Source organism: Melospiza georgiana, chromosome 2 (genome assembly GCF_028018845.1).
Source record: "Melospiza georgiana isolate bMelGeo1 chromosome 2, bMelGeo1.pri, whole genome shotgun sequence".
Taxonomy (NCBI): Eukaryota; Metazoa; Chordata; class Aves; order Passeriformes; family Passerellidae; genus Melospiza; species Melospiza georgiana.
In genome coordinates this window covers 19,324,004-19,468,182 of record NC_080431.1, presented here as the reverse complement: position 1 = coordinate 19,468,182, position 144,179 = coordinate 19,324,004, and the positions used below count along the sequence as shown (strand labels likewise).

The following is a 144,179-nucleotide window of genomic DNA, read 5'->3' as shown; positions in this document are numbered from 1 at the left end:
CTAGCATTTCAAAAGGTTTGGCCAGCCTAACAGCATTTTTACAGGCAAAAAAAAAAAAAATAGAAAACTTTCTAGTAAACTGAAATAAGTATCTCATTTCGTGTATTGATTCCTCTCAGAACACTTTGAGGCTTGAAGAGAGCTTGAATAAGAAATTCTGATGAATGCTTTTTCTCATTTCCCTCTCAGAAACTAAACAGCATAAATAAAATAAATAGCAAAGCAGTCTCTTTTCACTGCATGACACACAAGCAAAAATGGGATTAATCATATTTAAGATTTCCATGGGCAAAGTTTGCTCAGTGCTCTCTGACTATCAGTTTACAAATGAGAGTTTAATCTTTTACATGTCAAAGGTAACAAGTAGGACAAGGGAAAGGTTTATTAAAGTCATTATCAGTTTTCTTCATGTCTGAACAGAATCTGCTTCTTGGAAATCTGTTCAAAAAATACCCAGCTGTTCATTTCAGCCCTAAATTGAGTGACCCTGAACACAGCCTAATTGGCTTCTCCATTTACACTCAATGCATTTGCAGCTTGCTGTTGCAGCAGGACAGAGCCAACATTCCCAGGCTTACCACACCAAAACACATCTTTTGCTTATACACCAAAATCTGAATTTTATCTGTGTCTAGTACTTGATTTCAAGATTATTACACCATCTAATGTCTTTTATTTTGCCCCTAAATTACTGCTCTGTAGCCTCAACCTTAACTGCAAGCTGATATGATTTGTATACTGTGAACTGTCAGAGGACTGAATTTTTATTGCAGATGGGATGACTGCAACAAATGTGTGACTCATCACCACATCTTTTATTGATGGGGCTGGGGGTTACACTGCAGGACATTAGCAGAGAAAGAAAGATGATTTGCAAATTAAACTCTGTGGAAAGAACAGCATCTTGCAGGAGACTATGGCCAGAAATTAGGTGCCTCCCAGAGTGGTTGATCTTTTACAATCATATTCTCATTGGTTTAGCATTTTTCAATCTTTAGTCTGATTTCATTTCTTAACAGTCAATTGTCTGTCTCTTTGCCCAGCCATGCTGTCATTGCTTTACACCAAATAAAACCACTTAAATACAAAACACACAGTGGCAGGCAATTCACAATTTGTCTCTTCTTGAAAGCATTCTCACATACAATCAATCAATGCAGAAGTAAATCCCTGCTCCTGAATCTCTCTTCTCCAAACACCTTGATCCCTCATTTTCTCACCTACTTTGTTTTTCTTCCCCAGCTTTCTATACCAAACCAACATCTTGTGGCACTACCTGTGGCCATGTCTTCATAGAACATAAACTACTTCCCTTCTGTGAAAAAGCAATAAACAAAGCCAGAGCCTGATGAAGACCAAAGGTTTGACAAGGACCATGCATTTCTCATGAAGTAACAAGATCTTTCTCAGCTCCCCTGAATTTCCACAGGCCAAACAGCAGTGAATTAACAGAGCCTTGTAAACCTATAATTTAAGCTGGCAACCTACAATTATCTCAGGTGAGGCAGACTCCCTAAGAGGAGAAAGGGCTGCAGGTAATTATAAAATATTCATGCCCCTTCCCAGTGACAAGCTGGTTCAGGAATGGTGGGATAGTTAGGAGTCAATTAGAGAAGTTGCTGCTGTGGCCTTTGGCTAAATAGACTTATTCATGAGAGATTTTGTTAGGAGCTATTTTAGCACTGTGTGTGAGATAGAAAGTGAATTGGAGAGGATCAAGGATGGGACAGAATCACAGAATCAGTGAGGCTGGAAAAGATCTCTGAGACCACTGTCTCCAGCCTATGAATGAACCCCACCTTGTCAAGCAGACCATGGCACTGAGTGCAATGTCCAGTCCTTCCTTAAATACCTCCAGGGACAGTGACTCCAACACCACTCTGGACAGCCCATTCCGATGTCTAATCACCTTTTCTGGGAAGAAATTCTTCCTAATGTGCAACCTAATCCCCCCCGGTACAGCTTAAGTCTACATCCTCTTGTCTTGTTGCTGGTTGCCTGGGAGAAGAGGCCAGGTTTTGATAGCTGGGAAATACAGGGGTGGCTTCTGTAAGAAGTTGACAGAACCTTCCCCCATGTCCAATGCCAGTCAGCTCCAAGACAGGCCGAGGCTGAGCCACTCAGGCACAGTGGCAGCACCTCTGGGAGACCAGATTTTAAGAAGGGTGAAAGTTACAGCACCACACCAACTGCAGACAGAGAGAGGAGTGAGGGTGTGTGAGCCCTGTACCCCTGCAGACACCACGGTCAGGGAGGAGGGAAGGGGAGGAGGTGCTCCAGGAGCCAGAGCAGAGGTTCCCCTGCAGCCCATGGTGAGGCAGCTGTGCCCCTGCAGCCCAAAGAAGTCCACAGTGGAGCAGAGATCCACCTGCAACCCCTGGAGGTGCCCATGATGATAACTGGTGAGTGATGGCTTCCTGTTCCTTATCTCAACCCTCAGGCCTTTCATGGTTTTGTCTTTGCCCTGCCCAGCTGAGGGGCTTTGGTGGGCACCTGGCATCCAGCCAGGGTCAAAACACTAGAGGGGAAAGTAACAATAAACTTGTGCTAAATTACTTGGGACTGAAACTTAAACAGAATGTAAATCTACTTAATGCTTCTGGCCATTTAAATGAGACATTAAATAATAAATTTCAGTGTGATAAGTAGTCTGAGACCAGATAAGGACGCAGAGATCAAACAGGAGAAAAAGGCTCATGTAGAGCCCAAGGCAATTGTCAGGACTCTTTGGAGCCATCACATATGCTAACTGCTTTGGAAAGACCAGACACAATTTGACCTTATCTAGGAAGTCTTCTTTCACTTACAGAAAATGATCCCACAGGTCCCATCATGCAAGCACTTTAACCAGAATGAATTATACTACTTAAAACCAACCACTCTGTTTTCAGCTTCACTCAGTGTTCACAAAGCCATGAATTCTGTCTTGTTGCCAGACACGCAGCTCTTTAAAAATTACAATATTGGATTTTGCCATTTTTTAATTGTCTGTTGATTATTTGATCTTGCTTTTCAATATCATATTTTTGAAAAGTTTTGAATACTCTGTGCAGTTGTCCTTTCAATTTATAGGTCTAGATAAATTCATAAATAGTTTTTTAAAGATTCTAGTGTCCAGAAAATATCATAATTCACCCCAACTAAACAACAAACATACTGAATGTCTCATATGTTTGTTTCTGATGCAAAGAATATTCTTAAAAAGCAGAATGAGCAAGTTTAAGGCACAGGTACTTAAAAAAAAATAAAGAAGGAGAAGAAAGCAACATTATTTAACATTAATTATTTTGGGTATGCCTGAATGAGCAGACAGGGCTAACCACTCAAGGCCATCACTAGTTTTAAGCATATGCTGACATCACCTCTCGACCTGTTCAATGCAGTGCTACAACTGGCTATATTTTGGGAGAGAAAAAGGTCTGCAGGGTACCTTTAGCAGCAGTGGCCTAGTAACCAGCTCATCAAAGTGGTGGCAGAATTTAGACTGTCTTTACAGACAATGAGGTACTGTCCATGACTTCTGTAAAATTGAAAACAGAAGTGAAAAATGTGGCTCTGATGAATATCTGAGGCATTTCACTTGAAACAGCTATTCCAAGAAAGACTATCTTGCTATCAGTTGAGGGTATTTATGTGGCAGATTAAACATGTTTTTGGAACACACTGGGAGCCCACTGAAACCCAACCAGCCTATAAATGACATACAACCTTCTTTTTTTTCTTAAGGTTGCCCATGTACATCTCTTTGAATGCTTTTTAAAGAACTATTATTTTAGCCTACAAAGGATTTTTACTGCTGTTAGTTTCCACAGACACTGCACAAAGAAAGAATAAACCCATTACACTCACCTTTTTCTGCTTTTATCCTTTGATGAGCTTGGGGAGGGAAAAAAGAGAAAGAAAAATCTCCCACAGGCAGAAAGTATTGCTAATAACCATGCTCATGTGCCTTTAACAGGAACAATTCACTCTCATTTTTAATGGTAGTTACTTCTTATTTGCCCTCACAATTTTATAATAGATTTGTATGCTTACCACAATGAAACCTCAAGTCCTTACCAGTGTACAAAATCCATATGTGCAAAAATGTAAATTATTCCACAGCTTCCCTTGCTGAATGGCATCGCATTGATCCATGTTTTATTCATCAACCACAAGCCTGACTTTTTAAAAAAATTCTTCCCAGCTGTTTAAAACTGCAAAAAGACCCTTTATGTCATTTTATTGCTTTATAAAATGCAGCTCAAAGGAAAGACCTTGGCTTGGATCTTCATAGAAGTCCATGTAGACATTGTATCAGAGAGCTGCTGCAAACCTGTTTGTGATGAATCCTGTCATCAGAAACAGGATGGAAATGGCAATGCTTTCTGCCAAAGAGGATGCAGCTTTTCTTACCAGACTGGAAATCATGATCTGATTTTTGGTTTATGTTCTCCACACCCACTTTCATTTCATCTTGTACCCTACAGTCTCACGTGGCTGTGTACACTTGTGTTTCCTCTTCTTCTGAATGTGTCCAAAGGCTTCTGTGGAAAAGGCATCACTGGAAAATAAGTCCCTTTTGGCATCATCACTTCAAGTTGTTTTGTTAAGTGTACTGTGGTGGGTCAAACAAAAAAAATGGGCTTTATACAATTTTGAAATAAAACACCAAAAAATGCAATTGCAAGAGGGAACACCTCATCTCTACTAGCCTGCATGGTCAAGAAAGGGTCTCTGATCTGAAGATGCAGCTACACACCTAAGAAAGGGGTCTTCAGCAGTCACAGCTCCATCTGGCTTGTGCCTCAAGGCTCACCAATGGCATATTGGTATTTTAATTACTTCTGTCCTAGGTGTGCAATAAATCCATAGCTTTGCAGTTACCTCTGACATACTTACTCAGCTGTATAGGCAAAGACTAGAGAAGGCAGACACAAGATGTGCTTCTGATGGATCTGCACAACAAATAACTGCATCAAAGGTGAGAAAACAGGCAAGGCAGGAAGACTTACTCAGATCCTTTGTTGTTTCTGTGTGCATGGGCTGTGTGCAAGCCACAAGCCATTGGTTATAAACTGTACGAAGAATGGACATTTAAGGATGAAAAATGATTCTGTGCAAATTTTAATATTTATGATTGAGCATGTATCTAAGACTAAAATAAATTGTGCGTATTTGTACCTATGGAGCCATGGCAGTGACTCTAATCTAAGTTAATAGCAGCCACAGATGGACGATCAAGAACAAAATTTGGCCAGAAATCAGGATGAGAACCTGTGAAGAAATTATGTCTACCACATCACAGGCAATACACTAGGGTTAAAAACAACATCAATAATTCAGCCACCAGACAGATTTGCTTCTGCATCAGAAATCTCCTGCAGGACAAATCTAATTCATATTCTTTATTCTGGCATTCAACTGTGTTTACTGCTTTATTAGAGATGGCAACTGGAAAGGGTTTTCTCCCTCTCATCACACACTGATGAATATGTCTTTCATAAGGAATAAACGAACAGCCACCAGCTGGTTGCAAATAACTGGTTGTTAGTGCTGACTAGGACTGACTTTGAAACCACAAAGTTCCTAAGCTCCTTCCATGATTTTGCAGCAATCCCTGCACCATATCCAAGAAGCTGAGAGAGTGTAGCTCTCTTGGCTGTAATGTTTATGGAGGTAGTTTATTTTTCATGGCACCATGAACAGTCTGCCTCAGCAGGCTCTACTAAACAAAGTAGCAAAGTGCTTCGGTCTGCTGAGGAAAACCAAACTCCCTTATCAGCTCTTTCCAGAGTCTCAGCCAAGTACCTGGTAAATTGCTCAAAGAAACAAGAGTCATAAAGCCACCAGCTGCTGGTGGATCATTCTGTACGGGGATACACAGACAGTGCATCTCATGGAGACCATAGGAGCCTGGTGACTTTGATTTTGGAGCATCTGCACAGAGCTGGCATGGTTCTGGATATGTTAAAGAGAATGGAATAGAGATGCCAAGTTAGCTCCCCTGCAGCAAGAGTTCTTTCATTTTTGTACTTGCATTTCACTTTTTTTCTCTCCCCTTACGTAGGCAGTTACATCTTCTGGCCTCTTGTGTGACAAACCAAGCGCTGGGGGTTTATAAGTGATTCCAGTAAAGAGAAGCCAGTGAAACAGTTTGCCATCATTGATATAACTTTTTATTTAGACAAATTCCCAGAGAAAAAGAAAAAGTTTAGGTTTCTGCTTTTGTCTTTCCACCGTTACATAAGTAACATGGAGATGACTGTACTACACCCTAAATACTCTTCCCTTATAATTCATACTGCTACTTGCACCCTGTTTTTGTTTTACCTTTCCCATTTCAACATCCAAAGAAGATGACACCAATTGTTTCCACTCTGCTGGTTGCAAGAACCAGAAAAACTAATTCAACTTCTTCCTTCTGAGCATTACCAGCCAGTGGTGTATGATTCAAGGACCTTATCCTTGCAGAGAGGCAAAATCTGTGGAAAGCCTTCCACTGAACCTGATTAGAGCCCTTCTTGGGCTACTGAAAATTATTTGTGAAACAGTTGAGCAATGAATAATGTGCAACAGTAAAGCTGCACAGCAGCAGCTTCAGAGGACAATCCATCCTCAAACACCTTCCCTGATGCTGGTTGTCCCAAATTAGGCAACTCACTGATTCAGCCTCAGGACAGCATCTCTTTCTCCCTTTTCACCCCTGAACTTCAGGATGTTGTTGCCAGGGCAACTTCTGAAGATGTTTTAGGTTCACTTTCCAATATTTGCCTGTTCAGTGTTTGTCTCTCCCCTGACTCCTCCTTCAGTAAAATTCTCTCAGCAAATTCATCTCCTAGGAATTTACCAAACAACCAGGTGAAAGGGACATGGCCATGGGTGAGCAGACTTTTATTCCTAAAGCAGAAAAGAGCTGTGCAAAGGAAATTCAACCAGCTACAAAACCTCAGCCATGCTCATCTCATGATGCATGGTGCTTTGTACCCTCACTCCCACCCCTACAGCTGGTCTTAATCATGCTGGATTATTTTCTGCTTTTCTGAGACCAGGAGAGTTTGGATACACACTGAATATTAACACAGACGGCATTACATGCATGAAGAACAAAAAGGGCCAAGGTCACCAGGATCCTGTTGAACAGAGGTGATGTTCTACTCCATGCAAAACTTGGAGATTGCGTTAGGGAACTCTGGGTTATTTTGTAATTTTGTACATTCACAATGATGTACAAAATCAAACTTCCACAGAAGTCAGGTGGACTGGATGCTGAAGGTTTTTCCCCACTCTTTCAATCCAATATCTCAACACTGTACACTCTTGTCATGACAACACACAGATGCTACACAATATTCACTGTGATTTTTCCTTTATCATTTAGAGTTATTCTCTCATCCACATACCCTGTACTTCCAAAATAATAGATAGACCCAGCTCATCCACACATATCACTTACATTTCCAAGCTGCCTTGACTGCCTCTACCTGAGGCTGAAATGTGTGCCCATGATCTTCATAAACTTATTTTAAATGAAAGATCTACTCATCTCAGCAAAATTTAATCTAACCCATAATGAGATAACCTAGTCTGTCAAGCAGTTACATTTTGAATGGCCAAACTGAACCTGAAACCTGCTTATTCTAAAGAAGACTGGTTTCTGACTTCAGCTAAATAATTCACACCTGCTAACACTACTATAATTGCAGCCTAGTAGCTCTGAAAGTGCTTGTTCCAGAATTAATATCTGAGGCTTATTGTCAAGCCCAGAGGCAAACACATTTAATGTGTTTTGCAATTGGCAAACGTAGACACAAGAATTAAAATCTTCTTTGAAGAAAAACCCTTTTGAGCTTCACCTGTTTGGGAGATAAAATTTCTAAAGAGGAAGGAAGAGAAATGACAAGAGAAAGACAACAGTGTTGTGCATGTTGCAGAACCACAATGAAGGAGCAGTTAAAAATGTATCCTGCTGTTCAATTAAGGAGCAGAAGAAAAGGAAGTGCCCATAGGTTTTAAAATGTCATGACATTCTTATTCAGAAGGAAAAAAAGTAAGAACAGGGTGCCCAGAAAGGCTTCTGTTTTCACATGCAGACAAAATTGCAACAGACCTTACAAATTTAAGCAACTAAATATATTATTATATTAATGATCAAAGTTTCTCCCAAAGGCTGAAAAGGACTGAACAGTGGGTTTTGCCTCATCCTTTTATGATGCATAAATTCCACCCCTGTATTAAATAATTTTTTAAAGAGCATTACATTGTGAGCCTGGTCAGTGGAGGCTGTGTCTTGACTGGTAGAGTACTCTATTCCCCAGTGGCAATGGCTGCCTTTTTATATTTAATTTCTAAGCCATCCTTTATTGCAGCACATATCTATGAAAGCACTCAGTCGTGCAAACAATAACAAAGCACAAAGGGTGTTTGTATTTTAAGCCATATATTGTAAATACAGAAAAGATGACCTCAAACTACTTACCTCAGTAGGAAATGGCAATAAACAATGTTCATATTTACTTGTCTGAAATTTTGTTTTTAGGGAATTGTTTGCCTGGGGTAAGAGATGAGGGAGAATTCAGTGTTTCCTGATCTGGCTGGTCTTATTTTGGTTTTTTGAAGAGTGGCACACAGCACAGTGAGCTGTTGTATGCACTTGGAAAACACCAGCTCAAATTCCCACTGAAAGTTTTAAAAATAGAAATGTTGGAGGAACAAGCTGCTCAGGACTGCTCAGTGAAGGCTATTTTTCTTGAGCCTTTAGAAAGTGAGAAAAAAGCGCCTAAGTTATCATTCTCCCTTGCTAAAGCCTGTGCTTTACACAATTTCAGTTATGGAACAGCTGCTGAAGGCAACACTCCCCCACCTCCATGTCTGGCCAGCACCAACAAGACAGAACACAATTCACAAATCGCTAAGTAGGGTTGTGTCAAAGAAATAATTTACCAGGTTGCCAAGTTTCTCTTGTTAGGGATATAATCCCCAGAACCTCACAATCAGGGAATGAGTCCTTCCAAGAGTGTCTTGCCCTTGGGTGCCTATAAAAGAAATGTTTTCCTCCACTTTGTTTTTCCTAGCAGTCAAACTAGCCAGGAGAAAAATAATGCTCTTTCCTTCAAGAGCCTGCTGACTCGCAACACAGCACATTGCCAGCAAATTGCCCCTGGGGTTTGCTGATGGAAGATGACAAAAAAGGGGGGAAAAGGGGAAACTGGCATTTCTAAGTCTTCCATTTGAGAACTGAGATAAAACCAGTTAGTGGCAAGAAGAAAGGAGGTTTAAAAAAAAGGAATACCATGGATACAATGAAGGCTGGGACCTGCAGAAGCAAAGAGGGCTGGATCTTACATAGGGCTAAAAGTAGGAACTATCAAAACCTGCAGGCCGAGCAGGGAGCTGCCTGAACTGCACCACAGAGGCTTGATGGAGAAGGACAGCGCTGACCTCTAGTCTGCCATCAGCAGTCCTGCTCTCTCCTGAAAGGGAAGGGGCTACCTTCACCTCCAAACAAATTCTCCTTCCACTTTCTTGGAGCACCAAATCCTGGGAAGATTTCTTCCTGCCTTTCCAACCACATAATGGAAAGTTCAACAAGGATATATGACTGTGATCCTCCCAGTCTATTAATTCCATTTTATATAATTTGTCTTAATAGATGTTGGCCCAAGTGCTGGAGAGAATAATCTGTGCAATAGGCTAGTGATTACACCAGTTTCTCAGCTCCAGTTTTAGTCCACAAGTCAATGACTACCTCAGGAAACAAAAAAAAAAGCTTTAAACCAGCACTTGTTTCCCAGCTGAAGAGGACTGGGTCCAAAAGAGGTAAACAAAGACCAGAACTCCTCATGCTGTTCTCAAACTGAAGAGAATTATCTACCTGTAGAGACAGTTCATCCCAGATGATTGTGGCAACTTGCAGAAAAAGAGCAGGTCCTTCCAGCACAAGGATCCAGAAAGTTTGTGGTTTGTTATACCCAGGGGAAGAAGAGGGAAGTGACCTATATTCAGAGTTCTCACCTGCTTGATAATAAGAATTAACTAAAAGTTAGGTCCCTCAAATTACAGAATCCTAAGAAGGAAGCTGTGAACTCCCTTCAGCAGTTCATATCAAAGCCGTTCCTCATGTTAATGTCTACCTCCCCTCCAGCTCAGAGGTACTGAGGGCACTCACAGTTTCCTTCCCAGAAATCAAACTGCCAAAGCCAGCAGTCAAAAAGTGATGAAAAAAAATGTCCCTGTTTATTAACCTGAGAAGAGTGGTGTGATTCAAGCACCAAACTTGAGAAGGGAATTCACCAATAAAAGTAGGAAACAAAAACAGAAAAGGAACTCTGTTCACCCTGAATGTGAACACCTGTCCAGTCTAATGCCAACAGTACTCTCATTCAAGGAAGCCTGAGCTTCTAATTAAGGACAAAAGATTTTTCTAGGCAGTAACTTATCTGAAAGTTAAATTTCCCAGTCCCTGAGGGCATTTGCAGGGGGAGCATTTAGGCCCGTTTCCCTTTATGGAAGCAAATCAGCAGCACATGCACATCCAAAGGCAAACCCGCCCCTCAGCAGAGACACAATCTCTCAAAGCAGCTCAGACGGAATCAGGAAGGGAATTCCTGTCCCTGCCCCTTCACGTGTGACCTGACCGAATGAAGGCTGAATCTGCTGAAAACCAAAACGGGCAGAGGGAAGAGTTATCATGAAGTGAAGCAACAGGTACCAGCAGCAGCCAGCAAATCACGATTACAGCAGTGGGTACGATTATTTTTTTCTCGCTAGCAACAAACTCTTGATTACTTAAACAAAATACAGCAAAAATCTCTCGAGAGAATGCAAACGCCTTCTCACGACGGTGCCTGGACACGGCTCGGTGTCGCTGCCCAGGTGCGGGCCAGGAGCATCCTGCAGAAATCGCTGGATCCTGCTCAAATGATTCGGAGCACTGCCATCTACCGGAGCCGGCTGCCGGAGCCTTGTTTTCCTGGGGTTTTGTTCCCGTTCCCAATTAACTTGGGTGTTTTGATAGACGAGACAAGGGCTGATGAATGCTAAGGATTTTAGAAGTACCCTTCACATTTCATTAAAAAGCCTCGCAAAATGTTTTCTAAAGGTTTAACTTCTCGGTATGGTGCTCAGTTTCTTTAGATGTTTTGAATCATAAGAGAGACAAGGGACTTCTTTTTTATTTTAATTGATACTCTCTAGCACAATAAAAGCTCAATCAGTAAAGCACTTAAGCAAATCCTCACCTTTAAGTGATTTCTCCGATGGTGGTAGAAATAATTGCAGGTCCTCAAAGTCCTGTAGAGCAAGGAGTGAGATCAAGGGGAAAAAGAAAAAACATACTTCTAAAAGTACCTGCCAAAGAAAAAGTATCTGTCTGTTATTTACCAAGGAATCTCCCAGAAATATTCTGGATTCAGAACCATCCATGAGGGAAAAAATGCAAAAGGAAGAGTATGTGAAGCAAAATTTTAATTCTTATATGAAGAAAAAATACATATTGCAAAATCACTCCACTGCCTGAACTAGAACAAATCGACAACAGAGTGTTTAAAGTCATTAACAAGTTAGTATTGAGGAATCCAGAAATTCTTTTCTTATGTTTTAAAATTATTTATAGACTTTGCAGAACTTATAACCTCAAATTCTTTCTGAACTTTTAAATAACAACCTATATACCAGCTCTACTTTTACACTCTAGAAACTCAGACACACAGAGTGTCTAAAGCTAAAACTTATGCTGTGCTAATCAATCTTGGGTGACCAACCTGAGTAATCAGTGGAGCCTGTGGCAAATATAAAAGGTGTTTGCCTTACCACTTTTTAGACTGTACAAAGAAGCTGATAAGGAAATAATTTTCAAAAGAAAAATAAAGGACCTTTAGTGAAAGTTTTCTGGTTTTATTTTTAAAGAAATAAATTCTTTGAACAACTTGTGGACTTCTGTGCAACACTTTGTTAAGGGTATCAAAAGTATAGAAATATGCTCCAAAAGTATTATCTTAATTTATGGATTATAAATCCATCAAAATAGTTATAATGCCACATTCTTTTTTTTTCAAAACTGCCTTTTTAAAACTTTTATGTGTACTTAAAGAACGTTTGCAGTCAGCTCCTGATCAGTTGTGAGTGTGCTCAGCACCACTACAAATCTGTTCCAAGGTCTTTCCCTCTGTTCTCCAGACAATGTGACACACATCATTGGTGGCCAGCTGTGATCATTTTGATTTTGCCTTGCAGCTTACTGCCACAACTACAGGAAGGTTTTGAGCACTCATGTGTACTGTGATGGCCTCTGTTGGCAGCCAGCGAGTCTCTGAAGAGCCAGGCAGCTCCTTCAGAGTGGTGGAAGTTGCTTAAATCCCTGGTATGCAATTTTAGCCAGCACATTTTCCTAAACCCCACTAGGATGGAATTTCCTCAAGTGCTGGTGATACCTTCAACATCTAATCCAACAGAAAGCATCAGAGCACTCTTTAGGATAAGTTTTATGCTTCAAAGGGGAACCATAACTCTGGAAGAAAAAACCTTCTGAGAGAAAGCTGGTTGGTTTAGGACCTGATGAGTGGCTACAGCTGGCACAGGAAGCTGTACAAAGTGAGAGAAATAAGAAATATCTACTATCTGTCCTGACTGCCTTCAGGCCCACAAACACCTAATTCCAGCCACGCCAGAGTCAACCAGCACTGCTTGCTGTCTGTACCAAATCCATCAGGGCCTGGTGCAGCATTGCAGTTTTTGGGCTTGGAAGTCTTCATCTCAGTATTAACTTCCTATATCAATTCTCCCAGCATCCTACATCATGATTTTAGAGCTTTTTAAAGATGAAAGCAGGGGGTTATAAATTCATCAAATAATAAGGCATTGAAAGCAGCTCCATAGTTATGAAGGCATCTGCACTGATCTAAGAGCAGAGGAGGAGCGCAAGCAAGAGAAGGCTCTGGCAGAAAAGCAGATAGAGACAGAAAAGCTCTGGAGATCAGCCAGTCCTTCTTATTGGAACAAAACTCATCTCATTTAAATCTTGGAGGATGTGATTGCTCCTGTGGCTTGCCACCACTCGTGAGTAACAATAAGAGAGCTGGATGAGTGACCAATTGACATGGAAAGTAATATGAAATTAGGTTTTACAGCAAGAAAAGGGAACATGCAGTGAGGACAGTCATCCACTAAATGGAACACTTCTGAGCACTCACAGAGAACTGGTCAAAGGACATTTTTGCTGTTTGTTCCCCAAGCAAACTGCACAGGTTTGAATCATTTAATTGCTTTGGGTTTTTACCAAGAAAGGAAAAAAACAAATCCTTTTGATGAGATACCAAAAATAAGCTGAATTTAGAGGGAAAAATGTGCTTATCATTCCTTTCCTTTCATTTTGTATTTTACATGTAAATTGCATAATATTTTACTTTATCTCATTCTGAACTACAACATAGAACTGGCAGGAATATCTTTGTCTGGAGTGTAAGCACAATGGGAGTCCTGAAGCATCCTTCAGTCATATACCACATACACACATACATGTACACAGTCACATAAATGACTCTACACATATATGTAAATGCCCATAATTTGAGATTAATAAATACATATGACAGTATCTCTTAGCATTAATGCATTGTCTCTGGAGCAAAAGGACAGGATTGTAATTTATTTGTAAGATTAGTTTTTGCAATGTGCAACATGGCTGCAACAGACTTTTCAACAAAAGGAAAACCACACTACTGTACAGTTACACTCTCCATGCTGAATTTAATCACATGTAGTTTTTTTATGCCTGCCACAAATTGATAGGATTATTACTGGGAGACATCTACAGGAAGGAATTGAATGTGTTATTAAGTCTTTAAAATGAGTGATCCTGTCACTGATGCTCTAAAGCTCTGTGCTGAATGCAATGCCTGGTTGCTCCCTACTAGCTCTCCATTGCTTCACTCCCAAGGCAGAGGACTGTGATGCTAAGGATCCTTTTTAGATCCCTGGGCTCAAGAGAATCCCGAACAATCCATTCTGAGGGACAGTCTGAACAGGTCTCGGGGAGCACAGCCAAGGACCAAGGACAAGCACTCACTGGTGCAGCCTTGCTGGTCCAGCTCTGGGATGGAGGCAGGATGGATGATGGCACCCAGGGCACGTGGAGGCTTCTGGGTTACTGCAGACCTGGCTTCCTCCATGAGTGTAATTCAGTCTCTGAGTGCAGGCTTGTATTTGCTGGGCCAGGAATCTCTCTCTCATTCTCTTTTATTTAATTCTGTACTCCCTCAGCACTGGGTTTTAAATAAGCCTACAAGCAAAATACAACATAAATAGAGCAAGAAAATCTGCTTATGGATTTAGTATCACATATCCAACTGTGATATATTACAGAAACCTAGTCTCTTCAGCAGCCCACAACTGAATTACCTTCTTGCAGATACCGGGGATAGGACAAGGCAGCTGGTGGGTGCTCAGGTCACTGTAGATGACATAAGGTGAGATGCAGTCCTTAGATTTAATTTAGACAGAATGCTTCTTTCTGCAACAGTCCTCATGATAGTGCTCCAACCCACTTCTGACATGTGGGAGATCTAGAGACACACTAGGAATGTTGATAAGTAGTTCTCATAAACAGATAAGTGTAAAAGCTGTTGGCTTTTACATGCTGGAAAAGGAAGAAAATAGTAAATAGTACATAATCCTACTGTAAAACAACACATTGTCTGGAGAACAGAGGGAAAGACCTAGGGACAGATTTGTGGTGGTGCTGAGCACACTCATAACTGATCAGGAGCTGACTGCAAATGTGCTTTAAGTACAAATAAAAATTTTAAAAAGGCAGCATTTCATGATACACATGCAGAAGTAGGTCATAAGTGAACGTTTATTTTTAATGTTAAGTCTCACTCAAAATTTGAGACCAAGTGACCACCTCTATTTAAGCAACTGGTGTTGGCAAGGCTTCCACCAGCATTTTTACATGGATAAAGAGAGGTGGTCACTTCATCACAAAAAAAGAAGGTAATGGGGAGGGAATTTTTTTTTTTCTAAATAAATTTCTTGAATTGGTCAAATTGTAAAATATGGGGTTCAGAATTCCCTAAACTGAGTGGTCATTAAAAGTCACAAACCTCCTGGTATGACAAAATTACAATTTAGCACATTGTCAAAATCCAGGTCCAGTTTATGGAGAACAGTATTACCAGTATTATTTAGGTTATGGTTGTCTTTAATAGTTTAGTTGAGCTGGGAGATTCTGTTTTCCCTCAATTAATTTAAAAAATCTGTGTGGCTGACTGTATGGAAAGGGTGCAAAAGACAAAGTCTTACATAAAACTTGGAAATAAGTACAGATACTTGTACAAATCAGGCAGATTATTTCACTCTTTTAATTTGCCAAACTTTACATTTGGCATATATGTCAATATTTATCTTGTAACTACTAGCTAGTGTTACAGCAGAAAGAATAAAATGAATGATCAGCCTGGAGAAAATCACCATCATATAGTGGCCATTTAGCCACCAAAACCCAGGATCAATCAGGCTCATTGGTTTGAATGCCATGTCAATTAAGGTATAACTCAAAAACATGTGAAATCTTACATGTGAAAACACCATGCCTGAAGAAACAGTGCTGTCAGGTAGGTCACAGAGCAGTTAAATGTTCAGAACATGGAGAAGTCAGCAGGAACTCCAATCTCAGAGCTTCACAATCACATGATAAAAATGATTGATATTCCACAAGCTGAACTCTGAACATCATGTGCAAAGATAGGCTCAAGAATTCAAAGCTTAGACAAGAGTCTTTGCATGTTGATTGATGGCCCCGTGTCACTCTGGTTTATGGGTTATGACCATTGGAGACTTCAAAATGAACTAAGCCAAACATAACAGCATCCTTGCTCAGTGAAGCAAGGATGCAGGACTCACAAACCAAACTGTTCTGTCAAAAAAGAAAATACTTAGCTCAAAAAATCTGTCAGACTTTCAACACTTTTGACAGCTTCCATATTCAATGCATGCAAAAGAGACTAAGATGAATGCAATCAAAGCATCCAAAATATTTCTTTGATATTAAAAATCCCTAATTTGGTATAATAGCCTTAAATAATTCACACATCTCTTTTATGTAGTTCTCCCTGTCTTGGTTGTTCTTTAGAAGAAACATCTTCATTAAAGTAAACAAAAATAAACTATTCTTACACTGGATAACATTAGAAACTGTTCTTAAATACAGTATAAAAGTATGATAGTACTTTAATGACACTGATGAACAGCATATTTTAAAATATGCTGGAAAAATAGCTGTCTTTTAAGCACACAAATATCAAGTGTGTTCATCTGGTATTAGGACTGTCATTTCTTGTGACAGGAGCAATTTTTCTCAGCATCTAAAATGAAATGTATATTAATGGTCATAATTACCCAATCCTTGTAATTCAGCCATTGTTGTTATAAGGACATTACTTTGTAAAATATTTGCCATTAATTTGCTATCTTCTGTTCTTTAATTTCATTAGGAATCCACATGTCTGACATCATTCTAGTTGAAAAAGAAGTCACATGACATTGGATTATTACTATATTGCTGGATTTTCTTATCATTTGGAAAGCTGCAAACAGCATAGAGTTTATGAACTTTCACTAAATTCAACAGAAGAGTTTTAGGTCAGACATAAGCAATCTAAGGAAAGACACCTATCCAAATTTATAAAAAAATAATTGGCCACATTTTCTTGATTTTGTAGTGAAGTTACACTTAAAAGATTTGAACTGAGATTTAACCATCAGTAGTGACTTTCTAGGAGATATTTTTCAAGACAACTAGAAGAATGAAGAATGAACATTGTTAAAAGGTAAGAACTTCCTCATAACTCAGAAACCATCCTGTCACACTTTTGTCATTTGTACAGTTTAGATCAAAGCACAAATACATGACTGGTCTTTTTTTTTGTTATTCCTATAGCATTCTTGCTTCATATCTGTTTTGACTTTAAACTCTACTTTTCTTGTTGGGAAAAACTGACAGCTGGATCTTGTCTTTCTGTCTTGCAGATGACATGTGCAACCATATAGCTCAGCATCCCAAGGAACAAGTCTGGACCTACAGGAACAGAAAGTATGACACAAAGTACACAGAGAGCCAGAACCTCACATACTTCCTTTACACTCCCCGGAAAAGAGGATTGTCCTCTATGAGAAATGCCATTAAGCAGAGTTGAAAAAGTATCTTGCTTATTGCAGAATATTCACATGCCTGTAACATTTTTTAAACCCTTAAACATTACAATAGTTTTTAATCCCCCACCAAGCTAGTATTCCAAACTAGCTCTTCTCTCATTAAAGTCATATGTATATTACTCTGCATTTTTATGGAAGCAGAACTCTGGCATGCACTTTAGAAATTATACCATTTGTACAGATTTTCAGACCTTCTGTTCAGCATTTGGTTGGACAACAAAGATTTACACTAAAGGATTTTGTTTATTTCTAGACACAGATTTGCTTTTATATAGGATACTATTCCTCATATGTCAACTTGCAGGTGAGATTATTTAATACTTGCAGTTTAAAATCCATTTATTGATAGACACAGTTGAGTCTGGGTATTGCTTGCCTAACTTCAGGAGCTCAGGCCTTTTGCAGATGCAGAGAGCATTGCCACAACATTGCTCTCTCCACAGCTTTCTTACTGGCTACACTCATGTGCTAGGCACCTCGGAAAAATGCAGCTTTTCCTGTTCTGCCTAGGTATTACCGCACCTGAGTGGGCACGGCTGGTGATAGAGAGACAGTGAATCTTGTTTCTTGATCAGAAGGCTTGATTTATTAAGATATTATATATAATACATTAAGACTATACTAAAAGAATATCGAGAGAGGTTTCCAGAGCTGCTAGCTAAGCTAAGAATAGATAGAAAAGAATCCCAAACAAAGCTGTGTCCAGGGACTCAGTCCCCTGGCTTGCACTGGTGATTGGCCCTTAATTATAAACATAGAAAATGAGCCAATCAAGGTGAAACCTATTGCATTCCACAGCAGCTGATAACAATTGTTTACCTTCCCTTCTGAGGCCTCTGCCTTCCACAAGACACAGAAATCTGAAAGAAAGGATTTCTGTGGAAAAATGTCTGCGACACCTAGGGTTAGGGTTACACTTAGATTTAGGGTTCAGAAAACCACAAAGCAGGTCATATGCATATTTTATTGGGAAAAGTACTTTAAAAAGCTGCAGGATTCCAATTATACTTTATCACTTGAGTATGCATGCCCAGAATAACAAGACTTTACAATAATATTACTGTGACCCCAACACATGTGGAGCTGGTCAGTGTTATACACACTGTAGACTCCAACAATTCTCCTTTGAAGAAACTCTGCTGGAGAGAGAATACTTAAAACCAAGAAATTTCAGGAGTTTGATGGTAATGGAACATAAATGCTTTACTGATAGGGATTGCACTTAGGTATGGTGCTTAAATGTGTTTTTTAATTAAAGCCTTAGGACTATTCATTCCATGGTTACACTTACAATATCCTTTAGTACTTTGCTACTGCATAAATATATCTGTGACAATTATTTCACCTGTATCTGGCTGAAACCCAATACCAAATACCCATCACAAGATTGGTGGTATTGGTGGTGTTGGTAGTGTCTGGTAGATTGTTTGTAATAGTGTTTCTATTTTACAGACACCTGCAGGATTGTTCTCCACAGCATATGGAGGTAGCCAGGAGCCTGTGGCAGGATATATTTGTGATTGAGTCTAAATGTATCCCACAGAACCAAAAGCTTTTGTTGCCTAAGGCTGCTCACTGACTTACAGTCAGATCAAGCTTAATTCAGTCACCAAGAGATGAATGCAGTTTTAAAATTCAAGAAGCCTCAAAGTGACACCTTGGTCAGTCCAGAGTGTTCTTTCATTTCTCCAAAGAATGCATTTTTCTGAATGAGGAACACAGGTTGGTATCTAAGGATAGCAATAGCTATCAAATGTAATTTTCAACTCAAAATATTTCAACATCTTTTGGAATAAAGAAATTGTGTTTTGTCCAGCAGAGGGAGACCTGAGTTTAAGAGAAATGTAATATGAAGCATAACACAGAAACACATTCATTCAAATGTATCCAATATAAATTTTAATTTATAAGAAATAGTACCTTATATTATATAGACCATTAAGTGTAGGCAAAATATTAAGCTAATCAGACATAAAACCGTATCATAGTGCTTGATACTGATGTAGGATTTGTAGCCTTCATCCGAGTTGAAGTCTGATACTAAAGAAATAATAAAAGAAAACAAAGATAAGCAAAAATAAAATCAAATTCAATAATAAAATAAAACAAGCACAGTGTGTTTTGGATGAGGAAACACCAGCCACCATTTTGCACTCAGGAAAAGGTGAAAGGAAACCTGGAGGAAACTCTCTACAGAGACTTTTTTTATAGTGGTCCTGTAAATCATGGCTCCAGAGAAGAAATCCAGTTCCTGGAGCAGCCAGTTCCACCTTCATCTCCCTTTTTCAGAACTGAAGAAATTCATCACTCATTGCCTACTTCAAAAGCAGTTTTAAAGCTACAGGCAGTGATTTTTGACCTCACTGCAGCTTATCTGGCACAGAGCATTGCCCAAGGGCTACTCAGATTCACAGCTGCAATAGAAAATAGACGCTCAATAAGCAGTCTTGAGTTTTCTTTGTCATACACACAAATGATATGCTTTGGGGATTACTGCATTATCAGGATGGTTGCACAACTGAGAGTAGTGAGCAATATTACAAACCAGTAAATGACCTGCCAGGTACGAGAAGAACAAGCAGAACCAGCACAGGGCTTAACACAGAGAGGAAAATAGCAAATCTTCCCATGAGACAACTTGAAAGTAAAAAGAAAAATTTTGTACCTTACCCTTCTCTGCTTGTTGTGGTTTAATCAATCGTTCTGGTGTTGTCAGCCTTCAGAAGAAAAACTTGGTGTAAGAGTCAGAAAAAGATCAAGTGGTTAACCAAAGACCAAAAGAATATTCCATAATATATGATGTCTACTCAGCAATAAAAGCTAAGAGAAAGGAGGAGGAAGAGAGGCATTCCTAATTTACACTGCTTGCCTTTCAGAGCAACCACTACATGCCCTGAAGCCCTGATTCCCAGGAAGTGACATACAAAACCTGCTGAGGGAAAGTAGAGAATAAAATCTTTCAGTTTTCACATACATGACCCTTGCTTTTGCTTTAGTAAACTGCGTGATCTCAACACAGAAGGTGGTTTTCCCTCTTATTTTCTTTCCCACTGTCCTGCTGAGTAGGGGAGTGATGGAGGAATGTGGCGGGCAGCTGGTATCCAAAGTCAACTCACCACAGTCAGTTTTGGCACCCAACATGGGGCTCAAGATAACAGCAGTTTTGTATTAAGTGTGCTGTAGCCATAGCAGGTATTACATGGCAAGCTCCTGTGCAGGTCACAGCTTGTTGGCTGTGCTGCTTTTCTCCTTATTTTGTGAACATGTTAATACAAATAACGTCTCTGTATTTTGCCCTGGAATTGTTGGCTTTGCTGTCCTGTATCTGCCTTGTGGGGACAATGAGGGAATACATCTCTCCTATCTGGGACTGATGTGGATGGTTTATTAGTCAGGCTCACAAGGTCCTTATTCACCCTTACATGAGCTTTCATACTAATAATTTACATTGTCAGCATATTATGGAGCTTATGGAATCTGGTATCAGTCCCCGGGAGCAAGAAATCAAACAGAGAAGGCAAGAGACCAGCAGGAATGAGTAAAAAACTGCTGATCAGACTAAAGCGAAAGAAGGAAGTCCACAGATAGTGGAGAAAAGAATAGTCCTTGTTCACCCTCACATGAGCTTTCATACTAATAATTAACATTGTCAGCATATTATGGAGCTTATGGAATCTGGTATCAATCCCCAGGAGCAGAGAAGGCAAGAGACCAGCAGGAATGAGTAAAAAACTGCTGATCAGACTAAAGGGAAAGAAGGAAGTCCACAGATAGTGGAGAAAAGAATAGGTAACCTGGCAAGATTATTGAGATAGTCAGGTTGTATGGGGATGGGGTGAGGAAGGCCAAGGTAAATCTGGAACTGAACATGGCAAAGAACACAAAGAGTAACAAGGGCTTCTCTAGGTATGTTAACCAGAAAAAGAAGGTTATAGAAGGTAAACTTGCAACAATAAAAAGTGATGGAAAACTGGTAACAATGGAGCAGGAGAAAGCTGAGGTGCTCAAAGACTTCTGCCTCTGTCTCCAATGGCAACTTCTCTTGCCACTCTCTTAAGCAGATGGACAGCAGGATGGGAACTGAGGGAACAAAGTCCCTTCCACTGTAAGGAAAAATCAGGTTCATGATTATCTTAGGAACCTGAACCTAAAGTCTATGGGACCCAAAGAGCTACATCCCAGAATCCTAACAGAATTGGCTAATGGAGAGTAGCCCTGGGAGAAGAACTTGGGGAGTGCGGATGGATGAGAGCCTGGACATGACCCAGCGATGTGGAACTGCAGCCCAGAAAGCCAAATGTGTCCTGGGCTGCATCCAGAGGAGGCTGGGAAGTGCATTCAGGGAGGTGATTCTGCCCCTCTACTCTGCACTGGTGAGACCCCACCAGGAATGCTGCATCCAGCTCTGGGGTCCCCAGCACGGGAAGGACATGGACCTGATGGAGTGAGTCCAGAGGAGGCCACCAAGACAATCAGAGGGATGGAGCACCTCTCCTATCAGGAAAGGCTGAGAGAACTGGAATTGCTCTGCCTGGAGAAGAGAAGGCTTCAGGGTGACCAAACTGTGGCCATGAAGTAGCTGAAGGGAATCTACAAGAAAGATGGAGAGAGACTTTGGACAAGGGCATAGAATGACAGGACAAGGGGGCTTCAAACTGAAAGAGAGTAGCTTTAGATTAGTTGTTAGGAAGAAATTCTTAACTGTGAGGGTAGTGAGACAGTAGAACAGGCTGCCCAGAGAAACTGGAAACGCCTCATCCATAAGATGGAGTTTATTTTCCCCATAGCACTCCCCCAGTGCTAGTAAGTATAAGTGCAGTAGGCTTACATACAGCAACCACCTGTGCACTGAAGCCCTGCTTTCTGGGAGGTGGCTGGATCACCTGCTGATGGGAAGTAGAGAATAAAATTTTTGGGATGTTTATTCCTTTGCTTGTACACACAGGATCTTTGCCATTTAGATTAGATATTAGGAAGAAAATTAATTATTCCAAGACTGCTGACAATGAGAGAGACAAACTAATAACCTCGCTGGAGCTATTGACTGATATTTTATGTTGTTGCCAGTAAAGAATCATTCTTTACATGAGAATTCCAAGTGTTTTTCTTTCACAGGATTCAAACAGATTTCACAAACCATGCCAGAAAATGTGCTCAGCTGTTGGTTGCTGCTGCACTTCCTCCTTTACTCTCCTCATACTGATAGGAGGAATGGAATCTCCACCCACACAAGTTTTCAACCTACTTGTGCCTGAAGATTTAAGTTCCTGCGTAGTTGTCAATACAGCCAAGGACTGAAGACATTTAAGCAGCAAAAATTGTCAGGCAAGTTTCTTTTTCCTTCTTTTTTAAAAAAATTTCTTTAGTGACTGCCCAGCCACCAATCCAACATCTCCGCTTAGCTGAATCTGTAGGAAATTGCTGTGAGTAAACAAGAAAACTAAAGAAAATATTCTAGCAATATTTGCTGTTGGGATTGAAATGTCTTTTTTTCTGGATGATATTTTCAGTCGAGATTATTTCTATAGCCTCCCTATAAGCACAGCTTTCTTCTGACCAGACTCTGAAGCTCTGAAAGTTATGCTTAAGAGGTTGTCCTGGGAGAAATTCAGAAATCAATAACTAGTTATTGTAAAACAGATTGATTCATATAATTAAAGTCTAACAACCTTTAGTTAATGATCAATCTGATTCAGGTTATTTACGGGCAACATATTTCAAAACACAGCAAAGAGTTCCAAGAGTGCCAAGATCCAGGAACGAAACACAGAAAAGGTCTGTGAGTTTTTGTGAGTTCAAGGTGCAAAGGGTGTTAGCAGGCATTTCTATTTATTTTCTTCACAGAGGAAGGGCTGGGTTCTGTGTGCTGATTTCATTACCTGCTGTTATTCTCTGCCTTCTTTTGAATCACACCTCTGATTACTTGTTTTTTTTTGCCTTTAGAAGCCTTCATACCAATCATCCGAATTCTACATGAACGTGTACGATATGAGAATAATGACTTTTTTCTCTTCTTGTATCTGAGTAAACAAAGTGATTTTTAGAGACACAGAAAATTACCATTAGCAATACACCATGCATTTCTGAAAATGAGATCCAGCTTTAAGGGGTCTATATATGTCCAGATAGACCAAATCATGGCAAAAAGAAATCAGAGGACATGGAATTTTGTCAATAAGAGAGACCTCAAGATGAGTAATTCAGATTTTTTTTCAGAGCAGCGATGTTAATTCTAAGCCTTTCTTCATGCAGTTCTCATTGCCATGAATAAAATGAAAGATTTGAGTCTGGGAGAGACAATGATTCGACCTGGGTTACTTGAAGTGGATGGTGTTCTTGTCACAGAACCAATTGCCAGCATTTGGGACCAAGTGTGGAAGTTCAAAGCCAAGCCTGATGATGTGCTCATTGCAACCTATGCAAAAGCAGGTTGGTGTGGGTAGGAAACAAAATAGAAAAGTTTGGCATCATGCTTATTGATGGGATTGAGATTTTCTTCTTTTTTTGTGACTAATATTTGTTTAACTCCAAACTAGACATATTTTAAAGACATGAAGCTGTGTCAGCTGTGACTAGTAACTCCTGACTTCTTTGGCAGAGGCAACAACTACCTGTTACTACTGAAGTACAAACACCCAAAGTCTAATGACCTAAAATTGTTACCTTTAACTGAGATTATAGACATTTATATTAATGGTGACAATAGGAGTTTTCCACCAATATGTAGTGATTTAACAGTGCCTAGAAATAAGTGATCATTACTAAGAAATAATAGAAACTAACTGTATGACTATGAAACATATTATGTATTTGGAGAATGATTTTTGTGTAAACAAGTAGTGATTTCTGAAAATTGATTAATTCTTTAAAATAACCAAATTAATTTAATAATTTTGGTCAACAAACCAACAAAGAAAAATACCACCATTATTACTAGCTATCTGGCATTTTACTCAGTGACTGGACAATATTTCTCCTCTTCATCAAACCCTTTATACTTACTACACAAGAAAACAATTAATAACAAGCATCAATATGAATTCTGTATGAATAAAAACATACAGTTTTGGAGATTCAGGAACAGATATGGGAGAATTTGATCATCATAAAATATAATTATTTAAATTAGCAAGAATTTTTAGGGCTTTTTTTTTTTTTTTGTCAGTAGGGGAAAATGTTTTTAACAAAAAAATCCACCATTAGTTTTGTAAAACCTGAAGGCTTTTGATTTACTACCTGTGTACTAAAGGCAAAACCACATTATTTAACCCAGTTGGGATTAAAACCTTCCAGCCACTGAACTGAAAAGAAATAAAGTTAGGATTCCATTTGACATTATGTCATATCTGTGTGAGATGCACCACACAAGCATCTTAAGAAGGGCTGAATCTCCTGCCTAAATTGCTTTCCAATTTATCCCTCAGCCTGTTCTCTAGCTGACCTGCCACAGTACCTCAGAGGAGATGTGGCTGACACAGAGATGACAGCTATAAAAGAAAAGTGACACATGAGATACACTGTACTGTAACTCTCACAAATGTTGCAGTCACTCAGGCAGATGAAATGTACAGACTTTCATTAACATGGTTCAAAGGGAAACTTTGCAAATACTTCCACTTTTTAATATTTTCAAACTGTATGAAATTTTAACTCACTTGAAGTTCAGATATCGCATTTTTTTAGTCAAATTCAGTATGAAAACAAAGTAGCTGAATTTTTGTTAGGGATTAAAGAAGGAAGCTTCATTCCTCTGCAACTAATATTCTCCCAACAATAGTGAGTTTATCCCAGTGTTTTTTTCAGTACTGGTGTGGGGACTTATTTCTTTAGGCAAGAAGAAGTCTGTCTAAAATGGAATTGAGCTTTGACAATTACCTTTGTTGGTCAATTAGGCATTTTGCCTGTATTGTACTCTTTTTTCCATTTTGTCTGATATTTTCTATGCTATTCTTTCCCCCATTAGCACAGAGTCCATCCTTCTGGCTTTCAGTGCCCTAATAGAAGAAACTCTTGGCTATCCTGGAGGGAAACATCTAAACACTTGACATTTTCAGGTACCACATGGACCCAGGAGATAGTGGATATGATTCAACAAAACGGAGATACTGAGAAGTGTAAACGTGAGACTACTTACAAACGCCACCCTTTCCTCGAGTGGTTTTTGGCAGAGCCTCCGTCTGCACGTTACTCAGGTGAATATTATCTGTATTTTAAACAAAATGAAACAAAACAAGCTCATAATGCTGATGCCACAAGTATCCTGGAAAAGGTCCCACTTGCTTTGTTCTTAAGCACCATTTTGGCTCTTAAGGACCAGTTCAGGTGCTTTAACATAAACATCTAGTGCTACTCAAGGTGTTGCAAGGCTGGCAGATGGGATTGCTTCAGGTGCTACTGAAGACAATGATATTTGTAGTAGTATCTGAAGTTGTGTTTGATACTCCACAGTATCTAAACCAGCAGCAGATATGTATATAATGGCAATTGAATGGGGCATGGAAGCAATTGAATGCCATTCGGAGATTACAGGCTGTATGGAAGTGAAACATATGTCATGGACATATTTCTGAGAGGTGCATAATGTTTTTAGTGGTTTTGCTACTGTTTCAAGTAACTGCTGCTCAGTTCTAGGGTCTAGTCATCTAAACAAGCTATGGAACATTCAGGCAACCAGCAGGTTTCACTGGCTTGCAGCTTCTTACAAAAATCTCCCTCAGCAAGGGCTGCATTTCCACACAAATCGTTAAGTCAGACTCTCACATCTGAAGCTAAAAAGCTTGACTAGCTCTGCAGAAGTGCTACTTTTTCTCTTCTAAACAAGACTGTGTTGACTCAGAGAGAGACAAAAAATGATAGATGACAGAGGATGATACATGATGACAGGGAAAATTTATGGAGGTAATGATAGATGTCTAAAAGGGAAACGGGAGGAGATAACACATCTCCAAATATCATCAGATATTCCCAAGTAGTCCCATATATTCATAGCTACTGAAAATCCACCGTCATTCTCCTCCTTTCTCTTTATGTGCTACCCACAAAGTCAGCCATCATATTCTTGTATCCTAGAAAGAAACTAATATTTCTTACCTCTAAGGTGGAAGGAGACCACCAAATATTGCAAAGGAAAAGCTTTGGTTGGATAAATAGAAACCGATGTTTATCATAATCCCTTTGAAAGAAAGTATGGGCCCAAGAAAGCAAAAATATATAAATCTCTTCTACTCAAATACACGGGTCAAATTTTCTCTAGAAACATTGAAGATGTTTAAGTAATGTTGTATATGTTACCCTGCTAGTAAGAGCTTTGGAGATGAGTGATCAATGCAAGGTGAACTGCTGGAAAGTCACAGTCACAATCACGTGAGTGAGCATAGGAAAGAAGGGCTAGTTCAATTTAGAGAATAACTTTTCATAATTAAACATCCCACAGGTGTGGAGTTAGCTGAAGCCATGCCATCTCCACGGACAATGAAAACTCATCTGCCTGTGCAGCTGCTGCCTCCATCCTTCTGGGAACAAAACTGTAAGGTAAGGCTGAAGAGCCCTTTGTCTACTATTCTACCTCACAGACAAAGAAAGTGACATACACCAGGGAAGAATATGTTTTCCAGAATTGCTGGGAAATCAAAAGGTCTTAAAAAATATTTTCCCTTTAATGTGTGAAGTCTGTGGGAATCAAAAGTCACAACTAGGTTACGTGAGCTGGATTCTAGAAAATGGCAGCTTCAAAGCAAAACCTCTTAAATCTCTACCAGCAGGCTCTAAGAGAAAACTCCAGGAGATGCTCAATATCTATATTTGTATATGCAAGTTAATTTCTTTCTCTCTCTCTTTTCATATCAATAAAGATAATCTATGTGGCAAGAAATGCAAAAGACAACCTGGTGTCATACTACCATTTCCACAGAATGAATAAAGGGTTGCCTGATCCAGGAACCTGGGAGGAGTTTGTGGAGAAATTCATGACTGGAAAAGGTGATTAACTGCAATCAGTTGTTTATGAGACTTTGATAATTTTAAGAATGCATGGCATTGGTTTTTAAATTCTGGTTATGGTTTGAAATCCTGTGCAGACACTGTGGAAGGATATCTGCTGAACGTGTTTCAGTCATAATTTTTCTTCATTCACAAATTTTTATTATTACCTAAAGAATTAAATCTATCTTTAAGCTTCCATTTTGAGAAAAAATATAAACACTAATCTTTATTCTGTTATAATTCAGAAATATATATCACAATTTTCACGCTTCATCTCTTCTCTCTAAGATTAAAATAAGCCATTTGAAAAGGAACAATGGTTTAACTGGTCTTACTATAAACTGATAAAATTTGAAATTTAAAAAAGAAGTGGAGAGTTAATTTGGATAGAAATAAGAAAGTCTTAGAACCTAAATTAATGTATATAAAAATCAAGTGTCGGAAAAAAGACAGTTCCCTAACTAAGGGCAGGCAACCCCAGAAGCAGATTCTTCCTTTTCTAAAAGAGGTGCTGATATCACAGGATATCCAAGAAACAAAATTTGGTCAAGTGGATGGCAGTTTACAGTTTGAGTCACTAAAGCTTCCTTCGGTCATTAATATTTTTGTCACCATGTAGGCCTAGAGATACCACTGTCTGAACCAGCATGAGAGTCACACGTCCAAAGGAGCCCTTATGTCTTGTGTTTGACCAGCTCAGCTTGGGAGCTATCTGTCCCAGAGCAGACATACAGTATAGAACATATTTACTTCTGTCTTAGCTAATCATTTTGGCACTTGCTTGAGAGAAGTAGGCATTTCTGATAGCATGGCAAATATTGAAACCAGGTAGAATCATAGAATCATGCAAGCTGGAATGGATTTTTGTTGTCCATACATTCCCAACCCCTGCCCTGCTCAAAGCAGGGCTAATTAAGACAAGCCTTGGCCAGATGATCAAATGAAAACTGGAAGTGTGTGTTTTCATTGACTATAATGCATCTGCATTTGCTGCCCTTGAAAGTTACACAGGAGTCTTGTGTAAACCTGAGGGATTAACCGCAAAAATGCTGTAGCAAGCACAGAGCACAGCAGTGCTTATTATCACAGCCATACTGATTCAAAACCAGCTCGGAAATTCACAGGTACTGGTTAAGAGGCAAAGATGAGTGCCACATGTGTTAAAGACACAATCAGCATTTATAGCTGCTGATGTTACTTCTTTTTCAGTCCTCTGGGGTTCCTGGTATGACCACGTAAAAGGATGGTGGAAGGCAAAAGATAAGCACCGTATCCTCTATCTCTTCTATGAAGACATGAAGGAGGTAAAAGGCTGAACATATGTTTATAGAGCTCTGAAATCTGTAAGTCTAGCAGAAACTAACTACAAGCAACAGTTTTATATTATAATCCCAGTATCAGTAAATACAGTAACCTGATCTTCTCTGTGTGAGGATTGCAGCTCTCACATGACCTTTGATTTCTTTGCTTTTTCCTAGCTCTGTGTCTTATCCCATGTAATTGTTTCTGCAGAATCCAAAGCGAGAAATTCAGAAGATTGCAAAGTTCCTAGAGAAGGATCTGAGTGAGGAGGTTCTAAACAAAATAGTCCATAGCACCTCTTTTGAGGTAATGAAGGAAAACCCCATGGCAAACTACACTAAAGACTTTGAAGGAATAATGGATCATTCCATTTCCCCATTCATGAGAAAAGGTACTGAGGTTTGTTACTGACATCAACCCTGTCTGGTTGTCATTCTGTCATTTTGAAATAAGCATTGAAGTACAAGTATCCAATAAGTTGTGGATAATGAGCTTCAGGAAATACTGGTAAATCAATTTTTTCTCTTTTTTTTCTTTGTAATTTCTTAGGTACCGTTGCAGACTGGAAGAATCATTTCACTGTGGCACAGAATGAGAAATTTGATGAAGATTATAAGAAGAAAATGTCTGATACCTCTCTTGTTTTTCGCATGGAATTGTAATTACTTGCAATTTAAATTTATGATATTCAGCTTTTCCCATGTTAAATATTTTGCTTTTCTTTCACAAAATGCCAGTGTCCCTAAGATCTTCCTTTCACACATCACTGATTTTTCATTATTGGCAGAGTGCCCAAATTATGCCAAAGTTTAAATCTCCCTCAAGAAAATAACTCCACTGGACAATTCTCAGTCACCCCCACCACAGTTACTTTCAGCATTAATAAAAATATTTCAAAGTTGCTGTGGGTTTTCATCTTTGTAAACCTGCAGTTGATATTGCTGGCATTTTCAAATCAAACTCTAACAGAAACTAGGAGCCAACAGGAAAAAAGGTGTTAAAAGAATGCAACAGATTGTATGAACATTAATCAATCAATAACAATATATAAATTTAAAGGTGGTCAAGTATAAAGAGAGGAACAAAAGTGCACAATGTAGAATAAATTTCATTTTCTCTCATTTTAAGTTGGACATAAGAAATGCTGTTGAAATGAAAGCAACATTTCCAAAAACACCAAACACCCATTACTTCCTTTGATAAAAACTGCTGAAGGGCTATATAGAGGCATTAATTTACAGTCTAGCCATGGGCACAGTAGTCCTTATTGCATCTCACATTTGCCTTCTGAACTGGACATTATAATGTTCTCATGACATTTGGAAAATTCTGAGTTGGTGGGAACCAGGTGAAGAGTCAATGCTGCAAATGCCATCTCCCTCTTCACTGTTGTAAAAGTGTTCATCAGATACTTCATGTCATTGCCTTCTCCTTTGCCTTACCAATCAAGTATATAAACAGCTTGTTGAGGCTCTTTGTTGCAATAGGGCCTGGTAGATACTGGAAAATAAAAACCAGTTCTGCTTCAGCATTAGTACCAAAACTACAGGCTTGCTTTGAGCTTGTGCAAAATTAACTAAAGCAATTCATAACTCATTTAATTACAGGCAACTGTTACTAATCCACTTTTGGATTTAAAGTGCCACCATGGAGTTGGCATGCAAAAAAGGCCACTTCCTGCTTAACTGAGTTTGCACTCTGAATGTTAGAGGGAACAGAATGTAGATTACAGCAGCTAAAGAAAAGTATGCCTTAGTCTCATTTATCCTAGTTTAGTCAAGTTTAATACAAAATGTTTGCCAGGGATATTTTCTCTTTGGCTCATGGAGAGTTAAAAGTAAGCTAAAAAGCTGTAGCAATATGAGCAGCTGCCAAATGCAAAGCTCATTTCAGGCTACTTATTTAATCCACATATTGCAGCCATTAATGCAGCCATAAAGGGCAGCACATATCTAAAATGAATGCAGTCATGAAGGACAGCAATACCTTGCATCAATTTGAAAACAAACAAAAAGTTGCCTGGTAAATGTAGGAGTTACATTGTCCTGGACCACAGAGTTTTCCCCAAAAATGCTAGAATCACTGAAACTGGAAGCATGTATTTACTACATTAGTGTAATTTTCTTTTTAAACTTCAAGTCCACAGATTCCTGCCCACAAACAAAGGATGTCTCTGTAAAATGACTACCCAAGAAAAAATTATCTGTCAGGGGCACTGCTGTTCATCACAGCAAGAGCAAGGCTAAATACCAGCTTGAGGAGCTTTCTACTACTTATTTGGGTTTTGTTTATGATTAACTTGATTTACTGTCTCACTAGTATGAAGAAAAGGTGTTGCCTGCTCTTTCAGATATTTCCACTCTCTTGGGTTTCTCTATGAAACTTTGTGAGTCAGCACAGTTTGTCAATCTAATCCTCATTCAGTGCCACAAGAGGTATCAGTAAATGGAAAACATGCTTAACTCAGGAGCTTGGTGACTTTTTATGAGCAGTGCTGTACAAAAGGTCACACAGATAACCTGTTTGCTCCTCCCTTGAAATCTCAAAACTATCAGAAAAGCAAAATGCTGACAGTGGCGGAAGCCTTATTTGAAAAGGGAGTTGCATAGCAACTGCAAGAATAGAGGCACCATATTATAAGGGACTAGAATCACACTGGGAAACTCACCTTTGCTCTCACTTCCTTAGGTAACTTTTCACCCAGCTGCAATTCAGCTGCTTTAAACAGATAAAAAGTACCACAGGTCAGATTGTAGTCCTAGAATACAACAGGGGAGAAACAAACACTTGATGTGTGACTACATAAGAAGTGGTTTTCTTATGCTATTGATATTATCTTTCTATATATTCAGAGACAGGAATCTCAACTATTTTGACAAAATATAGCTGGCAGGAGGATAGAAAAGTGGAGACTTTCTGCTTTTTATGCCTTCTCAAGCCACCATAGCTGAGAGATCAATTTACAGATTCAATCATGATTTGCAAAATATTCACAAATGTAAAACTACAGGGATTAGTTTATTGTTACCAGTGAAGATTATTTGACCTGTAGTTATGAAGAAAATTTGGGAAAAAGGTTAATGGATTGTATGCATCCCTCAAAGGCCATAGATTCTACCATGGTTTGGTGTCTATTTTGACTTTATGTCAATAGAATTGTGCCTATGCTTCTGGGCATATGCCTGGAGGGGGCCCTCATCTAGAGTGCCTTTAAATTCCATGTTTTTAGGTCTGACAGCTGCTATGTACAGAAGAGCTTTAAATGATGTGTTTGTATATGATGATTTTTTTACTAATACCAACAAAAGTTGGTAAGAGATTTAATATATTTTTATGTAAGATACTGTAAATCAATGATCACCTGCAGAAGGAGATTGTATGTGTACAGCCACATTATTTCAAATAACTTAAACTATTGTCACACTTCTGATGGAAACACATGACTCTGTTTATTGTGGAGATAAAACTGTACAGAAATACATTAGACATAAGTCCTAAAAATATATCCATGCTTTATTTTCATCCAGTTAGCTACATGCACAGCTTTACTTACCTTCTCAGATGCAACATCTTCAATGTCAGTTTAACAAGACTTGAGTCAGTTTAGCTAATGCAATCCCACAGCAACTTCTTTGATGTTGCTTGTTTCTTCTTCTATAAGAAAGTGTCCCTGCTGGGTTTTGATAGTACAGAAACTTTGTTATTCATCTCTAAAAATGTTTCAGGGTCAGTGTTGATTAATACATGTCAATTGTTCATGTGCTTCTGTTTTGCAGCTCTGCATTAACAACAGTCAAAACAAATCCTCCCATGGGAATGACCAAAGATTCCTGCTTCAATACTGACTATTTAAAAGACACTGCTGTATTAATCCTAGAATAGTTGTATTCCCCCTTGAGTTTGGCGGTCAATAGCAGCTACAGGAGACATTTTACCTTCACATGGAATGTGAAGGTAATTTGTGAAAAAGAATGAAAGAAGCACAGAGCTCCAAAAAATTAAAGAAAGAAACAGAGGAGGGAGCTGTTCTATCATCCTAGCTAGTATTCAAAGACAGAGGGACAGTGCTTTCCTTTCCAGTAATCTAACTATAGATGATCTGCTTCACACTTGAACTGAAAGTCTCTGTTTCTCTGGTTAGGAAAACCATGAAGAGGAAGAAGATTTTATGTAATTTGCCCTATCCCTACTGGATATGGATTCATACTTTATATTAATGGTTTAGATCAACATGTTCAGAAAGTGTTTTACCTTGACCACAAGGTTAATTATTAATTCTGGCATTTTTCAGAAGTGCATTAACATATTTTAAGCCTGGTTTCATTTCCCTCACATTCTCAGTGAATGCTTCAATGTCTCAGTGTATGCTGTAGGTAAGCCTAGAGGCACACAGAGAGTGAGAGTTAAGTCTTTCATACTTCTAAGATGCAGCCAAACTGTGCTGCCAGACTGAAAGTAATGGGCTTAGGCTGGATAACAAACAAGGCTCTGCCTGCCCTCCAGACCAAGCAGTGTGTAGGTAGATCAGGAAAGCAATCATTCAGCAGCACCCTGTGGTTAATGTCAAAGAAGCAAATTACTCATGGATTCTTTTGCAGAAGGGCTTTGGCATAGGCTGCTGCAAGGGCACTTGGTATCTATCAGCTGTGTGAGCTCAGACTGAACTGAAGGCTCCCAGTAGAATCATTTCCATCTACCATCACTGTGGAGACAGAGGCATCATGGCAAAAGCAAGCTACCCTGGGTCCTGCTCTGGTACAGGCAATATAAATACAGGTGGAATCTTAGGTCAGGCACCTAAAAATTAAGGTAACTGATTTTTTATTTGTTAAAGTTGGGCCTTTTGATTCACAGTAATTTGTTACTGTACCAATATCACTCAGCATCATTTGCTACTATCTCTGTGTGCAATTAAAGGTTCTCCATGTGCTGTTAACAATAGAACAGACTTTTGTAGCCAGGTCTCATACCAGGTGTGAAAACAAAATGTTTCCTTGTGTGAGTTTTACATTAATCTATCAGAAGGCTTGCTGGCTTTTGCTGGTGAGAACAACAAACTACCCACCTCTGTTTCTTATTACATTTTAAGACTAGAATTAAGGACTGTATATACAGTCTAATTTTTTTAACACCTAACCAAATCCTTCATTCACAAATTAGTACTGAGATAAATAACTCTTTTTTCACTGTACCCTTCCACTCCTGTGGGAGCCTACTGAACCTCAACCCAACAAAATGGCCATAGTCAGCCAAATAATTTGCAGTTCATCTGCACAGGGGGGTGTGCTTTAAGTTTCCAAACAGAGGAGAATACTTAACATACTATAAATTCATGTGTTGTTTTCCTTCATATTAACCTGGCATGTAAAAACGGCATAGAAGCAGCTCAAAGCAAGCACTCTGACTGGCCCAGCATGGGTCAAAACTAAGAGTCTGCAATCCTCAGAACTTGCTGCAAAATACAGTGGCAAGTATTTAAAGCACCTGCTCCTTTATGCTGAAAACACATTCCCCAGTAGCAAAATTACAGGTATTTTCTCATTCTGTGCTCTTCAGAAAATTCTTGCAAGTCTAATAATTCCAATGATAGTGAACAATCATTTGTACCCTACCTTGATGTAAGGACTAATTACAGCCCTGTGAGACCTGGCTTCTCAATGAAAGCAGAATTGAAAATTTGTTATGCTCTGCCCCAACACATCCCATAAATCTCTTGGCAATCTTGTTTTACATAGACAATGCTATTTACAAATATGAATTAATTATCTTTTACAAAGATAATAAAATCATGAGATATATGGACTATGTAAATTATTCTTGTTTTTCTCACTTATCTTGTCTCAAGTTAGCTGCATTTATTATTATGTATCAGCTTACTGTCTCCTTCTAGATAGGCAAGACACAATTCTTAAAGTGTTTAAGAAAATTTTATCAGACTATTGCAGGTACAAATCAACATTTTTCCCTGAAAAATTCAGAGCAACTTGCACTTTATTGTAACAAACTGAAACAATCAACAGACAAAGTCCTCAATTTTTTTTCTTAGTTATTCTAGAAAATTTTAAAATTCTTCACCACTCCCTAACCAGAATTCTTTGCAATTGCTGTTGCAATTCAGGACCAGAATGCAAGACTCTTAAGACAATCTCAAATGTGCAATATGCCTAAACTCTGTTACATAAAATGGAGGGAGGGCTGAGTGGTCCCTAGCAAGAATCCACTACAGAAAGCCTGCAATGAGTGAGCTGGTAGCTCACTGTCTTCAGTATTAACACCTCTGAAAACTCTTTTGTGTCTGCCCTGGATGAGCTCCAAAATCAATTCCCTTGTAGGTTAAATAATGAGACAACCGAAGAGTTGGTACACAATACATACCGTCTGAAGATAGGCAAAAGGAACAAATGTGCATGAAACATTGCTCTCTCTGTGGTTTCCCAAAAGAGAAGGTTAGTTTCCTACAGTGTTCTTCCCAAACATTCAAATTCAGTTGGAGGCTGACCTCAAAGCACAGAGCCACGCAGTATGGCATAGTTTGGGGTGAAAAGCTTCTGCTCTGGAATGGTGTTGGAAGGACTCCATCTCAAAAAGCTCTTATTGAAATTGTATGAAATCCCCACCTTAGACCAGAGCAACGCAGGCATAGGTAACCAGTTCAGAGTACCCCACTGTGAAAGGAGAAGGAAAGAATAAATCTGCTTAATTTCCTCTGAAGCTTCTAAAAAGTATAATAATAGAAGTAATGAAAAAACACTGTCATGCTTTTTGGTTAGGGACATGTGCTCCTTGCCAGCAACCTCTGTGAGCATGGAACCATGTGCTCCTGCTACTGTTGTGCAGCTGCATAAGTAGAGATATATGAATATATGTAATGGACAGTGAATGCCTTGGAGGTGGGAAAAAAACCACTTTCTTAGGTATATGTGAAGAAGCTTTCTGCTTTTTGTCACTATTTGCCATTTGAATTTTACAAGAAGGACAGTAAGCAGACTTGGAAAAACGCAATTATTCTTCTGAGACAAGCATTTCAACAAACTACTCTCCTTTTTATTAAACTACATATTCTCTCATGACAATATAATTAATTCGGTGATATTCAGTATTCACCCAGTGAACCATAAACAGAATAATATGCCTAAATTGTTTTTCCCAGGCAACTTTTCATTAAAAATCAATTACTTATCATGAAATGTGAAAAATTATTCAGGCACTACCAAAGTGCATGCATGGTTACAATGAAAAATGTGTGCCCTTTAAAGTAGGCACTGTTGCCCTCAAACATCTACTCTAACAGGCATAAAAAGTCTCTTTAAGAACATGCAATTACAAGCCATAACACCTAGGTTCTGCTATTGGCTCTGGTAGTCCTTCACACCCATTTTTGAATTTGCAGAATCATGGAATTGTTAGGGTTGGAAGGGACCTCTGGTGATCATCTCATCCAACTCCCGAGCCAAGGCAGGGTCACCTAGAGCAGGTGCCAAAGAATGGGTCCAGGTGGGGTTCGAATGTCTCCAGAGGGAGACTCCACAAGAGCCCTGGGCAGCTGTGCCACTGCTCTGCCACCCTTAAGTAAAGAAATTCTTTCTCAGGTTGGGGTGAAACTTCTTGTGGTTTTATTTAAGGCCACTGCTCCTTGTCCTGTCGCTGGACACTGATGCAGAGTCTGGCACCATCCTACTGGCACCGGCCGCATTTATTTGATAAATAATTTAAATCAATTTGTGCTCCCATCAAGGTATTAAAAACGGGGTCTTAAATCGCTCCGTTTCTGCCTGAGCACGTCACCCTTCACCTCACACTCTCCTTACGGCGGCAGTGAGAGACCTGCCTGCAGCACTGCTTTGCCCTTCGGCGCCCTTCAGGAACAGGGAGTAGCGGGCTGCACTCGTGTAGCAGCCGTACCCCTTCCCCTTTTCATAAGGCGGAGAACATGAGATCGGCCGCAACACCGACTCCCCGGCCCACGGCCCGTTTCATGCGGGCTCAGCCGCCGAGGCCGCGGGCTCCCGGTTCAGCCCCGCCCGGCCCCGGGGCGGCGCTCCGTGACGGACAGGCCGAGCCCGGCGTGCCGGGATGACGGAGGCGGAAGCGGCTCGGGGAGGATGTAGCGGCGCTGGCAGCGGCTGTGGCGCCGCGATCTCCCCGCCCCTGCAGCCGGCCGGCCCCGCCATGGAGGTAACGCGGCGGGCTTGGGCAGAGGGGCCGCGGAGCCCCCGGGGTCAGCGCAGCCGGGGCGGGTGCGGAGGGGGCGGTGCGTGACCTTGGCATGGAGCACGGCGGAGCGGGGAGGTGCGGACCGGCCCCTCCCACGCCGCGCGTTCCTGTCCCTGCCTGCAGTGACGGGCGGTGAAGCCCGTGGGGCACTGGGCGCTCTTGGCCGGCGCCTCGCAGCCCCCGCGGGTGGCGCAGCTGTGAGGGAGGCCGGGGGTGGGAAGGGGGCCCTGCCTCTGCCGCTGTCCCTGCCCTGCGGAAATGGCAGCGCCGGTGCTGGCTGCGAGGGGCTCGTTCAGTGCCCCTCGTGCTTGGGAGGTGGGGACGTCGCCCTGTGGGCAGCGGCTGGGGAGAGCGGGCAGCGCTGACTGCAGGGCAGCGACACTCGGGTGACGGACACACGGCCAGGGCTTCGCGTGGTTACTGTGCGACAGCAGCCACGGGCGAACAAGGGTTCCTTCTCCACTGAGGTGACCTGATCGATGTGTTAACAGGACGTCCGCTGTGAAACACCTACCAACGCAAACAAATAAAAGCGCTGGGGCGTCTGTATCTAGTGTAGCTTTTATAAAAACCATGGCAAATCCAAAGGGAACATTGGGGAATTTTATGTTCACACATTAAATTAACTCTCCTAGTAGTGTCTGTGCTGCTCGTGTGCCACGTTCTAATAGAGGTTCAATGCCACTGTTGGTTGAAGCAATCACAAGTCAAAATGTGTTTTGATGTGACTTGGTACACTTAAGGTAGATGATGTCTAATGCTTGCACACTGCTCAGAAAATTGCTGTCCATGATGACCACTATGCCACAGTTCACAGAAAAGGCTGGTATATTGCATTTATGCATTAGTTAGGCTTTCTAAGAGGATGTTAAGCTATTGCAAAGGTAAGGGATAGATAGCAGTTAAAATACATAGATCTTGAAATGCGGCATGGAAACACCTTGGTGTAGGGGGTAAAGTAGGCTTGAAATAAAATCTAAAAAAAGAATGTGTCTGTGTCTGTCTGTGTGTGTGTGTGTGTAAACTGGAAGCATCCAGAATTCAGAATGGTGGACTAGAAACCATGCAGGATTGTATTGGGCTTAAAAGCATACTTAGTAGCTGCTGGCACACAGTTCAGATGCAACTAAAAGTTCAGGGTTTTTTGGTAGCTCATCTTCTATCACTGCGCCTGAGTGGGTCACAGCTGGTGAGAGAGAGACAGTGAATCTTGTTTCTTGAATCAGAAGGCTGATTTATTAAGATATTATATATAATACATTAAGACTATACTAATAAGAATATAGAGAGAGGTTTGCAAAGCAGCTAGGCTAGCTAAGAATAGATAGAAAGAATCTATAACAAAGTTGTGGCCAAGGACTCAGTCCCTAGCTTACACTTTGTGATTGGCCCTTAATTATAAACATGGGAACATGAACCAATCACCAATCAAAATAGGTGCCCCTGTTGCATTCCCCAGCAGCTGATAATAATTGTTTATGTTCTCTTCTGAGGCCTCAGCCTTCCAGAAGACACAGAAATCTGAAAGAAAGGATTTCTGTGAAAAAATGTCTGCGACAATCTTCATAATTTTTCTTCTAACTCAAGTGGGTGAAGCCCTCTACATGAGCTGTCTCTGGGTTGAGTTACCAGAACAGCAAAACTGGATGCATTGTTTTACACAGTGTGTGATTCTGCTTCTGTATTAGCTTAAAGGAGTAAAAGTATTGTGAGAAGAAAATCCATCTGACCTTGCTGTAGTATGGAGAGTGGTGAGCTGTCATTTTCTGAACAGTACATGCAGTTTGTTATAATTCATTATGCAGTCCAAGTGCTAAAGTATTAGGAGTGTAAATGTTGACAAAGTTACATCCTAAAAAAATCTGAAACTTCATAGCTTTTTTCCCTGATGCTGTACAGCACATTTTTTCCTTATAAGTTTCTTTTTACCATCTTGAAAAAAAACCCAAACATGTAGCATATGTGACATAGATTACTATAACTGCCTTTGTCCTTGGTCTGTACTTGAATTCATATTTCTAAAGGTGATGCTTTTTGTTATCTGTATCACCTCTTTTGTCCAAATTATTAGTGATTGTCCATTCTCACTCATAGTGCTCAGATCCAGTTTGGTTCTTCCTTAGTTTCTACCATAAGGGTTTTGATTTTTTGGCAGAATGAAGAAAGTAGCAGAATGAAAGTGAGGGTAGGTGTGTATACATACACACACACACACAAACATCTAGATATATAAAAATACAAATATTTATATATATATACCTCTTCACTCTTATACTCATGCACATATGGTATGAAGAAAAAAGTAGGGTAAAGGTGAAGGTTTGGAAATGCTATTCCTGATATTTTGGCAGTGTCTGTTCCCGTTTCCTTTGCAGCATTGTGGCTGCATACATTTCTGTGTGTTCCTGATTATGCATAAGCATATCCCACCTAAACCACTCTAAAGCAACAGTCTCCCAGATTAGATCTGTGAAAGTTTACAGTAGAAGGCATTTTGCATTTATTTCACAGATAGAGAGCCCAGAATTTGCAGAGCCTTTTCAGATATGTTTGTCATGCCAGCAATCCTAGTGAGGACTTGCATGTTTAAAAAAAAGGAAGAGAAGGGTTATAGTTTGTCCAAATGAGCCCTGACTTTGCTGAATCTTTTGGAATATATTTGATAGGTTAACAGTTGTAGAGATAAACTAGTGTGTTGAAGAAGGAAACAAAAAAATATTAGGAGCTTATGTGGTTCAAAAGTTCTCAAGGTTTGATTGAACTGCAACTCCTCTACAAGTTTTTTTGGGTGTTTTTTTTATTGTTGCTTGGGGGGGGTGGTATTTTGTTTGGTTTTTTTGTTTTGGTTGTGTTGTTGTTGTTCTTTCTTTTTTTTTTTTTTAATGGCTCTTTTAAGAACAAGATGCTGAGTCATGCTTTTGAAACTGCTTGTAAATAAAATTTATTTGCAGTACTGTATCAGCTCTAGATGTCCATTCAGTAATGGAATCATAAAATCATGGTTTGGACATTGGGAGCTTTCCATTCTGCTGTTCTAATAATGACAGTAGATCTTTGTCTGCTATGTTTCTGACTCATCCTACAAATACGTGTTGTTTTAAAAATTCTGGTTTGCTTTTTTTTCTTGTGCTTTCACTATATTCAGTTCCCCTCTGTTTGGAGACTTTCAGTTAGTTCTTTTGGTAGTTTTACACCAAAAAGTCTGTTACTGCAGATTGAACTTTATTTTGTTGTAGGTTCAAGATGCTGGGCAGGAGATGGTGGCATCTTCTGGCACACCAGGATCAGGCAAATCAAAGGTAATCAGTCCTCACAAACGTCATTTATTTGGATAGCAATAGTTGCAAGGGTTAGCATGCAAGCTGTGACTAATAGGAAGACAAAGATATTTTTAACATTTCTTCTAGACAGGAAAAATTAACTTATAAACATTAAGATAAAGTGTTTTGGAAACCATGAGGAAAAAAAGTCTCTTTTTTATATGTTCACTTCCTGTTATATTTGATAAATTATTAATAGCATCTACTTTTGGCAGCAGTCTTTTTCATAATGGACACAGACGTCTTTGCATACAGTGGAAGTAAATTTAAACAATGACAATGTTAGGTCAGCATGCTATTTTCAAAATATTGTTCAAATTGTATTACTAAATTGTAATCCGTCCTAACTGAGTTTTCCTAACCAGTGCTGCCCAATTGTGTGCTTCAGAATTGTTTCAGAAAAGTACAAAATGAGGAGTAGTTTCTGTTACTGTAATTGAAATAACAGAATTGGATAACAGCATCAGTAGCTTGGACTCTTATTCTTCTTTGAAATGTTACACTTCTTGCAAATGTATGTTAAGAGTTTCTTGTCCTGAAATTCAGCTTTTTGGAAGTCTGATGATAAAAGGCCTTGTTTCTGTTTCCCTCTGGGTTAGAGGAAACTGGTTTCTCTGATATATACTTTCTTTACAGCTGGACACATTGCCCAAGGAAGACCTCATCAAGTTTGCAAAAAAGCAAATGATGCTTATACAGAAAGTGAAGTCAAGATGTGCAGGTATCTTACTGGAGAGTGCAATTTCTGTCTTAATGCTTGGCACTACCTGACCTTTTCAAATATCACAGTGTGATTTTGATAGGTAGATTTAAATTCTAGGCAAAAATACAAGATTTTATTTTTCTTCAATTTTGCTTTTTATGGTGGGAGGATAAGGACCGAAGTAATTTGATTAAGAAAGAGAAAAGAAGCATTGCTTTTGTCAGGTATTAAATTAATTTTGGTCTGACAGTATGGCATGACAGTGTAGCTTGAGGAAAAGTTGAAGTGGGATTTGTCATTGTCTCTTCCCCGTATTGGTGCAGGTTGATTTTCAGGAAGCAAATGGGAGGAGGAATGTCTGGTATTTTTTTTTTTGTATAATTAGTAGAGCTTAGTTTGCTGTAGAGTACAATGACTTCTTTTAGATAGATTCCTACTTCATATTTGATCATTTTTTGCCTTAACAGGGAATTTTAAAATATACCAAACAAATTTTTATGCTTAACACCTAAAAGTACCTGTAAATCTGTGCTCTCATGTGCTGTCCTTGCCCACTCTGCAGTCTCTTTTCCTCCAGTGGCCCACTACTTGGGCTGGTGTCACTTCCCCTCGCTTGGAATGACAGTTATGCTGACTGCTGGTAGCTGCCCTCTGAAACAATAAGGATACAGAATGGGCTGTACCAGGCTTTTCCTCAGTGTGGTTATTCATAAGATCTTGTTCTTCTGCTTGCTGCCTATTTTTAGAGTAACAGTAGAAACTGAATATCTTTCCTCTGATTTAAATTGATTATGAAATAGAAGGTAAAATGGATGATCTTTGGAAGAATTTCTATCTGTTGTCCCTCTATCCAAGCCAGGAAGTTTTGCTTCCTCAGGAAACCATGCTCAGTGTCTCAGGACTGGAGACGTAGTACTGAATATTTGTTCTCTTTCTGTTAGTCCTGTCTATCACTGAGTAACAAACAAAGATTGGTGGAGTAAAAGACTTCTCTGATTTGAATAGAAGTGTTGTCAGGCACAGGATTTACTAAAATCTGCTACTGTGATGCAGCATCAATTCATACTGTAACGTTTCTTTACATTTTAAGAACTGGAGAAAGAAATTGAAGAACTCAGATCTAAAGCAGCTACTGCAGGAGGTGATGATATTATTCAGGTAGGAATATGTGATTGTTTTCTATTGTATTATGTAAAGTTAGCTGAAATAAATCCACAGAAATAATTCGGTAAAAAGTCAATAGCTTGAAAACCATTATTCAAATTGAATGTAATCAATCTGCAGGAGTCCAAGACACTTCCTAAAACCTTTTTTTCTCCCTTCTCCCCTCACATCCTTACTCCACTTGCCAGCAAACACTCTTGGTTCTGTGAGGAATAGTACAAAGTACACTTTCCAGACAGAGCTTACCACAGCACTACAGTACTTGAAGGGAGCTTATAAGATGTGGACTAACTTCAGAAGGGCCTGTTGCAATAGAACAAGGGATAATGGAGTTTTAAACAAAAAGAGGGTTGATTTAGATCAGATATAAGGAAGATTTTATTTTTTTACAGAGAGGGCAGTGAAACATTGGAAGAGGTTGCTCAGAGAGGTGGTAGATTCCCCACCCTTGGAAATATTCAAGATCAGGTTGAATGGGGTTCTGAGCCACCTGATGGAGTGGAAGATGTCCCTCACTGCAGGGGGAGTTAGACTAGATGGCCTTTAAAGGTCCCCACCCACCCAAACTATTCTGTCACTCTACAAATGTCCCCAGCAAGACTTTTCCTTGTTTGGCTGGTTAGACCAGCTTTTGTTTATTTTGGAGTGACCATTGCAGCAAGACTAGCCATTTAGAAAAGTTCTCAATCAATTATTTGATGAGATTAGAAACACATAATTCCAGTAGTATGTCACAAGAAATAATTATAGGATCTGGTTTTCTCAAGATAAGGGTCATAGCATACGAAAGCGAAAATTGGTAGTGAGGAGGAATTTCTCAATTAGAGAATTGTTTTGAATAATTTGGATGGAGGTCTCTTTTCTGCAGAAAGGGAACTTCACCACCATCACCTGGTAATCAAAAGTTAGCTGATCACAAGTACAATTTTTAAAAGAACCCAAAATCATTTTCTTTGTCTCCCTATTTCATATCAGTTTTATTTGGGCTGAAAGCAATTTTTAAATTGCCGACTGATGTGTTTATTTTACAATAATAATCTATATGTGATAATTATATTACAATAATAATCTATATGTCATAATCTATATGTGAGTTTCTACACTGTTTCCATCATTAAAAAACCCTGCTTTCAGTGTTCTTTTTCATTTAATATTAGGCTCTCACAGAAAGGCTGGATGTGGTGCTTCTGGAAAAAGCTGAAAGTCAGCAGCAGTGCATAGCTCTGAAAAAAGAAAATGTTCAAATAAAGCAAGAAGCAGAGGTACTGAAATGAGCCATAGAACATTACTGAAATATTTCAGAATTTTATTTATTTTCTACATTTCCTTGTTGTGTATCAAATTTTAATCTTTTTCTTCACTTACTTGTGTTCTGTATCTTTAAAAAGTCTTTAAAAATCTAAAGGCTGTATATATTAAAGGCTGTATATATTAAATCTAAAGGCTGTACATATTTTCTCTGTACCCCCTAGTTTATAGTAATAAATAAAAAAATCTTGTATCTGCTGTCTAGATCCACAGCTGCAAGAAGAATTCAGTCTGTGCATTAAAAGCCTACATAGGCTTCAGTCAGTCTGTCTTTCCATGGGAGCACGAGTTTACCTTTACAAGGTAAACCTTTAGATATTCATGTGAGGCTTACCTTTAGATATTCATAAGAAAGGGCCTGTCAGCCAAGGCACCTGTATTATATTGAGATTATATCAATAATCTCAATTAATGATAAAGTGAAGACTGAATTGCTTGCAATTGATGGATATTGTTATATTCCAGATACCTGGATTTGATGCTCTAAAATGAATCTGATCTTTAATGCATTATGAGAATAGTTGCTAAAGCTGAAGTGTGTCGTGACCATTTTGTGAAATTATGCTGGTAAATATGATCTAGGACTTAGTTTTCCTTTCTCATTTTGCAAATGTCCTCATGCTCTCTGTAGTGTCTTCTGAATTGAGTTGTCCTGATACAGTTAGATATTTAAAGCTATAACAGTTTTTAAAACTGTGGACTATTACATTTTCTAATTCATCATTGTAAACAGTTACTTGGAAATATTGTGTGCTAAATTACCAGTGTTTAATAATTTTCTTGTTTGTTTAGGCTGCAGTGGCTAAAACCGGAGAATTACAGAAGCAACTGGAACAATCAAGAATTGACTCTATAGAAGAAATAAAAGCTCTGAAGAGTGAATTAGCAAATGCAGAATGCAAGCACAATGAGGATTTAAAAAAGCTGAAGATGGAATTAGATGAACAAGTGAAGAAACAAATGGAGCTGGTGGAACAGGTTGAATGTTACAATGATAGTCAAAAAGAAGTTAAAAGATTACAAGATGATGTCCAAAGAATTAAATCTACTTATGAAGAGCAAATTTTGTGTCTGAACAAGCAGTTGGAAGCTGTGAATGAGGACAAAAACAAAGAAGTGACAAATCTGCAAGAAACTATTAAAAGCACCTCTCAGTGTTACCATAATGAAATAAAAAGTCTGAATGAAGAGCTTAAAAAATTAAAAACTGCTCATCAAGAAGAGGTGTCAGAACTAATGCATCAGATTGAAATATCATCTAAAGAAAATGAAGAAAAGCAAAATCAAATAAATCAGTTGCAGCATAATTTGGCAGAGAAAAATGCCAAGGATGAAATGCATGCTCAGACTGACCAGCGTGAATATGACTTGGAGCAGCTGAGAGAAGTGCTACATAAAAATTTAGAAAACAAGATAGATGTTGCAGATACACAAGAAGAACCTTGTGTAAAAGCAAAAATGGAGGAAAAAATTAGGTACCTGGAGCATAGTTTAGAAGAACTCCAGTCCCAACATAGTATATTAAAAGATGAGTTAACTTATATGAGCAATGTCAAGACAAAACTGGAAGAGGAAATCCATCGTATGAAGGATGAGTACTTTCATGAGCGGGAAGACTTGGATTTTAAGATAAATGAATTGCAGCTTACTAAAGAAGATTACTGCTGTGTAATTGAAAAACTAAAATTGGAGCTTCAAGCAGCAGGACAGCACTATGAAACTGCTGCAAAAGAGCACAAATTAGAGGTTCAGACTCTGAAAGATCAGCACCAGAGAGAAATTTCTGAACTAAATGAAACTTTATTATCTGGTTCTGAAAAAGAACAGATGGCATTAGTTTTTGAAATGCAGGAACTTAGAGAACAACTTGAGAAGGTAACTCAGGAGAAAGAAGAAGCAGTGTCCAATTACAACAGCCTGAGAGAAACAATGGAAACTCTACAGGCTGAGCTAGGTGAATCTGCTGGAAAGATCAGCCAGGAGTTGGAATCAATGAAACAACAGCAAGCTTCTGATGTCAGTCAACTGCAACAGAAACTCCGGGCTGCTTTCAATGAAAGGGATGTTCTTCTTGAAAATGTAAATCACCTCCAGGAAAAAGTAAAAAAATTTTCAGAAGAGACAGAAGAACTTAAATGTAAAATCGTTAGTCTTCAGGAGGACAATAGTGCAATGGCAAGCTCCGTTGACCAAAAAGAGATTACTGTAAGAAAACTGGAAGAGAAGATCACTGCTCTTACTGATCAAAACAGGGATATTTTAAATGATGTGAAATGCTTGAATGAAGAGAGAGAAACCCTTCAGGAAACATGCAAGCAAAAACAAGTTAAAATGCAGGAACTTCAGCAAGAAGTAGATTGTGCTAGCCAGGACAATAATGACCTGAAGCAAAAGGTAGAGGAATTAACAGAGAGACTGAATGAAGCTTTCATTTCTAAGGGTGAAAATGCTCAAATGCTAGAACAATTAGAAAAACAGATTGAATCTCTGGTGCATGAAAAAGAGCGGCTTTCATCTGAAGTGCACACTCTTCATGAGGAAAATAAGAAACTCATTCAGGAAAAAGGTGAATTAAGTGAAGAGCTGGGAAAGACTACATCTGAAAAAGATAGTTGTTCACTACTGAAAGAGCAGTCTGAAAACTTAGAAAAGAAACTACAAATGATGACTGCAGAAAAAGACCATATATCAACATTACTTGAAAATGAACAAGTGCACACATCCCTTGTAAGAACTCAGCTATACCACTTACTTGAGCAAGTGGGGTTCAGCATTTCAGATTCTAATGAAGAAAATGATTCTCTTAACTTGTTAAAAATTGCAAATGAATGCTTGTCAAAAATTAAAGAAGAGCAGTGCCTTGCTCATCAAAAGGAGGAGGACGTAATTAGTTTGCAGCGAGAAGTTGAGAGATTAGAGGAAGAAAATGCAGCTCAACATAGAGAACACAGATCCCTGATTCAGGATTTTGAAAAAGAAAAGAATCTTTTGAGAGAAGAACTGGAAGGAGTGTTGTCTGAAAAAGAAGCGCTTCAACGTGATATCCAGGAGTTGAGAAATGCCAGTGAAAAAACAAGGATTGAAAATCAAGATCTTTTAGCTAATACTGAAGAGATGAGTCAAAAACTTGCTCTTTATGAAAATCAAATACAAGAACAGCAAAAAGGATCTGAAAAACAAGACGACTTAAATTTCATTCTGGAACAGAAGGAAACTGAGCTTAGAAATGTGAAAGACGAACTGAGTTCTCTAAAGGTTATATTTTGTTATTGAAGTATAAAGACTAAACCTCTAAAGTCTTCAAAATTAAGGTTCAAAAAATACTTTCAATTCTCTCTTTTCTGTTTTTTTTTTCCTTTTTTTTCCCTTGGCCTGAAAGTGAGTCTCCCTTGTAGAAAGCACATATTTCTGAGTTTTCTAGCACCTCAGAATTCCCTTCTGCCCCCCAGAAAAAAAAAAAAAAAATGAAACAAAACCAATCATAATGCTTTTTTGACAAAAGTTGCTTGTACTTGAACCTTTATTCCTATCAATATCCCTTGAAACAATCAACTGAATAGATGGACTACCTAACCTCATAATCTTTCACCTCTAGCTTTCTGCGGTTCCATCGCAAACAAAACTTCTTCATCTGCATTAGCTTCAGGTCTTGGGAATTGCTGGTTTTGTAAAGCTGACAGTTGCAGAATGAGGGTGTCTCCCCTTTTTTATCCTTGGACAGGATAAAAAAGGGGAGACACCCTCATTCTGCAACTGGATGGAAAGCAGCTCTTAAAAGATTGGAATGTTCTGCTTTTAGCATAACTGTACTTTCATCAAGCTGATACAAAGCTGCTCATAAAGGCTTTCCTGGTCCATGTTCTTCCATGTAAGAACATGGACAGTTTGAGATGTAACTGAAACTTCTGGTGGCTTGTTAGGGACAAAACAGGTACTACAAAGAAATGTTTGTAATACTTCTTATATCTTTGTTTATAATACAGAATTTAATGGAAACAATGACTGAGAAAACTGATGAGCAATCTTCAGTAGCAGAGCTTCAAGAGAAAATTGGTATCTTTCTCACTTTTTTTCTTTTATATAAATGATCTGGCTTCTTTGGATTGTTACCTTTTCTTTCTTTGCATGATTGTCCTGTATTTCCACAAGTGGAGGAAGATGGGGAAGTGGATATTAATGCATCTTCCTACAGTATTCCTTCCATTGGGAATTTAAAATGTTAGCATTTTTTAGTTGGATATGATTTGATATTTTAAGGCTTTTTCTTTTTCTGTACATCTGTCTATAAACAGTGTAGTGGATTTAATCTTTATTTTTTAATGTGGGAAATTTATCAGTAAGAATCCCCAAGGCTACCAGAAGGAAAGGGAAGCAACAGTGCCAAATCTACTGTTGTTTTATTGCAGTTATCCCAACACAAGAGCAGGAAAATGCTTCTGAGTTGTTAAATTTATGTAGAAGTAGACAGGAATATCACTCCTAACTGTGATGGAAGCTTCTGAAACAGGGAAAGATTGTCCAGGGAAAGATTGCCCCTAAGTTCTCTGTATGTCTGGATGTTTTAGCTTCAAATGTTTGACTGAATGAAACACTTCAACACCACCCCATGCTTTATATTTTGTTTGGTTTTAAAGTCATGCTGATGTTTGTGTTCTAATTGAATTTCATTTAATTTCATTTCTTGGGAAGAAATGGAAGGGTGTAATTTTTAACTTTCTTATGTATTTCTTTTAGGGATGCTTGAAAAAGAATCTGCTGAAAAAGGAGAGAAGCTAAATAAAATTAAAGTGGTTGCTGTGAAAGCCAAGAAAGAATTAGATGCCAGCCGAAAAGAGGTACCCTGACTAATTCCTAATATGAAGAAGATTTTGCATGGAGGGCTTTGTTTTAATGGCACACACTTCTTTTTAATAAGGTGCAGACTCTGAAGGAAGAGTTGGAATTCGTTCGATCAGAAAAAGATCAATTGTCTGCTTCAATGAAAGATGTAATTCAAGGAGCTGAAAGCTATAAGGTAAGAATAGTGCTGCATTCACAAAAGACAGTAATCTGTCAGAAAATACTTTGGGTTTGAAGCCTAGCCTGGATATACATTGCTATTTACTTGCACAATTATGTTTCGCAAAAGAAATTGTGCAGTTAAATACCAGAATCAAGAAGTGTAAGGTTCTCTTAAGGGAACCATGCAGCTGTTGTCAGAACAAAATGAGACACTTCCTTTCTACTGGAATGCTATTTTTAACTCTTTTGACTCTGGCATCGTGCATACCAAGCAATGTGTTGCTAGGCAAAACATACATCCCTGTGAATTCTGAGAAGTAAAAAAATTGAAGATCAGTTTGAAAATCCTTAAATGATAAAGACAAACTTGTAATTTCCTGGGAGCAAGTCTTCTTGGAGCACATATCTAGGCACATGAAGCAGAAGCAGATGATGAGTCAGCATTGCTTCTCCAGGAGAAAGCTGTTGCCTGTAAGACTTAGGAGGAGAAGCTGAGGGAACTGGGGTTAGGTAGTCTGGGGAACAGCAGGCTCAGGGGAGGCTTATCACTCTCTCAAATACCTGAAAGGAGGGTGTAGTCAGCGGGGGATCAGTCTTTTCTCTCAAGCAACAAGATAGGACAGAGGGAAATGTCCTTAAGTTCTACCACAGGAAGTTTAGATGGATATTAGGAACAGTTTCTTTACAAGAAGAATTAGAGCATTAGAACAGAGATGCAATGGAATCACCCTCCCTGATGATATTTAAAGTACGATAAGTAAACACAGCAAGCACTTTATATACAAGTAGATGAGGTAAACACAGCACTTAAGGACATATGTTAGTGGTGGATTTGGCAGTGCTGGGTTTACAGTTGGATTCAATGATCTTAAAGGTCATCTTCCATCTAAATTATTCTGTGACATCATTGAGAGTATTACATCGACTCTTGTTCCTCCTTCTGCCCCCAAATACAAGAAAGACATTGATAACTTGAAGTGATTTCAGTGGAAGGATGACAGGTTGGTCAAGGGACTGGAATAAGTGATGAGAAGCTGCTCAGCCTGCAGAAAACTTTGAGGGAGCCTGATAGGAGTCTTCCAGTACCTACAAAGACGTTATGAAGGGAGGAGAGTCAGGTTATTAATGGTGGTGCAAGATAAGACAGTAGTCCTCAATTGAAAGGAGAGATTCCAACTGTTTAAATGAATAAACATTTTCATGCTATGAGAATGGTTAAGCTTTGGAATCGATTGCTTAGTGGAGTAGCCATCTCCAATCTTGGAGGCAGGTCCTTGGAAAGACATGATTTGACAAAGCTCTGAGCATCCTGGTCTCATCTCACTGCTGACCTTTCTTTAAGTAGGAGGGTGACACCTGCTGAGCTGTCTTCCAACCTGAATTATTCTAGAAAATCATGAACTCAAAGGATTTTCTCCCAGAGCCTGCAATGGAATGATAGCTTTAATTTCATTCTGATATTGCTAATGTTGCAGTAAGACAACTCATGTAATGTAATACTAGGTAAACACACCTCAGAGGTATAGAATGTGCTTATGCAATACATCTTGTGAAAAATTATGCCCTTGTGTTTGTATGTGTTAAGAATCTTTTGATGGAGTACGACAAGCAAGGAGAACAGCTGGATTCTGAAAAAGACAGAGCAAATAATCTGGAACGTCAGATAGAGGACCTCACAAGACAGCTACAGGTGTCATCTGAGCAGGTCAGTTCTGTATGTGGGTCTGATCAGTTGATAAGTACCATAAAAATTAATTCTGCCTATTGGGTGCAAGTCCTAATCATGTGATTGTAACTCTAGTTTCATAACCTACATGTGTTTTAAATAGTCACTTGAAATTCAGAGTGGTTTGTTCCTTTTCAACATCCGATACCTTACCTGGGCCATGACATAGATAACTATATCTAGAATGTCTGACTTCGTCAATAGAAAGAGTTGAATTTATCCCAGGTCAACTCACAGAAAAGAGCAGATCATCTCTGGCTTGATTTTGGACCTACAGCTCTGCTGCAAGTATCAAACTTGCAGTGTTTCTCCTGACTGCACACCTACACTTCTCATAAAGTGCAGTAACCTTTAACCGAGACATTTTTTCTTCTATTTCTTCAACAAAATTTGGCTTTTGTTTTTTTATTTTTTTATTTACTCAACAAAACATTTAAATATACTAAATTTGTTGTGAATTTTGCATTTTTCACAAGGATTAGACTTTAAGATGCATTGGAGAGTACTATAGTGGCATTCAGAAGAGTCTAAAATAGTAATTAAGGGGCTGTGAGACACATTTTTCCAGAGCTAACTGCAATGGGTTTGGTATTTAGGATTTAAACTCCCAGGCCCCATACACCAGAGATCCACCTAGGCCACTGTTTCCTTATAAACACAAGCCAGTAGTAAAAAGCAGTAGTAGATTTCTTCCTAGTAAATAGGAAGAAATAAGAAATAATAGTATATATTCTGCTGATTATGTAGGCTTTGCATTTTTCAAGTTTGTTGTAAACAATTTGTAAATAAAACACTGTTTAGGTAGTTGACATCTTTCACTTTTACCTCATTCTTAAGAGGCAAAATAAAGAATAGGATACATCATTGAAAATGTCAAAATTAAATCTGTTAAAGGCATTGCAAAAGTATGCCTGATGCAGTAGAGTTCTCACTCTGTTCTGGTGGAAGACTTAGTGGTTCAGTCAAAGTTTGCAGTTCAGCCTCTTTTAGGAGTTAATAGTATGATAATTTGTTTATAAATACAGCAGCTCTATTTGAAGTGTGTATTTGAAATACTGTATTGTTGCAAGGAGGAGGTGATAATGCAGAAAGCATAAGTTTTTGAGTATTTTTTTCAGATTTATTTTGATTCTTGCCATTTTATAGAAAGCTGGGCAAATTAACTGAACAAAATAACCAAAATGTGCTAATGGCTTTAATTTCACCTGTTTATTAATGTGGTTTAAAAGAATTAAGCTCGACAAGACTCATCTCTAGGAGTGGTGTTTGTAAGGGATTTGGATAGAAATCAGTGTTGGGTATTTTTTTTAAATACAGAAAACATTTTATCTGTCAACATTGCACATAAATTCAGCTTATGTTTTTACCATTCTACTGTGCTAATTTCAGCATGATCAGTTACGCTCTGCTAATGAAGACCTCCTGGCTCGTGTTGAAACAGTGCAAAGTAATGCTAAGCTGCTGGAAACTCAGATACTGGAGATACAAAGAGCCAAAGCAAAGGCTGACAAAGAGCTAGAGGCTGAAAAACTTCTAAGAGAGCAGAAAACAAAGGTAGTACTTCATAGAGATGGTAAATGGGCTGAAGCAATACTTTCAGTGGATGTGATTTCTGTTAGACCTTTGTAAACTGTGTTTGCATAGACCCGGTTCTGCATTTTCCCTCTGTGTTACTTGACTTTTTTGAAAGCTTGATCTGTTCATTGAAAGAACTTTGCAAGGCTGTCAGTTCAGGTTAGGTGTAGTTGTACAGAATGTGAAAACCACTTCATAGTCTTGTTGGTTTTTCTCTGGTTCACAGTGATTTCCTAAGAAAGGGATCAGCTATCTCTGTACAACACAAGTGTGTGTGTGTGTGTGTGTGTGTGTGTGTGTGTGTGTGTGTGTGTGTGTGTGTGTGTGTCTAAGTATAGAAAGATGTTGGCATCTGTTTTGAAATTGGACTGCATAATTGACAACTACTTAAATTTCAGGAACATAGTGGTGCTCTCCGAGAAATGGAGGAGCTTCAGATGCAACTTCAGAAGGAAAAGAAACATCTGCAGAAAACTATGCAAGAACTAGAGCTGGCCAGAAAGGTAGAGTTGCTATCCATGTTAGTGCTTGATGGGCTACCCAAGATTTTGGCCCATCTGGCTGTGTTGAATGCCTCCCTTTCTGTTCTGAGGTTTTTAAAGCTGGAGGTTTGCAAAAGAGAGAATGTAAGGGCTTTTGCCCCTGGTTGTGTGCTTGAAGAGCTGAAATGTACTTTTGGAATTGGTTTTGGTTTTATTTTTTGTTTGTTTAGCTTGGGTTATGTGGCCTTTAATGAGTAGAAATAAGAATAGAATTCAGATGTCTGGAGTCCATGTATAGTGCACTGTTAAGAAATTGCCTTGGTTGTAAGGACTGAAGATGACAAAAACTAATACATACAAAATACCTACTGATAGAACTAGCCACAGGTTTCAAAGCTTTTGATTCTTGTTTGAAAACAGATTATTTACTGAGGATGTGGAAACCCAGTGGATGGATGATGTTTGTGGATATGGGTAAAGACAAAATCTTTGTCTGATGGGCAATATAGTTTTTTACAAAATTACAAAAGTCTTAGCAGGCAAGGGAAATTCTAAGCTCTAACTTCATTTTGTGTACCTTGCAGGATGCTCAGAAGAGTACACTGATGGATATGGAAATAGCTGATTATGAAAGGCTAGTTAAAGAACTTAATCAGAAGATTACTGATAAAGACAACAGAATAGAAGATCTTGAGCAAGAAACAGGGATTCAGAAACAGAAACAAGAGACCCTACAGGAAGAAATAAGTGAGTAAACTATAAACAGAAGAGTCACTATGGTATAGTTAACAGTGGTAAAAGATACAATTAAGAAACAACTTCTCAAGTCAGCAAGTGAGCTTTGCAGGGAATACTAAAACAGTTGCATTAGGAAAGCAGTTTTGTCTTAGATGAACCTTTACTAGGTTATCAATCACTTAATCCAGTGTTCAGCACTTAAAAGCCAATTTACCTTCTTGTCATACTGTGTTTATTACCTGATAAAGTTATGAAGAAGTTCTAAATATTGATGACTGACAAGGGTTTCATTCAGATATACCACACTCATAAAACTTTACTGATTACCGTGTGAAAATTCCATTTCTTCCTATGCTCAAATGTAAAAACATTTCACTTATTATAAGGTCTTTGTGATAACTTAGGAAAAGTTTACTAAAGTTAGTGTAAATTACTTGTTCACAGCTCTTAAGGAATCTGTTAGAATTTTTAAAAATATTTTCCAGCATTTTTAAGGAAATATAACAGGGGAAGTTTCCTTTGCATATAATTGTTTTTCTCTGCCTTAGAGTCACTTCAGTCAACTATGCAACAGGATGAGGAAAGAAATGCCAAGATAAAACAACTCCTGGTGAAAACCAAAAAAGAGCTGGCTGATTCAAAACAAGCTGTAAGTCCATATGCTAATGACTGTATTCTATTTTTAAACTAGATTTTAAAAAACAGCTGGTAGCTGAATTTTTAGGTTACTGAGGTTTGGAGGGGTTTTTTTAATCTCCAGGTAATTTTATCTTGCAGGAAAATGACCACCTAATGTTGCAGGCATCATTGAAAGGGGAACTGGAAGCCAGCCAACAGCAAGTGGAAGCTTATAAGGCAAGAAACTTCACTTTTTGTTAGTATGAGTCTTCTCATTTAAGTAGTGAGAGTGTGATTTGTACTGGGCACATGGAATATAAGCTGAAGAATAAAGAGGTGCTGGTTTTACTTTTAGGTTACTGGTTCTTTTTCATAAATGAGTTTTGTCTGTTTGCTGCTTTCCCCAAATATTTTTTCCTATGAATTTCATTAAGATCTACCCTCTCTTTTTCCTCTTTCCCCTTCCACCAAAGGAGAGGACTGTGGAGTTTGAAGCTTGTAACTGGAATATATTTTTTAATGTTTCTTTAAAAATGGAAGTTTCTCAGTTTAAGAACAGAAGAGCACAACATTGTCAGCAAAAATCTTAAGTGTTGTCCATCTGTATATGGAATAGAAATGGATTAGAATGTAATGAAAGAAGCAGACAAGGGGGAGAGGTTGGCTTTCTTAAATGCTTCCACCCCAGCATTGTAATTATGTCTTCAATTCTCTCTTTAAACAGCATCACTTTTTAAAAATTATTATGTGGTAACCCATGTCTATTTTTTTATTCTATTTTTATTGGATTTTAATTTTGTATTCACCACTTCTGTGCAGGAATTACTGTAGTAGAGTCCTAGGTTTTCAGTGGCGTGTTGCCTTGGAGAAGTAAGAAAAGTTTTTGTGATAGTGAAGTTTTCTACTGACTTTTTCAGATTCAAGTGGCTGTACTGACATCAGAGAAGCACAAAGTTCAGGAGCAGCTGAGAACATCCTCGGAGCAGCACCAGCGTACAATGAGTGCTTGCCAGCAAAAAATTGCAACCCTGCAAGAGGAGTGCAGAGCAGCCCAGGTATTCCAGTGGAAGAAGTAAACTTAGAGGCTTAAGAAGGGAGATTACCTGCACTCTTTGCTTCTTCAAAAATATTTTGCAGATTTTTCACTCCTCTCTTTTTGTCTGTCAGGAATTGTGAATTACCCCAGTATTGAGTGGTGGTGTAAAGGACAGGCCAGACTGTCCTGGTTGATGTGTATCACTTGGAGTGGAACATCTGGACTTGCATACTGCTATTTACAGTAGGGAAAAACTTGTGGTAGTGGGGACCCAGGGTTTATTTAAGATGCTCAGGGAAAAGAAAAGTCTTTAAAGAAAAGAGCAAAAATGAAAAAACTGAATATATCTTGCTTCATATATAACCAGTTAACACAGATACTACTTCAAAGAAAAAAAAAGCTGGGAAAAATATATTTACAATAGATTTTAATATGCTGAAATATGAGCAGCTTCTTAATTGGCAGCTGAAGTTCATGGAAAACTGACACTGTTGCTGAAGTTTATTATTATTTCTGGGAATTTTTTGCTCATATAACCCTGTTTGGTCCTGGAACGCAATGTTTGCATTGGAGACAAACAGATTCAAAATATAGTAGGACTCTTATGTTCAAACCACCTTTATGGGGATTACTGCACTACTCTGTGGCACTGTTGTATGGTAGGTGTGGTGGTAGGTGCATCCTGCAGGTAAGCAGCAGCTGAATGCAGCCTCTCAAAAGAACTTCTACCTTTTAAAAAGCTGAACTGAAATGGACAAACTTTGTGATTGCTGCTACAGGAGGTTTGCCTTAGTTGTCCTGGTACACATGGATCATGGTTTCACAAACGTATTCTTCATACCTGGGTGCTTACAATACCTGTCTGTGGTGGTTTGCTCTGTGATGCTGTGAAATCATCAAGGTTGTAGATCTTCCATATTGACGTGGCTTGAACCTCTTGGAGGATTAGCTTTCCTATTTAGATGCCCTACATATGGAAAATAGATATTATTACAAGGCTATTAGCAAAGGAAAATTCCCTCTGAACGCAATGTGGACAGGACACCAAGGCAGATAGTAGAAAACAGAAATCATGCTGACATTTAAGACTGCGTACCTGAGGACTTAGGAATATTCACACAGTTTGACAGGAAGAAAAGCAAAGGATTCACGTAAAGAAGATGGCTACAAAATGTACAGACTCTGAAAATCTGAACCAGTGGCTGATCTGAGTCAGTTCTGTAGAATTTCAGTCACCAGTTCAGCTGAAGGGAAGGTTTCCAAAATCCTCCTCTTGGAGATGAGAACATTTTAGTTAACTGTAAATGGGAGTGATTAATGAATCCATGAGCTTGTCCTAAGATCCAAGAAAGAAACCTGTGTTAGTGCTGTTTTGTTTTTCTTTTTAAGAGGAATATGCAACATGAGTACTGGAAGGGTGGCAACAATCTTTGCTGTATAGTGTACAGTCAAGGATGAAGCTACTGTGATGTGAGGCAGCTTTCTGTATGTCCACAGAAACTCAGGCAATAGCTGAATTTAGAAGAAAACACAGACCAAACACCTTTACAGTCAACTAGAATATTATATCTGGTGCTGTGTAATACCATTGCAAGACTGACTTAACTCCTCAGAATTATGCATAACTTTATGGCACGTTAGAATTTTTGTCACCCTTGTAGTAGTGGAGAGAAACAGAATTACACCTCTTGTATTTTCTGTCACCTTTGCTTTCATTCAAAGCTGTTCACAGATCCCCTAGCTTATGAATCTCTCAGTTGAATGCAGTTTTTGAATTTTCAAGTATTCTTTCTTTTAATACTGGTATGTTGAAAATCAGTGTCTCAAGTTTCACATTACATAATACTCAGTTAAAATCTAAAGAAACTTGTTATGGTGGTTGCTGCTTTAATTATCTGTTTTAAAGAAGGAAGTGAAGCAGGTGGTTTTAATTTTTTTCCCTGTAAGATGCATTTCATTATAGAGAAATAAGGGAGCAGTAGTCAATAGTATAACTTACAGCTTTGTTTTCTGTGTGATAGGCTGAACAAGCATCTGTTACATCTGAATTTGAAAGCTACAAAGTTCGTGTTCATAATGTTCTAAAACAGCAAAAGAGTAAATCTACTGCTCGGACAGAATCTGAAGGAGCCAAACAAGAAAGGTAAAACTAATATTTGTACTTGATCTGTAATCTGACTGTGGCACTGCCTGACTGAACAGAAGAAGTATTGTCAGTTCCTACTGTAATGGTGCTATATTAGTTTCTAATAGCTGGATTTGTCTTTTTAGCCATTATTTTTGTGTAGATCACCTATTGTTACAGTTGGAAGGACAAGTAAGATCTTAGGAAGTTTTTTATGACTCTCATGAGCAGAAGTTAGCTTGCACATTCTGTGTAGACTTGGCACATGGTTTTCTCTAATGTGAAGTAGCCAAGTGCCATTTGCACCAAAGAGGTAAAGAGCAGATTGGTTCAGTTCAGCTGAGCTCACGTTGAACTTTTTCAGGAGTGAGTGGTTAGGTGTAGGTAAAGCCAATTCAGTCATCAGTTACTGCATATTTATGAAATCCTGTATATTGTATCATACAAGGAAAGACTTGGAAGGAAAGAATTACACTTCCAGAAGTTCCCTGAAAATCCTTTAAGTACAGTCATAAGCCAGGTAAATTCATAGTCACTACAGAAAATGTCTCAACTCACTGCAGAAGTCAATCAGTTTGTGCAGGTTATTTTTATTAGTCACCGATGGCTGCCCTTGGTGACAGACTGGGCGTTTATGTGTGCAGTGCCAGGATTCGTTTCTGACAGACCCGCATTCGGTGCCGGCAATTGCGGCCAAACATCCACCAGAGGGCGACTGGTGCCTGGTTGGAGGACTCGGATTTAGGGCTGGTTTGGGGTTTTTGAAACATTTTTGCTTTTGAAGCATCCAATCTGTAAGAGCTGCATTTCTTTGACTCTCTTATTTGCAGAATTTTAAGAAGTTCTGGTATTGATAATTTTTTTTGTGAGAGAGAATCATCTTGAAAACAAATTGGATAAACAATAAACAGATGACAAACGGTTCCCAAAGAAATTATTTACAAGTATCAACCCTAAGGATTAGTGAGATACACAGTTCATTAGATAATGGAGGGGTCTGCATATATAAACACAGAAATCAGTAGAAAAAGAATGCATGTGACTTAAGATTTTTTTTCTTCCTGATATTTCTGATTTTGAATTGTTTCTGACCAACTGAGTTTATGTGTTATGGACTTGATGTTGCTTTCTAGTAATTTGCTCAAAATCTACTCCAACCATTTGTCCCCTGTATTTGGTCTTATTGAACTGATGTGCATTTACTAAACAAATGAAAAAAAGCCTCACCACTTTCAAGAAGAAATTTTTTCTCCCATTTGATCCCCATATATTATTTTCCTTCTGTCTTGTCCCTCCTTGAAGTAGAAAGTGCTATCAGTCATGCTTCCTACCCTAATAGTTGCATTCCCAGCAGTTCAGATGGGATGTGGCAAACTTATTTGTATCTATGTTGAAACAAAATCTGATTGTTTCTGCTGTAGCCACATTCTGAAATTATTTTGGTCTTAGTGCTGTGTTGATTTATTAATAAATATGCAAATTGGATGAGCTATCCAAAATGTTGTGGATATCATATAAGTTCTGAAATAATTTAATTATTTTAAATGCGTGTTGTGTATTCCTTTTTCTTCCACATGTAGGGAACAGTTGGAAATGGTGATAGATCAACTTAAAGTTAAGCTGCAAGATGCTCAGCATAATTCACAGATGAATGCATCTGAACTCCAGGCATTGCAGTCTGAACATGACACCCTGCTGGAAAGACACAATAAGATGCTGCAAGAGACTGTTGCAAAAGAAGCAGAACTCCGTGAAAAGTATGGTCTGCTGATGAAAAGATAGGGATATTTATTTTGTTTGAATTTTGAGGTCTTAGCATGCAGAAGCCTATAACTGTACTTCACAAAAAATAGGCATGTTGTTGAGAAAGTTAAAGGGATTTCAAAAGGATTGTTTGCTGTTTTTTACAAGCCATCAGAAGCTTCCACAATGACAGTGAGATAGTAGCTGACAGGGGAATTTGAGCTTTCTGCAAACCTTCTACCTCTTAACTATCAGACCTAAAAATTAACATTTTTTAAGCACACTGACTATTTTTAAGTCTAATGCCCAGCACCACATTTGTGTTGTACCACTCTACTAAATTTTATGGATGTTTCCTATTTAAAAAAATAAGGTAATTATATGGAAAGCAAACAGGTTCACTGACAAAATACCCAGTTCTTGTCCACCAAGCCTCTTTCTTACAGAAAGTGCTGTACTTTGAGTTTATGCTTGCCAGAGGCTTAATTTGCCTAATTTTTCTTTCAAAATGAATGGAATCTGTTTAATCTGTATCACTCCCTCTAAAATCACATGGGTACCTAATACTTGAGCTCCACAAAAAGCATCTATCATTGTCTTCTCTATTTAGGGTACACAGATTGTCACATGAAGTATTGATCAGAAATTACTGATTGATATTAGGAACTGTTGACTTGTCACTGTCTTTGTACAGTTTTATCTGTTCCTGATAGCTACATAATGATTCATTGTAGTCAACCAAATTATGTTCTGCATTTTTCTGGAAACAACCCATTTTGCAATAGATTCCCTTTATACCTAAACACAGCTCTGGCTCTGTTTAAGTCTGTATGCTTATAAGGGTAAGTTCTGGGATTAGTTTTTCCATAAATGCATTTAATTGCTTGTGACTTTATTTATTATATTAGTTTATACCATGTCTATATTGTATATTATTATTTATTTAATGTATTTACTTGCCTGTGACAATCTTGGTTTGCTTCTGGAGTACCTCCAAACCAAGTACAACTGATGAGTTACTGACATTTTTCTTGCTAACAGTTACACTCCTCTGCACTAAAAGTTGAGGTTTAGAAAAAATAAACTTACCTCCTTAGAAACCTGTGTTTTTAGAAGTCCGAAGTGCTTGGTAAATAAATGTTGTAGGAAGTGGAGTATAAGTGACATGCCCTGTATGATTCTATAAACAGTCATGATGCAGTTTTAAAATTTAAGAATGTTTAGACCACAGTGTCTCTTAAGTCTTTCATTATTTCCCAAAGATGTCTGAATTTTTTGTTCTGAAATAGAAGTCAAGTTTATATAGCACAGTGCATTCATATAATAAGTAATGTGTAACTTTTTCAGTCTCAGATTTTCCCTGTAAAAAGAGGACTTTAAATGAAAAAAGTTGCGCACATAATCGTTCTAAGATAATCATACGCATGAAAATTGAAAACTGCCTCAAACTGTAAAAATTTTGAAATGTAAAACTTACAGTGTTTTGCTGCTTGTGTCTTACTGTTTGTGCATGCACTGTTTTCAGGCTCTGCACAATACAGTCTGAGAACATGGTCATCAAAACAGAGCACGCCCAGGCGTTGAGTCAGCTGACAGCCCAGAATGAAGCTCTCCGGAACAACTTCAGAGATCAGGTCAGGAACCTGCAAGAAGAGCACAGGAAGACAGTAGAGACACTTCAGCAGCAACTCTCCAGAGTAGAAGCTCAGCTCTTCCAACTCAAGAGTGAACCAAGCACTAGAGGTAACTTCCAGGCAGAATACCAGGTTTTCATGGGCTAGTTACCAATTTGTGTACCTCAGTCTGAAACTAAAATGTGCTTACAGTGTTTGCTTCTGTGAAATCACCAGCAACTTTTTCTGGGAAATCTGCAGCATGCTGTGTCAGTCCACAGATACCAAGTCAGGAATACATCCTTGTGATTATTTACTGTTGCTTCAGAATCCTGAGGTCCTTGAATACATCCAGAGGAGGGCAACAAATGTGGTGTTAAGGGCAGGAAGGAGTGTCCTGTGAGGAGCAGCTGAGGACTCTGGGTTGGTCTAATTTAGAGGAAAGCAGGCTGAGGGCAACCTCATGGCTGTCTTACAGATTCCTGAGTGGGGGAAGTGAGGAGGGAAGTGCTGAGCTCTTCTCCCTGGTATTCAGTGATAGGACATGTGGGATTGGTTCAGAGCTGCCATGAGGAGGTTCAGACTGTGCATTAGGAAGCATTTTCCTTACTGAGAGGGTGATCATCCTCTGGAACAGGCTTCCCATTGATTGATTTGATTGATGCCTGAAACAGAGGCATTTTGACAATGCCCTTGATAATGTTTAAACTTTTGACACGGTCAGGCAGTTGGACTAGATACTTGTTGTAGGTCACTTCCAACTGGAACTAATTCTGTTCTAGAATCTGCACTGCTGATACCTGTTCTGCAGTATCAGACAAATGGAGGGAAACTACTTTGAAAATATTTGGTATTCTTGTCATGTTTCAGGTTTTGGAGCATGCTGGACATCTGCCTCAAGTATGAAGTGTAAAGCTAAAGAAAAGTGTTTTGAAAGCTGTTTTAAGAATTTTATTTGTATACATGCTCTTTATTATACTTGCTATTTGATCCTTCTTCCAATTTAAGATTTTACTATGTTCAATCTCAAGTGCTGTTTTCTTATCTGTATAGTCACTAATCAGGATGTAGTTGGACATTTGCCAAGCAGCAGTAGCAGTTTAAGAAGTTGCTCTGTTATTACTGAAGTAGAGGGGTCATGCACACAGTAATGAAACAGAAGAATTTACACTTCCCACGGGACTGGTTGAAACAAAAGCAAATTGTTTTCCATTAAAGATATTTGTTACTCTTACAGTAACTAAAACACTAAAACTAAAATCTTCAGGCAGATGTGCATGAAGGTTTCACAGTCACTGAAATACAAATTGCTAGTCAAGTTTAGAACCAGACTTTGATTGGAATGGCCATTCAGAGGTGAAAGGCTGTATTTTACTATTACAAATGTTATGTGCATAGCTGGCTTTTTCTTTTGACTTCACCTTCCCAGGCATTTTGAAGACTATTTTATGTACCACTCTCAATCCCTGACAGTCACACCTAGGAAATGGCCCTCTCAGTTTCATTCTGATATGAACATCAGTAAGTATCTTTCAGGTCCAGCTGTTTCAAATCCAGCAACGAAGACCTTGAGAGAGCGGCGGAGCACTGACCTTCCTGTGCTTGATGTGCACACTGTGGCTAGGGAGGAGGGAGAAGGTATGGAAACAACAGACACAGAGTCTGTGTCCTCAGCCAGCACCTATGTTCAGTCCTTGGAGCAACTGCTGAACTCACCAGAAGCAAAGCCTGGTAGGTAGGACGTGGCTGTCAGGAGTGCTTGCCTATATAGGTTGCAGGAGTTTGTGCCCTCAAAATATTTTAGCTCATTGTGTTTTCATGCTTTTAGGTGCAAGACAAGTCTAGTCAAGTGCCCCTGAGTTTACACTGTCCTGAACTTTTGTAGGAGTTTTGTCATTTCTACAGGTTTTAGTCATTTAAAGACGTCGTATTTCTGAGCTTTTGAAGGGAAAAGACTGGGTGAGCAAGTCAGTGAATTGTTACAGAAATTTTTGTATTCTGGATACGTCTCTACTAGGGACAGTTAAGTGCTGATTTAACCCTGTTAGTGAAAGGATAAAATTTATCTTAATGAGGCTTATTAGAACAGTACTTTATTCCTAAGTTTTTTTTCCTAGGAAAGTGAAATCCAGCATGAAAAGTAATGTTTTAGGAGTCCCCAAAAACTGGAAAAATACATGGTAGTGTATAATCCTGTTTTAAAAGTCTGCTGAATACTTCATGGATAAATATCGAAAATCTCCATTTATGGGTAGGAAATAAGGAATAAGTTTAAACCAGGTATCTCAAGGTACTCTAGCACTATTTTGCCAGCCTCCTTCTAATATATAAACAGAAATAGATCAGAAAATAAGCATGCAGCAGCAGCACTGGTGCCTGTTAAGTCTGCACTGTGACTTTGCATGAATTCTGTTCATAAGAAACTGCATTAATCAAGTTCTGATGTTAAGTTAGTAATGAAGTAGATGCAAGTGCTTTTTCCTTCTCTTAGTATTCTTTTCCAATTAATTGCAGAACCATCTCAGTGGCAAGCAGATCTCAGCAAGGATGAGCTGATTCAGAAACTAAACACAACAACTAAGAGTGCTGATCACTTGAATGAATTACTCCGTGAATCAGAAGCAACCAATGCAATCCTAATGGAACAAATAAAGGTTAGCAGACACACAAGAGATGTGAGGACAGCTCTAATTTCCATGGTGTCTTTCTTAGACCAAATATCTGTCAGAAAATCCCAGTGTATAAAATTTGGTGATGTATAATTTAATTTGGGAGGGCCTTTTATTCCACAGGTCTAATTAGTGCTTCTAGAGTATACTTCAGTTTTTTGGGATTTTTTTCCACCACAGTTTCTAGTTGGCTGAGGGGAAGTGGGAGAGGAGTGTGTAGGAGTAAAAGCTTCTACAAAAACTTTTTGAGTTGGGAAGTTTAATGTTTAGTAAAGAGTCTGTACTATTAGATAAAAGCAGTACTTAGATAAAAGCAGAAAACGCAGTACTTGGATAAAAGCAGAAATTCCCAAGTAAAGCATTGTCTGGTTCCTGTTCTTGTAGCCTGTTTTAGCTGTTAAAAGAAGACACATGAACTAATGTATGAGTGAGCTTTCTGAAGACGTTTGTATATGTACTAAGCTTTCTTTTGTAATATGCTTTTAAATTAATATAATCAGATTTCTGCGTTATTTAACTGTTCCACTGTTACTACTGTTTTATCACTGATATTGTATCTGTATACTGCACAAATTTTATCCCAAAAGGGTATTTTTAGTCAATAAGATATTTCTTACAACATTATCACATATTTTATTTTCACTGCATTTTTGTCCTGAATATGTTGCTAAACATGCATTATTCTTTTTGAAACAAGCTGTACAATTAATTTTTAGCTCTTTAAAAGACCTTTGTTCAATTACTCATTAAGTGAGGCAAGCAGTATTACTTTTTTTTTTTCTTATCTGCAGCTTCTTAAGAATGAAATAAGAAGATTGGAAAGAAATCAAGAGAGAGAAAAGTCTGTGGCTAATCTAGAATACTTGAAGAATGTTCTACTGCAGTTCATATTTCTGAAATCAGGAAGCGAGAAGGAACGGCTGCTCCCAGTTATAGACACCATGTTGCAGCTCAGCCCTGAAGAGAAGGGGAAGTTGGTTGCAATTGCCCAAGGTAGGTGGTGTTCAAAATATTGTCACATAAAAGAGGAAAAGTGAAAAGGGAAAGATATAGTTCTGTGCTGTCTGTTGTGTAGACCTTTGAGAAAAAACAAAACTTAGTATTATAATGCCAATGAACCAGTCATAAAACCATTTTCTTTGTCAGGAAGTTACTATTCAGTTTTCAATAAACAGAACAAGTACCATAAAATTGACATAAAATATAATTTCTTCTGAAACATTCACATTTTAGGAAGACAATGGTAAGTTGAAAATTTTAGTGTGTTCATGTTTTGAATAGAGTTTTAAAAAAATTGTCAAAATAGAGGTTTATATAGTTGAATTATTTTCTTTGCAGATGTTCTAAACAGATAACTCAAGTGGTCCTCTCAAGGCAGTACTGCAGATCTAATATTAGTTTCAATATAATACATTTAAAAATATCTTAAAATATGCTCTTCATTGAAGAAATAAAAGAACTAGGGAAGGACATAAAATAGTTAGGCATTTACAAGAAATAAACACTGGATTTCTGTGTACAGTAGTGTTCTGTTTCTGCTTGAGACACTTTCAGCATCATTTTTTCTCTTAAATGCTCTTTAAGGTATTGTTTGTCACTTCTCAATGACAGTAACTGTAGCTTCTTGTACTTCATTAGCAACTGACCTTTACTTTATCTTAGAATTAATATAAACAGTAAGCAACACATGTACATATCAGAACTTATAACTAGTGAACAAAATCACATTAAAAAGGGAAGTGTTCAAGTATTGCATCCCATGATAGGCTGTGCATTTGGAAAAACAAGATGTAAGTTAAGTTAAAAGCATGTTGATGTTGTTTTGGCCCTCTAATGAAGACTGATTGGATTTTTCTGGGGAACAGTGATAAATTACCTTTTTCAGACACTCTTAAGTACCCAAAGTCAAGTGGATTTGGTGATACAATCCATGTCTATGGCAGCCCAAGAGTGAATTCCTTTCTCGCCAAGCTTGAGGGCAGCATTTGAAAAAGGATGAAGGCAAGGAAAGGGGGCAAGGATATGTAACTAAATGATGTACTGTCTGACATAATAAATGTCTAACATAATATCAAGTATATTTTTCTTCCTCCTGCAGGTGAAGAAGAGAGTACCTCACGGCCTTCTGGGTGGGCTTCGTACCTCCACAGCTGGTCAGGACTTCGATAAAACAGTGGAAACACTGCATCTTTAAAAACATTCCACAACTGCAAAACTGAGAAATCTTACTGTAGATCTGTTGGTGTTGTATCATTGAACTACAGGATTTTATTTTTGTGTGGGTTTTTTTCAGTTTTTTAGGCTCCACTAAGAAAGAAGCCTGCAGTAGCTCTGAAAGATGGTCCCTATGTTATGCTCTGGCAGCAGTGAACTATTTTTCCTGAAAATGTTAAAACAGATAATAAGAACTATGAGAAGTGACAAATTCATTGCAAATAGTTTGGAAACAGAATTTGTCAACCTGTGATAGTTCTTTTGATATCAGTTTAAAAGTTTGACCTTATATTAACTGGAATAACTAGAGTTTAGATTTTAAGCATTTAAAAGTGTTTACAGTTGCTTTCACATATCACTGTCAGCTAGCTAATCTATATGGTTAGTGTTACTCTCTGGACATTTTAGAAATTTAAAATTATTTCCTCTCTTGTGAAGGCTACAAAATGTAAGATATTTAAGAACCAGGGCATTTTCTGCTTTAAAGTTGTTGTCTTTCTTAAATTATTTTGCTTTTGCAGAACATGAAGGCAACAGTTCACAAAATGTAGAGGGTGCAAAAATCTGTATGAAATACAGTGCTTGTCACACTTGGGCATGGTACTATAGCAGAGATTAATGGCATCTATGGAGGCCTTAGGATAGTACTCCAAGACTCAGAGGTCCTAAGTGAGCTGAAGCTTTATGACAAAGGGCTTAAGCTAAGGTTTTTTAATCTGAGCTTGGAAGTTTGTGGAAAAGACCAGGAAAAAATGTTCCATTACTGTAACAATGTCTCTAATTGGATGACAAGACTACTCACACTGACTTAGTCATAGTGAAGACACTAAAGAATGAATCTGAGCCCACAGGTCATAACATCAACTTCTGAGAGAAAAGAATGAAGCTTTTGTCAATAGATGCATTTTTTAAATGTTCTAATGATTGAAGATCTTATTCTCTCCATTACCTATGTGTGTACATTGTTTGCGCAGATATTTGCACAGATGAGATGGTCTCTGTTCCAGGTTACTCAACAGAATGTTATAGGTTTTTTCCAAGAAAAATAAATTTCTACCATCTCTTCTTCTATTATCAACACAGCACCTCTTTTTACCTTCAGTTGTCTGTTCCCTTATATAGTCCATAATGCCTTTCTCCATCTTAATTTATTTGTAAGGTTTTAAAAAGCATACACATGTTTGAATCCTGCTTATGTTTAAACCAGAGTCTTTCTGTCTATTTCACTCATATTTACATATTCTCTGTTGTTTTACAGAGAGTCTTACCTGGTACCCATACAAATACTAAATAGGGCTCTTCCTTTCCTATCTACCTTAGCTCTGAGGAAAAGATGCTTGTTCCTTTAATATTGCCTTATTTCAGACTGAGATTAATCTGAACGTATGAACAGCTGAATGGCAACATGTTGAGAATAAACTATTCAGTGAGTTTGCTTTTGGTTTAATTTTTTGCTTGTTACATATATTTCAGTACACAATCAACAAAGCCAACAGGCTTTATTTAGGTATTTTCATTCCTTTCCACTGTTTTAGGCACTTCTATTTTCTTCCCTTCCAGTATATATTTTAACTGGAACCTTTATGGTTTGTGCTGCTAGGGAAAACATCCTCTGGGAACTTTCAGAACATAGAACTGATCAACAGTAGTGTGAGGGACAAGTCTTTTAGGTGTCTGTAGGTAGCAAGCAGGAGGCTGTGTTTAGGCTTTCTGCATTTGCCTATGGAATGATTTGGACCAGATCTCGGATGCTAGATTCCAACTCCTTATTCAGCTGGATTTGGTAATGTCACTCAGAAGAATGCCAAAACAGCAACAGGAGAGATTTAAAACATGTATAAAAATAAGTGCTAGTCATCTTCCTGCTGTGACTTTAACAATGGAAGCACATGAGTAGAAGGGAATGGCTTTGTCTCACTTAGTTCACACTCCGTTTGCTGCTGACCTGATTTAGTCTCTGCTATTGCTTAAGAGCTGTGACAAGTTCCTCTTAAAATGCACATATTTCAGAACTGTAAATTATTGAACATTGTAAGCTGTGAATAAAGGTGTGCAAGTAACATATATCACTGGCTATATGAAATACCAGTTGCTTATTCACTTCTTTAAAGTCTGAGCTGCATGCTCACTGTTTTTAGTAAAACTTGAGTACCGTACTTATGAATGGAGTGAACAACTTGCATTAATATATTTTTTTTACAATGAAAGATAGAGATCTTAATTAGTATAAAAATATTTTAATAATTGTTACTAAACTGTTTTCTGTTGCTAAGATTGCCAGAACTTACCTATATGGCAGTAAACTGACTGTAAGAAAATAAAGTTTAAAAGAATTGAGTAAATGGCACAGAAGAATGTGAACTGGAAACAGGATTATTTTGCGTAGAGAACTTTTTCTATGTCAGATATTTGCATTTTAATGTACAGCATTGTAGCTGTGATTTGCTTTCAAGAAACAGTTTAAAGTTTTAACTGCTGCTTCTTAATATAGTGTGGTGCTCTTTTTGGAAGAGCACTGTGCTGACTTTGCTTTCTGGTTCCTTTTTTTTTCTTTACAGTGCCACATTTATTAGAATGTTTCACAGAAAATATCAGCCTTGCCCAAAATGTTTATGAGCTTAGGACCATTTTTTATCTTTTAACAGCCTTTCTTCAGCCCAAGCATTAGGAGAGCATAATAATAAAAATAATAATAATAGTAATTCTGCTGTCACTGTACAGATTATATATTAAGTAAAAACCAAAAATGGGAGTGATTCAGCGTTCCCAAACCTGCACTGTGGCTGAATTTTTAGCTCTCTGACGCTGACTTAGAAATGGGTTTTATGTCTTTCATTTTCCCTTTGTCCAGAAGGGAGACTCATCTGTGCAAGCAAAAAGTGCTCCAGCTGCAAGACAGGAAGATGAGAACTTGTCAGGCTGTTGTATAGATGTGGCCAGTTGAATGTGGGGTTCAGGATGGCCCAAGGGAACCATGTTAGAAATTATACACTGGAGAGTAAGGTTGCTTTTTTTCTTTCATGACTCTCCTTCCCCAAAGTAGAACTGTGAGAATACAGGCTTATATTATTTTCTAGATTTAAATCTTCTTCATCTATCTCCCTCCATCTGTTTGCTGTGATAAGAGATGATCTATTATGAAATTGTGGAGGAATGCCTAAAAATTCTCCTTACTTTGTACTAAGTGACTTTGAAGCCAGATTAAACATACATGCTTCATTTGGCTTATGCCTTAGCTTCACCCAGTGCACCAATACCTCCTAAACTACCTGCTAGTTGTACTATTGTTGGTACTGTGAAAATATCTCACTTAGAAGTCTTGCAAATAGCAGTCTCCACTCACAAGCTGAGAAACCAAATGTATGAAGAGATAAACATATATTTGTTGTAGTAATTTCAGAATTGCTAGTCTGGATAGATAAGTATTTTGTTTGGAAATATGTTTTTGGTGGCCTTTTCATGTGGCCATCACTTCAATAAAATTCACCTTTACTCAACAGAGTGACTTTTTTTTCCATAAATGCCTGTTCTTATCTGAGAAAATGGTACTCAGGTGCAAGGTAGAAAACAAGGACTGTCTACCATTGTATTGAAGAGATTTTATGGATCTGATGTGGTATACACAGCCTGTACTTTGGAAGGCAACTACAGCAATGGATTCTTCTGGGTGAACAGAAAAATTGGTTTGTTCTAGGGTTTTAAAAAAAAAAATGTAAAGTTCATATAAATTACTTCAAATGTGTTATTTGAAATGTAAATTGTCACCAGCAATCTGACAATATTAGACATGAAGGAGAGGAGGGTTGCAGAAGCTGTTAATGGCCTTGTTAGCAGGATTGCACTTAGTGTGTTTGAGTACTAACCACCTTATAAACCAGCATGCATTTCTAATTGCACTCAACTTTGAAATGGCCATCATTACCTCTTCCCTAATAGGCTGTGATAATTTTTCTTTATCTGCATAATTGTCCTAGTGGAAAGATTACAAACTCAGTGGATGAAGAGATGCTTGGTTTGATTAAAGCAAGGGTTTGGTGTGTTTATTTTCTTGCCAACCATTTTTCTTAGATCTTGCTTATTACACAAATACGTGGTCAGAGAGGGGATCATAAGCCGTGAAAAGAAGACATAATAAACGGATCTAAGGGTCAAAAAAGAGAGCCTGATACCTGCAGTCAGCTTCTAACAGCTTTCACATAAGTTTATATATGCTATGGGGAAAGGAAATAATAATCTGACCACTTTTTAAATGAATTTGATTCAAATTTATCATATGGTTCTGAAAGGATGAGAAGATGCATCTTAGATTCAGGAACATCTTTCCTTTGCTTCCTGTCCTGTGTTTCTCAGTTCTCAGGCTCATTCTCAGGATTCAGGCTGGATTGAATAGTGAAGATTGAGAATAGTAAAACAAGTATGGAAATGATCAGTTACTGCTCCAACAAATCAGCGTGCCTTGGTATTGGCAATTTTTTTTTTAATGCTGTCAGCCTAAAGGCTTCTTAAGAATCCAAGGTAAATGTAATCAGTGTCAAAAACAGTGTGCTCTTTTGGGCATGGGCACAGTCCCAGTCCTCCCAGAGCAGCCTTTGAAAGTGTTTTAAATTCATAGACACTGGATAGCAGCTCTGTACAAGCAGAGGATTTAAGTGGGGTTTATTGTTTCAGTGCCTGAAAATCGAAGCTTGTTCTGAGAACACTCAGGCTGTTTCCGGAGGGGAGGTACATATTAGCTCTTGGCTCTCTTGCCCTTTGCAGCATGCAGAGCATCTCAAAAAAAAAAAAAAAAGCACAGAAACCATTACAGAGCTTCAGAGAAAGGCTTCTACCCAAATGCTGGTTTACTGTTATTACTCCCCTTTGTGGAGTTAAGTTGCTGATGCTCAGCATTACTCGTGCCAAGGGAGAAGGCCAATCGCATCATTTTGGCTTTAGCATCCACATATTTATACAGACTAGTTAATGTTCCTCTCACATCCAGTCACAGCACAGGCTTAAACCTGCAGCTGTAGCAATCCAGGTGAAGCTGCCCACCTTTGCAAGGGACCAGGTAGGTGCTCCCTCTGCTCCAGGGGCAGAGGGCTGCAGCCTCTGCAACAGGGAGAAAAGCAGATGGTGGTGATAAAGCCCTAAACAGTTCCTGTTGCTGACGTGGCAGCTCTCTGTCCCTGCCTGACTACCCACCAGCCTTTCTCTTGGAAACTGGTTAAACCAGTTGATTGCAGTGGTGGGGGGTAGTGGAAATCTTGCAGGAAGAGGATTTTCAGAAAATGCAGAAAAGCTAAGGATAGGTTTATAACATTCTGGGAAAGATGGGAATTGCAGTGACAAAATCTTGAAATAGAAAAATTACACACTTTTACTATAAAAAATGTGAGAGTAATACCATGATCTCCAAGAGTCATTATTTCTTAAAGTACCTGTTTTGTGGTGCTGCTGTAAGTTTCTACTTTGGCCATTTCTGTGTCTGCACAAGTACTGATCTTGTCATGAAGCAGAAATTTATGCTGCTAAATATGGAATTTTATTGATCAATTTTCCAGAAGTTTGAGATTGATCAATAAAATTTATATCCTTGGTTTTGCAGTCTCCTTCCGTCTTCCAAGAAAAAGTGATGCCAAATATACTAGGTGTGTCTAAAATGCATGAAGCAGAAATCTGACTTCTTTTATATGGATGTCAGAATGATCACTAAAATGTCTTCTGGTGTTCTGAGCAAACTACTTATTTTTTTTAATAATAGCAATGTTTTTTAGTGATATCAAATAGTGGTCAAAACTTATTTATTCAATTGATTAGTGGAGTTAATAATGAACAAAAATGTGAAACCTAAATAATTTTTCGCCCATTAATTCATTAACAGCTTTGCTAAGAATATTTAGCTTGCCACACCATGTTTAAAAATTATTCCTAATTACATGGTCAAAGTTTCCTTCCCTGTTGCTTTAGCTTCATAGCTTTGGAGGTGTGACATGCACACTGACACAGTTTACAATTAAATTCCGTTGATTATATTAAGGTAAACAATCATGGGGCTGCTCAGCTAACAGGCTCTCAGAGTCAGAATAGGCTTAGATTGGATATTAGAAATAAATTCTTTACTGTGAGGGTGGTGAGGCCCTGGAACAGTTGCCCAGAAAAGCTGTGGATGTCCCATCCCTTGAAGTATTCAAAGCCAGGTTGGATGGGGCTCTCAGTAACCTGGTCTAGTACAGGACATCCCTGCCTGTGGCAGGGGGGTTGGAACTACATGATTTTTAAGGTTCCTTACCACACAAACCATTTTATGAATCTACCATCTGCAGTTGCGTGAAGTTGGAAGAAAGCAAAAGCTCGAGCAAATACCACAGTCAGAAGTTACTTACAAAATACTTTTTCATTTCCAGAAAAAGAACTTGATGTAAAGATGCTGATTTTTGTGATTGGAGACAGGCAGTCAAATTCTTTGACCAAGCAGCTGCCTCATCATCTGTCCTCAATAACCCTTCCTTTCTCACTTCTTCCCCAGGCCTACAATAATGGCCAATAATGCATGTTCAATGTCAGCAAAGCTGAGCGTGCATTTAGCTCTGAATAGGTAAAGGCTCTGTGCTGTCACTTTAGAGTGACAGAATCATTTAGGTTGAAGAAGACCTCAAAGATCAAAGCATCCAGTTGTTAACCTGGCACTGCTGAGTCCATGTCACTGAAGTGTCACTGCCAACTGCAGTACAGTAAGTTTGTACTGCATCATTTCAACAGTGATGGAAAATGTAAAGTAGTCTGGAAACAGAACATCAAAAGCATATGCCTACTTAAAACTGCATTTTACTCTGGTCTCAAAGGGAGAGATGAGTAAAAAAAACAGCATTAATTTTGTGATTAATATGCTGGTCTGGAGACATGGAGTCCAAATTCCCTGCTTTGCCACATGCTTCCTTTGTGAATTTAATTTCAGCGTCTCTGTCTCTATTTCCTGACTTGCCTGCTGGGGATAATAGCACTTCTGTACCTGATGCCAAGTGCATTAGCAGCAGAATGTTAAACTTTGTGATGGGTTTGTAAGCTGAAATAAGTAGGCAGATTACCATATTTTCTTTAAACTGCATAGGAAGAAAATCGTCATTGGCTGCATTACACTGGAATGGAAGGAATGATCTCCTTACGAGTCTGTGGTGTGTGTTTTGTGAATCCTATTAAATTACTTGCTTGAGTATTCTGGACTGAATTTTACAAGTTAATTAGAATGCCAGCATGGTCTAATACTATGTAATGGATAATTAATAACAATTAAGAATTGTTATTTCTGTTGTAAAGAAAGACAAAACAAAAATTTAAATCAGCCCCGAGGCGCAAATTTGCTGCAAAGTGCAGACAGCCTGGGGAGGGAAACTGTGAAACTGAATTCCTGGCTTTTCTTGGTACTTAGTGTTTCCAAAAGCTGCTAGTACTTAGTGTTTGGCATTTGAACATGTTTGGGGAAGGCTCTCCCACTCTCTATGAGAATGCCTTTGCTACTTTGAGATTATATTGCTAGCAGACCAGGCTTTAGGGATTTCATATTTAAAAGCCCTGGAAAACTGTACATGATGCAATTCACTCGCTGTTAAATCGATTAAAGTGCCCTCCAAAGGAAGCGCCACACCGGCTGCACTTGTTGGCTGGCACTGCCTGTTAATAATTTCCAGAATTTACTGGTTTGAAGTTTGCAGCCCTGCTAGTTGCACACCTGCCCAGCCACCTCCCTGCCCTGTCAGGCTGGGCTGGTCAGAGGTGCTGACCAGGGACAGCCACCTCACACAGCTCCCCAGCAGGATCAGCAATGAGAGAGACCCTAAAATCCTTGCACACAAGCTGAGGTTAATTAAAGACATTCATGAAGCTGCCTACAAGTAATGGCAGACTGCCCAAAGCAGATTAGAAAAAAACAAAAGGGTTGTATTACCTTCAACTGGCACAGAATGAGTACTTACTTCTTTAGGTGATAAAAGGAAGCTTTGCTGATAGACTCATGAAAATGGGTGGGTGTTTTGGGGTTGGGTTTGGTTATTTTGTGGGTTTTGGTTTGTTTTTTTTTAATTGAGGAGGGGTGGTGTGATTGGTTTTTCAACATAATCACGCCATGGCTGAGGTTGGCAGGTAGCTCTGGGGGTCACTTGTCCAACCTCTCTGTTCAAGCATGGCTACCTACAACCAGATTCCCAGGATCACATCTGGATGTCTGTGGAGTACCTTCAAGGGTGGAGAATCCACAGCCTCCACAGACAACCTCTGCCAGTGTTCACTCACTTTCACAGCAAAAATTTCCCTGATGTTCAGAGGGAACCTCCTATATTTCAGTCTGTTCCCCCTGCCTCTGTTCCTGTCGCTGGATTCCACTGAAAAGATAATGGCTTTGTCCTCCTTTCACCCTCTCTTTTCAGATATTTTTATGAATTGGTAAGATGTCTCTGAGCCTTCTCTTCTTTGGGCTGAGCAGTCCTAGCTCTCTGTCTCTCCTCACAGGAGAGGTACTCTAGTCTCTGAAAAATATTAGTGACCATTTGACGCGCTTTTTCCATGTCTCTCTTGTACTGGGAAGGCCAGAACTGGGCTCAGCCCCCCAGGTGTGGCTTGAGCAGTGCAGAGTAAAGGAGAAGGATCACATCCCCCTCTTCTGGCATATCATCCCTTCCCTTTTCAGCCATATACACTATTTTCCTCTTTATTGCAGAAATGTATTCTCTGTGATGCTAAAGTCTTGCTGCGTTTGATTCCTTGTCTTGGCAAGCAAAAATGAACCCTGCCAAGGAAAAAAATAACAAATAAACAAACAAAAGTACTACAGACAGTCTGTGTTTCTACAGCTGTGGTCCTCTCTAGAACCATGCTTCTGGCACTGCCATCAAATACCTTTTGTGCATCATAATCCCCCAAAATTACATTCTTTTCCTGGTTCTGATGGATACCAAAGTGGAGGTGCTCCATGTTTGAATTGTTCTTTCTGATCTGTGCTCACTCATCCCCTGTCTATGCTGATCTTCACTGGCTTAACACATTCCTTTGGGCTGTCTTCTTGGAGCCATATAGATAGTTCCTTAATCCTGGCAGGCAAATATTTGCATTTTTCATTCCAACCCGCCACTTCCTTGTTCTGATATTAAGGACAGCAATGGGTGGTGATACAGACAGCTCAATAATATCACCTTTTCTGTTATGCTCCTTTCATTTATCCACAGCCTGCCTTTGAACCTCCCCTGATTTGGAATGAGGTCGCTTCTCTCCAAGTGAAGTGGAAGGTTTGGCACTGTTGGAGGTAACTTTCTTACATTTACTTTATACTATATTTCTGAGCCTGAGCGAGGTGCTAGCCTTTCCCCACACCGTTGCTTATTAACGCTGTTGCATTCTTAAATAATGTTGATCTAAACCGGACTCTGGCTCCAGCAAAACTCACCTAAGCATATTTGGCACTCCAAGGTGTGGCGAGAGCTTTCTTGCTACAAATTATCCTGCACTACCCAACCACGTGTAGGAAACAGCGAAAATACTTGGAATTGTTTTGACAGCAATTTTCGGTTCTGGAAAAAAAAAAAAAAAAAGAAAAAACAAAGAAAAAAAGCCGAAAAACACGAAACCAGCACCAGCCTCTCCGAGGAGGCACCTATTTCACATAACTGCGGGGCGCTCCGGCCCCAGCATCTCCCGCAGGGCGGACAGAGGAGGCGAACGATGCCTCCCGCGGGTCCAGCGGGAAACACCTGGGAGGGACAGCGGGATCCCAGCTCTGGGCAGTGACTCCGGTCCGCTTCTCGGGGAGGGGAGGGAGATCCCATGTCCCGGCGGTGCCTGCCCTCTTTCCCGGCCGGGAGCGGTGCGATCCCATGTCCCGGCGGTGCGATCCCATGTCCCGGCGGTGCCTGCCCTCTTTCCCGGCCGGGAGCGGTGGGACCCCATTTCCCGGAGGTGCGATCCCATGTCCCGGCGGTGCGATCCCATGTCCCGGCGGTGCCTGCCCTCGTTCCCGGCCGGGAGCAGTGGGATCCCATGTCCCGGCGGTGCGATCCCATGTCCCGGCGGTGCCTGCCCTCTTTCCCGGCCGGGAGCGGTGCGATCCCATGTCCCGGCGGTGCGATCCCATGTCCCGGCGGTGCCTGCCCTCCTTCCCAGCCGGGGCAGCGATCCCCCCTCCCGCCGGTGCCCTTCCCTCTCTCCCCGCGCGGGGGCGCAGCGGGCGGGGCGCGGCGCGGGCGGAGCGCGCCCCCTGGCGGCGGGCGGGGCCGGCGGGGCCCCCAGCGCCATTACCGCGGCCGGCGAGGCCCCGCCCGCCGCCGGTGGGGAGCGCTTGGCGGGAGCGGCGGCAGCGGCGGCCGCCGGGATGCTGGGGGTGGCGGCGGCGGCGGCGGGGATCAACTGTAACAGGTAGGAGAGGCGCAGGGGCCGCCCGCGCCGTCCCGTCCCGCCTCCCGCGGCGGGCGGCTGCCGAGGGCGGCGCTTTGTCTCGGCCGGGCCGCTGTCACCGGCTGCTGCCCGGGAAAGGCGCTTTCCCGCTGCTGCCCGGGCGCCGGCGGGGTCGGGCTGGGGTCCCGCCGAGGGGACGGGGGGCCCGCAGCCGTGCAGGGCGTCCCTGCCGCTCCCTCTGTGAAGTGTGCGTTCCACGGGCAAACTTTCCCCGTCCCGGCAGCCGCAGCGAGGGGCAGTGCAGGAATTCCCTTCTCTCCGCAATCCCTCCTCGGCGTTCGGCGCTCGCTCGGAGCGCTGGGGCGGGCCCTGTGCCCTCGTTGCCGCGATCGGGAAAAACACCCAGACCTGCGGCTCGCACGTCCCGGCAGCGGCGTGAGCGCCTCTGATGCCCAGTGCGTTAAAAGGCGCCCTGCCCGGGTGGTGGCTCTGTTAAAAGCATCGCGCTAAATAACCTCGGGTGTGGATGTGGTGAGATTCGTGATGTTTTGTGCATATCACACAATTAGCGAGCAGTCTGTCTTGGGGACGGGTTAATGGGGTGGACTACGGAAAGCAAAGGCTGCTCTGCTCATTGCTCAGCGTTTCAAAGCCTCGCCCTGTGCAGTTATTTCTTGGGAAGAAATGGCCCTAATTAAAGCACTTGGCAAAGTGTTGTGCTAATAGGTCAAAACCTAGAGCTGAGGGAAGGACAAAGACTGATTTTGTGGCTGCCTTGAACTGCAGGTATAGGACGGCTGCTGGCACACAAACTTTAGCCTAAGGACTGCCTTATCTTTCCCGCGCCCGACTTCTCCTGCAGGCTCCTCCAGCTCTCTGCCATACCTTTGGAGAAAAACCGTGTCAGTTGCAAAGTCAGGCTGAGTTTGGGCTACACAGGTGCCATCCTGAGCGAGGTGAGCCAGCTCTGCTCCCAGGGTCAGTGCTCTGATGTCCTGGGCAGGATCTCACCAGCCTTGACCAGCTCTCGCTCCAGCTGCAGTGCAGCCACATGCTTAGAAAAACATGATAATGTGATTCGGGTGTCCATATGTACTGTGGGTGACTGTTTTTTCTTCAGATGTTCCAACAGCCACTTGCTTTTCATAGTGGGTGGTAGAATCCAGGCCAGGATTCTTTCTGCATTCCTGAAAGTGGCCAGTTGTCAGTATTTGTGCTGCCGGCGTCAGTCTGTGCTCTGTGTCTTTCGGCTCACACAGGTGCTGGGGCTGAGCCGCCTCTCTGGCCAGGTAAACAGAGCAATTGCATATTTGGCATCTGTTCTGCTGAAGTTGTCAGGGAGCGGGCCAGCTGCCCTGCTGGTACACGCTTCCGAGGATATGAGCTAAGCTACACCCCTGGCACGGTGTGAGATTTTGGGACAAAGTCAGACTAGAGCCCCCGCCTGCAGAAACTTGCCGAGGTGGAGTAGCAGGGAGGTTGCCTGCAGCAGCATGAGCCTGGCCAGCACTCCCTGGGAAACACTGGTGGCAGCAGAGCCATCCAGGGTACAGCTGGTGGCTCAAGCATCCTTTCACAGCAGCAGGAGCAATCATGCTGCCTCCTGGCCAAGCAAACGCTCCCGTGGCTGAGAGTCAGCCTGGAGTGCTGCTGCTGCTGCTGCTGGTGTGCCCCACATAAAAACTGTTTGCCCAGTAAAGGCTGGACGTGGGGCCCCTTGGCCAAACTGGCTGGCTTCCTCTGTTCCTCTCACTGTTCTTTTGGGGTGAATGGGTGTATGGAGGACAAGGGGCTGTGCTGTGGTCAGGGACGTGGAGGTGCTGTGTGCTTCACTGTCACAGAGGCTTGGCTCGAGGGAGCAGAGGGAGGTGCTGCTCATCTGGCAGGGTGGCACAGTGTCAAGAGGCTGTGGAGTCAGCTCCTTCAGAGGGGGCTTTCTATAGACAATTCCAGTCCGCTGAAATCAAAACAAAGGGATGGGGCTCTTGGAAAATGTATTTAGATTTTGTAAAATACAAGGAGGGAAAATTAAAAATTAGTGTGTTTTCTTGTTCTGATTCTTTGGATTTAGAAAACCCACTAAAAATGTGAATATTTCATTCAAACCTACTTTTTGACAAAATGTAAAGTGATCTCAGAGGCCTCCACAAGCTGAAATTCCCAAAGAGTTTTGTATCTTGACTTTTGGGTCTGATTTGGAGAGTTTAAGTAATTTGAGTTTTGGTGAAGAAAACAAAAAAGGAAACATTGATCTGAGGTCTCTCTAGATTTAGTGCACGGAAAAGCAGCAGACATCTGGTCAGCAGGTATGCGCAAGGAAATGCTCTTCTTTTTAATTTTTTTTTTCTCTCTCCCTTTGTTTTATGGAGGCAATTTGAACTTGAGCCACTCCTGTGGCTTTTGTTTTGCAACTAGAGGAACTTGGAGGCTGGTGCTGTCACTTGCACAGTGCTTACTGAGGCACAGCTTTCTCACTCAGAATCACACTGGGAGACCAGACTCTGTCCTGGAAGAGAGGGATTTGGGTAAGGAGGGATGTGCAGAGGGTCGATGCTGGGTGGGCTGCTCAGCGTTGCTTGGTGTGCTGCCTGGGGCTGATAGCTCCTTGTGGCAATGCCTGCTTGCTTTATAAATGTCCTCTGAGTTTTGTGGGCAGCTTTTCCATCTGGTTGTGCTGAACTCATCTTGATGTGTTATCATTGGAATAAGTTTCATATGTGGTTCAGAGGAAAACATTGGCTTCTCCATTCAGAGCCATTATTATCTTAAGCTTTTGTAGTTTCCTAGAACAAACAGAGTTTTTCTTTGTAGCAAGAAATACAGGCCAGTATGCAGCAAAATACTGGAAAAAGCCAGGTCCTCTTTACTCCAAGCATAACTCCACTTGAAAAACTAGTACAGATTCATTGGATTTACAGTTCTTATTCCACTGTAGACTGTGAAGCTGAAAAACGGGGGCACTTCATGGTGTTACTGGCTCTGATAGGGGATTCTAAATAAGAAGCTAAATGTGGTGCTGTAGTTTAGTCTCAGTTGCAGTGTGCAGGTCTTTTTCTTAGAACTTGTTTCATACAATTACTGCAGGGGAACCATTAATGGTCTGCAATATACAGAGGGTGGTTTGCACAGTTAACAAATTCTTTTTCAAGTTGCAGTGAAATATTTATTATTGGAGCACTTAAGGCAATGTTTTCAGCTCCTGCAATTGTGGCTTCATGCTGTGTGTCAGGTTACACATCCTGATTTGTCTGTGCTTTGTTCTCCTCCAAAGCCCAGTTCAAAAGTTTTTCACTCTGTAGCATAATGCAATCTCTTATTACTTTTCAATACAGGGAAGCTTTAATTATTAGCTGTGCTAAAAGCAGCTTGATAGTCAGTGGGGAAATTACTCGTGTCAGGTTTTCCCATGATGGCAAGTGCTGATGACAAGGAAAATGAAACTGACAGTCACATTTTGATAGCCCAAGCCTCCCCTTGTCTAAGCTATGCCTGGTGTGAAGCAAGCAGCCGTGTACGTGGTCTGCTGTGCTTGTTGTGTTGGGATGTGCCACAGAGCACGTCACCCCTAACAGCCTGTGCAGAAGTGCTGCTCTTGGGGCAGAAAGGGTGAAAGGCCCTCATTCAGTCTGGCAATTAGGGAAAATGTAGCAGGGGACTGTGCCCTGGGGTTAATATTTTTCTTCCAATTAGGATGCTTCTTTGCAATTATTTCAGCATTTTCCTTCCTGTGGTGTGTAAGTCTTTATGAAAATGCTGATTTCTGTTTTTTAAGCAGATAGAAGCAGGGGGGAAAAAATCAGGATACTGTAATTTCCTTGTAATTACTATGGTTTTGTGTACCATAGCAGCTCTTTATGTCAAACTGTTTGCTGAATTTGTCTCAGCATCTGGAGGCTGTCAGCAATATGCAGGATGACAGAAGCTGATAGTGTGGCCAGTGACAGAATATGGACAAAGTGGACCTCCTCTACAGCCTGAAACCATGTTCTTCTGCCAAAATGGCATAGTCTGGAGCACCCTGTAGTGCATGAAAAATAGCATTACAACATGGTTGGCACCCAGGAGGAGGTTTTATGCTCTGCATTTTTCATATTGATTGCTTTTCTTTATATGTTAAATAAGAAGTTCTTGAATTCCAGCTTGGATGTCCTTTTCTTTCATCGCTTTTTGATTTATTAAAAACCTCACCAGCCACTTCTGTAGAATTCAGTGAGAAGGTGGGTCCTTAATCATGTGGCCTTAGGGTTGTTTCAAACCCTGGTTGCATTAAATAGTTTGAAGAACTGAGAACACGCTGGTGGGTGTTGTCTGAGTGAAACCTAAACTGGTGTGAAGAGTAGAGTTAAAACCAGGGGAGGGATATTTCTTGCATCATGGGTGGGGAATTGATGTGGATCATCTGGGGAGCTAAGGCATTGTAATGACTTTAAGGGCATTTCCTGGGTGGCCAGAACAGCATGGAGTAGCTGCTGTGCTCAAAATTAAAAGGGTTTTCTGTATTAATATGTTGTTTCATTATAGTTGGGGGCACTGGAGAAGACCACAGCAAAGCAGTGCAGTAATGCCTGGAAATATTTGGGAGGCAGCAACATGGCAAACTGGCTTTAGTCCAGAGCCCACACTGACATTCAGCAGCTGTGGGATTGATGTGGGGAGAGGGAACCGTGCAGAGAATTAGTTTCAAATCCACCCTGGGAAGGAAAAAAGAGACCTTGATACTTTGCAAGGACTCTCTTACGGAGGCATGGCCATCCCCACTGGGGCTGGGTGCTGCCTGGCCAGGGCAAGGAACTGGCTGTCAGCCTCCTGCCTCGCAGAACAGAGCATCCCCGAGCCCTCCTTTGGTGTCTCCTGGCACACTGCCCCTCTCCTTTGGGAATGCAGAACACTCTTGGCAGGCAGGGGAGCAGGGTGCCACCAGCACTGCTGGGAAGGCCCTGCGGAGTCAAGGCTGAATTGGCACAGCAGCCTCTGCTTGCAGAACCCTCTGGCTTTTGTGAGGAAATGCTTGCACATAGGCACATATTGCTGAGCTTTGCATGTGTGCTCTTCTGAACTGTGTTAGTTGCAGGACAGACTCGTGTTTCATGGCAGAGAGACGGACATGTGTGCTGTATTAAGTAACTTATTTTTGCTGGGGTCTGGTGTAAGTGGGCTGAGATTCACTTGGCAATGGCTGGATCCCAGACCCATCTCTGGCCAGTGTTATGCTTCAGGACAGATCATCTATGGGCTATACCAGGGCAGCTGCTCTTCTCATGGGCAGTGATGGTTAGAGAGATGTTTAATTAAGCATGTGCTTGTGCTACAGCCACCTGGGGTGACCCACACATTCCTGTCCCCCAACATTTCTAGCGCCAGCACCATGGACCTGAGCCAGCTGAAAACCTGTGGTGAGGGAGATTGGTAGATACATAGATTTAAAACTGAGTTTGTCTCAGTCTGTATCAATCCTTGATCTTGTGGGTGGCAGTGATGTCCATAGGAAAGAACTTGGGAAAGGTGGCAATACCCATTTTGGCAGAGAGCAGTGTGAAAAGTGGAGTTCTGTGACAAGGTGTTGGGGATTTGAAGAAGGAGGGAGCAGTGTTTGGTGCTGGGCTGGGTCTGGGGACTGCTTGTGGCTGCCCTGGGTGCGGTGTCAGGGTTGGGACTCCCTGCTCTGTTGCACTGGAAGAAGGATCACCCACCTGCCTGCAGGTGTTGTGGAAGGATTGTCTGGGCAATTTTGCTTTCTGCTGTGGGAAGTGCCACTTGGGTTTGTTCTCTCTGCAGCTTGCTGTCCCCTCCTACTGCTCTGTCTGAAGGGAAACCACCCCAGCAGTGGTTTTGTCACAGTTCTCACTGAATTGGTTTGCGGAAATTCACCTTCAAAGGACTCAGAGGAAGGAAATCTCGTGTCCTACCCTCCTGACATGTAGTTTATGGTTAGAAAGGGTACAGAGAACAGTGACACATCTTGATGCCTGTTTAAATCTTCCTGATGTTTGTTGCAATGATGAGACTTCGTGATCTGGAGATGCCCATGGGCTTTCTTCACCCATTGCTTTCAGGTCCCAGAGGAACTGGAAGCTGTTTGTACCCACTTGTACTGTCAGAAAAAAAATGGAACAAGATCTGCTGTGAGCTCTGGCAGGCTGAGCTCCCCATGCAGACACAGAGAGCTGCTGGCTTTTTCTCAGCCCCTGTGTCCCAGGCTGGGGGAGAGGGGCTTGTTGGGAGGTGTCGATCAGCTTCTCTGGAACTGAAAAAAGGACAGGCACTTCTCTAATGAGACATTTCTGTAGTACTTTAAACAACCCAGAAAACATTTTTTTCTCCTTTCTGTGCTTCCTTTTGTGAGTCTATGCAGTTGCAAGAGAGAGGCAATATTCTGATTATATGAAAAAAGATTTGAAATGGACCATTTTAAAGCTGCTGCTGTTAAGAAAAAGCTGACTTTTGAGTCTTTGTTCCTTCATTCACATTTTTTTTTCCTTTTTGTTGGCCATTCTCAGGAAATGAGAACATTCTTTTGGCTTTCTGTGCCTGAGTCACATCTTATATATATATCTATCTATATATAAAAATACGTTAAAACATCTGGAGATGTTTGTTTCAGAGAGGTACTTGTTTTGTATTAGAGTGTCTGAACTCTTAAGTGTTTATACACAGTTGGATGTTTCCAGAATTTCCCATACTTCTCTGGTTACAAGGACATGTATATTACTCTCAGAAAAGCAAAGGGAAATGTGCTGATAACCTAGGGAATATACAAATGAGTAAAAGTAAAGCCTTTCGAGAAAGTGAGAATTTGCTTTTTTTCTTTCCAAAATTAAACTATCAAAGTTATTGTTTAGCTTGAGTTGCATCCAAATATGTAGTTGTTTAATGTTTGCTAAGTATGTATTTAAAAAAGAAGGGTGTGAGGAGGAAATCAGAACATATCAGTATCTTTTTCCTTATTCTTTTTTTCCTTAAAGAAAGGGGGAAAGGAACTATTTAAAAGTTTACTACACCCGTCTCTGCTACTGAGTGGGCTGACACTCCCTGGGCTCTGGCAGTGCTCTGAGTGCACGGTGGGGTCTCCCTGCCTCCCTCTGTCCTCCCACCGGGGTCACACGGAGATCGTGAGACTGCTCTGAAAGGAAAAACAAAAATCCATTTAGTTTAAACCAAAGGCCAAATATTTAACTTTAGCGGGGGAGGTGGTGGGATTTAGGAGAACGAGTACAATTTCCACCCTTGGTTGTTTAACATAGCTGCACTGAAAATGATGGGAAGCTGGGGATGGTGGGTGCTGCTGGTGTCCTGTGCAGGGAGGGATGCAGGGATGGCAGTGGGGTGTGAGGATTCCCCTAAGGGGCTCCATCTGCCATGACCACATAATCTCCAGGTGCTCACAGCAGCTTCTCCTCCCACAGCTTCCACTGAAATGCCCTTGAGTTTATGGCTTGGATACAAAACCGCTCACTGATCAAATATTTTGATTGCATCCTGGCCTTCCTATTAGTTTCTTTGATCTTTTCTTATTAACGGATTATAGCGGACTTTCAAAGGTCTTGTTTGTTGAAATAGTTGTATAAATATGATCCTCAGGGTAGGTGTTGCTTAGGAAAGTGCTTATCTCCCAGAAAAAAATCTACCTCCTTTTGCCCTATTAGTGGGCTCATTTGCTATTGTGCATCAAAGAAGCGTGATTTCTGTAATCATATCCAAAAATGAATTGTATCAAACAATTAACAATAAACTGCTATTCTAAGGCCAGTAGGTCTTACTCTTTTTGCTGATTCCCTGCTCATTCTAACACTGAAGAACTGTTTCAGGTTCACATTAAAAAAAAAAAATAAATACAAGAAACTCACAGAGGCAGGACAGTCTGGGGTGGGGTGGAACTAAAGGGTTCACAGCCCTAGGATGAATCCCCCTGTGCTGAATTCTCTCACAGTTAAAACTTCTCTCTTTTCAAAGTGAAAAGGCTCCCTTCTCCATGGGCATCCTGGTCAAGTGATGTCCCTTCTGAAATGGTTCATACAGCCTCCCTTAATGCCATGCTGGAAGCTGGATGTCTTCAGGCACTGGCACAGGGCAGTCTGGTCACCATGTGGGGTTTAGCTTTGGGTGGTGGAGAGATGAGTTGTGCCACAGCTTTGCAGTGAGATGAAGTGAGGGAGGAGGGCTGGCATATTGCTGGTGGCTACACATGGTGTAAGCCTGAAGGTCAAAATTTCCAAACCTTGTCTAAGACTGAAAGCCACATTTTCCTTATTGTCACATGCAGGATGGGAATTATCGAACTTCACTCCAGCAGAACCTGGAGAGGATCTGAGGGTTTCCAAAGGTGGTGGGGTGTTCCATGTGTCAGGATTCTCAAGGAAAGGTGGGATTCTCCTTGGTGTCAGCTCATACCCGAGGCAAATCTCACCCTGCAGCTTCTGCTCTTCAGACCCATCCTATCGAGGTGAAGATGTCCCTGCCCAAGGCAGACCTGTCTTCCAAACCATTCTCTTATCCCCTCCACAACTTGCATTAAAATCTGCTGCTGGACCAGGCCTTCATTTTGAAAAGTACAGGGCAAATGAAGCATTGTTTCCAGTGTCATGTATTAATGAGGCTGCTTCATTTTGATGTGAGTGAAGCTCTCTGTGCTTGTGATTGCTGATGTGCTGCAAGGGGGAAATAATTTGGACTTCTTGTGTCAAATTGCATCTGAGTCACAAATGTGAAAATCAATATTTTTATCATTACCATGCAGAGGTGGGCAAACAGAACAGTTAAGAGGATCCTTGACATCACCCTTGGGAGAATTACTAGCGGATGATAAAATGGCAAAGGATCCAGGAACAGTAATATCGCATTACTGCTCAGGTTTCATGAGAAATCTTTCTGCTCACCTTGGGCTATTTATTAATTTATGAATAGCTTTGTCAGCTTGTACTTGAAAGAGACATTGAAGAAGTTTAATGTCATTGTGTGATACTGGTGTCTTTTCAGGGTGGTTTCAGGCAGGACAGATTCCCAAGGAAGGCAGGATTACATAATGAGTATTTTGTGTCATCTGAGGTAAAAGTGGTCTAATAAGTTTTTTGGTAATGTTTAGCTGTGTAGCGGCTTGATTTCAATAATGGATTTTCTGCTAAGTCCAATAGCACACAGTTAAAAACATGCAGCAGTGTTATGTCCATGCATGTGCAAAAACAAGCACCAGAGTTCAGGGATGGGATGTGGGGTGGGATGGGGCAGATGCTGGGATCTCAGTCACTGTGTGCCCAGCAGAGCAGCTGTAGCCATCCCAGCCATCACTAGGGTGGCTGAGGTGGTGTAATGTGGCCTGGGAGGTTTTCTGTGGGAAGAAGGGCTCTGTTCTCCCAGAGGAGGAACTGCACCACTGAAAGCTGTCTTCTAGTGTCCAACCTGTGTAGGCAAGAAGGGTGTTGATGGTACAAACGTCAAGCAGAGGATTTTTCTCTTATATATTGAGTAATGTTCCTTCCTTGGTTTGCATTGCCAGGTATTTGCTGGTTGTCCCTGCCACAGAGGGAGGGGAATATAGTGAAAAGCTGCTGAGTCCAGATTTTTTAACCTATCATTAATTAATCCTTTGTCATGAAAGCAAATGCAAAATGAGCAGAGCCTTAGTTCCAAGTCAAAGGGTTTTTTAAACTTGGAAAAAATCATAGAACAGCTCTGTGTTCGTGGTTTAAATAGTAACGTTCTTGGAGTTGATCTTGCAGATGCAAGGAAGGCAGGGTCTACCTGAATTAATTGTGAAGAAATCCATAGTTAAAAAAATGCTTTTTTTAATACCACAGAGGTCTTGTGGTATCAAGTTCATGTTGATTTAAAGTTTAATAAGGCAAAAGCATCGGTGCTGTCAGTATCCAATTTTTCATCTTTTAGTGCTGAATTGGTGGTCAAGTGGAGGTGTTGCAAGGGCATTAACAGAATTGCATTAACTGAAAATTTTTTCCTGTGCTATTTTCCTTATGGTATTAAGAGAAGTCAGGGAGGACAAGGAGATCATATTTGTTTCATGTATTCTTATCGTAAAGTGAACAATAAAAATGTTTAGAAAGGACATTTGCTTTTCAGAAATTAATAGACAGTGAAATGTATTTAAGTAAAAATAGTCAATTTATTTAGTCTGAAGACAATACAGTCCTCTTGCTCATGCAGAGCCCTTAAGTTAAATTCCTATGTTCGCTCAGGTCAAGTTATGAGTTTAAATTTTAATTTCCTTGAAGCCAAGAACTCAAGTGCAAAACACATGTCCTCAGTTAGCAGGACCTGGGTACACCCTCACAGTTAGTGGCTTATGTGAGGGTTGAGTGCATGTGTGTTCTGTATTCTCTTTATAAGCTTTTTTTGTAACATACATCTATCTGGCACATAAAATATTTAAACCAGCCACACAGGTAAGAAGAGTAGCGGGAGAAAATACAGACTTTTTTTTTAAGTGATTCTGTCATAAATTTTACCTTAACTCTGTTCATTGTGTACAAGCAGGTGTTGCAATAGGGTGTTGTTTCAAATTACTATTAGCAGTTGCCTGGTCAGGCATATAAACAAATACAGAGTGTCACTTCTGAAGTCTTTCTTTCCAAAGGCAAGAAATGCACCATCAGGAATTAAGATTTTAAAACCTTGGCAGATGATGGTGTGGCACCAAAAGCACTTTGGCAAGGGGTGCTTTGGTGCCTGTCACCTCCACAAATGGTGTTTTGACATTTTTGTCCTGGATGCTGGGAAGTTGCAGCTGGCCCTCGATAGGATGCTGCGTACCGGAGCTGATGGTGTGGCGTGGCACAGCTCAGCCAGGGAGGAGTCCCAAATGGTTGCTCAATGGGTGGTAAAGGTTACTGACCTGCCTGCCATGTCCATCCTCATGGGCTTCCTGTGCCAGCATGCAAAGTTTGCTCCATGTAAGTAACAAAGGACTTGAGGAAAGCAAGTAGCAGCATCGGGAAGCATCCAAACACAAGGCAGTAGTTGGCAGCCTGCATAGGATGTGGGAGCATTCCTGGCCAACTATCTTTTCTCAGCACCAGAAAAGTCTTTTTTCTTATGTATCTTATCATTTTTTATTGCCCTATATTACCTTATACCTGCACTATCTTATATTTTTATTACCTTATACCTGCATACTATAATGTTTGATTTCCTAATAGCTCAGCTGTATCCCGTTTCTTTGCTTCTGTAATTAACACATTTGCTGTGCTAAAAAATGTGTGCTTTTAGAGAGGACACACATCTTCAGTGCTTCATCAACCCACACTGCAGCAGTGGCTTTCTCTTCACCTCAGAGGCATACTGCTGTGCTGTGAACCAGTTGCACTCATAACTTACGTGCAGGGGGAGAAGAGAGGAAACTGCTGAAGTCAGGGATTGTTGGCTTATTCAGTAGTTATGAAGAGCCAAGCTGAGCTCAGTTCTAGCTAGCTGGCCAGGGTGCTACTGCTTGCTTCACTAGAGCTCTCTGCATGGTTACTGCCTGCATGACCCCTTACAGTCCAGTTCCTTTCAAATCTGCAGGGGTCTGTTATTAACTGCAACAGAAATAGATTAATGAAGCTTTGTGACAATTCCTCAAGACTGTATGCATATAAATGGAGAATTCTATACCAGTCTGATTACCTTCAGCACATAGTTAGGGATGAAGAAATGACTGTATGTGTGACCTCTCACTGAATGTTGAATGTTTGTGATAACGTGCAAATTCTAGAGGTTAGAGTGTTAAACTAATACAGTTAGACAGCAAGTCTTAACCGGTTTTCTCAAAGCCATTTGAAATTCCACTGCCCTATTTATTGGAGCTTGATTTAGTCTTAAGGGTCCATAAGTTGAACATCAATGGCCAAATAAGACAAAATACCTGCTAATTCTTGGAAACTGGTTCTGTCAGCTTTGAAAGCTTGCTGCTTTGTCTGAGGTATAGGGACAAAACCATCACTGCTCTGAATTCGCTCTGTATTGATGGTGCAGTAAGGTCAGCCTTGTAAGAGGAGGATATCTTCCTAATCTCTGACTTCTCATATTTAAAGAAGAGCAGCTGGTTATTACACAGATGGGTCCAGCATCTTATGTGACACCACCATGCCTGGCCAGTGTCACATCCCTGTGCCTATGGATAAATGTCTTCAGCTGAAGTTGTCATACGCTGGATTTGATACCTATTTTGTATACTTTATACTTGTTTTTATAAATACTAACTAAGGCTGTTTCAGCTTTTTTAAATACAAATGACCTGAATTTAATTAAAAATTATCATTGTAACATATATATATAAACTATGTAGTTTTACTTACAGCATTTTTCAACAGATCTCTGTGATGCCTTTTTTCCACTGCAGTTGGGTTTGCATGGTTTGGCAACTGGCCATGCAAATGTAAATGTGTGAAAGAAAGCAAAAATTGGCCAAGCAGAGTGAGCCGCTGTCACCACAGGTCTGCTGCTCATAGGGTCAGAGCCCAGATGAATTTGGTTTCTGTCTTATGCAGTGGGGTGTTACAAAGTTGTGTATTAACCCAGTGTACTGCTAACTGGTATCATTTAATTTACATTTTTAGCCCAGTAGTCACTTGGTAGTGGCCTGCATGTTGTTCTTTGGTGCAAACAACGTGGTTATGGATGGGGAAGCAAGGAGGAGATTCCTGTTCACTGGGGCTTTTGTGTCCTCAGTCACACCCCTCTGAGGTGTGAATTTTACAGCAAGTGAGTTGTGTTCACGAAAGGGAGCTGAGCTCTGGGTCGGCAGTGGAGCTGCAAGTGGGTAGGGGTTGGAGTGGGGTTGGTGTCCGTGGAACGGTGGACTGTGGGACTCGTGGTGACCTGTCTGAGAGCCAGGCTCTGCTGAGGTGAGGTCAGGGCATCTCTTGGTCCACTCCCATGGTGTGGTGGTGTTCTGCACTAGTTAAATTTTGACAAAGTGAGAACACCATTCAAGAAAGAGAGAGCAGGGGAGAAGTGCTGTGCCTTGTAACAGTGGTTAGTGAATGATGCATGTGAATAAAAGAGCAGCAGTGAAGTTGACATTTATACACCAGGTTGGTTAGGAGGATTTTAATAACTGATGATGCATCCCACAAGCTCTGAATCACCTGTGGGCAGGCAGTTAAGTACTGAAGAGGTTAAAAAAGGAAAGTGAATATAACACAGTGTCTAAGTCACTGTGGTTTCTAAGGTGTTTTCTGAGAATTTATACTGCTTGCTCAATGTTTCTTGCCTTAGTTGGCATTGTGCAAGTATTTTTCAGTGACATTAAGAATAGCACATTGGGGTTTAATGGTAAAACAGTATTTCTGTTAATTTAGTATCACCCCCTTCTTCTCTATGAACTAGATTTGATTTTGGACAACTAATGGTTTATCCATGAAGTTGCTGAAATAATAGTCTCTGTGAGTGTTGTTTTTTGGGGTTTTTTTTTTTTGCATTTCTAATTAATTTATGCTGGTGATTTCTGCTGAGTGCTGAGCACCTGGTTGGATTGCTCAGAACTGCCTTTTATTATCTCCTTTATAAACACTTGTGGAAAAGCCAATTTCTGAAGAGAATAGTTGCAAGGCAATGTTAGTTAGAGCAGATTTGCTGCCCTTGCAGTAGCAAGTAAATGTGATATTAGACAGATGATTGGACTACTTTTGCTTTCACACCGCAGCATTCCCATTGTAGCATCCCAAAAGTCAAGGGGGTGGGAGAGGATAGGGAGTGCTTTAAGTGCAGTGATTGCTAAAAGCCGTTAAAAAGAGAAGAATAACTCTGCTGCAATGGGATTTTTAGAAGGGGCTAGCATTTTTAGATATGTTTTATTCCATTTAACAGTACTGGCAGATTTCATTTGGGCTATAAAGAACTCTGGTTCCTATCCCACTTTCTGAAAGATAAAAATCTTGGTAGTTTTCAGGAAGCCTGGTACAGTGAAGTGCAGCTTAGGATTGGGTTTACACTTCTGTATGATGGCACTTGGTGGGACAGCCATGCTCAGACACAGGCACAAATGATGTCTGTGTTTAACTGGGCAGAGCACTCAGCACAGAATTTATGCCAGCTGTTGGAAGAGCAAAGGTAACTTCATGGTGGTATGTTTTATAGCAGGACAGGTTACCTGCCACAATTGTTTTTGAAAACATCTGGTCAGGGTAAGAAAGTTTCTGTGGACTGGTACTCAGCAGGATTGAATCCACCCAAGAAGCTGTGAAACAGGCTCTCTGTAAACTGTGTCTCTGAACTGTGATTTCAAGGAGATGGCAACTTGCTGAAGGTCAGAGAGCAAGCCAGGAATGATATACAGATTTTGTTGTTGTTTGTTTGTTTGTTTGGGAGAAAGAAAGCTTAAAAACACACACAACCAGCAAACAAAACAAAGGAAGCCTTTGCTTTCCAAAACGTTTTGCTCTTAAGAGCATCAGCAATGAGGTGCTCTTGAACTGGCATTTCATCTCCTACCTTAGGAGGGTAAAACAGCCCCTTTTGTTGCTTAGTGGTATCTGGTTTATGAATCTTTTGTTTTGATACTCTCACTTCCAGCTTGATTGGACTGATTGTTCTGTGTTTGGGAAGATTCCTTTGAGCAGTCAAAGCATACATTAATGATTGGCTTGAAGATAAAGCAGCCTCCTCCCTGGGTAGAGGGTGATGCTCTGAGCCCAAAAGCAGGGAGTTGTCCTCCAGCTCCTGTCTGGAAGGTGATGGCAGCATAGCACAGTCCCCTCAGTAACAGTCATCCCTCCCTTTGGGTAGGTATGGGCCATTGGCAGGGTTAGCCTATCTTAATTCCTTAAAATTTAATAAAACCAGGCATTTTTATTGTACTTTATCCACATACAAATAACATATTTATTAGGATTTCCCTAGCTGAAAGGAATTCAGTGAGAAATCCTGTGGCTGTTCTGACAACAAGAAAATTTTATCTTCATTTCTCTTTCTTCCTCTTCCACTATATAATTGCTGTTCCATGGTTTCTGGCACTGGTGATTAAAACTGAGGGCTGATTTAAATTTTATTTTTAATAGCTTTTGACATTTATAGGTGCAAGTCACGGACACAGGAGAAACAGAATTTAAAGGAATTTTGGGCCACTTCGAGCTTTCTTTTGAGAAAATCTGATTTAATTTCAAGTCTGAGGTACAGAATAGTTCAGGATTATTTAAATCTGGGTAATTAAAAAGCTGTTTTCTGTAATGAACCCCGGAAGAGAAGCCTGGGTTACAAGTCCTATTTTGGGAACACTGAGCATCTGAAGCTGTTCTCATTCATGTCAGCAGAAGTTCAGAAACATTTCTCCAACCATTTTTTTGAAGGTGCTCCCCTGAGTCTCACTTTCATTTCACATATTGTATTTCATATAATACTGGTGTATGTCATATTCTCTGGCTTTATTACTGTCTTGAATTAATTTACTGGAATTCCTGTGCTTTCCTCTAAGCATCTACTCTTAACCACTAATAAATCTGGAACATATTCAGACTTGGTGGGACGTTGGATTTTACAGGATGAAACTTCATTGTTTCCCTTTATAGGCTGTGGCTTCCAGAATACCAATTATGGTAATTGCCTTCCCCTCCCTCCCACCGTCCATCATCTGCAGTCCTCTCTTACTGCATCAGCTTTTTCTACCCAAACTGTCTCTGCCTGTTGCTGCCTTTGTCTCCACTTCCTGCTGTGGGAAGAAGATTCCCTGCAAATCCCATCTGAACTGCTTCATCTGCAATGACTGCAAGAAGTTTTAAGTGACTTGAAATGGCACAGAAGAACAGCCAGAGGCCAAGTCTGAAAGATAAGATTTGAAATTAGAATACATGCCTGACATCACATATTTTACTGAATTCTTGTTTTCACCCTTTTTTTTTTTTTTGGTTTTCTCTTTTTGTCTCATTTTAAGTAGTTAGCATGGGTAGTGTCTTCACATTTTTGTAACTGCCCCGCCCCCCCGTTCTTTAAAGCTCAAAAATCAGTAATAAATGTGTCCCATAAATCCCAGAATCATGGAATTCTTAAGGTTGGAACGGGATCTCTGGAGATCATTTTGTCCAACCCCCCCTACCAAGGCAGGGTCAGCAAGAGCAGTGACAGAGGAATGTGCCCGGGTGGGTTTTGAATGTCTCCTGAGAGGGAGATCCCACAGCCTCCTTGGGCAGCCTGTTCCAGTGCTCTGCCACCCTGAGTGTAAAGAGATTCTTCCTCATGTCGAGGTGGGAATTCTTGTGTTTTAAATCTCTAGCTGTTGCAGGCACCAGCATTAGCTGGTGGGTTTCTTTGGCCCCAGTCTGGCCCACTGTGTCTTCCTGGGCTGCATGTTCACAGTCATGGAGGAACTGAAAATGACAGAAAACTTCTGCTTTGCTCCTGGTTGTCCCTGCTTGCATTTCACAGCATGGCAGGGATGGGGTTGTCTCTGGGGTGGGGCAGGGAGCAGGGCACACGGGAGATGCTGTGGGGATCTGAGGAGCTGGACTCCTATGGCTGATCTCCTGGCTGCTCACTGTAGTTGTCTTGGGCTGTTTTGTTTTTTTTGTTTTTAATTAAAACTTCCTCTACATATCCCCCTCCCCCCGAGTCTGAAGGAACCCAGATTGTTTTTCCATATGTGCATTCAGATGAAAATGCTTTTCTTCCTCTTTTTCTTTCTGTCAAAAGAACTGTTGGATTTTTTTGGAGTAAAGATTTTTTCCCCCTCAGGCTTATTCTTTATGTTGGACCAATGCCTCATTTTTCAGTAGCAGATCAGAGCTACCAAAAAAGGAGTTTGATAGACAAGCAAACTTCTTAAAATTTAATTTGGTACTTTCTTGATACACCAACATCAGTAATTGTTTGTTACTGGCCTTACCATTATCTAAAAATGGTAGTAAAATAAAGATGGTTTAAACTGGCATTTTTTGCTGTCCTGAATGAATTCTGTTATGGGCTGTGTGCAGATCTGTAGTACTTAGAAAGCAGAAAAGTCAATTTTGCAAGTAACTTCTTTCTTTTCAAATATCTAGTGCACAGAATTCACTTCTACTTTTTGTCAGACACAACATCTGGAGATTTCCATTTCTTCTGCTAAGTATATGCTCAAATTAGGGTGGTGAGGGTTATTCTGAAAGATGTGCATCAGGCTTTTTTGAGCTGTATGGCAGCACTATTTTCAAATAATTTCATAAGTTTTGAGTGCCTGTGGAAGTTCCTGGTTAAAGCAATGTCTGTATAGTACTTATATTTTCCTTATCTATTGCTATCATTGATATTAGCATGTAACTTACCATAAGGGAATTAATTAAGGGAAAAAATAAACATATAATTGTAATACTGGTTCTGTTACTGCTCTTGTTCTTCTAAGCTTGCTGTATTTTCCACACAAATAAAAATGACCTTTACCTTACCACACACCTGATGTTGTTTATCTTTTTACTTATTTATATGCTGAGTATTTGATGTGCTTCATTACTTGATGACTTGCTATTTTTATAGCAGTTAGAAGTAAATAGAAATTGAAATGGGAATGCCCATTGTCAGAGTGCCAAAAACCCGCTGCAGGTTAGTACTGACTTCAGACCTGTTTTTTTTTCTGGTTGTTAAGGGTAACCCATGAGAGTAATTATTTATCTGAACATGATTGTTTATATGCTTAACACATATGTGACCCATATTTAGATTGCCTTTAGAATCTCTGTGAATGCTCCTTCCTCGCATTCTTTCATGAAGGGTGTGTGTCCACAGAGGCTTTGAAAATTACTTTTAAGGGAAAACAGTTCTTGAGAAATGGCACACACTCTTGCTTGCAAGAAGCCTTGTGCTGTTTTTCTTTTGGTTATGTTTCCTTCTGTTTTCTTTTTCCTTCCTGAGACTGATGCTACCTGAAAGTTGCCCTGGAGTATCTGATGGTGGTACTGGCATAAGAGCCTGTGTGATGGGCCAATAGCAGTGAGCAGATGATGATAGTTGCTGAGACCAGCTCTTTAACCCCTGCAGTCTGCTTGTCTGATGTTGGAACTGTATGCACATAATTTATAAATAAATGAAGGTACCTGTACTGGGGATACGAGCTTTTTTTTTTTTTTCTGATAGAAGTACACAATCAAAATAATTTGGAGACCGTAGCTCTAGCAGACTGAAAATAAGTTTTCTTTTTTTCCCCTTATTTGCCACCAGATTATGGCCCTGCTAAATTCAGCCCTCTGCAAAAACAGCCTCCTCCCAGCTTTCAGACACTGATGAGATGAATCCCCCACGTAATTTGGCTGAATACACCACGACCTCCCCAAGAGAAGACATAAATGAAGGGGTCTGGCTGAAAGGGAAGCCTGTTTGCAGCCTGCCTCACCAGTGCAGTTAATTGAAATGCATCCACGTGATCCCTTCCCTTTGATTTGAATGGGAGCTGGCTGGTTTCCCAGTGCAGGCAAAAGAGCTGTTTTCTTCTCCTGAAGTGAAATGCCTCTTTCTGATGCCCCATTTACCAAGGACAGTTAAGTGAAGGAGAAGGGGCACAGGCAGCCAGTGGGGTGACTGAGGCCAAGGGCAGCAAGTGTGGTGCCATAATTGTCAGGGCTGGCAGGGTGCAGCAAATGTGCAGATGAGGTGATCAGAGCGGTGTTCCCACTGATCCACCCCACTCTGCCTCCGGGCCTGGATTCCTTCTGTCCTGCCACTCCTTTTCTCTTAGAGAAATGCTTCCCTGCCCTCGCCAAAAATGAAAACACAGGCGCCTGCCAAGGTGCTTTGGAGAATGGCCTCTGGTGGGCTGCAGGAGCATGATCTTGCTCCCCATGACAGATGAACAATCTTCAGGTGAATCTTCAGTATCACCCTGTGAATGTGAATTCATCCTAATGGCCACCACAGGAGCACCCAAGCTGGCCACTGGTGGGAGGGAAGCGATTCCCTCTCTTCAGACTGCCTAGTGTAAAAAACTCAGGAAAAGGAGTGGGACAGACAGACAGATGGACATCCCCTGTCTTGCTGTGTCCCCAGACAGCACTTTCATATCTGGCTCTTAAATGCCAGAGACCCTCAGCCCAGCCAGCAAACAGGCTGCAAACCCAAAGCTGAGGTGGCATTCTGCTGCTAGTAAGGGTTTTGCTTGAGAGCCTTGAAATGCTTCCCTTTTGTTCAAGTTAAACTGCTCCATTTATTTTCATTTTTAACTAAGCATCCTTTCTGCTAGAGTGTCTCTCCAGACTTCATGTGATCTGAGGCAAGGATGCAAGTCCAGAGCAGGATTTGGTCCCCCGTGCTGCACCATCTCCTGCTCCCGACGCTGATAAATGGTGTTGCCTCTGCCCCAGCTCCAGAGCTGCCAGCTGAGTTCAACACCACCTTGTCTTACAGGAGTGCTTGAGGATAAATAGTGTAAGGACCGTGAGATGTTTAAACACTACAGAGTCAGGCCTGTACATAGCAGAGGGAAGTAGGCAGTGGAGGACTTATATGTAAAGCAGTTAGTCATCTGGGGAATGGCAGACTGCCTTGACACCCCTTCTTCCTTCCTGAAAAAAGCAAAATCAGGTAAAGCTGCAAGAGGAATACAGTTCTGAAATTAACAGAATGTCTAATATTCCATGGGTGGAATTGCAAGCAAAAGAGGTGTTGATGTTAAATAAATTATTTATAATTTATTATATTTATTTATTTATTATATTTATTTATAATTTATTATTTATTCAGTACTAAGCAGTAGGGTGATTGGATGTGATTTATAATAAAAGTATTCTTGTTTCCCCTTTATGATTGGTTTTGTTACAGCAAGCAGAATGGAGTAGTACCTTACTTTATCTTGCAGATAAGACTTCTCTGCTTTGCTGTAAAGTGCCCCTATTTTTTAGGGAAAAAAAAAAAAGATTCTGGTGTCAGCTTGGAAGGTTATTGCATAGCAACTGTGACATAAGGCAAAATTTATAGCAAGAGCTTTAAAATATGTACATTGACTTCCTACAAATTGGCATTCTTCACAGTTCCTGGTAGAAGTTACGCCCAAGCTTATGTTTGTATGGTCAAAACCAAGATGTTTATGGTGAATAATTACAGATAAGTTGTTTTGGTTTTATCTTCTGAATGATATCTTTTTGCTCTTTACAACAGGGAGCACACACTTGTGCCTCTGTGTTGCTGCACATTTCTGCTGTGCTGCTGGAAAAGCACCCGTATGGAAAGTCCCTGGATAAGCCATTTGTGAGGGAAGAGGAGAGTGCTGGGGAAGGAGGGGAGGGTGTGCAGGGACTAGCAATCCCTCTGGGTGACAGAAGGGGAACTGGATGATATACAAGGGTGATTTCTGGAGATCCATGACCTCACTACTCTTGACCTGAAGGGGTGGAGTAGTTCTTGAGGTTTACTGCAGTGATACACAAGACAGACATGTGGACTAGGAAGGGCTGTCTGAATAAAAATACTTCAGGCTTTTATGACTTCAGAAATAAATGCTGCATACATTTCTAGTTGCTTATAGCATTCTTTTGTAATAAAAAACTTGAAGGCAGTTTCATGTTGGAAGACAAATTTCTTCAAACTGGGATCCAGCTAATAATGCAATGGAAGTCCAATAACCCAAACACGTATTCATAGGTGGGGTTTTTGAGCTGGAGAGCCTGCAGACTCTTTCTGAGTCTATAAAGTACTTTGGAGTCTTGTGAGAGATTGTGCTGAGAACACTTGAAATTCTTAAAGATGACTCACTGTATTCCCCTCCAAACAATTAAGTTGTTTCACTGAGCTCATCTTCACTGGTCTGGTATGTAATAACTTGTTTTTCCTTCTGCTGATGCCTACATTTATTCCTCCAATAGTGTTCTTAAATGTGCAGCTTCATGATGAACTTTTTCTGGTGCTACAGTTGATCAGTAATCCAGAAGTTCATAACTGCATGGAGGATTGCCACAGATCATATAATTCTGTGCAGCTTCTTGGTCTGAGCATTGAACAAACCACACCTGAATGAAATCCAGTCTTTGCAGTGCATTTTTCCTCAGGTTAGGGCAGGCATTTATGCCCCAACTCTCTCCTCTGCCCTGTGGTCCAGCCCTGGCCAGGTGGGCAAGTCCAGACAGACATCACCTTGGCTGATCCTTCATCTAGAGAATCCTGAGTTGGCCATGAGATTCAAGGACAAAGCTAATGTTTGTGGGTGCTGTGGATGCAGGGCTTCCTTTACAAGCCGAGCCACCGCCTGCATTTTGTGAAGGCTGGGGAGTGGGGCAAGCCCTTGCAGTGCCCTGGTGAGACAATGCCAAGCACAAGTCGCTTGGTATCACTGGGAGGAGAGGGGGAAAGGAGTCCTTTGTACTCCCGACTTGCTCCCGATGGGTGGAGCAGCGAGTAGCCGAAGGGAGGTGCGACAGAGGGAAGCAGGGTGGCCGGCGGCGGCCAGCTGGCCCCGGGTTGGTGGCAGCACGCCTGGGAGGGGAGATCCCTGGGCCCCTGCCAGCGAGTGTGGGAGGAAAGCAGCTACCGATGGTGTTAGTCAGGGTGACTGCTGAGTGCTGTTCAAAGGGCTGGAGGCTGTAACAAGGACCGACTGGGCGTTATCTCATTTCCTCTTTCACATAACCCCAGGGAAAAGGGAGAGCATTAATGAAACCCTGGAGGTGAATGGAGCCAGATCAGGCTGAAATGTGTAAAGAATTTCTCACAAGAGATTTGTCTCTTTGGTCCTTTCATAGCATTCCATAGGCATAACCTTCATGGTTGCAAGTTGTTTATTTTCCCTTGGCTGCCACTGTTCCTGTTTAATCCTTAAAGATAATAATATGCATTAGTAATGGTGAGGAAGAATGCTTTTCGTGACATTAATGTCAAACATAGTGTGATACAATTTCTCTAATATTTTGGCTTAATACTGTGCACATTGTGCCAGCAGTAGTACTGGATGATTCAGAGACTGCTGTCAGGCCTATTAGGGATGCTTTTTCAGAGCTCATGTAAGAGGCCCCAGACGATTGCCCACAGTTTTTATATTTGAAAATGATGACAAAAACAGGCTGCTGGAGAACTAAAGCTCAGTCAGCCTAACTTTGAACCCTAGCAAGTCATGAGTGCAACTAACAGTCAATATATAAGCACTTACTGAATAATAGAGCATTAAAAGAGCCACATGGATTTCTAAGAACAGATTGTTTCAAAGCAGCCAATTTTCCAGGTCTGGCAGATGAGCATGCCTTAAAAACAGAAAAGAGGAAATAGATGTATCTGCTGATGCTGTCTCACACAAAATTTCATAAGCAAACTTGAGAAAGAGGCTTTAGAATTCAAGTGATGGTGATTGACTTTGTTGGAGCATAAGCCTTGCAAATTCTCTTCTGTGTATCCACTTGTCTTTTCTTGCCTCTCTTGTTGTGGACCATTCACATGAGCGCTGCTGATATCTCCTCCTGTTTCTTCATCATGCCCTTTTAAGGTATATTAGTGTGGACTCAGGGCTTGGTTTCAAGAAAGCATTTTGCAGTTTAGAAATAACAGTCTAGGTGAAATTGCTGGAAGGGGAGGTGTGCAAGTGTATGAAAAGAAGCATTTGGACAGGAATTGATGTTTTGACAGAGCCACCAACAGGATCCCCCAAACAGAACCTGCCTGATTGCACCTTTCAGGAATTCTCTCTTTTATCACTTGCATTTAGTACTTGATCAGTGACTTGGATGCTGCAGCTGAAAGTTGGCTTATGAAGTTTGTGAATGTCCTTGACTTGGATAAACCTTTAGGGATACAGGAGATGAATTTAAAATGATCTTGGCAGTCAGAAAAGAGGCTCCACAATCAAGAAGTTGAAGTTTCATGAAAATAAATGAAAAGAGTGGTGATCACGAAAGAGAATTCGAATGACCATGGGCTGGGCCATTTGAAGGATTATTTAAAAGCCTTATCATGTTTTATGATGTGCCTGCAGAGAAAAACAGATCTTATTTTGGAAATGCTATGCATTAAATAGAAGGTTGGTTGACCTAGATTATTTTGAAGAGACTCTGTATTTAATACTGAAAAAGCCTGAGAGTTGTTGTCCTGCCAGAGGAGGATAACAGAGAGGCCTTGTTAAAGCAACAAAGCACTTGAAGAAGATTGGAAATGTAATGACTAGTGAGTGCATGCTTCTTTACTGAAGCCTAGGAACAGGGTTGTATCCATGGATAGCAAATCCTTTTTGATTTTTTAGTGCATCTGTAGTCTCTGTAAGTGAAATAGAAGGGATGTGATAGCCCTACCCTGAATTAAAATAATTTTTTTCTCTGAAGCAGTATTCCCTCCTCCAGTGTGCTCATGTCAGAAAGGAGACAGGCACAGTGACGTAGGTAGTTGAAATCAGGGATCCTGAAATGGGGCTCATGCCCTGATGTACCCGTGATGACTGTGTCAGTTTGGCCCATGGCTGCGCTGTCCATGCAACGGGGTGTGTGCATCTCCCTGCACATCAGGAGCAGCTGCAAGGAACCATCCAGTTGTGCTGGGCATTATATGGAGCCATCCTGTTTGTCTTGCCCTGCCATGGGCACTGTGGAGGAGGAGGCTGGGCAGAATGGCAGGGATGTTATCTTACTTCTAACAGCAGTACTCTTGTGGAAAGGCCAAACCTTTCTCCTGTTATTCATAAGCATTTTAGAGGAGGGGAAGCTTTTGACAGCTCCTGGCATCAAATACTTCCTCTGATCAGCTGCTGCAACCCCTGCTCATGGCCAGCACTTGGGTCCCTGCAGCCTGCCCCTGCTCCAGTCAGCTCTGCCACTGCCACGGCCCCAGGAGAGGACACTTGGTGAGGAGAGTGAGTGTAGTGGTGGAGCTGGTGTTTCCCATCCCTTCCTAGCTGAGCAATGTAGTTCATCCTAGGGCATTGCTCCAGGCCTGGCTCAGGTGTAGCAGTAACCCTTTGGAAAAAGTTGTCTTCAAGTACTGCAGTGAGTTCAGGAGAAGACAAATGGCTGTCTGTCCTCTCATTGTTTGAGAGCAGACTGTATTAATTGGTGCCATTTCATAGTATCATAAAATTTAGGGGGGAGGGACATTAGAGGCCATCTAGTCCAGTGTCCCTGCAATGAGCAAGGACACCTAATCCATCACGTTGCTCAGAGCCCCATCCAGTCTGACCTCGAATCTTTCCAGGGTCGGGGCAGCTACCAGCTCTATGGGCAGCCTGTTCCAGCATTTCACCACCATCGTAGTGAAAAATGTCTTATTTGAACGTCTGCAATTGTGACTTTTTACCTGAGCTTGAGTCAGTCTGGCTGGGAGGTCTGGCTCTGATGGACGTAGATTTGCTGTTAGCTTTTGGTGGCCTGGGCTCTGCTTTGAACGGCAGCTGTGATGGCACTGACAGGAAGGACTGCAAGGGGAACCCCAGGGGCGTTTGGGGCTTTTTTCCCCAGTTTTTTTGAACAGGCCTCCCCCGGTGTGGGGAGAGAAGGGCGCTGCGGGCAGGGGCCCCTTCGCGGGCCGGGGACGTGCGGAGAGGCCCGGGCGGCTGGGCCCGAGCGCGGCTCTCGGGCTCCGCCTGCCGGTGCGAGCGCGGCCGGGCTGGGCCGCCCCACGGCGGGTCCCGGGCACGGCCCGAGGGGAGGGAGGGGGCGGCTGCAGCCGGGGGCTCGGGGATCGTGATAAGGGAACATCTCACTTCTGCTGAGCTGGAGGGATTCTTCCTGCATCTTGTGCTGTGTATGGCACGCACTGGTCCTTTGCCTTACAGCAGCTGCGTTCACTAACCCACCCCCCGCCAAACCCGGTCTTTTCCCGTTTTCGTGGCTGGGAGAGAGCTCTTGAGAGAGGAAGACATGGGCTGCTCCTTGCAGCTGGGGTGAAGGTGAGGGAGGAAGGAGTGTATGGGGAAGGGGAAGGAAGAGCGTCGTAAGTTGAAAAAAGGAACTTGGTGGTGAGCTCCAAGGTCAGTTCAGCCGTCTCTTGTATACACCCTCGGCAAACTGGAACAGCTGAGGCATGAGTACATATTTCCTTCTGCTTGTTTTGCCCCGGAGATGGTGATTTCAGGGGGCGGTGAGACAGACAGCTGCAGGGTGTGACTGTCTGGCTTCTCTACCAGCTCCTGGCACCTCAGAGGTCTCCTTGCAGAGGGTGGTTCTTGTTGCCTGGAGCAGAGAGGACCCTGACTTGTCCAGAAGCTGCAGTATTGAGCATCCCAGAGCAGCTCTGGGGATTTGGCACTACCTGTGCTCTGCAGTTCTAGTTCATGTTGGCCTGCTAGCGGAGCAAAGAAAAATACTCTGAATCTGTGGAAATGTGGATATGAACCAGTGGTTCCCTTCCCTAGTTAACTTTTGCTTGTAGACTAACTTTTTGGTCTAACTCTATGCTTAGTGCAGGTCCAGCCCCCTCTCTGTTACCTCAGGAGCTCATGATACTGCAGGGCCACATCTGCTGAGCTGTTTTGCAGGAAGCCCTGGTGCCAGCAGCAGCTGATGGGCTTGGCTGAACCGTGTGACTTTGTCCAGAGCTGTTTGTGTGACTCTGCCCTGCACTTCCCATCAGGCCTGGTCTGGGCAAGCACCAGACTGCAGTGATGTGTCAGTGCCTATGAGCATAGTCTCTCTGGGGCTGGTCTTGTTCTGATCTCATTGATCATAATTTTGTTCACAAGTTTTCTTTTAGCATGACTCTTCTGGAAAACAAGTTGGTGATAAAAGAGAGCCAAATATTGTGATGTGAACAAAACTGAAAAACATGGCTTAGCCAGGCCAGCTGGTTAATGAATTGCTCAAACATGCTTTAAAACGTTAATTGAAGAGTTAATGCTTATTTTCCTAGTTCCCTTTTAATGGATGCTTATTCACATTAACCATGAAGTGTTGTAGCTTCTGCAGTTATGGTGAATCAACAAACTGGCCTTGCTTTTTATAAAAGCGGAACTGCTGGCATATGAGCAATATATTCAATAATATGAATTGCAGTGGCAACCAAGGCCTCTCATTCTGTATAACTTTTTTTTTTTTTGTGATTTATTTCATGCTCAAGAATAAATGTGTTACCTTGAGGTTTGCCACATTATTTTGAGAGGCAAAGCTGTAGTGCATTCTTACATCCCAGTGCCTGGGAGTGTAACTGTCCAGTGATAAGTTTAATGAAATTTTACTACTGCTTTTGTACTTGAAAGGTCTTTGCAGGAAGAGATAAGAAGTTCAAATGAGGAAGAACTATGTGACAGTATGGGAAACAGCAGCTTGGAAAGATAACTTACATTGTTAATTTGTTCACAGAAAAGGGTTAGCGATAATGTTAAGTGGCCTAAAGACAGAAATAGGAGCAAGAAACAGGATGTAGAGACATGATGAAGGAAAAGCAAAATTGGCTCTTCTGGTATGGCATAGCATTATTTTGTGTGTATGGTGAAAACAGGTGGTAAGGAAACTTTCCTGCCTGACCATTTGGGAGGGTGCACTGGCAATCAGGGGGACCAAAGCCTGAAGCCCTACTGCTGTACTGAGATGGGGACACTACACTGCTGCCTGCAGACATCAGGTTGTGGCCTAATTTCTTTGTCACTGATGGTGAGCAAGGTTTCAGGCTTTATTTTTTACAGATCTTCGTAGCAACTGATGGGGAAACATTGTTGATTTTAAAGGTATTCCTGCCTGAGGCCTTGAGGTGTCCCAGGGATTCAGATTGCTTTAGAAAAACTGAGTTTGAGTCTCTGTCCACACAAGAGAGACACATCTCAACTCTTGTTTTTCTGGGCAGGTTCACCACCCTAACCTGCTCTGTGAGATGGTGGTTTTGTCCCCAGTTAGTCCTTGTCTTGTGCTGAGGTTGTCTGAGGTGGCAGTAGCCTTACAGTGTGTGACACTGTCTGCTTTCATCTCAGAAAAGAAGAAAATCAGTGAGTATTCCTCTTTCTTAGCAGGTGGGAAGGTGGGGAGATGGAGATGTGATCTTCCCACTCCACATGGCACTGACAGATGCTTGTGATAGGTTGAAGTGGCCCTGCTTGACTCTTTGCTGCTCATCAGTGATTCCAAGGATTGCTGTTCCCATAAAAGGACCTGGAATGCTGTCCTACTGTTCTTATGGTTTTGTACTTCTGTACCACACACTGATGGTATAATGAAAGCTTTAGCCTTTCCTATGAGGTGGAAGGTTTGCTTCCTTCTCTGTCCTTAGTGGTTTTGAGATGGAGAATTGGCATGACACAATTTGTGGAGCTGAACTGTGAATTTTAGTAGATTTAGTCTCTTCTTTACAGCATCAAGTTTTTACAGGGCCAAAGAAGGAAGTGGTTTACTGAGTCACTTAAATTATTCTTCTTTTAAATTTTATCACAACTGCCAGTAATAACCACAGGGAAAGCATGCAAACAGTGGGCATTTGATGTGCAGCTTTATATGGGAAAGGCTGCTCATTGTGAACGTGCTGCCAGCAAGGCTACAGGCTGACAGTAAGTGTGCACCTGGTCAGTGGGGCTGAGGGTCTGGCTGAGGCATCTGCTGGAGTGCACATTGTGCTGCCTTCTGAGCCAACAGCCTGGCTAGGAGTTGTGTGGGCTTTTAGTCACTCACAGGGAAATTATTGGGAGCAGGAGCCATGCATGGGAATGGTGATAAATAGAGTTAGGAAGAGGACAAATAATAGTTCTGCTTGCTGGGTTTTATTACTACTTAAAGCAAGCAGCATGGTAACAGAGCTTTTAGCAAAGTCCTTTGTTGTTCTGGAAATGCTGAGATATTCTGGTATTTCCAGTAGTTTTTTATCCTTTGCTCAGTGGGAGTGTTTTTAGGGATGCTGTTTTGTCCCCACCCAGAGCAGAGGATTCATGGTCAGTTTGAAGATACACAACTGCTGACAGGTCTTCTGCTGGCTGAGGAAGAGGACACTGTGACAGAGTAATTGAGCCCAAAACCATAATTCCAGTGGAAAGAAAAGATTTGTGCCACCTGTTACAGAAATTGTGTCGCTTCTGGTGTGGTTGTTTCAGAAGTCAGTAACTTTGCCAGCGAAACAGAGCTTTTGCGGTAGGGCAGCTGTGCATTATTGATTTAAGGCTTTTGCTCTGATTTAAGACTCTTAAGTATGTTTTTCATGTGCTTTAAAATATTATGAAAAGTCCATATGAGATCATATTTTTAGGTTTTATGCTGAATCTCAAAGCAATTTTTACAGCATTAAGGGAAGGGGGGATGGCTTTTCCATTTTACATCATCATACTGAATGTCCAGGTTGAATTACTTTCATTTCTTTTGCACTGTTTTTGTTTGTTTGTTTGTTTTTGTTTCATTTTGGTTTTGGTTTTTGGTTTTTTTTTTCCAGTATGGATTTTTCTGCTTGGATATGAATTACAAGTTTTAATAATTTAGAAACTAAATGTAAATACTTAAAACTTAGATTTTTTTTTGAGTTGCTAAAAATTGCACCTTGGCTGTGATTTTTAAGTGTTTTTACGTGTGTTCAGCTTCATTCTTTGTAGACACCTGATCTACTTTCTGTATTTTGCTTTAGAGAATATATTAGTTCTTATATACAAGAAACCATCATACTACAAGTTTCTGAGCATTTGAAGATGATACTCTCTAGGCACCCACCATTTTCTACCTTTCTTGGAAAAGCTGGTCAGAGTATAGAACCACTTGTCAGTATGTCTGACCTGTGTTGTCTCAAGTGTTTTATGAGTGTCCTCACTGCCTCCTCCCCTTTCCTCTGTAATGTGTTTTCCATGCCTTGGTGTTTTGGGCAGTAGAGATTGTGTGAGGTGGCTGAGGGATTTTTTTACAGGTGTAGAGTCAGGATTATTGCTGCTTCTGGGCTGCTAAATTCACCAACCCTCACCATACAACCAGCAGCATTCAAATGCTCTGGTGCTCTCTTGGGAGCTCAGGGTTGAATTGTCCTCCTAAAACAGAAACCCTTGGAGCTGTAAAGTAGTGTCACCTACTGCTTTCATGGTATTTGTTGTGTTTGTTTGTGTGCCAGGAGGTGCTGGTACCTTCAAGCATGTAATCAGGGTTACCAGCTTTCCAGCCTTCTCAAGGGAATTGTACTGTACTCTCTTTGGCATTTCATTTCAGTAAAAGGAGACAAAACCTTGATGAGAAGCTTTTCTTTCTCTATGTTTAATGGAGCATTAGTAATTTGAAAAGTATTTGTAAGATGGGTCCCGGAGAGTAATTGCTGGTAGTCAACAGAGAAAGCAGTTTATAGGCTGCTGTAGTTTTGTTTGCATTTATTTAACCCTGATGAGTGATGTTTGGAGAAAAATTAGGATTTCCTAATAGTCCCATTCCTTCTCTGAAAGGGCAAAGTCAGTTTGGGACCTGTTTTGAGATGTCCCAGTAGCTCTCCACCCAAACCAGGGCTCAGCAATTGCCCATCTGATATGTCTCAGTCAGCTTTTCTGCACCCTGGAAGGGCTTGCTGGCTTTCAGAACACAACCTGACTGCCAGAGCTGGTAATTCCTTGGGGTATCAGGGCAGCTGCTCTCTGGGCAATTTCCTGTTTCCTTCATTTGCCACCTGTTTTCTAGTTCTGCTTCTTTCTTTTAATTTTTTTTTTTTTTAAACGTGGAGAAATCTTCAGTCTTTTGAAGCATCTACTGGAAACTTTTAACTACCCAATAAGCCAGCTGGCACCTGGGGCCTTTTGCCCTCATTTCCAGAGGCAATTTATCTCATCATGATAGAATAAAGTAAACCTTCTGGACATATATCTACAGTAGCAGAGTGCAAGCAGAAATAAACTTTTTTAAAGATAAGACTTTTCAGCGTAGGATCTTCGTGCATCATAACCAAGGTGCTTAAATGTAAAAGGTGGATTTCTGACTGGCTTTGAAAATCTCTATTGGGAAGGGGTTTTCAATTCCAAGACAGTAACAATTACTCAGAAGGCTAGGTCCTGGATCTAGAAATGCAGGTTGGGAATTGCTTGTGGTTTTTTCCCCCTACATGTTCTGGACTGTGAAAATAAATCTAAACTGTGATTTTATTGGCTTTAAACTATCCCTCCCCTCATCATTTTGGTGTAGGAGTTTTTTTTTTCCTTTCTCTTTTAAGATGTTACCCCGTCATATACCAGGTCCATATGAGTAATTTTACCCATCTTAGGGCATCACCTGTTTGCCAGCTTGTTTGTCACTAGTTTTTTTTAAGAGGCCTATGTACAAATGGCAGGACAAAACCTCTTCATGCCGTGTCACGCTTTCTTCTTTGCACACCTACTCATGCATGGATCATCTGCTGATTAAGAACATAAATTTCTGGCTATGATGCCCACCTGCATCTTCACCCGCTGGTCTCTCATTCATCTCTGCTCTCAGCTTGGCTCCGGTCTGAATTACTAAAGTAAGTGTGGGTTGATCCGTACCTCCCTCTGGCTGTAGGAAGAAATACTGGCACGAGAAACGAGGCAGTATTTTCCCAGCAGAGGGAGGTATTGTAAAACTCAGCCAAAGTAGGTTTCTGCTTGCTGGAGAAGGGTTTTTGCAGGGTTTTCTTTTCCTGCTTAATTTAAGAGTTCATGGAGCAGCATGTGCAGAGAGCTTGGGGAAGGAAAGTAAAATACCTTGCTCCACGTTCAGGCAGACAGATTTTCCCATGTTTGCTTTTTTTTTTATTATTATCAGAAGAGAAAATGTGGAATGAGAACAGGGATCTCTGCCACACTTCACCAAAACCTTGTGGGCTGCCAGCCATGGACGTGGAAATGCATTTGGTACTGCCAGGATCAGACAGGACCCCTTTTCTCACCACAATAACTCTGCCTTCCCTATGCCCCATCAAATCCCAGAGCACTCCAGTGGGTGGAGTGCATCACTGCCCTGAGCACACCATAGAATCATTGAATGGGTTGGGTTTGGGTTGGAAGGGACCTTAAAGAGCATCTACTTTGAACCTCCCCCCTTTGCAATGGGCCAGCACACCTTGCACTAGACCACGCTGCAACCATCATGTGGGCTTTTACTTTACATTGTATGGCAGGGACATGCGGTAGTAGATGAGGTTTAACAAAAACCAGAAACTACTGTTAAATTGCAGCAATCTCACTTGGTCAGCTGGAGCATGGACATAAATCCAAAACTCTGCTTTGTAGTGTGGACATACATTGATCGAGTGCCTCAGTGCTTAGCCTAATCCACAGATTAAATTTGCATGCTTCAGGATTGATTTATCACTAAGTGGAACATGGGAAGAAACATCAAAACGGATGTTGGAGTGACATCAGACAAGGAAGGAAACATGTAATTAATTTAACTCCTTGAATCAACAGTTTAGGCTCCTGTGAAGCTTTGAAATTCTAGTTTCAAGGTGTGTGTCCTTAGCATTTGTGCTTGGTATTCTCTCTGTGCATTTCCTTTTATCACTGCCTGTCCCAGCAGGGACTCACAGTGTGGTACACTATTCCTTGGCACCCAAACCCATCTGTGGGGACTCATTCTGCAGGTCCAGAAAGCTGTGAAGCTTTGTTGGCATCAGCGCATCATTTGGGTGCTTTGGCGATTCTTGCAAAACTGCCAGAAGGGTTATTGCCACCTTCCTTCATTTTCTGCAGCAAGTCCTTTGCTGATGTATAAGCCTTTGCCTTCACTTCAATATGTGCTTTCTTCCAGATCTTGTGAGAAACAGTAGAAAACAGTCATTCCTGTACACATTCCTCTGGAAACTGATTCCAGTGATAAACAGGATGGAGGAATGTGCTTATTTGAACACACAGCCACCTTGTAACTGAGCATACTACAGGCATTCCTGTGGTATTAGAATACTTTCTGATTATTGTTTTGACTGACTGTGCTGCCATGAAAACAATTTTTTCTATCGATTTGAAAATCTTCAACTAAATTTAATTGAGATTTGGTAGGTTTTTCAAAGGTTGAAAAAAAACCCAAAAAAAAGAACATGCCACTGGAGGGAATAACAGATGACACACATTGACTTTTCTGTGTGGAATAAGAGACCTAAAACTTCATCTTTTTTGGTTTCTATAGCTAGTGTATATTCTCTGTAAATATAGGCTTATGAAGAAATGTCCTGAATTTGCAGCACTTGACATTTATTGTTATTTCTGAATTCAATTACATGTTTTACAGCATCATGAATTGATGTCCATATCCCTTTGAATGTAGTATAAAGTAGCCAGGCATAACCTGTCTATCTTAAAAGATTTTTAAACTGGAAAATTCTGCTGAATACCTAGAGTCACCAGAACAGCAGTACTTCTACAGAAATTTAAGGGAGAGCACTGGAGGCCTGGAGTATCAAGATAGTACTCTGTAGGACTGCTGTGAAAACTCAGCCATGAGCCTTGTCCCACATAATAAAAAGTTATTTACTGCTTGTGATGAACGAAGGACTGCATACTTTGTGCTGGTTAGACATGAGGGAATATTTTCCTCTGCTGAAAGACAGGTACCACAATGGTTATCTGTCACATCACATCACATCACAGTAGCAATGTTGGCTTTCTCTGGGGGCAGGAGGATGGTCAATTGCATCAGAGAAGAATCACCCACTGGAAAATGAAGAGAAAACCTTCAAAGTACAGGATATACAAGAAGGCTGTGCATTACTGGTAATGAGAAAAGCTGTGGTAACTTGGCTGGTCCTCAAAAATTCTGATGGAATGTGAAAGGTCCAAGTGGCCCCATCCCACATGAGAAGAATGTAATCTCTCAAAAAAGGAATTATAAACAGCAGATAGGGGCTAGAAGGTAAAAAGGGGTGTGGGGAACAGGAGGCACTCTCTGGGAAAGCTCTTCTTGGAGAGCCACGTCTGTCCAAGTTCCTTTGTGGAAGCATTTAAGTGAGTTAGTCAAGAAATAACATTTGTGTTCTGCAATGTCTCTGCAAAAAACACCCTTATAACTTGTATTTGATACTCAGAACCTAAAGTTTGACTGCTTGGGTAAATTCAGATTTGAAACCTCGTTTCTTGTGAGGATTCATGGGCAATCCCACAGTGCTACTAGTCCAGTTTGTGTTTCTTCTTGTAGAAAGCTTTTAGCTTGATCAGAAGCTCTCCAAGGAAGTTTTTTCTTTATCAGTGTGGATCCATGTTGGAGTTTGCTGAAGAGGCCTGTGACATGAGCTATGGAGCTGAGTCACTAGTTTTACTTTAAAAACCTATCTTGCCCTCCTTTATATTTAGTTGGATTTGATCTTTCTAACAACTGATTTTTGTGTCTGGACTTGCTATATTCCTTTAATTTGCATGCTCTGTCTTGATGCAGCTCTGGTTTCCAAGGACATTTGAGTAAAAGTTGTTGCCCTAGCCCAGCAGCTTCTCGTGCAGATAAATAAAAGTTTAATGAAGTGATGTGTTTCAGATTAATGCAACGTACAGCAAAGTGGGTGAAGAATTGTCCTTTTGGTTTTTATTGGCTTGAGTCGTGTTTAATCCAAAAGCATTAAGTATATGCTGAACAGAGGCTCATGAAGTTAATAAGAATCTGTGAACAAATTTATAGGTGAAAGTTTAATTTCAGTAGTTTACAAAGAGCTTTTTCACAGAAAAAAATGTACTCATCACGTTTTAGATTTTTTTATCTAGAATTGATCATTGGACAAAAATAAGTCATATGTACACAGATATTTAAAGCAGAATATAAACTGTTGGTAATGTATAAAAGTTGCTGTGCCATGAACATCTGTCATCTGCCATCCTGAACCTCCACTCATAACAGCATTAACTTTTCATTGGATTACTGATTGACTGACTGCAGGGAATTGGCATTTAATTATGTTTAAGCTTATCCTACTGAGTACTGAGAAACAACTATAAATACTTCATTTGAAACTGGAATGCAGCATGTTTAGGCAAATATTGTGATTGTTCTTGCTTTTATTTTCTGAGGATGGGAGCTCAGATGTGTACAGCTCGTTGATAGTTCAGTGCGCACAACCCTCTAACATCACGTTAATCACTTTGAGTTTTTGCAACCATTTTCTATTTGGCATGTTACATGATTCCTTTTCCAAACAATTTTGTTATTTTTCCATTGTGTGATGTTTAATATTATGCACTGATCACATTCCAGACTGAAGCATATTGATAGTTTTATATAAAATTACTGAGTTTGTGTTCAGTCTGGTAATCTCAACAAAATTGGTGTCATATGATATACCCACTATTACCTATGTTACACTTTTTTCCTCTAGAGAAATTTAAAAATACTCTTACATATATTCTGCTACAAAATAAACACTTTATTAATGAACTCTATAACTCATACCAGATAGAACTTGTTTCCTATTATAGTCAAAACAGTCTTGCAAATTGTTAGGTTTCTTGGCTTTTATTAAATGCAAATTCATTTTAAAAACACACCTTCCCAATTCACCATGTAGAATGTAAAATCTCTGAATTTAGTTTTTGTTTATTTGTGTCAAGAACAATGTCAAAGAAATAGTAAACATTTTTCAAGAAGTGGTAAGCTTTTTTGATGCCTCCTGAAATTAAGTGCTTTATTTACTACTAAAAATTTACTAATTGAAATGAGACACAGAGCTTGCAAAATTGCCTGCTAATCGCCTTCCTGCCTTGCAGGAAACTCCAAGTGCTTCCATTCCTGTTTTACAATTACACAGGACGCTCCATCACTACCAAATGTGACAAACTGGTAGAGTAGTTTGTGTTTGATAGCTGAGAGTAGGAAGAAAATTACTTTGTGGTTTTCTTCTGATTTTCAAGTTAGAAAAAGAAAAGTGCACAGTGCTGTTGCATTTCCAAGAGAGCATTTTAATGCTAGTTACCGAAGTTACTTTGCGGCACACTTTGCTGCATTAACCTCCCTGTCAGAGCTTGCCAAAGTGCTTGAGTAACTCTGAATTTTCATAGCTCTAATGACTTTCCTTTTGTCATAAATTAGAACAGGAAAGAGTAAACAGCTCATTGCAGTCCTGGAGATGTGTAGCTTTTTGCGGCTGGGAGGGCCGCCTGCTTTGCCCAGCGCAGGTCGTGCCTGCCGGGGCGGTGAGAGTTTGGGGAGAGCTGGAGAGAAGGGGGTGAGCTTGTCGCACACATCCCTGAGGTGTGATCGAGTGATAAAGGAAATGTGGTGCCCTTTGGGAGGGTGTGTACCTATGAGAAACAGGAAGCAGCTCGGCGGGTGCCTGCCCTGCCTGCCTGCCTGCCTGCCTGCAGAGGTTGGTGGCTCGGCGGGCGCAGGTGTGCCGGCCGGCAGACAGACAGACAGACACAGCGCCCAGCCGCTGCTCTCCAGGCATCTTGGCAGGCGCGCTCCTCGGCACCCACAGCTGCGAGAGGCGGGGGAAAGAAACCCAACCCAAAGCCAAAACACCCCCCTCACCTTTAAAAAAAACCAACCCTCCTCCAGGTAGAGGAATATGACGGCCTTGCAGCTGAAAGAGTTGTCACATTCAGGTCTGTACAGGAGGAGACGAGATCGTCCCGACAGTGTCCTGCCCGGGTCACAGGAAGAGAGCCTGAGGTGAGTGCGAATGGATGGGACTGCCGGGGCACCGAGCCCTTCTCTGCTGCCCGCTCGCTTCGGTGGGTGTAACAAACAAAATGCAACCACAGCTCTGGAAAGGCCCTGCAAAACACATACATTGAGAAGCAGCCCCGAGGCACGACAGAAAAACCCCTGAAGGACAGATAAGAGGAGCCGCCATACGGTGGCCTTGCGCGCTTTGGAGATGGTGTGACAGCCTGCCCTACTCTGGGAAGGGCAGATGTTAGCCGTGTTTACTTTGGGATCCCCTCTGACGGCCAGCGCTCGCAAGTAAATAAACATTTTGGAGCCAGCCAACTTTGCTCCGTCTGCTTTGAAGCTGGTTCTGGGTCACCCAGGTTCTGTGGATTGCGCTGCCTCTTGGGTCTTGGCACAGTCCCTGTGCCAGGCTGGGGCTGTGGAGCTGGGCTGGCTGCTGGGCTCTGGGGTTCTTCATGGGGTTTTCTTTGTTGCAGAAAGGGCTTCAGACAAAAGAATGCAGCTGGGCCACTTAGCCTGACCTTACTCAGCAAGGGTGACCAAAAATTAGAAAGCCATTTAATGTCTGGGGTTATCTTCCTGCTGCTGTGAACCTTTTGAAAAAAATTAACAGTGAATTGCAAAAAGCCTCTGTTTGGAGCAGAAAGATTAAAGATCTGTTTGTAACTTGAGTAAGTGCAGATACCCCGCAAAAAAAGGTAAAAATGCTAAGATGTTTTTCTAAGTATGCTCAGCATGAAAGCAATCCATTCCCACTTCAAGCTCCTCAGCAAAGGAACCTTGTATATCTGCTAACTAAAGCCTCAGTGAGAGGAAGTGCTTCCTATCTCCTAATGCCTGTCTCGTATTTTTAGATTATTTTTCCTTGGTAATGGTTGTGCATCAGGTTGGAGTGCTGTGTAATTTGAAAGGCTGTTACTGTGTTTCTTTCAACTGCATTAGTGATTTCAGAAGAATGGTTATTCAGATCTGGGGGATTTACTCTTTGTTACAACTAAAGACTGTAATTGTGGCAAAATGTATGATTGTAACTTACAGAGATCATCTGCCATGAGAAGTCAGAAATATCATATCACTTCTAGGAATGTGTTAACTTGCAGGTTTGGTATATGTATTTGGTATCTCTTTGTAGTATTAATTCTAAATTGATTTCTGAGATGGATGTCTAATAGTAATAGCAGTATATATGCTATATTCATATGACTGCAGTTGGAAGAATAGCCAGACTTAGAAGAGTAAGAGGTAAGTGCAGAGATTCCTGACATTTTTACATTCAGCTTATTTTGTACAAAACTAGTAATGAGGAAAAATAGATCTATTTGGGGAAGAGAAAGCCTCTTTTTAAAGCATACACATAACAATGAGTACTAGCTCTATATGGTTGTGTTGCTGTTATTACTGTGCATATCTAAGATAGGAATGAGACCATTTTGGGGCTGGATAGGGAGAAGGGGTGTGTTTACTGCACCAGTGCAAGTGTGGGTGTTTTAATCTCCTGAGTCTCTTCTGGTTAGAGATGAGAAATACATGAAACAGGGATTAGTCTTGGGAAATAAAATCCAAATGGGAGGAAATAACAATTCAGGGGCTTGTGAATCAGCAGAGGGCAGAGTGTTGGAGGTGCAAGAGCACATGGTCAGGTGATGCTTTTGGAGCAGGGGGACAACCCATATGTCTAACCAGAGCTTATCTTATGTTTGCTAATAGCTTAAGCTGGTCCTTATTCAAACTAAACCTTGCTCCTTCCTAACCTATGTTGTGATAGTGTGTTGCAAGGCAGGCTTATTTGTCATTTTTACTGCATTCTCCATGACAAAAGGCTATGGCATTATAAATACAGAATTATGACATATCAACAGGGCAAAGAGCAATTGGAAGCAAAGAGGAAAAGCTCATTAGTTTTCTAAAAATGGAAAGCTCTAGTTTTTTCCACATAATCTCCCAGTGCCACTTAGACGCCTGTCCTTAGCAAATACTTTCAGAGTATGTACAGTCCACAAGAAAGACAAGAGGTTTCTTTTATGTCTGCTAAATATATCTTGCCATCCATGGCTTTTCAATGCCCTCCCATAGTATCTCTCTCCAGTTCTTTGTTCTAGTGCCTTTGTATTTTGTTTTACATACATATTAATCCAGATGTGTTAAATAATATCAGCCCTCAAGCAACAGTTCGCTGAAACCTGCTTTCTCAGTTCGAGTAGTGTTCTTCTAATCCTGGGCCAAAATGTACTCAAGATGCCTGTGTCCCCAGGTCCCCCTTTGAGAACTTCTGTCTTTAAAACCTTTAATTTCAGCTGCTGGGTCCAGCCATCACAGCAGGAGCCAGATGTGCTTGGTAGGACAGGGACCTGTGTACCTGCAAACTGCAGCTGAGACATAGCCAAGTGTTGGCATTACAAAGCAGCTCAGCAGGGCTTGGTGCCAAAATTCTGCCTTTTTCTTTCCTGGGAATGTCAGTGTGATTTGTACTTAAAATGTGTGAGATTACTAATAATTAGGGAAACAATGTACTGCGAAACAATGGTGAAACAATGTACTGAAACTCCCAAATGTGCACCAGAAACATATGTTTGTCATGTAATGTATCACATACATTTAATTTGTCCTGACAGCACAGCACATTGGTGGGGATGGGAAATTTAACTTCTCTTTCTGTCTCACCCATGTATCACTTAACAAACCTCATAAGCTCTGTGGCAGCCTTTTAATCTGTTGCTACAGATGCCACTTGTGCTTTACTGACTTTTTAGGGAGCTGCAGCCTGTCTGTGCCATGTAAAAGATGGTCTGGATAGCTCATCCTTTTCTTGAACTTGCTCAGTACAAGAATGTGCTTGGTTTAGACCTCCAGTGAGGCTGGCGTGCTGAATGCTGACCTCTCTTTGCCTGTTTGAGCAGACTCACCAGCTCATAAACCTAAATTATACAGGATGCTCCCCGGGTGCAGAGTTCAAAATGCAGGAGGATGCCAGGCACCTTCATCTCTCTCCTGTGTGCAATAGATGCAGCCACCCTTGAACTAAATGCAACCTGAAAAATCTGCTTTTCAGAAGAGACTGTTCTGAAGACTTGTTCTTTTCCAGCTATATTGATTTAGTGGGAAAACAATGACATCTTCTGTAGGTCTTGACTTGCTTTGTCTTTAGAAACAGCACCTAAAAAATTCTGACTGTATGCTGAGCTATTCTTTCTTGCTTTTCTCAGCAAACAGGATGCAAAGGAAATTGTACACATATATTTATGATTAATCATTAGGAGTCATTTAGCAATAGCAGTATGCTTGCTATTTTTGCTCTTTCCCCTTCTCATCCCTTGGGTCTTTGTAAAAATAGAATGATTCCTCTAAAAGAATTGATACTATTAATTCTCAAGGCTCAGTACAAGGTAGTTGCAAAAGCAGAGGCAATTATCTTTGAGTTTTTTTTCTTGGCAATTACACTTAAAATTAATTTGATCACTGTTAGCTGCTATCTGTAGCTCTCTTTTCCAAATTCATATGCATTCAAATGCCATTAAAAATGTAAACAGCTTTTAAAGAGGTTAGTTTCAAGTTTTTTACCAAGTAGTAAATTTCAGCATTTACAATAAATAATCATTGATGAGCTTCCATCAGTGGCTGTCAGTCACTCGTAGCTCACTGCTCCGTGCTGTGCAGAAAGCACTGTAGGTGTTTTCCATATTAATAGTTTTAATTTATATTTGCATTCCTTTTGCTCTCTGCTGCTGAAGTGATGGGTACATGCATGTGAGTAGGTGCAGACAATCTTCTGCTGGATCTGTTCAGGCTCCTGCCTGCCTCTGCACATTGACTCCAGGCTGGAAGGCATGTGGATGTGCCCCAAAATTTCAAGCACAAAGACTTCCTTGCAGATGAAACAGGAGGCATAAGCACACTGTTATGTCCCACTGAGCCTTTGGGGGATAGGCTCTGCACAGCAAGGCTTTTAGGTGAGTGTAAACAGAACCAAATGAATAAAATTCCCCCCACTGGCAACATGGTAGGGCTTTCTCCCTTTGTTTATGAGATGCAGCATTTGGGAATTGTGCAAGGTCACAAATCTCCTTAACCTGCCATCAAAAGCATGTGTAGCAGCCAGACAAGGTGTACAGCTACTTCCAGCCATACATCAGCTCTGAAGACCTGCTCTTCCTTGGAAGAAAGAGTGAAAATGATGGTTGGGAACTGTCTGGGAAACCAGGGATCTGTTGAGCTTTCAGATGCTTTAGGGTACTGAGAGCCAGTTAAGGTGAAAATAAAGACTTGTCTGCACCTGGGAACTTACTTAAATTTGATGTCTCCTGGTAATGCTTCTTTATAGCATCACCAATGTCAACATTTGTATGGCTGCTTTCTGTGGGAGTTGTTTAACTTGTTCACCCTGTCAGTGTCAACAGGTGAAGCAGATAACTTGGTAAAAAAAGTGATTAATTTGTTAAAGCAGGAAAAACTTTAAAAGAAGTGCTAAGACAAAAAAACTGTGCTTCTCCCTAATAGCTCTGTGAGAATAGTGGAGAGCTGGGGGCTACAAATACTCATTTTAATCAGTGCTTGGAAGCTCTGAACTAAAAAAACTTCAGCTTGTCATCTAGCTGATCTAACTGAAGAAGGGATTTGTCCGTGTAAATGTAACACTGAGTTGGTACCATTAATTAGAGTAACTTACAGCCAGCAAAAATATGCTTCATGGTTAGATTTAAATATTGGGATACCTAGAATTTGCATTGTGCCTTAGTTTGAGGCATCCACATGACTAGAGGCTTTCCTGTTGATTTGTGCTGTGCTTTTCATTGCTCTAGGGGTTAAAATAACTCCTGAGGAACACACCCTTTTCTGCTTGCCTTCTCTCTCACCCCTTGTCTCCTACATTGCATAACCACTGAGTGATTTTGTTTGACTTGCTCACCCGACTATCACCTCTCATGAGTCCAAATGACTGGAGATAGCTGCTTGTGTAACATCAACCAAAGCACTAATTGCTTTTTCTCTTAAATATATGATTTTAGTAATGTAAGTTTAGTAATTTTAGTAACATATAAACTTCAAATAGGGTTTTAATTATAGCAATTCGGATTTTCACTGCTCTTATTTACAGGATTAGCTGAGTAAAGGTAAATTGTACATTTCTTTTCTTTTGCTATTGTTTTTGTGCGTCCTCATGATACCTAATCAGAGGTGTTCTCTAAAAAAAATGTTCTGTGATTGGTTATTATTCTTCATTGTAATTAAGTTATCCTTTGAATGCAGTGAGTTTAAACACAGAAGAGAAAAACTAAATTATGCCAATGTTACTATTTAATAAAAAATTACTAACTCACAGGTATTTGGGAGAAAAGTTTAAAAGGTTGTAAGTTTGGATGCCCTTTTTGTATATTTTTTATTTGGTTTTCCTGAGGTCTCTGAGCTGTTGTGGCAAACCTGAAGTTAGCTGATACAGTGTCCTGGAGAGAACCATGAGCCTTTTACATGATGCTCTCCAGGCATGGGAACAGCTTGCCAAGTATTCTGCTTCTGAGGATGGCCAAAGGCCGATGCCTGTGGAGGGAGGTGGAAGGAGAGAGTGAGCCTTTTATGGGATTGCCCGTGGTACTAACCCCAGCTTGCCACCAGCTGTGGCTCAGGACTTCCTGCAGAGTTTGTGGCACTCAGTGTTTTTTCCTTCGATTAAGTCCTCTGGACTTGCCTTGCACCCAGCATTCTCGGGGCGTTTATTAAGTCACTCAGTGCTCTGAATTGTCATGTGTATTATCTGATGGTGTAGCACACACAGTTATGTGCTATTTTTTTCTTTGCTTGATTTGTCATAGCAGCTTTAGGTTGCCATTGTCCAGCTCTGTAGAAATTCTTATTTTAGGTAGTTGCTGGTAGAATTCTGAAATGATGTTTTTATATATAGTACTCTGTGAGCAGTGTTTTTTGATGATTGCTCAATTTTGCCAGCAGATTCTAAGTCATCCTGTGATGTGTCTTTGTAGATGAACCTTTCTGATCTTTTGGAGCTTTTTGTCCAGGAAGAGAAATTTGGGTTCTGCCTTTTGTAACATATTTCCTTGTAGCTCTTCTGCTGTTTCTGGCTGCCCTAATAGCCATAATAGTACTAGAAAAAATGAACTAAAAACTTATTACTATTAGCCTCAAAGGAAGTAACATACTGACAGACACAAATAGCAATACCTGGCAGCATTTCTCAGCTTGTGTTTTTTTAAATTAAAGATTCAAAATATTCCAGCTGTTCCAGCAAGGAATGAGTGGACAGAGGTAGAGCAAATATGAAATGATGTTTGTCTTTTCTAGCATGTGAAATCCATGCATACCACACTCTTCATAGATCATAAAGTTCTTGATCCCAAGGTGAGTCTACCTTTTGAACTCTGTTTCTGTGCAACTATTGGACTGCCACTCAGTCATGCCTCAAAACTGCCCTGGCTGGTCCCCTTGTTCCAGTATGGGAAGTTTGCATTGAAAGCTATTTGTCCTGCATAATATTTGGCTTTTCAGTTTTTGTTTTGTACATTTCTTCTCACTGACTTCAGAAACTGAAGGGAAGCATACCCTGTATTTCTGATACATTGCAAAGTTGGTCCTCATACATATACTTTTTTAAAGGACATTGTAGAAGTGCAGAATAGGATAACTCCATGAGCTGCCAAGTTGCAGGTTATGAATTTTGCCTGAACTGTACAAGTAGTTGTGTGGCTTTAAACTCAAATTCTTTCTAAAGCTACTCCTCAGATTACACCAGGGTATGTAGCAAAGCAGGAGGCTTGGCAGGGCTCGAGCCCCTCTGATTGAAAGCTCAAACCCCTGTCATCTTCCCTCTTTCCTTTGCTTCTCTTCTGTCAAGCAAAAAAACCTGCTGTTCTTTTGGATGATCCCAGCAGAATATTCTTGTGAGGGGTAACTTCTGTATCTTCTTCCCTCAAGAGTGATACAATAGATACTGTAACTGTCCACTGCTGCTTCACTCATTGAGTTGTAGGGAAAGAAACCATTACTTTTAAAAAACCTGGCAAAAAGGTTTAAAAGAAACCTTGCCGAACCTTCTGCTAGAAAAATGCATGGAAGTCTTCCTTAGCACAAACTGCTATTGAAATTCATTCATGTTTACTTGACAGGTGTGCTACCAGCATGGAATAGCTAATAAATGTAAAGTACAAGATTAGGACCTTTAGTTTGCATTACCCTAAATGTTAAGACTGTTGTAATAAAGTCCAAATGCTATTTTGTGTTAGTGTTATTTGTTGACACATTACTCATTATTGAGTGTTAGGAACATAAACTGCTTCTGGTTGTTCTCTTGGCAGTTGAATATTAGGGCTATTATTATTTCATGCTACGTTATTAACTGCAGATGGCTTAGCTGTCTGCCATCCTCTGCAGGTTTTAAAGCCTGGTGATGCTGTAGTGAATGTAGGAAGAGAAAAATGTGAAACTGAAACCTGGAGTGACTAATAATTACAATTTGGTATGTGTATGAGAGAAGAGGAACAGCTGAGATGTTTTCTGTAACACATTGTCCTTCTGCTCAAAATTAATTAATTCAGGCAATGAAAAACTTTGCACTTCATCATATAGAAGCTCAAACTAATGAAGGTGAGAAGAGATTATGTTGCTGAAAGTGTAGATTAATAGTAATAAAGTAATAATAAAAGATGTGTGTGATGTGCAGGTTACTAAAGCTGAAGGTCAGTCCTCAGCACGGTGTCTCCAGTGGAGATGTGACTATAATAAGGATGTTGCTGTGGGTGGGAAGCCTGGTTTTGCAGTTCTCTCTGCCCTACAAGGAGCTGCAGGGATGTACTGGAAGTCTCTCCTGATTGCTGGGGTGTTGCATTGAGTCACAGTATTAATTATAGCTCCTGGATGAACTGCTCAGGTCATAGTGTTCAGCTTGTCAAAACATTGGTTCCACATAGTGCAGGCAGATGACTCAGGCAGAATCAAAGGCTGGCATTTGCCATTATGCTGAGGATTCAGTGGAGGATTTTTGGTCGATGTCAATGACAGATGACATGAACCGAATATTGGTGCTAGGAAACCATTACCCTACAGAGAAATATGTTACTGCATCATTTTACAATCATAGAATCATTTAGGCTGTAACAACCTCTTAACGTTATCAAGTCCAACCAATAGCCCATCACTGCCAAATCCACCTCTAAACTATGTGCCCAAGTGCCACATCTACATGTCTTTTAAATAGTTTCAGTGATGTTGACTCTGCTCCACTTCTCTGGGCAGCTTGTTCCAAATGCTTGACACCCCTTTGCATGAAAAAACAAAAAAAATTAGTGTCCAATCTAAACCTCCCTTGATGCAACTTGAGGTTGTTTCTTGTCCTGTCAATTTTTTGGAGCTTGGTGGACTTGATCTTCTCTTTTCAGGCTTGAAAAGATGGTTCTTTTCACAGCGAGTGTCTCAGGGACATTTGATGTGCAGCCACTAGTATTGAGTGGCTGACTATTTTTATTATTCTTAAATTGGAAATGAGAATGTAAGTGTTGTATGAAATGCATCAGTGCAAATACAGCCTCAAATTCTATAGATTTTGAGGAATTTGGATACAGAATTTGGATGCCATAATGTAGTAGGCACGCAGTTGACTGTGCAGGGTGGAAATTTCAAGCATAACCAATAATATGCTGTGTCTCATGCAACACAAAATTATTGGAATTCATGGGTTTTTCATATATGATACTGTTTGTTTTGTTTTTCCTGTCTGCACAGGATTGAAAGAAACAGTAGTGGGGGAGGAAGAGATGAATGTTTCAAAGAGTACCAAATATCTGTACACAGAAGTCATTGCTTGGTTTACACAGAGCATGGCTTCATTTGGTAATAGACATAACCAGCAGGACAAAAACACAATGCTTTGCTGAAATATTACTTATAATAGGGAAATGCTGTAGTTGCACATTGCTCTCCCTTTCTACAAATTCTGTCAGGCTGATATTTCACTGTGCCTGAATGACTGATAAACATTGTGTGGGAAGCTGCTGCTTACCTGTCTATTCCAGTTATATTTACTTCCTTATGGAGAGATGGAATGTGAACCTTCTCTGTTTGTGGAGACCAAAGCATTTTTTGGACATGTTTATACTAGAATAAATATATACTGGAGGATATGAAACAACTAGAATTGCCTTTTTGTTTGCCCTATTTGAACTCCCACCACATAAGCTTAATTATGCATTTTGAGGTGAAGACTAAATAATGAAACTTTCAGGAACACTCAGAATTCACCCGATTTTTACTGCAGTGGTTTCACGAGGGTTTTCCATATTTTTTAACAGAAAAAGTAGTTAGAGCAGTGCTGAGCACATGTGAAAATCCTACCTGTAAAATGTGCATTGGAATGATATAAAAGATTCATACCTTTTTTCAAAATGCCTTAGGAGACCAGCTTAACATGGAAAGTATTTTATTGCTTAAGAGATAAACAATTGCAGCAGCCAGAACCCAAGAGTGTTTTTTTTAATTTCAATAAAAAACCCCCACAAAAGGTCAACTAGTGCTTTAAAATGTTGGTGCAGAAATCAGAGCAGGGCACTGCAAGCCCACGCGTCTTTTGCAGCCAAACTTCTGTTCTCGGTTGTTCTGTTTTTGCGTGTGAGAGTCACCGCATAGCATCTGCCAATGCATCACTGAAATGAGAGCGCTCGTACCTGCGGGGGAAGGGGTGGGATGCGCTGTGCTGACTCATCCCGCCTGTGCCCGTGTCCCGGCGGGCCGGTATGTCACGATATGTCACGGTGGCACGGAGAGGTGGCCGGGCAGCAGCTGCCTTTGCCAAGCACCTTGTTTGGAGCCGTGGCTGCTCCGCGCACGGCTATTTGTGGCACGGAGCGGAATGCTCCGCGGGCTCGGCTGGCCAGCGAGCCGTCTCTGTAAGAGTCCCCGTGTGCCCCTGCAGCATGGGCAGCCAGGCTGGAAGGCTGTGCAGGGAGAGCAGCGTGGAGTGAGGCGGCGGTCATCCTTCGGCACGGATCAGGCACTGCGCCTGGTTTTGCTGTTGTTTACCAAAGCCCTTCTGGTAAAGCAGTGGAACACTTCTCCCTCCCTCTTCCACCGTTTGCTTCAGCACCTTCCCCACCGCCAGTTTTGGCTTCTGATAGGATCCTCAGTGTGCCCAGAGGAGACTGTCTATTTCTTTCATACCTACCTTTTCTAGTTAAACATTCGACTTCTTTTCTCCCTAACACTGCCTTACAACAGGCTGCTTGCTATGTTTTGTCCCATATCCCAAGGAATGCTCTTGGGAAGCTGCTGCTGCAAAACAACCTCTTACATACTTCTCACTCCCCATGGGCAGCTTCACCTCAGAGTAACCTAGAATTCCCCAATGAAAATGCAGTGTATTTTTAACAATGTATTTCAGATCTTGGCAGCATGCCTCCTACAAAATGTCAGAAAAGAGAAGGATGCCCAGCTGCTCTGGATTTGTGGGTTACCAGACCTCCACAGTAGAAGCTGTGTTTTGCTTCAGTAGCATAAAGGACCATTTTAAACTCCTATCAAGCTTGTTCTTGTTTAATGGAAAAAATCAGGAGTCATTCCTCCAGCAGCAATGGTAATATGACTGGAGAACCAGGCAGCTTCTACTTATTGCACATATGGAATCTTATTACTTTAAAGGACTTCTTCCTGACAAAACCTAGGAAGACAAAACCAGGCTTTTTGGATGGACATCTTACTGCACTGACTTGCTGTACTACTTGCTTTGCTACAGCCATGCAGAAGACTGCACAGTAGCAAGCTGAAGAAGCAATTAAATGTTTTCTTGTTGACCAAAGAGGCAGCAGAAGTGACTTCCAACCACATTGGTCACCTGTGGATTTCAGGTTATTGCAAAATTGTAGTAGTCCACTAGGAGAAAGTGTCTACAGGGCACTTTTGATTTGCAGCAGCCTCTTCCCAGGAGAATTGTCTGTGATCTGGGACAAAATATAGGAAAAGAGTTGGGAAATTGTTGAGAAAATAGTGATGAGAGGAAGAGATAGGCTGACTTGCTGTTTATTATCTTAGTGGCTTTGGGCACCTTTACTAATCCTGGGTAAATCAGCATTTTTAGTCCACTGCAGTCAGTCTCACTGAAGATTTTTATACCCACAGAAGCTCAGCACTGACCTGTGCAAAAAGTGTTGGGAAGCAAGAGGAAGAAGAAGAACTGGCATCACTATACCCGCATGTTTCTTGGCAGACACTGCACATTTTCATCACTCATGTTTCAGAGAATGCAGAAACCTTTTATTCCAGGAGTGCAGTGGTGCTCTGGCAAGATTTTTGTGGCCTTGGGCTACAACCTGATAATTGCTTCTTCTGCAGCTTGCCCCATGAGAGATAAAAATAGGGTTTGAGCTGCAGCCAGGCTGTGTCAGTGGTGAGGGTGCAGCCTCCTTAGCCTGTTAGAGCTTGACTCCTGGTAGCTCTGGCATAGGGTGAATAATCACACCTACAGACAGGCAGATGAGGAGGGCCATGCTGCCTGGGTTCCACCTATGCAGGGAAATAGCTTGCCTAGGGGGTTACTCCTTGTTGAGGGGAAGTGAAGGAAAGACTGACCGAACCCATTCTGCAAATTTGTCAGCAGAAGCAGCAGCATAGGACGGTGTTGGCTGAGCTGCAGGAAGGTGGCTGCTGGCAAGCTCAGGCCTGCATGGAGAGTGGCGTGTGGGCTGCTGTATGCTTGCTGAACAAGCTGTCCTAGCTGGTGGTGAGAGATATGGCCAAAAACCATCACCAGCCAGAGCCTCTGTGGCAGGTCCTAGGGAAGGTGCAGGTATATTAAGAAATTGTAGCCTTGACTGGACATTCTGTCATATCCTGTGACAGTACAAGAGGAAATGGCCTCAAGTTGTGCCAGGGGAGGTTTAGATTGGAGATCAGGACAAATTTCTTCACGGAAATGTTGTCAAACACTGGAACAGGAAGTGTCCCAAGGAAGTGTTAGCATCACCATCCCTAAAGGTATTTAAAAGATGTGTAGATGTGGCACTTGGGGACATGATTTAATGGTGAATGTGGCAATATTAGATTAATGGTTGTACTCAGTGGTCTTGAGGTCTTTTTCAATCTAAATGATTCTATTATTCTGTGATCTTAGTTCTAGTTTCTCTGTTCCTGTTACTCATCTCCTTCTTGTCATCCTCTGCTTCCTCATGCCCCCTCACTGACTGGCAGATTCTTCAGCTGCCACTATGCTGTGTGTCACGAGCACAAAGTGCATGCAGTTCTGCAGTTCAGCTGATTGCTAACAAGGCTGAGACAGTTCAACACAAAAGTTAGTTGCTCCAGAGGGCTTCCCAAAAGCCTTCCTTTTCTGCAGTTAGGAAGTGCTGGAAGCTGAGTATCCCGGATCTGCCACAAGCACTATGCTTCAAAGAGACAGAGCTTGAAGGAGTCTGAATTATTAGCTGCAAATCTTACTTCAGTTAGTGTTCTTACATTGGATTGTTGTTCTAAATGAAGCACATCACTGGAAATAAAGGTTTGGTTTTCCTCCATAAGTGTCCATTATGGCATGCCTGTCAGTTTTGTTAATGGCCTGAGAAACACAACAGAAATGAAACCATCTGCCTGTACCTACCCCTTGTCTGAAGTACTGACAGGAGGAAAGACAGTAAATAGATAAATTCAACACATATGACTTAGAAGACACAAGTGGAGCATTAAAGGTCATTTTTACAATGTAATTAACGCACTATGGGTATTAAAACAATATTTACCTGGAGACAGGAGTCTTCTGTTCCTGCTTTCCACTGTTCCTGGTTTTCCCGTGGCAAAATATTGTTGGACTCTGCCTCCTTGCCCCCTCAGCAGAAAGAAGCTGCAGCCAAGTTTGGTGGTGATTTTATTTGCTCACATGGCTTACTCACACCAGAGCTCTCCTGGGCAGCTTCTGTCGGCAGCCAGCAGCAAAGACCATTTCCAGCATCCGAGTTTACACGAGGGCCTGGCAGGGCAGTGTTCTCCTCTGTGCACAGCCAGCCTCAGTAAATCTCAGCGTGACAGGCTCGCAGCCCTGCTGCTGAACTTTTAACTTGAAGCTCTAGCAGGGTGCTGAGTAGTTGCAGCTACATGACACGAGCTGTGAAAGTAAATCACTGCGCTGGGAACAAGGGGAAGTCCAGCATATTGTTTTGCAGACTTTGCCTACAGCTTCTTTGCAGTGTAAGGATAGAATATATACACCTGGGAAAGCAGTCAGAGCGAGATGGACTTCCAGCACAGAGCTCAGCCCTTCCCCATCCCAGAGGATGAAGAGGTTGCGTACAAGGTTGCTCCCAATGCTCACAACTCTGCGAGAAATGAAGGCGAGAAACCGGTGTCAAAACTGCAACGTAGGCACAGTGAAACAAAACTCTACAAAGAGTTCTGTGACTTTTATGCAAAATTGTAAGTTTGTTCTGTTCAGCTTTGGGGTGTAACTGCAGTGGCATTACTGGTTTATTGTACATAATGTATTTTATTATCTGGGGCTCAGGCTGTGCAAGCTGTTCTCTCATCCAACCTTTGCCACTGTTCTGCTTGAAACATTGCCAGTTGTAACTGCCAACTAAAATTTGAATTGTTACTTTAAATTTCATCATTAATTGCATCAGAAACTTTTACCAGCAGTAAAAATGGTGTTGGAATTTTTAAAGTAGTCTCTCTGCCTTCAGGTTGTTTGCCACTTATTCTGGGCAAATGGATCAACTGCTTCATTAATGCAGGAGTATTACATACTTCACTAGTTTTACATATATGATGTGCTTCAAAGTGAAGCACTTTTCCCTGAAGAGGTAAACTGTTTTTATTTGGTCCTGAACTTTGTATCATGTTTTTTCTTGGATTACACTTTACATACAGCAGTGCTTAGCATCCTTAATGCTAGAGCGCTGTTGAAGTGGTGATAAAAGATGCCAGTTTCTCTTGTGATTATTCTTCATTTAGATTGATAAGGAGGATGGGGAAATGGTCTGAGGTTTTGCCCCACAGAAAGCATACACAGTCCATGAAGACCATTGGTGAGCTTTATAGTTGATCACAGTTTATATGTATAGCCACTGCAGTTTGTCCATAGGTCTGTCTGTTATGTATGGGTTAGACCATCCTGCATCTGATCTTCACATGAAATTTGCTCACTCATTTCACTGTGAGGGCAGTGGATATTTGGATTGCAGTTGCCGTTTTCCTCATCTGCAAAGATCAAAAGAGAGAGAAAAAAATGTGCCAGCTAATAATAACATGTCAGATGTGACCTTGTGTAGGGCTCTTCTGTGGGACAGAGTAAGAAATAGATAAAACACATTCCATTTTGAACCACGTGCTAGGTGTTTGCTTGCTCCCTTGGATGGTGTGCAAGGAATGAATTCAATTCCTGTTGAACATGGTGGGAGCCCAGAGTATCCCCTTGAAGGGATAAGAAGGAAGGCTTGGCATCTTGCAGAGGACTTTGGGCTTTGCACTTACAGGCACAGCATGATAGCTGTATCAAAATGTGTGCATGCATGCACATGTGTTTCAAATAATGTCACTTGTCTAATAACCTTCCAGATAAATTTTGAGTCAGTGGTTTTGTCAGCTGACATCACATTGTAATGAAACTAGACCATTGCCCTATATTTGCTCTCTGCTATCACATTTTACTAGCGCAGTGGGATGATCCTGAAAGGCAGAGCTTTGAGAGTCTAGATATGAGTGGCAAAATGTTTGCAAAGGAAAAATCAAAAGAGCCTTTTTCTGGCTTTAATTAACTGAAGCACAGCTGTACTGTCTTCTGCAGATGTGGACAGCTACCACACTGCCATTTTTTTGGTCCTGGGCCTTTGAGAAGCAATGAAGGTTGCTGTTTCAATATTTCTTTGCATCCCTGGGATGCGTTTGCCAGCTTTGTTGGCCTGTGTGTTGGTCTCTGTAGGGCAGCCAGAGCATTCCCACCCTACCCCTTGGCCCTGGAGTGGGCTGGCAATGATGAGCTGAACTCCCTGAGATAAACCTTAACAAACCAATCAAAAATCCCATGACTTCAAACCAAATTTGTGAAATTACTTCAAGCTATGCAGAGCTTGTATAAAGGATAGTTATTTAACTACTCGGTTTCTCAGTAATATCTGTAATATCTGCCAGACCAGATCCTGCACTTTGTCACATTGTTTATTTAGAGCTCTGAACTAATGCCATTATATATGTGTATTTTAGAATTTATGTATGTATATATTAGAATTAGTTTACAATAAATTGCTTGTTTTCCTGTGTGATACCAGTCCTCCATCATTAATATTTGCCCTTGTTTTCAGTAATATTAATGTATATCATAATTTTAATAGTACTTTGAATTGCCTTTTTTCATCATAAGAAATCTGTAACTGTGTCTGCAGTGACAATGTTTCTGTTTGGGGTTTTCAGTTAGTTAGAGTGTATCACAGGGATTTTGTTTCTAAAGAGTTAGAGAGCCAGGAGAAGTGGTAGCTTTATTTCCGAGGAGATGCCACAAGCCATGAAGTTCATTGAAAAACTTACGTTGAGCAGCTTAGCATTAGAGTGATGCAGTTTGGCCTGGTGATGGGGGGGGAGACCCACAACCAGTGTTGTTGTCTATTTGGGCTAATTTTCTTTTTTTTGTTTTGTTTCTTTTGAACGACAGCAACATGGCGAACGCTCTTGCCAACGCCATCTGCGAGCGCTGCAGGGGGGGCTTTGCCCCTGCCGAGAAAATTGTCAACAGCAACGGTGAGCTGTACCACGAGCAGTGCTTCGTCTGCGCCCAGTGCTTCCAGCAGTTCCCCGAGGGGCTCTTCTATGAGGTAAGCAGGGCAGAGGAGCCCTCCTGTCCCCATACCCTCTCTTGAGCCTTCATTCCCATGGCAGAAGTAGCTACAGGCAGGTGGATAGCTTAGAAAGTCCCTTGGGAGGATCTGGGCTCTGAAAGTGTCTGCCCAGGAAAGGGAGAAAAAAGCCAGGAGCATTCTCCGGGCAACAACAGACAGAACAAGAGGACACAGTCTCAAGCTGCGTCAAGCGAGATGTAAGTTAGAATTAAGAAGGAAATATTTCACAGAAAGAGTGGTCAGATACTGGAATCATTTACCCAGTGAGGTGGTGGAGTCATCATCCCTTGAAGAATTCAAAAAAAGACTGGATGTGGCACTTGCTGCCATGATCTCGTTGAACAGTTAGAACTTCGGCTGGACTTGATGATCTTACAGGTCTCTTCCAGTCTTGAACTTCTGTGATTCTGTGATTTCTGTGCTAATTTGGAGGACATCAATGTATATAAAGTTCTTTAAATGTGCACCTCGGGGATATCAGCACTGAGAAAAAAATTCCTGGAGATCTTTTTCTCAGTGCAAATTTTTTCCCTGAAACTTGTGAATCTGATGTATCATACCAGAAATACATAGGAAACATACTTCTTAGAGAAAGTTATATAGAGGGAAATCCCCTCATCCTGTGGTCCATAGGAAGTTTATCACAGCGTTGAGTGAGTCCAGCTTGGCATTGGAAAAGGGATGATCTGTATGTGAGCATGCTTTGATCCAAACCAGACAGGGCCAGTGTAAGATCAACTCTTAAGTTTAACAGTCTAGAGCATTCAAAATTATCAGTTCTTAACACACTTTCAGGGGTTTAAGACCTGATCACATTAATATTTCTCCAGGTTTATTTTCCTCAGCTTAGGAGGGTATTTTGGAATAGTTTTCATTTTCTTTTACATTTCTCCATTGTGAGAATTCAGAATGTGGCTCAGCACAAAGTGGTAGTGAAAGCTCTAGACTGGTTCATAAAATACTAAGTGATTAGTATAGGGAACCATAGATGGTGTCAGTCAGGGAATTACTGTCAGAGAGATAAGGCCCTGCTCGAGGAGCTTACAATCCAATTTAGGGTAGCAGTTACAGGATTTGTGTCATATGATGATCTGAAAAGGAAAATGAGCAGAGTGTAAAAAGAACAATTCTGTGCTCTCACATACAGGTGTCGTCCTTTGGCAAGAGCACAATAGTTCATCTTCCATAGAAGCATTTCTGATTTTACAGAGCTGTGTTATATGGTGATGAGGAGAGGCTGAGGGAGGAGTGTGGATTGCAAAAGAGACTGGCTAAGGGGATTCCTGGGGATTTGCTTTTTCTCACCTTGTTTGAGGATCAAAAGGCTCTAGGGATAGTGTTACACAAATTGTAGTAAATTAGCCTCTAGTGTTCTATAAGACATCAAAAGCTGAGCTGCAAGGCAGAATTAATTAAATAGAAACAAAAGAACACCCCTCTAGATACTTAACAAGTTGCATTACAGTTGTTAATATATACTGAGCTGACTCGGGAAAGAGTTCATCCTGACACGTTAAAACCTGAGGCAAATGTAAAGCGATAGGAACATTTCAAAACTAAAATATTTGTATTTATGTTCATAAAATTGTCTTAAAGCAATAAAATGTATTTTCTCTTAATAATGAATACTTTTTTCATTCTTTTTGTGACTCAAAAAACAGTAAGTGATTCCAGGGACCTCTTTCAGAAAGTGGAATGGTCCTTAAAGATAAAAGTTTGGGAAATCATGCTCTAGGCAGCCTGTATCTTCTGGAGGAGACTACAGCAGAAAAAAAGTCTGACTTTTGGACATAGTTCAGGAGTGTTGCAATCTGTCTGTGTTGCTCATGGGTGGCCATACCTGAATCTCTGTGGTAGAAGAGGCAAGTATCCTAGTGGTGCTTAGGTACACTGGATGTAGGCATTTTGCTTCCTACTGGTACCTTGTTAACATTCATATTCAGGATGACTGGTCTTTGAGCACTCTCTTACTGAAACATGCTGCTCTCAAAGACAGTAAGTCAGAAGTGAGTGCCAGTAGATTGTCCCAGGAATTAAAATAACTCTGTGTGCTAAACATGTTTTGGCTAATGTTGCTAGGGGTTTTTTTTCAGGCTAGGTACCCTGAGAAATGTTGCATGGAAAGTGGAACGTTTCAGTTATGGATAGATACTTCTTGCCACAATTATTACACAGGTAAAATAACATTGGATAGGCTGAGGGTGTTGGGCCTGTTCAGACTCAAGAAGAGACGACTGAGAGGGAACCTCATCAATGTATATAATTATCTGAAGGGAATATGTCAGAGGAGGAAGGCAGGCTCTGCTTGGTGGTGCCAAGCAATAGGACAAGAGGCAACAGGCAGAAGTTGATGCACAGGAAGTTCCACCTGCTCAGGGGAAGAACTTCTTTACTGTGCATTGGTACAAGTTGCCCAGAGAGGTTGTGAAGTCTCCCTCACTCGAGATACTTAAGAATCATCTGGGTGCAGTTCTGTGCAGTGTGTTCTAGGATGACCTTGCTTGAAGAGGGAGGTTGGAGCAGATGATCCCACCTCCAACGTGACCCATTCTGTGATTCTGTGAGAGGCAGGAAAGCCCTGAGCAGGTAGAAGGTGGGCTTAGCTTGGTGAGTGCTCAGGAGTGCCTGACAGTGCTCAGAGGACTTGAGATAATCTGTATCACTGTCAAGAAAAACTGTGACTGGAGAAGAAGTGCAGAAAGCACATCTTCCTCAGACTGGCTTAATGCACTTTTTGAGAGGATGGCTGTGTTTGGAGGTGTGGCCAGGTAATGTGTTTTTCTGAGCAGGTTCTGTGGGTAAACACAGGCATTGTTGGTTGCCCAGCATGAGCTTGTGTTTACTCTGTGCCTGGTTTAGCTAAGCTAGTATTTCTTGGAAATGATTTCCAGCTCTTAGCAATTAGGAAGGCAAATATTGTTCCCCTGCCTATTGCAAGCCTTGCAGGGTTCCCCCAGTTAGTCATTAAGCTGCTTATCACACTTACTGTCAAACACTGCCATGATAAGCCTTCACACTGTGTTCCACGAGTGGGGGTGGAGCTGGTCAGGTCTCCTGTGCTGCAGGACTGGTCTCGGGGCTGCCTTGCAAGCCCCCCCATCAGCACAGCTCGCTGTGTGCAGCACTGGAGCCAAGCCACTCACAGGCACAAGTGGTGCCCATCCCCTGGTTAGAGTCTGCACAGCATAGCAGGGGTTTTGTGGATGGCCTCTTGTATTAGAAATGATAGTTTGGATTCCTGAGACCTGCTTGCCTAACGTTGCACAGAAACTGTGGGTATGGTGTATTTGATTTGTGCTTCAGTTTGCTCAGTAACATCATTTTAGCAAGGTTTTTTTATGCACTCAATCTAAACAAAAATTAGCACAAGTAGATTCCAGTAGAGTTCTCTGTTCTTTGCTGTTGGGTGTGAAGTGGTAGCAATTCTGGTCTGCTTCTACTCCACCACCTGGAAGATGTGTATTCCCTAGAGCTGCTATTGTAGAATTTCTCTACAGGTAGCAGTGCACAGTCCTCTACTAATGGCAGAACAGATGTTCATGTTTGTTTCCATTCTCGAGTATTTTCTTAAAATGGTTTTTACCAAAAGCTGCCTTAGAGAAACAATCTCTAAAGTCTCAGTTTTTGTGCATGACTTTCCACTTAAGTTAGCTAAAAACATGCAGGTAAGCTGGAGGTTATTTCACAGTGAGATGTTTTATGCAGGGCCATTCACCTCATGGGCCTTCAGCACTCAACAGTGAAACACTTACTTCTAAACTATGTACTGTAAGGTTTGTTACAGAAGCTCAAGGCTTTCTGTGATAATAACTGCTGGGTCATCCACAAAGGGCAGCACAAAGGAGCAGAGGTTGAAAATAGAAACAAGACTGAATGGAAACCAACCTGCCTGACAAAAACAAAGAGGGGAAGAAAACCTGTTTGGTCTGTTCAGATCAACATGTGGTGGCTTTGAAATCCAAGCAAACCTAAGCATCCCCCAGTGGACCACCTGTTTAAACAGATCAGGAAGCTTTCAATTTTTTTTTCTGTTTGGAAAGGATTTTATCATGCAGGAAGCAAGCACAATTCACAATGAATGAGTAATTTCCATTACTCCTTGAGAAAGTTATAGCCCTGTATCTCTCAAATATTATTTTTTTTTAATTAAAAAGTAATCTGTTTTAGAGTATTACAGTGGAATAACACTTGATACATTTCTGACAGAGACTTCTGAAAAGGTCTGTACTGGGTTAATGTATTTCTGTTCCTAATAGGTGCAATTCAGGTTTGGCACAGGAATTTTCTAAGCATAAATATCTAGTGAAATGTTTTATTAGATCCCCATCCTGCCAGCTGCAAAAGTATTTATTATATTTATATTATATTAGAATCTTGTCATTTCATATTATACAACAGGTGATCTTGAACCACATTTCTCTATTTTCTGTCTATGCACAAATACTTACTTTATGGGTAGTATTTTATGCTACTCACTTGGTTTTGTCTTAGGCCAAGTGAAAAGAAAGGAGCAAGGTTTCCTGCTGTCCTCCTTGTTCCACTGTTTAAACTGAGACATTCAAATCCAAACATTTTATAGCATACCTGATATTGTCTACCTGGTTTTGACATGCTCATTGGCATTTGTGTCTAATAATAATGGTGCCTGAAGGTATCTAAACATTTCCCTTCATTTCAGCACATATTTGCCTACATGTTTTTACATATTCATTGGCTAAGCTACTAATGCAGTGCTGTTGAATCTTTTTATTCCATATGGATTTTTTTCAATGGGAGCTTGAACTGTAGCTGAAGTTACATAAGCTGTGATAAAATTCAAATCCCTTAAAATAAATTTAACTTGATCAATATAGTGAACTTTACTCTTTAATATTTGGACTTGATTATTTTAAGGATCTTTCCCCACCTAAATGATTTTATGATTCTATGAAATAAACATCATGAAGGAAAAGGCTTATTTCCCTTCATGTTTTGGCTGAACTGCTTCATAAATTGCAAAGATTTCTGCCCCTGGGTGTTCTTCCTACCCCCACCTCCACCCTCTGGTAGGCTGGGTCATTCTGGCAGGAAATGTAGAATGAGGAAGACATCAAATAGGTTTGAGGAAAATGCTTCTCCCCTCCTGCTGGCCAATACTGTTTGTTAGCTAATTTCCTGCTCAGAATGTGTTTGGTTGCTTCAGTTTCAGTAGTCTGTCAAAATTCAGATGTCTCTTGTGATGTAAATGGGTGATGGAAAACGCCTTACACTCTCAGCAGTACTGGAGAAATGGTGTGCTATTAACACTACATGCTAACTAGTAGGTGAATTAAGGCGGGTGGGTGTAATGCCTAGCACATGTAGCTCATGGTCTGGTTGCTTTTGCTCAGCCCCTCTTGTTTTACTACCTAATTGTATCTGGAAACACAATAGGCTGTTACTGCATTTTATGTTAAGTGCCAGTTCCTCATCCCTCTTTCTATTTTCAGTTTGAAGGGAGGAAGTACTGTGAACATGATTTTCAAATGCTTTTTGCCCCTTGCTGCCATCAATGTGGTAAGTTTTAAGGTGAAATACTTCACACTGATCACAAATGGGAGTGTCACTGGGGGAAGCTGTGCTGCCCTTGTATCTGTTTCCTGGGAGGTGTTTGTGTTCAGCCGAGCATCTGTACATCAGGAATGAGCTGGACTTCAGGCAAACTGGCGAGTTGCTTTTTCTAAAGGTCGTAAACCAGTAGGATTTAAAAATATTTATTTAATAAATAATTTTTAAATAAAGTTATTTTAGTAAATAATTTAGCTGTTGAGCCAATGATCCAATGCACAGACCGTTCATAAATTGCATATACAATTGCATATACAAATATATATAATACTCGTGATTATTTATATCTGTACATCTCTAGGTGCTGACATTTGTCCCTTCTCATGTAGCTGAAACCATGCAACAAGACTTTGTCATCTGCTTTGACTTTTGTAGCCCAGCTGTGCTGTTCCTACTTCACAGAACCTGAGACAATATTCATCATCTAGTGTTATAATCAAGTGATGGTCAGCTGGACCCTGCTGATTTTTTTGAAACATACCTTTCAGGCTTCAGTGTCTAATGTCAATCCTACATGATACTGAGAGCTGCTTTTTATTTGCCACTGTTGATGTAGATTCTTGTGCATCTGCTGCACTGTAATCACTTGCATGGTTTCTTTTTCCCCTGTGTGTGGCACATTTTGGTGGGCCATAGCTGGGAAGTTATTATTTGCCTATTTCCTAAACTGTTCTGGAAGCCCTTGTGTTTCTTTGGCACCTTTGGCAAGGTGCTAAAGCTTTAATTTATCTCAGTGAGGCCTTTCCTTTTGTGGAGGGAGGTGTTGATGCTAAGGGGGGTGTTGACCAAGGGAGATGGAAGCAGATGCTATGGAACTGTGAATTTAAGGCTGCAGATGTGAACAAGCAGAAGAAGAGGAAGAAATGAGTTGGTGGCAATATGTGAGGAGCTATGCTATCTCCAGGATTTCTCCTGCACAGTTGGCACAGCTCCACCTTCTCCTGTCCTCTCTCCTGGTATTGCCAGCTCCCTTAAAACATCATCAAGGTCCTGCCCAGAGCTGGGCTTTTCCACTGCTTGTACTTAATAAACACAGACAAAGTCATTGGGGCTGTTGTCAGAGATGGGGCCTTCAGCATTCCTGACATGTCTGGAGTCCATTGGATTTGTTCTTGCAAAGCCATGACTTCATGGGGATGCTACAGAGTCGCATGCTGGATGTTGTCATCCACACCTTTACCTGCCTGAACACTCCCCTTTGGCAGCCATTGGAGCTGTAACCAAAGCCAGAGCTCAGCCTCTGACAGCACTGGGAAGCTGAGCTCCCAACACATTTTGCACTGCTCAGCACCCCTGTTACACTGTCCATCCGCACAGAGAACAATCAGTGTGTGACTGTACTGCACATGACATCACATGTCAATCACATGTGATGGACATCACTCCACTGCCTGTGCAGTACAGTCATGCTGCATGCACAACACTACTTCTCATATTTTTTTAATGCCTTATGGGGCAGGACTCCTTGTGGTAGGTCAGAAGTTGTGTGTGTTGGATTGACTGTTCTGCAGCTTCACTGCACCTTTGCATTTGGACTCCATGGGAGTTTTTTTGCAGGATATTCACAGCCACCCAAGTTCAGTTCTGTTGTGCTTTGAGTATAGAATACCTTCAAGTCCTAGTGGAGTAGAAACCTCTGCTATGTACGTGACAAATTAACATTGTCATACTCTTAAAGAAGGGAAGGAGAAAAATGATTAGGACACAAGAAAGCACTTACTGTATTAAGTACTCCATCAATTTCTTAATAGCTTGAGAACAGATAAGTAAAACCAGTGAAGGGACCAAAATAGGATTATTGCAGGGAGAAGGTGGAGTGTGCATGTTGAAGAACTTGTACATAAATAGCAGAAGGTCCTCTATCAGCAAAAATGTTTTCTTTTAACCCATAACAAAAAACAAACCCAAATTTCCAGGGTTTGGAATCAGAACTGTGATATTGAAAGCAATGTGTCCTACCAGATTTTGGGGTAAGGAAAGGAATGATGATTGTAGTCATTAGTGATACATTTGTGAGTTACTTTTAAGTTTGTCTAGTATGGTGTTTTACATCCTGGTGTTGTGTTTTTTACAGGTGAGTTCATTATTGGTCGTGTTATTAAAGCCATGAACAATAGCTGGCATCCAGAGTGCTTCTGCTGTGATATCTGCCAGGCAGTATTGGCTGATATTGGATTTGTCAAGAATGCTGGCAGGTAAATCTCCACCCTTCCTTCTGTTAACTGATCATCAATTAAATGAACTAATAGTGGGACTGAGAGGTTTTGGTTCCTGAGGCTTTCCAGCTCGAATGAAGCATCTGAAGTATTTTCTGTGATATGGTCTAATCGGGCATCACAAAACCACAAGATCTTAAAATACTGACATTTTGCCTGCTTCAACAGCAAGTTTCATGGCAAACATTTTCTTTACCCAGTGACCTTTTGGGATCATTGTTATATGTAATAAGAGAGTAAACTTTTAGATAAAGAACCATTGTATTTTTTTTTTCTAAAAATGTTTACTTTCTTTTTCCAGCTTGGTTCTTCAATTTTGGTCTAGTTTGGCACCATATTTAATAACAATTGCTTAATGTTCAGTGGGAGCCTTCACATAGCAGGATATTTTTGCCATCTATGATCAAAAGAATGTTTTACATGTGTATTATATGGCCATTGGCTTCTTATGTATAATACAATATACAGAATTATCTACAGAAGGAGAACCTGTGTGCTCATACAGCTTCTAATCTAAATTTTTAAGATTTTGAAAATAAAACATTAATCAACAAGAATCTATAAGAAACCTTGTTTTCTGTGTTTCAATACAGTTTTAACTCAGCTGAAGAAATGATACCCCTGTGGTGACAGAAAATTAAATGATCACCCGGAACTTGGGCAATCATTTTGGTGCTTTGAACTTGGTTTGTCTTAGCAAGGAAGTTGTTTTAACAAGACTCAAAAAAGAGCTGATAGAATTGAGGTTCTGAGAGATTTTTGGTTTATATTTTGCACTGTAGTACCTGGTAGCAATACTTACCTCTCTTTTTTTATGCCATTTCAGACATCTCTGCCGTCCTTGCCATAACAAGGAAAAAGCCAGAGGCCTGGGAAAGTACATTTGCCAGAAGTGTCATGCTATTATTGATGAACAGCCTCTCATATTCAAAAATGATCCTTATCACCCTGATCATTTCAACTGTGCAAACTGCGGGTAACCTGAGTTCTGCAATGGGAAACAGGAAAATGCTGGCCTTATTTGCTTTAAATTAAAGTGGAAACTTGTCCTGTACAACTGACAAGAGGGGGTGGGGTTTGGATGTCTTGTGGCCAGATGTGTATTACTGCTTTTGGCTTGTGGGGTTCAGACAACAGCTGACCTACTGGGGAATAAAGAAAGATTGGACCCTACAGGACAAGGCAGTACCTTACAAAATACCAAGTACTGGCACAGTTATCATGTCTATAGTAGTGAAATGATAGTTTACCATTCTGCTAAGAAGTGGCTCTTTTTTGTTGCTTGAATTACTATCTTGCCTGTGTTTGTTTCTTTTTTAGTTCAACGGCATCCAAACTTTGTTCTCTCTTTTTAAAGCCTGTCTGTTTTAGAAGCCTTCTCCCATCTCATTTTATCATCTTCTGCAAGTGCAGCTCATGAAACTGCACCTTTCTACATCCTGCACTTACGCAGAGATGAGCATTGGAGCATGGAGCATTGTAGGACATAGCTTGGATTCTTAGTTTATTTCTGCTGCAAAGGAAGCTACTATCTCAGTGCCACAGCAAAGGCTGATTTGAATAACAGTATGTAGTGTTAACATCAGTGGCAACCAGTTGAGAATCTTTGTGATTACAGTCCCTTTTAAGGTTTAGCTTAAGGTTCTCAGTATCTAGCCATGCAAATTACTAAAAAGTAGAGTTTATAAGATTCTGCAACAGGAAGTGAACAAGTCTAGCTCATGTGGGTCTGTAGTTCTCTTTCCCTGAAGTTTGATACAAGGAAAATGTGACTAGATATAGAGGACTGCATAACTGCATTTTACTTTCAGTTGCAGTTATGCAAATCTAAAATAAACTGGTGATAAGTGCCAGAATATAAACCAAACATGTTCAGCTTTCACACACAGATTTGTGCTGCTTAAGCAGAATGACAATAAGTCAGTAGCTGTTTCCAGAGGGACTCACTGCACCTTGCTTTGCAGCCTGTTCTCAGCTTACTGAGATCAGAGCTGAACTGTGTTGAATTGTGTTATATTTGATGCTGCTGCATTACTGTAGTAAAAATATAATTTCTAAAGCAAATGCTGATTTTTTTTTCACTTTTCACTTGAGAGTAGAAACTCTCAAGAGTTGACATTTTTCAGTGCCTTTATTCATGCTCTCAATTCATTAACTTCTGAACAGGAAGGAACTTACTGCTGATGCTCGTGAGCTGAAAGGAGAACTCTACTGCTTACCCTGCCATGACAAAATGGGTGTCCCCATCTGTGGGGCTTGTAGGCGACCAATTGAAGGCCGTGTGGTGAATGCTATGGGCAAACAATGGCACGTAGAGGTAAACATCAGATGCTAAATGATCTCTCTTACAAATGTAAACCGTAGCATATTTATCTGTGATTTTTCTGTTCAATTTCAATGAAAGGATTCTCAGAGTTTGCAGCAATGATTATAAATGCCTTCTCCGAATCCCTCTTCCACCTTACTGTGGCTGGTCTTCCACTGTGAAATAGGAATTACTTGTCTATCACCTTAAAGAGAGCTTTGACTGTGGAACTAAAATCAGTAATTCAAAGGAAGGCCAACAAGGTCCTTACAAAATAAAATTTCAGAGCTCAAAGCAGTACACGTGGAAAAGCAGTCAAATCTGTGCCGACCATGTTACTAAGCATCATAATACCCCTAGGTACATATTTCTCTAACAGTTCATGTGACAGTTCATATTTCAAGGCCACATACAAGATTTAGTTCCACATCTTGCATTTTAATTAGATAAATTGTTTATTTCTTCTGTTGTTTTGAAAAAAATCTCCTCTAGGAAATGCTTTCTTCACAAGGGTATAATGATAATGCAAATTATTTAACAACTCTTAATTCTGTTCATTGATAAAAATTGAGACTCTGTTGCTTGATAGTGTTTTGTAACTTTTAGATTGAAGACATTAAAAGAATTAATATTTTAATGGCCTAAACGTAGAAACAAAAGTTTTAACTCTGCTTTTCAAGATGGCTTAGTAGACTTCAGCCATGTTCAAGTAGTGGACATGGTTATTTTGCTTTCCAGAAAAAATAACGTTACTTCCAAAAGATAAAAAAATGTATTGTAATTTTCTTTGTAGCATTTTGTTTGTGCAAAATGTGAAAAACCATTCCTGGGTCATCGTCATTATGAGAGAAAAGGCTTGGCATATTGTGAAACCCACTACAATCAGGTAAGGTTGCATAGTTTTTAAATGGCATTAAGTGGTAAACTCACAAATAGGTTTTATTAGATACAGATGGAAAAACATGGACATTCTTCTGTTTTGTTAAAAGCACCTCTGGATGTAATGGCAATTAGCATGCTCTGTTGCATTTAATTATAGAGGTTTCCCTATTCATCTGTGGAGCATAAAAAAAGAAAACTGCAGGTATTTCACAAAGGCTGGCCAGGACAATCAGCATCAAGTTGTTCTTCGAGCTTAGTGGTACTTAAATAGAGCTGTTACAGGGCTTTGACGTGTCTGTGGATCAGAGCAGCTAATGACAAGTAATCTCTCCTAAGAAAACAAAGATTTGCCACTCACTAACTGCGTTTTGAGGCCCCAGTGAGTGCTGTGGGTTTCCCTGCAGCTGCTGCTCTAGGACACTCTGTGTCGATGTGTGCTCCTGCTCAGTCATTAGGCTAATAAAGACTTCCAAGACTAAATTTGTCAGAAGACACCCTCTAGTGACCACTTGCATTTATGTAGAAGTTACATGTGGCAGCACCACTCCTCTCCAGACACCCTTGGATGGGGAGCCACCCCACCATACACAGACATATTTTTCTTTGGAAGCCATCTGTGTCATGTCACATTCACCTCCCTTGCCTTCATAAATACCTGAGAGGGTTACACCTGGGAGTTGTATGGCATCTGCTAATTACAGATGGACTCTTAATTGGTCATTAGTGATGAAGGGCCGATGATTGGTGCTGGCACACTTGCAGACTGTAAATGCTGTGACGTTCGCAGTAATAGTGTTGCAGCTGGGATGGGCCAAGTCTGTGCACCAGACGAGCTGTATGTAGAGTGGATGTCTTTTCTGAGGTTAACTACTACAGTAAAAAAACATACATACATGAAGTTTTTGGCACTTCTTATTATATTGTGGACAAATGTTAAGCCTGGAAAAAGAGTTATTTTTTTTGTCTGAAATTTTCCTTTTTTTTAAAATAAAGATAAAATGTTCTTACAGTTACAGCAATGCATTAATTTAGTCATGCATGTTAGTCCAAATGTTACATTTTCTGGTTAGTAACCATATGTACATGACACCATTTTCTGGTTAGTAACCATGTGTACATGACACCAACTGCTGTATTTCAAATCTTCAGGATTAGAGAAATTTTGAAACAAAACAAAATCATACTTCCGGAGAATCAAAGGCAGATAAATGTTTTCGTCTTTAATATTATCATGACGTTTTGTGATGAGATGATGCAAAATGTCCTTGGAAAACCAAACCAGACTTGCCAGCATTCTCTTTATTTCACTGGAACAAACAGGAAAGCGATTGTGCCCATCAGCTGAAACAGTTGTTTTGTTAGTTTGATAAGTTACCTTCAATAAAATCATTATATTAAAAATTTATTACTTCTCTTTCCTGTTCAGCTGTTTGGTGATGTTTGTTTCCATTGCAACCGTGTGATTGAAGGAGATGGTAAGCACTTCTCTGTTTCCTTAAGGTTCCTTTTTGATGGAAGTTCTCTTTAAAAGTGAAAGTAAGGGGGAAGCAGCCCAGTTTTCATTACAACAAAAACAGATGTTCTCTTGACCAGAAATTAAATTAGAGCTGATTAGTCAGAGACCAAATGGTAGGAAAGCCTAACATCATTTCATGATGCTAGAAGACCACCCCATGGCCAAAGAGAACTGTGAAACCCCGTAGTGACAGTAGAGGCCAGGGATGCTGCAAGATGATCAGAAGTCACTTCCTGCCACACCACCTTCAAAAAAGAACACATGCAAGGGTAAGCAGGAGCTTGCAGGCATCTTCACAAATGAATTTGTGACTCATGAGCCAGATTTGAAAAATATTTAGATACTAAAAGACATAGGTGGGCACTGTTAGGATTTTTTTTTTAAATGCCTTGTTCCCATTATGTCAGTTTGAATCCTGGAGATATTTACCTATCTATTTCAAGCACCTGTCTTTTGAAAATCTAGGCTTATGATAATGTCACAAAACCAGGAATGATCATACTTGGAAATATATATCCTGTAAGGAAGAACTGCAAGTAATGTGTTTGGTTTGTTATTGTTTCATTGGGTTTTTTGGGAGAAGGAGGTGGGTTTGAGGGTTTTTGTGGGTTTTTTTGATAACTAGCTCTGATAAAATGCCAAAAGCAAATTATTCTACCTGAAATAATGTGGAATTATATGCCTATTTATCCTGTTCAAAGTGAATACTATGTTAGCTTCATTTACTATGTTAGCTCCATTTCAATGCAAAGGCATTAGCAAAGCAGGAGGAAGCTTCTAACATTCAAAAAGAGACATAAACTAGTTTATAGTGATGTAACTATAAGGTAAGACATGCATCCTGTAGATGTGCTTTCCCTGGACTGCACTATGCCTGCAGAATGACAACCCAAAATGCTTTAGAGGAAAGAGTCCTCATTTTCAGGAAAATTCTACAGGAAGGAGCAGAAATTGAACTTTTCTGATAAATACATCTCTGTATGATTCTAACCTTTCCCCATATATTCCGATACCCATAATTTAAGTTTTGGTCTCTGAACTGAAAATATACAGTGTACATTATTTCTTTATTTTCTGTGCATGTCTTAAATTACATTTCTTCTCTCATTTCTGAATACAAATTTTAAGTCAGCTGTCACAAATTTGGTATCCAGCATTGTTTTCTGTTGGTGAAACAAATATCTGTAGCAGCAGTTTTTCAGGAGGGTGTCTATGACTGCATTACTGAGGTTGCTTGGGAGCAAAGACTTTGACCTGTCTAGTATTATTCTGGAAAGTAGTGGAATAACTGTGTATCTGTGGACATGCTTTCCCCAAAGTGCAGAAAAAACTCTCTGCATGACAATGCTTTGGTTCTCCTTGTTGTTGACAAAATACTTTGAGAAAAACATTGAGAGATCGAGTAAGAAAAACATTATAAGAAGAATATTGCCCTGCATTCCCTAAATTTGGAAAATTTTGGAAGGGGAAACTAGAAAGCTGTACTGAAAGAGAGAAAGAACAGGAACTGGATTTACCCACAGAACAAATAGGAAATAGTTACTTTCTCTTCAACACAAAGAATAAAGAGAGTCCATTTTTTTTTCACCTTGGTAGGGCTGATTTACCAGCAGTGTCTAGCTGCTGGCCTTACACTATTTACTTCAGCTGGGCAAGTGCAACTGTTGATTGCAGTGCAGTCTGAACTGGATCTGAGAAATGAAACTGTATGAAAACATAAACACAATTGTGCTGGATTGCTCTTCAGCTGCAAGCATTTCCTGATTAAGTTGGAACCTGGCCTCACAGAACCATTGGAGATCAGCTGGGTATGAGATGAAGTGGAAGCAAAAAATAGGAGGCAGAAATAGGTTAAGCTGGTCTTGCCTCAGGGACAGCTGTATCAATGCTTCACAGTCCTCCTCATTACTCTCTAAAATGTGCCTCGCCAGTCTGGCCACGTTATGATGATCCTTAATACAAGAATCAATGAGTGTTCCTTACACCTCATGAATATGTAAACTTAAAATTTTTGTAATCACTTTTTTTATTGTTAAGGCTAATGATTTCCTTTTCCCCATCTCTCTAGTTGTGTCTGCTCTGAATAAGGCATGGTGTGTGAACTGTTTCGCTTGTTCAACTTGCAACACTAAGTTAACTCTCAAGTAAGTTATGGATAAGTGTGATGTCTTCAACACATATCACTGGTTCTCTTCAAAGTGTAGATGTTGCTATAGTGTAGCTGTTCCTGTATGAAAAACATGTAAGCAGCATCGAGGAAATAAGTGTCTCTTCCTCTTGCTCCACTCAGTACTTTCCATCTCTTTCCACTGTCTCTTCAGGTCTTCCTTCAGTTAGTCTTCCTAACTCTTCTCCTTTTCCATCCTTTATTTTTTCTTGTTTAACTCTAAAGGGATAAGTTTGTTGAAATTGATCTAAAACCTGTCTGCAAACACTGTTATGAGAAAATGCCCGATGAATTTAAGCGACGACTTGCCAAACGGGAACGTGACGCAAAGGATAAAGAGAAGCAAAAAAAGAAAAAGCCAATCTGTTTGTAAACTTCCTTTCCTTCTCACCGCCACCTCTGCTCCTTTCTTCTGTGGTTAGTCCTGAGGATGTTTTTTTTTTGCACTTTTGCATGAAGTTATGGCAGTCAAAACCAAAACATCTTTCACGCAGCTGCAACTTGAAATACTAACCTGTTATTCCATTATCTGATGTTTAGTCTACAATTAGATTTGAAAGGCTTTCTAAATTACACTGTTAATAAATATGAGCTTTTGGGTAAAATCTGCACAACTTGCTCAACAGGGTATTGTAATCACTGTCTGCAGTGTATAGAACTTATAACTTAGTGTATTTGTATAAATTTATTTGTATAAATTTGTGATTACAAAAATTGGGGAGCTAATTTTTTGCTTGTGCACATTTAATAGGAGATTTTTTTTTAAATTTGTTTTTAACTATCTCATGTGTTAAAACTTTGTCTGTTTCTTTTGCTTTGTTATTTTAGGAATAAATTTGTTGAGTTTGATATGAAGCCGGTGTGCAAAAAATGTTACGAGAAGTTTCCTCTAGAGCTGAAGAAAAGACTGAAGAAATTAGCTGAAACTTTGGGAAGGAAGTAAAGACTTCATCTGCTCTCCTCTTCCTTTGTGAAAATCTTACAGATAAATACTTGTGGGGTAGGGGGGAGTTGCTGCTTTGAGGCTGCAGTCAGACAAAAGATGCTGATGCATGCCTTCTATCAACCCAAAATATATTAAGATTCTCTGTTCTCTCTACATGATGCTTACTTGTTGACAAACAGACCATACTTCCAAAATAAATACCAGCTCACCTGAAAGGTTTTTGACCAATAATGCCATTGTACTGATGCAGGTGGCCCGTTCTATACACTAATTCTCTGTGGAACTCTTCAGAGAGAGAAAATTTGCTTGTGAACACCACCTGTGAAAACAAACTTGGCAAATGTGCCCAACTTTAGGGACGTGTATTGTCATTTATGTTAGTGAAAATATTAACCTTCATATTAAGCATGCAGACAAAACTCACCCAAGCCCAAGTGATTTGGGCAGGAAACCAGGACGCTTTGCCTTATGGAAAAGTTCACACTTGAAGTTCAGGCTGAGTCAGCTCATTAAGGAGCCTTGTTTCAGATGGTTTGAAAACTATCACATTTCTAAATACAGCCACTGTACAAATGACATACATAAAATGATAAACATGATAGATTATGCTTACATGAAGAATGTTTCTACATCAGGCTTAGCATGAGATACTTATATAAAAAATGTATTCCTATTGCAAGAAATGAGCATACTCAGAACTACTTGAATTTTGCTATATTCCACTTAAAATAACACATTAACTTCTATATATGCTTTTGCATTCTATTTACTTTTTGTGCCTTATTCTGCTGGACCATACATTACATTGTACCATTAAATATATATAGTTTTATATTTTATTTCATATTTTTATGCAGAAACTATTATAGAAGGTATTTTCAAAAGATAACATACTTTGCCTTAATTATACAGGATGCAAGAAGAACTTTATTTGAAATGTGAACATCTGCATTTAAAATCTAGCTTCTAGACTTCATTGATTTTCAGAACAATACTGAAAATGCACATTTCAATTAACTGGCAATATTACTTTTACACCTCTGTGTGTAAATATGCAAGGTTTGATCCTGCTAGGATCTACTTTAGCCATCTTCAAGGACTGAGCTTACAAATAATAAAAATACTTTATAACATACATTTAATTGTTTTATACTGTTGAGTTCTGTCCATGCAAATTTTTTTTATTTTTCCCTTTGTTATAGAAAATACAGCTACTTAGGTCTTCTTGATGGTACGAAGTATGCAAACTTTTTTTTTATTTTTATACATTAGTGACTTAAACAGATTTCATGTAATTATGTAACAGGAAGTAAAATTTTCTCTCCTGTTTATGAAAAATTAGTTACTTTAAAACATCTGCTTTCCTGTGTCATCAATAAAGGCCATGTTATTAAACCTTGTATTTCTTCTCCGAAATAAGTGCTTGGGATGGGTGCGAAAGCAGTAAAGCTCTCTTGGATCCCTGAGCTTTTACCTGTGACTGTAAATACCTGTAAATACCTCCTTATTAACTTGATTTAAAGGAGACATATGCCTTTCCTAAAGGCATGTGTCTGTATGTAGTTCCAAGGTTCATAAAAGAAACCACAGTTTGTTTCATAAGGAATAGCTTGATTATTCTGGGTATTTTCTCAATTGGCACAGTCACTAGGTTTTCCTAAAGAAAATAACTTGTCTGAGTGTAAAACATACACCCTCCTGTTAACTTTGTCTCTCCTGTTTTCACTGTAATGAAACTGTCACCCCAAACTTCCAGTTTATTGCTAGATAGGGTATTTTTTGGCTGTTTTATGCTACATAATTATTGAATGCCATAACATTCATAAATGTAGTCAGTCCCCGACCCTGTTTAAGACTATACAAGTTTAAAATGTCCTCAAAAATTGTTTACTTAACTAGCACAGTAGCCCTGTTGGAATTTTGGACTGTGCCATGGATTCAGTAGACCACACACACTCTTGCTTCCTCCTCAAGTTCTGACTCCTAGGTTTTCATGTTACACTGCCTGTTCATCTCCTCCTTCAGCCTGTGTGTGCCCAGCCTTACTGCTCAGAGCTGGGAAGGGTCACTAGCCCCAAAGCTGAATGACAAGACCTGGCTCATATCCACACTGCTCAGGGTTACATCCATCTGCAGCACAGTGGCCTCAGATTTCCCTGCTCTCTGGTGGCCCTTGGGCCTGGCACAGGCTGGGTTTTTCCATTTCCAAGTTCCTGATGGTGAACGCTGTGCTGCAGTTCACCAAGGCAGCCCCTTCTGTTTCATGAACTCTGGTGTGTGTGTCAGACCCCAGGATGCAGCACTGAAAGCATCTGAGGGTACTTGAGGGTTCAAAGCCTGATGAAGTGTGGAAAAGTGT

The 144,179-nt window shown here is 40.6% G+C and overlaps 3 protein-coding genes across 5 annotated transcripts; all 3 read left to right on the top strand.

Moving 5' to 3' along the window:
* Positions 1 to 23,448: 23,448 nt before the first annotated feature.
* On the top strand, positions 23,449 to 29,372 carry SULT1C4 (sulfotransferase family 1C member 4). Its single transcript, XM_058045626.1, has 7 exons — positions 23,449 to 23,619; positions 25,245 to 25,382; positions 26,624 to 26,721; positions 27,042 to 27,168; positions 28,381 to 28,475; positions 28,684 to 28,864; positions 29,023 to 29,372. The coding sequence occupies exons 1-7, from the start codon at positions 23,454 to 23,456 to the stop codon at positions 29,133 to 29,135; spliced, it is 918 nt and encodes a 305-aa protein (XP_057901609.1). The 5' UTR covers positions 23,449 to 23,453; the 3' UTR covers positions 29,136 to 29,372.
* Positions 29,373 to 36,546: 7,174 nt separating this feature from the next.
* On the top strand, positions 36,547 to 68,219 carry GCC2 (GRIP and coiled-coil domain containing 2). The gene is made up of 23 exons (XM_058045140.1): positions 36,547 to 36,648; positions 39,924 to 39,986; positions 40,644 to 40,728; positions 41,801 to 41,868; positions 43,032 to 43,136; positions 43,975 to 46,437; positions 47,166 to 47,235; positions 47,917 to 48,017; positions 48,098 to 48,196; positions 49,769 to 49,888; positions 51,299 to 51,463; positions 51,883 to 51,987; positions 52,551 to 52,713; positions 53,253 to 53,353; positions 53,482 to 53,559; positions 54,240 to 54,377; positions 56,380 to 56,501; positions 58,064 to 58,240; positions 59,752 to 59,969; positions 61,376 to 61,570; positions 62,354 to 62,493; positions 63,300 to 63,501; positions 64,607 to 68,219. The coding sequence occupies exons 1-23, from the start codon at positions 36,547 to 36,549 to the stop codon at positions 64,675 to 64,677; spliced, it is 5,151 nt and encodes a 1,716-aa protein (XP_057901123.1). The 3' UTR covers positions 64,678 to 68,219.
* A 6,808-nt stretch (positions 68,220 to 75,027) lies between these two features.
* On the top strand, positions 75,028 to 143,220 carry LIMS1 (LIM zinc finger domain containing 1). Of its 3 annotated transcripts, XM_058045104.1 has the most exons (11): positions 75,028 to 75,102; positions 126,019 to 126,178; positions 131,671 to 131,737; positions 133,863 to 133,983; positions 134,831 to 134,980; positions 136,171 to 136,321; positions 137,103 to 137,195; positions 138,618 to 138,666; positions 140,776 to 140,851; positions 141,100 to 141,291; positions 141,703 to 141,780. In XM_058045104.1, the coding sequence occupies exons 1-10, from the start codon at positions 75,059 to 75,061 to the stop codon at positions 141,245 to 141,247; spliced, it is 1,059 nt and encodes a 352-aa protein (XP_057901087.1). In that variant the 5' UTR covers positions 75,028 to 75,058; the 3' UTR covers positions 141,248 to 141,291; positions 141,703 to 141,780. The 3 variants fall into 3 exon arrangements, with proteins under 3 accessions (XP_057901087.1, XP_057901086.1, XP_057901085.1); XM_058045103.1 differs by lacking the exons at positions 75,028 to 75,102; positions 141,100 to 141,291 and adding an exon at positions 123,607 to 123,788 and having other exon boundaries at positions 141,703 to 143,220; XM_058045102.1 differs by lacking the exons at positions 75,028 to 75,102; positions 141,703 to 141,780 and adding an exon at positions 123,607 to 123,788 and having other exon boundaries at positions 141,100 to 141,292.
* The last annotated feature ends 959 nt before the right edge of the window (positions 143,221 to 144,179 follow it).

Bases quoted from the DNA above. Each gene is read 5' to 3' on its own strand.
- SULT1C4 (XM_058045626.1), top strand. From the start codon at position 23,454: ATGAATAAAATGAAAGATTTGAGTCTGGGAGAGACAATGATTCGACCT. The intron at 26,722-27,041 runs GTAAGGCTGAAG...ATATCAATAAAG, and splicing joins TCTGGGAACAAAACTGTAAG to ATAATCTATGTGGCAAGAAA. The intron at 28,476-28,683 runs GTAAAAGGCTGA...TTGTTTCTGCAG, and splicing joins TCTATGAAGACATGAAGGAG to AATCCAAAGCGAGAAATTCA.
- GCC2 (XM_058045140.1), top strand. From the start codon at position 36,547: ATGACGGAGGCGGAAGCGGCTCGGGGAGGATGTAGCGGCGCTGGCAGC. The intron at 40,729-41,800 runs GTATCTTACTGG...TTACATTTTAAG, and splicing joins AGTGAAGTCAAGATGTGCAG to AACTGGAGAAAGAAATTGAA. The intron at 63,502-64,606 runs GTAGGTGGTGTT...TTCCTCCTGCAG, and splicing joins GTTGGTTGCAATTGCCCAAG to GTGAAGAAGAGAGTACCTCA.
- LIMS1 (XM_058045102.1), top strand. From the start codon at position 123,607: ATGGACTTCCAGCACAGAGCTCAGCCCTTCCCCATCCCAGAGGATGAA. The intron at 134,981-136,170 runs GTAACCTGAGTT...ACTTCTGAACAG, and splicing joins TTCAACTGTGCAAACTGCGG to GAAGGAACTTACTGCTGATG. The intron at 138,667-140,775 runs GTAAGCACTTCT...CCATCTCTCTAG, and splicing joins CCGTGTGATTGAAGGAGATG to TTGTGTCTGCTCTGAATAAG.